Genomic DNA, 143,539 nt, shown 5'->3' on the forward strand with positions numbered 1-143,539 from the left:
ATCTTAGTTTTCATACAATTTCAAAAATCATACCAAGCACAAATGCTACTTCAAATCTCACCGAAGTTGTCCTCTCACAAATGAATCACTCAGAAGAGGGCTACAATGCAACACTCAATTATAAACATGAGATTAGAGTTAAATCATAAGGGACTTAACTCAAAATAGGAAAATGAAGAACTTGCATTAATATGATCTCAAGAAGGATGCCAAACACTTAAAAGTAGAAAAATGGATGCAATTCAACCACATGACATTTAAGATCAATTTAGGTCTTTAGTATAGGTTGTAATGGGGCCAAGGGTGTAAGGTGAGTAAGAAATGAAAGGTATGGATAATACAAAGTCCAAGGAACTCGCAATGTAAGAGCATAAAACAATTGTTTACAAGACTTCGAATCATCACGATTAGATTTTTTTTTCTTTTACATGATCAAAACTCCTTATACCTTCATTTACATTGATTCAAACTCCTTTCCAAACACCAAATTATTTTGAAGGCCCAAAAATGAATTTTCAAACAACCGCCACTTAATCACAACTTTCTCTTTTCTTTCACCAATTGTGTGATTTTTTTTTTTTTTTTTGATGTAATATCCCTTCCCAAACTTAGCTTGAAAAACACATCCGAATTAGAGCTCATGAATTCCTTAGAAAGGTAAATATTTGTTTTTCGGGCTAAGGTGAGGAAATATAATTGGTAAAATGAAAGAAAAGGTTTACATGTAGGCTCAAAATGGTAAACAATGGAAAATCATGCTTAAGCATGCATAAGGTTAGCTTGAAAGGCACAAACGATCCAAAGAAGGCCTTAATATCACTTCTTAAAATGTCATGAAGTCAAATTGCATAAGAATGAATGACTTTTAAGTGATCAACCAAATCAATGAATAATGAGATCAAACAACAACTTTGATGACAAGAAAATAAGAGTATGTGTATAACACTCATGAAATGAAGCACAAGGCTCAAAAGCTCACATTATATGGTTATATAAGTCTAATTTATGCTTGATACAATTATTTGGGTCATGCAAATCCTTTAATTGGAAAATTATGAAACAAATGGCAAGTGCAAAGAAGGTTTCGAACATGTCATGCTAGAACGATGCCAAATTAATTAATTAATTAATTAATTTTTTACAATAAAAATTTACAAGGAAAACAAAATAAATAATAAATAAAATTCAATTTTCATTTAAGTCATGCAAACATTTATCACAATCTCATCAAATGTGTTCGGAAAGTGAATAAAATCAAAATCAAAATCAAAATCAAAATAAAAGCAAGACTTAACAAAATAAAATAAAAATAAAAACAAGCAAATAAAAAAATAAAAAAATAAATTAAGGAAAAACCAAATTTACATGCTAAACTCCAATACCCCCAAACCTAGAAATGAACATTGTCCTCAATGTTTAAAATTTAGGCACAAGCAATGTCAAACATAACAATTGAAGGTATTAAAGCAAATAAATAAATAAATAAAACAAAAAACAAAAATAAAATAAAATAAAATAATTACAAAATAAAAATTACAAAACAAACAAACAAATAAAAAGAAATGAAACAGTAAAACAGTCGAAACAAAAAGCCCTAAACAGACAGTCTTACGCAAACCAAAACCCAAACAATTAAAAGCCCAACCCAAAAGAAAGTTAACCCACCTTGAAACCTAAACAACGGTGAAAACCCGACCCACAATAAAATCCGAAGCCCAGACGTTTATTTTTTATTTTTTATTTTTATTTTTTTTAATTTTAAAAAAAAAATGTGCATTGGGAGCGCAAAGAGTGTGATTTCTGAAAGGGAAGAGCGTGGTCCCTGATGCCTTGGTTCCTGGGGAGTCACGGGTGAAAGGGGTGAGGGACGTGTCGGCGTGCAGAGGCAGCAGTCACATCCCCCAAGCCAGAATTATTGGCTTCTTGGGTGAAGCGGGACGACTTTTTCACTAGAAGGTGGTGAAAGGTGAAAATGCAATTAAGGGGGTTGGGAAACGGGTGCGGCGACATATAGAGATAAGCGGTAAGGGCCGCACAGAACTCAGAACCGCAGCGGCTAGGGTTTAGCAGACTAAGTCTATAAAAGGTAAAAAGAAAGGGTAAAAAAACACAAACTCAGAAACACACAAAAGAGAAAAGAAAGAAAGAAGAAAAGAGAGTGAGAAATCAAATGGCCTCTAACTACCCATTTTCGTTGGATCTCAACCTAGCTCCACCGACTCAGACACGAGGCCAAGCAGCGGCACCAGTATGGATGCCCTACTTTGCTTCCGCACGGGGGCCTGTGACAGTAACTGACTCAATACTCCTGGACAACGATGTTGCCATTGGAGTGGCTAGAAATTTAGTGACTCCTAAAGATATACGTGTTCTGGGGACAAGGGATGACAACCGGGTCGTGAGCGATGCCCTGGCACTGAGCTTGTTGCGTAGATACAGCTGCACCAAAATGGATTCAGCTGCATCCTCAACTTGTGATACTCGCAAGTGCACGAGCCGTTCGGTAGTATAGCGTATGTAAGTGCGAGGTCGATCCCACGAGGATTGGTGATTGAATGATTCAATTCATTTTCCCTACACAAAACAGAAATGAAAAAGAAGGGAAATAAATAAAACAAGGAAGAAAGAAAATAACTAACTCAAGCAGATAAGTTCCCAAGTTCAATTAGATTAACGGATTGATTCTAGCTAATGTATGATTAAGCCATGGTGTGTGGTCATAACCTTGTGTTCCTAATTCCCTAATTTGATCATTTGTTGTCTAACCTAAAATTAAGCATTAGGAACCCATTAAGCATAGAAGAACAATTTAAACAACCAAGCATGTATCTAATCCCTGTTGTCGAATGTCCATACATACTCTTCCTATTCATAGTTCAATTCGAATTAAAGCATGGTGTATACTCTTAATTCAAACCAAGATAGCTAACATGCAAGCCTTAATGGTGATCAATCATTCAAACTAGCATATTAACTTATAAGCATAATGAATAAGAACATGAACCATAATTGAAACTTGGAAACTAATCAAACTTGAGACTAAAGAAAAGAATTTACATAATGAAAAGTAAAGTGGAACTAAGAAAAACTTAAGGAAAATTTCAACACAAAAGATTTCATTACAACAATTGAAAACTAGAAAGAGAAACTAAGAGAATTTGAGGGAGAGAAGGGAAGGGAGCTCTAGAGAAGTGTTTGAGAGCTCCCCCCCTTGGGGTGTGTTTACAAGCTTGGGAAACCTCACTATATATAGGCCTAAGGAAGCTGAAAATCTGAATTAAGTATGGCTAATGCATACAACACTTGTTTTATAAAATCTGAAATGGTTGATGCACTTCACTAATGCATACAACACTTCCATTATAAAATCTGAAATGGTTGATGCACTTCACTAATAAATCCCACCAGCAGCCCTAGCTCAACTTCATGTCACCATGACCAAGCTTCCAACCAGAAATAATAGCTCATCCTGAGGTCAGCATGACCAACAACTTCAAGGGCTTACGAATTGGGCTTCCCTTAAGCAAATTAAGACTTTAAGCACTCAAACTTGAAGTTCAGAATGTCTTCTTTCCAGCCATATATCATTTGGGCCAATCCAAGGTCGGAGGAGGAAGTTAAGGCCAAAACAAATTGCTAACTCATTTTGCGCGCTGATAAAATCCATCCTGAGCATGGCTCTGTGTTTGCTAGGTAACAGACTCCATATTTATCCAATGGGGCTGAATTTTGGATATGTTATATTACACACCCATTGGAACAACTTGCATGAAGAATGTGGCCTCATCCGAGCTATGTAGGTTGCTGAAACAAAGCTTGCAATATGACCTACGAAACTGGGCTGGCAGGGGACTGTAGCCAAAATTTGAGTTAAACTTGTGCTTTTAATCCTTTTTGTGTTTATCTTTCAGTTCATTGAGCTTTAGGTAATAATGATGGCTTTAGAGAGCATAATTCATGCAATTCAAGCATGTTAAGGCCTAATTTGGATGAATGGATGAAGAGCTTAAAGACAAACTCATTTTGGCTACAGCCCCCTGCCAGTCCAGTTCCGTAGGTCATATTGCAAGCTTTGTTTCAACAACCTACATAGCTCGAATGAGGCCACATTCTTCATGAACGTTGTTCCAATTGGTGTGTACTATAACATATCCAAAATTCAGCCCCATTGGATAAATCTGGAGTCCGTTACCTAGCAAACACAGAACCATGCTCAGGATGGATCTTATCAGCGCGGAAAATGAGTTAGCAATTTGTTTTGGCCTTAACTTCCTCCTCCGACCTTGGATTGGCCCAAATAACATATGGCTGGAAAGAAGACATTCTGAACTTCAATTTCGAGTGCTTAAAGTCCTAATTTGATTAAGAGAAGCCCAAGTTGTAAGCCCTTGAAGTTGCTGGTCATGTTGACCTCAGCATGTGCTGGTTGGATGCTTGGTCATGGTGAGCTAGGTATGAGCTATCATTTCTGGTTGGAAGCTTGGTCATGGTGACATGAAGATGAGCTAGGGCTGCTGGTGGGATCTATTGGTGAAGTGCATCAACCAATTCAAGATTTTCTAATACAAGTGCATCACCCAATTTAGATTTTCTAATACAAGTGCATCAACCATTTCAGATTTTATAAAACAAGTGTTGTATGCATTAGCCATATTGAATTCAGATTTTCACTTCCCCTAGGCCTATAAATAGGGAAGTTCTCTAAGCTTGTAAACACACCCCAAGGGGGGAGCTCTCAAACACTTCTCTAGAGCTCCCTTCCCTTCTCTCCCTCAAATTCTCTTAGTTTCTCTTTCTAGTTTTCAATTGTTATAATGAGATCTTTGTGCTGAAATTCTCCTTAAGTTTTTCCAAGTTCTACTTAATTTTCATTGTTATGTAAATTCTTTTCTTTAGTTTCAAGTTTGATTAGTTTCCAAGTTTCAATTATGGTTTTTGTTCTTATTCATTATGCTTATAAGTTAATATGCTAGTTTGAATGATTGATCACCATTTAGGCTTGCATGTTAGCTATCTTGGTTTGAATTAAGAGTATACACCATGCTTTAATTCGAATTGAACTATGAATAGGAAGAGTATGTATGGACATTCGACAACAGGGATTAGATACATGCTTGGTTGTTTAAATTGTTCTTCTATGCTTAATGGGTTCCTAATGCTTAATTTTAGGTTAGACAACAAATGATCAAATTAGGGAATTAGGAACACAAGGTTATGACCACACACCATGGCTTAATCATACATTAGCTAGAATCAATCCGTTAATCTAATTGAACTTGGGAACTTATCTGCTTGAGTTAGTTATTTTCTTTCTTCCTTGTTTTATTTATTTCCCTTCTTTTTCATTTCTGTTTTGTGTAGGGAAAATGAATTGAATCATTCAATCACCAATCCCCGTGGGATCGACCTCGCACTTACATACGCTATACTACCGAACGGCTCGTGCACTTGCGAGTATCACAAGTTGAGGATGCAGCTGAATCCATTTTGGTGCAGCTGTATCTACGCAACAGTAAGCAACGTGTCTCCTTGTTGCAGAGTCTGATCCACAACCTGAACTAAGCTAGAACTAGGGAGGTAGTATGACAATGCAAGAGGTGGAGTGCCGTAAAGGGCCTCAAATGGACTCATTTTGATGGTGGCTAGGAATGTGGTATTGTACCACCATTCCGCCCACGGAAGCCATGAAGTCCATGTAGAAAGCTTGTTTGTAGAAAAGCATCGCAAATAGTGCTCGACCGTTCTATTTAATACCTCAGTTTGGCCATCACTTTGGGGGTGGTAGGAAGAGCTACGGTAGAGAGCAGTACCCTATGCTTGAAAAAAAAGCTTCCCATAAATTAGAGAAAAAAATAGGATCCTAGTCGCTTACAATGCTTTTAGGCATACCATGGAGGCAAAAAACCTCTTTGATAAAGAGATTAGCCACCTTAGCTGCTGTGAACAGATGAGATAAAGGAATGAAATGACCATATTTTGTTAATTGATCGACGATCACAAGCAGGACATTCTGACCCTCCGAAGTTGATAGCCCCTCTACAAAATCCATTGAAACATCTTGCCACGCACCCTGTGGGATGGATAAAGGTTGTAGTAGGCTAGGAGGTCGTATGGTCTCATAAGTATTGCGCTGGCAAATGTCACAAGCAACCACAAATGCTTTGACATATTTCTTCAACTCGGGCCAGAGAAAAGAGCGAGAAATGCGATTGTATGTGTGGAAGAAACTTGAGTGTCCCGCTGTGGGAGAAGCATGAATTCGGTGAGAAGTTTGGAATGCCAATTTGATGTAACAGGCATAAAGATGGGTTTATGGTAGAACAAGGTGTTGTTGGCAAGTGTAAACCATTTTGAAGGTTGGGTTTGGTGCTTGATGGATTGAATGATATCCTTGGTGGCAGGATCAATGGTATATCTTGTTGGATGTCAACCAAACCATCAAAGATGGGACTTGAGATAGCCAAAAGTGTAACCCCATCATTTTGGCTCAAAAGTGCATCTGCAGCAAAGTTGAGAGAACCTTCTTTGTATTCCAAAGTGTAGTTATATCCCATGAGTTTAGATAACCATTTATGTTGGGCTGGGGTAGTAATACGCTGAACATGAAGATGGCGCAATGTCTGGTGGTCCGTGATGATCTTGAATGAGGAACCGATGAGGTAGGTTCGCCACTTTTGAATCGCAAAGAGGATAGCCAACATTTCTTTCTCATATGTCGAGAGCAACTGATTCTTGGTTGAAAGTTGTTTGCTAAGGAAAGCAATAGGATGATTGTTCTGAGATAACATTGCGCCAATACCCACATTTGAAGCATCACTTTCAACTACAAAAGGTTGGGTGAAATTTGGTAAAGCAAGCATTGGGGTGGAGCATAGAGCATCTTTCAAGGCAACAAAGGCTTGTTATGAAGCTGGGGACAATATGAAACTATCCTTTTTTAACATCTCAGTCAATGGTTTTGAAATGATACCATAGGTTCGCACAAATTTGCTATAATATCCCGTTAACCCAAGGAATCCTCTTAAAGCTTTTAATGTCTTGGGCTGGGGTCACGCCTTGATGGCTTGAATTTTTTAGGGATCTACTGCCACTCCTTGGCTGGACAAAATATGGCAAAGGTAGCTAATGGTCAATTTGCCAAAATCACATTTAGATAACTTCAATTTAAGGTTATAGGAGTGGAGAACCTGAAAAACTTCGTGTAAATGTTGTAAATGTGTCGTCATATCATTGCTATAGATGAAGATGTCGTAAAAAAAACAAGGATGAATTGGCGAAGGAATGGGCGGAAGATATCGTTCATCAGTTATTGGAACGTGGATGGTGTGTTCGATAAGCCGAATGGCATAACGAGAAATTCGTAATGGCCTACGAAACACAGTTTTGGCTACATCATCTGAGTGCATTCTGATTTGATAATATCCGGATCTCATGTCCAATTTAGAGAAGACATTTACTCCATATAATTCATCAAAGAGCTCGTCAAAAACTGGGATTGGAAAACAATCCTTAATGGTAACAGCGTTGAGGGCACAGTAGTCCACATAAAGACACCAAGACCCATCCTTTCTCTTAACAAGGAGAACATGGGATGAATAGGCGCTGCAACTGGGCTGGACAAGACCAACAGCAAGCATTTCACAGATGATAGTTTCAATCTCATATTTATGAAAATGTGGGTACTTATATGGCCTAAAATTCACTGACGGGGCGCCTGGATTAAGTGGAATCTGATGGTCAGTAGGTCTGAAAGGTGGAAGACCAGTGGGCGCAGAGAAGAGCTCGGTGAACTTTGCTAAAAGAGGGCCAACATCAGTAGGAGGTGTTTTTGGAGGAATAGGGTCATCAAGTGCCACAAGCTGAGCGATAAAACCATGTTTCTCTTGGGCCAATATCTTTGTCCTAGGCTCGGAGTCCACCAAGAAAGCAGTAATAGAAGTTTGGCCCACCAAGCGACGCACTCTGCAACCCTGAATTGAATATCATGATTTTATTTTTGAAATTCCAACCAATGAAGCTAGGGGTGGGCATCAATCCGGCCGATCCGACCAAACCGGCTGAACCAAATCTTATTTTCCGGTTTGGTTTGGTTTTGACTTTAAAAAAGTCAACAGTTTTAAAATCCGAACCAAACCGGAGTGGTTTGGTTCAGCTGCAGTTTTAAACTTTGAAAAACTGTGCTAATCCGAACCGAACCGTGTAAATATTAATTTACATGTGTCAATAGTTGAGTGGCTAAGTAGAAGTATTATTGTACACCCAGCCACACTGAAGTGGACTTCAAACCACTTATTTTCGGACTTCATTCTCATTCAGAGATCTCATCGCAGCCAAACCCTTCTCTTCCTTACGCAGCCTCACACAACCCCCATTTGAACCTTAGAGAATCTGAGAAGCCACCATCGTTGCACAGCCAAACCTCCATCCGCAGCCTCACACAACCCCCATTTGAAACTTAGAGAATCTGAGAAGCCACCATCGTCGCACAGCCAAACCTCCATCGTCGCACAGCCAAACCTCCATCATCGCATAGCACAGCCAAACCTTCATCATCGCACAGACAAACCTCCATCGTCGCACAGCCAAACCTCCATCAGATTCTCAGATTCTCTACGGTTGCTGGCTTCTCCTTTTATTGAATAAATGGTGGCTTCTCAGATCCTCCATCATCGCACAGCCAAACCCTTCGCCATCAGATTCTCTAGGCTTCTCAGATCCTCCATCATGTGCAATAGCTTCAGTAAGTATCAGGCATCACAGATTTGAAAAAAGGGGGAAAGTGGTGGAAGGTAAAAGCCAACGTACATGCGTTCTCAAATAGGAAATGCCCTCATTAATTACCGAACACAATCTTTAGCTGAAAGTACTTGCATTGCAAACTATACACCACATGTTTAATTTAATTTTTAGAATTATAAGAGCATTGTAGGATCTGCTTAAAAGGTTTAATTACTTGGGTGGTTTTACTTTGTTTGATATGTCAATGTGTTAACAATGCAGATTCCCGAAAGGGGTGGCTTGGGTCCGGTATCGCGGTTTTTACAAGGATCTTAACATTAATCTAGTTTGGCCTGGAAAAGATTCATCTTTAGGTGAGTTTTTGAGTCTTCTGAGTTTGGATTTTTCTTATCAGTTCAGTATATTTTGAAATAATTGATTATTTGTTTCGGCTATTGCAAAATCACTCCCTCAAAAGCATAATTGATTATACAATGTGTGAATACTGAAAAAATAGAAGAGATGAATAAAATTTTATTGAATTTTTCTCTCTTTTAAATTCTCCAGCTTCAACCTCCGCTCTTGTCAGTGCCAATGATGGATGAAGCTAACTCAATACCAACGAGGGATGAAGCTAACTCACACTCAATACCAATGATGGTGAGTTCTTCTAATTTATTTAATGTTCATGGTGTGGTGCAATTTATTTAATATGATGATAGGGTTTAATTTGTCTGATTAATGTGCAATTTTTCTAATAAATGTGCAATTTATTTAATGTGCAATTTGTTTGATTATATAGATGGAGGTAAACCAGGGGGTGGAAGAAGGTTTTGCTTCTAATCAGCCACCACCTATATGGCTGAATCTACACCAGCGGTTGTGACCTCTCAAGAGCAGACTAGTGCAGCTGATCAACTTCCACCGTTACCTTCCCAAAAAAAGAGAAAACCGACTAGGAAACCAAGTGAGGTATGGAATCACTTTGAACAATATCAAACTGGTAATCCTTCTGAACCTATTAGGGTTAGATGCAAGTATTGCAAAACTGCTGACTATAAATATGATCCAGCAACTTGTGGGACATCAAGTTTGAGAACTCATATTACCAATTTATGCAAAAAAATACCCATATAGGATGCCTGGTTCAAACCAAAAGGTCCTAAATTTTGCCAAGGACCAATCTGGAAGTATTACCGCTGTTGGGGCAGCGGGATTTAATAAGGAAGAATCTAGGAAAGCATGTCTTAGGATGGTTATTATTGATGAGTTGCCATTTAGTTTCGTAGATGGAGAAGGGTTTCGTCACTTTTGTAGCGTTGCATGCCCTAGGTTTATACCGCCATCTCGTAGAACACTTGCTAGAGATTTGCTTGCACTTTACTATGATGAAAAGCAACTTTTGAAAGCAAAGTTAGCTGCACATAGAGTCTGCCTTACTACTGACACATGGACTTCTGTCCAAAATGTAAACTATATGGTTCTCACTGCACATTTCCTAGATGGTGATTGGATGTTGCATAAGCGTGTGTTGAATTTCTGTGTAATTCAAAATCACAAGGGTAGGACAATTGGCAGACTTATTGAGAAGTGTTTGATTGATTGGGGTATAGAGAGGGTACTCACAATTACCCTAGATAATGCATCTGCAAATGATAAAGTTGTATCTTATTTGCAAAGTAAGATGAAAGATTGGCCGAATGGAGGTTTGTTGTTAGATGGTGTCCACTTACATATGAGATGTTGTGCTCATATTGTAAATCTCATTGTAACCGATGGTTTGAAAGAGTTACATAATTCTGTTAAGAGTATTCGTGATGCTGTCATGTATGTAAGATCTTCCCCCCAAAGATTATAAACTTTTAAATCTTGCATTGAAAAAGATAAGATTGATTGTAAAGGCTTGGTTGTCTTGGATGTGCCAACTAGGTGGAATTCCACCTACATGATGTTAGAGGCTGCTTTGAAATTTAAAAAGGCTTTTAAAAGGTTGGAAGATGAGGATGGACATTGTAAAAGCTATTTTGGTAGAGGGAATACTCCACCAGTTGAGGAGGATTGGGCAAATGTTGTTGTCTTTGTCAAGTTTCTAAAACGTTTTTATGACTTTACTTTGAGATGTAGTGCCACTTTGCATGCCACAGCCCATACTACTTTTCATGACTTATTTGCCATTGATTGTGAATTGGCTGAATTGAGTGTAGTAGGCAATCCTCTTCTATCTGACATGGCTCAAAATATGAAATTGAAATATGACAAGTATTGGGGATCACTTGATAGTGTGAACCAATTCTTGTTGATAGCTGTTGTGATTGATCCTAGGTATAAATTGGACAATTTATCAATGCATATTGCTGATTTGTATGTGGAAAATGATGCTTATGTGGCCGAGAAGACAGCTGGTGTGAGAGATCTTTTGTTTAAACTTTATGGGTTGTACGAGGCAGGTTTCGTTAGTAAATCGAATCAAAGTTTTAGTAGTTCTACTACATCCTCAAGTATTGGCAGCGTCATAGTGACTGATAGTTCTAGCTCCTCAAGCTTTGGAGGTGATAGGAAAAAGGCTATGAAGGAAAAGTGGAAAAAGAGACAAGAAGATAAAGAGGCAGTGGTTTTATCTCATGAGATAGATAGATATTTGTCAGATGCTGCAGAACAAGATATTGAACAGTTTGATATTTTAAATTGGTGGAGGGTGAATGCTTCTAAATATCCAGTTTTAGCGGCCATTGCAAGAGATGTGCTTGCAATTCCAGTCTCTACGGTTGCTTCAGAATCTACTTTTAGCACGGGAGGGAGAACAATTAACTCATTTCGTAGTTCCTTGAGTCCTACTATGGTTGAGGCTTTAATTTGTACACAAAATTGGTTGAAGTCCACTTCAATTTCTTTAAAAGTTGAGCCCACCATTGAGGAGATGGAGTTTTATGAAACCATTGAGTCAGGTATATCTATTTGTCTCGATTCATTGCTTATAATGTGTGAGTTTTATTGTGTTGAAGCTAAATATATCATTATGTATATTTCTTACATAGAAATGCGAAGATCAAATGCTAATGCGCCTGTGCACATTTTCACTAATTGATTCTCTATTGATGCACAACCTTGCAGTTATGGTAATTTTCTTATTCATTTCTTATTTGGTTAATCTTGTATCCTAAAATTTGTGTTGATTGAAACTCTTTTATGTGCAGTATGGGGGACATGCTGGAAACTGGAAATTGATGCTGAAAACTGGAAATTGATGCTGGAAACTGGGCAGCCTTTCATTATGAACTAATTTTGGGCAGCTTTTCATTTCTTAGTTTTATCATGTATTCATTTCTTATGAACTTTAGAATGTTTGTTTTGATGGATATTGTGAACTTAGAAGCACATTGGAAACTGGACAGGTTTTTGATTAAATGGAAATTATGAACTTGTATTTTGGGCATCCTTTCATTTCTTAGTTTTATCATCTTGTATTCATTTCTTATGAACTTTAGAATGTTTGTTTTGATGGAAATTGTGAACTTAGATGCATGCTAGAAATTGGACAGCTTTTGATTAATGGAATATTGTTGTGTTAGCCTTTGATGGAATAGAATGATATAATGGCGAAATGTTAGCATTATAATGTAAGAGCAGGTTGAAAAATGCTTGGTTTTGTGTTAGGCACAAACCGGCCGAACCAATCCGAACCAAACCGATTACAAGTGGTTTGGATTGGTTCGGTTTTCATTATGGTTTTAGGCTAATCCGAACCAAATCGGACCGTTATTTTCTTATTGGTTCAGCTGTGGTTTGAGAGTAAAACCGAACCAATCCGGACCGTGCCCACGCCTAAATGAAGCCTAGTGTATCAAGCTAATCTGCTCCCAAAATTAAGTCACACGAATTAGTTTCCAGCTGATAGTTCTGTAAATTCACACATGGAACTTGGGGACAAAGCCTTTAGTTTCAGTGAAATTGTTATTTGCCACTTGAATGCATTTGGGCTGCTTGGAGACATCAATATTGTGGCCCAAACGGCAAGCAATAGTGGGATTCAGCAAATTGTGGGTTGAGCCGGTGTCAATGATGACATTGAGAGTCATTTTTCCCACATGACCCACAATGTGCACAGTGCGGGAGCAGGCAAAGCCGGTGAGTGCCTGAATGGAAATAGAGGGCTCAAAGTCAGAGGTGGTAACTGACAGCAGAGATTCACTAGCACAAATTTCATGGGCAATGATGTCCTCAAATGAGGTGGCTGGAGGTTCCCAATCAGCCTCAATCATCAAAAGTTGAGGCTTTTTATAGCTGTGTCCAGCACGAAACGGTTCATCATAATTGAAACATAATTTTTTTTTCCCTACGTTCCTGCACTTCAGCAGCCGAGAGACGACTAACAGTGGGGGTGCTAGAAGACCCCAAGGGATTGGTAGAAGCAAACGAACGGGAAGGAGTGCTCGAAGCCGCTTTAGAATTTCGGTTGCGGTGGGTGGAGCGATTAGTGGCACGCCTATTATAGAGAACGCGGGTGAGGCGTTTGGCCTCCATCAAAGTGTGGTTGGTCACTGAAAGAGTACGTCGTCGCGAAGGTCAGGCTCTAGATCGCCAACATAAACACCCATGAGTTCGTCATCGGTCCAATCAAGAGCTCGACAAGAAAGCTTGACAAATTCCGCATTATACTCGTCCACGAAACCATGTTGTTGAATATGTGACAGGGCCGAATTGAAATCCAGAGAATCCCCTTGGCCAAAATGGGCCAGTATAGCCTCCGAGAAGGAAGACCAAGTAGAGTGAGTGAAACGAGTTTCAAACCATCGCATCCATAAAGCCGCATCGCCGATCATGTGGACCGCAGCAACTTTGACATGAAGGTGAGTAGGAACCTAGTGCAGATCAAAATCCAAAAATGCCAGGTGTTATTACAACTAAAAGGAAAAAGGACTCGGTCCTGATATTGGGATGGCATCATTTAGGATCCATAGGGTCCTAACAAAGGTGGCTGGTCGAATTTGGAAGTAGGTTTGTGTTGAAATACTTTTTATTTAACTTTTTAATTTATTATGACAAGTATAGTGGATTTTAAGGTTTTGAAATAAATAGTTGAGTTAACTTAGATGTTTGTTGGGTGTAGATAAAAAAAAGTCAAAAGGAGGTAACTGAGTTTTGTTCTTTGTTCTTGTGCTAGTGGAAATTGTGGATTTGGTTACGAAGTGGTGGCTGGTGTGGGTGGGATTCGATTTGAAGTGACAATTTTACCGTTTAAATTTAACATAAATTTAACAAATTTGACCACAGGACTAACATTGCAAACAAAAGCAGAGTACAGCAACCATTTTGCGAATTTGAGGATGAAAATGCAAATCGAATTTAAGTTGAGGGACTATGACAACTAAAAAACCCAATACGAAGAAGCTTTGAAATCAAAGCCAATGCTTTTGCCACCTAATGAGGAGAAGCATTGGATGAATAGTCATGACTAAGATATGAGAGAAAGAAATGCAACCGAATTCCGTCACCAACCTCATGATGAAAAAAAGCATTAAAATTTACAGTCACGTATAAAATATGAGCAGAAAGAATTGCTGGTGACTCTGCGGTAAATGCACAACTGATTGATGAAATGAGATTATATATATATATATCGATCTGAGGTGTACAAAGTATTGAAAGTAAGCCCTAATTGCAATTCTGCTTTTTTCACATAACCTTAATTAAGAAAAGACATGGAGTTGGAGGAAGAAGTACTAGAGCCAGTGAGCCCTACTGGTCACTACTTCACCAGCTCTGTGTTGTCAGTGTCGAATCTTGCTGTTTTGGAAACTGAGATTCCTTTCGATGAGTCTCAAATCATGTCTTTGGTTCAGAATGTCTTCCTCCCTATCAGCCCACGCTTCTCCTCTATCATGGTATTTAGCTCTCTCTCTCTCTCTCTCTCTCTGAGCCAGAAATCAATATATTAAACAATCCTTGCTTAATTATTTTACATGTTCTTATATAGAAGAAAACGAAAGTAAAGTTTCTCTCAGCCAGCTGATATACCCGTAACATACAAAAATTTCTCGAAGAATTGGAATTATTTATGCTTTTTCAATTTTATTTTTAACATATATATAATATATGAATATGTTGGAAAGATCGCCTGAATTTCTTGCTCAGAGAACATTTCCCAATCACCTCTGAATTTATTTTTTTCCCAAGTATGCACATAAAGAAAGGAAAACTTTGAAAACTTGAACAAAAATTAATTATTTGAGTGTTTCACTAAGCAATATGGTTGCCTTAGCTAACTTGGAACATCATCACCATATTTGTGTATTTGGTTTAACAATTTTCCGAATCATGTGGCTATGAATAATGAAACTCTTGTTTGATAATTCCTCATATAATCCACCCTGTAATTTTCTTTTGTACTTCAAAAAATAAAATTTATTAATTTGGAAAATATAGGTTGAAAATAATGGGAAGAAACGGTGGAAAAAGGTTGAGGTGAAGGTTGAAGATCATGTAAACATCCCTATTTTCCCACCCAGCCTATCTCCAGAAGCATATGACAAGTATCTTGACGACTACATATCAAAGCTAGCAGTAGAAAGATTGTCACCAGAAAAACCACTTTGGGAATTTCATATCATCAAATACCCAACTAGCAATGCAGCTGGTAATGTAATCATCAAGCTCCACCATGCCCTAGGGGATGGCTTCTCTCTCATGAGTGCTCTTCTTTCTTGCCTACAACGGGCTGACGATCCTCGTCTTCCCCTGACTTTTCCTTCAAGGCAAAGGTCACAGCCAAAGAGTGAAAGTTTGGTGACAAAAGTTTGCTCATCAGTCTTTAACACCCTGTCAGATTTTTGGTGGGGGATTTCAAACAGCACCATGGATGAAGATGATCTCACACCAATCAGGTCTGGGAAGGGAATTGAGTTTCAGCCCATTGCAGTGTCAACTATGACGTTCTCTCTTGATCAAATCAAATTAATCAAGAGTAAGCTTGGAGTGGTAAGTTCAATAAAATCAACAAGCTACTATAATATATATATATATATATATATATGCATTTTTTATTCCAAATTTACATATATGTATCTCTCCCTATCATATTTCGTTTCTTTCAATTATATACCAACTATTGTGAGACTTGTGCGCTTAATTTGTTTAACATTGCAAGTTCAAAAAATGACATTTTGAATTGGATTGTTCTGTCAATCAACACGTGAAAAGGAATAATCGCCCCAAGTTTTTCTCTTGTGATATGACCAATCCATATTTGTAGTTGTTAATAACTTACTAATATTCATTATATAATGTAATTTGCGTATTTAATTACTTACTAACAACGTAATTAACAGACGATAAATGACGTTCTTACGGGGATGATCTTCCTTGGCACTCGACTATACATGCAAGAGATTGACAAAAGTTCAACAAAATCACGAGGCACAGCAGTGGTGTTGCTCAACACAAGGATGATGGGGGATTATACTTCAATCCAGGAGATGATCAAACCCAACAGCAAGATGCCATGGGGCAATCATTTTACATTCTTGCATGTACCAATACCCAACTTATTCTTGCCTGAAGATGATCATCATCATGAATATTCAAATATTGCCCTTGAATTTGTCTCCAAGGCACAGAAAATAATCAGCACGAAAAGAAACTCTTTAGCTATTTATCTCACCAGCAGGTTCTTGGAGATTCTCAACAGATTTGGAGGCCATGAGGTATGTAAAAAGAGTTCGAGCCCCTCTCTTTAATTTTGTCCTAACTAGTAGAAATTTGGTCTTAAACAACACTGCATAGGCATCGGCAAAGAAAAATATTACATTAGGCATCACCTTATAATTACATCGATCGGTATTAAAGAATAAAACGCAACGAATAAAAACCTATGCCTATGACCAAATTTCTTGTAGTGCCTCCTGTTTTATATACTGAAAATATAGGGTTACTGTTTATTTTTGGAATTCTAGATGAATTTGTAATGTTCACCAAACATGTTGCTTGTCATGTGGTGCAGGCAGCAGCCAAATACATTCGTAGCACATTGAAGAACTCGAGCATGGTAATCTCGAATTTGATTGGGCCTGTGGAACAAATGGCTTTGGGAAATCATCCAATAAAAGGCTTATACTTTTTGGTGTTAGGTTCACCTGAGGTAAGTCTTTTTTTGTATATATATATATATATACAGTTATTCTCTTATCCGGATGTCCGCACGTTATTATCGTGCGGATCCTATTGTAAACAGGCAGGAAAACAGAGAGGGGTAGTACAAAATACACTGCGTCCGCACGATAATAACGTCCGGATGTCCGCATAAGAGAATTTCTATATATATATATATATATATATATATATATATAAATTCATTTATTCCTTCAAATAAATAAATAAATATTCATTTATAGCATTTACCCCATATGTAACATAATCTCAATGGACTTGCATGCAGGGCCTTGACGTGACAATAGTAAGCTATATGGGGAAGGTGAGGGTTGCCTTCAAAATGGAAAAGGGGCTTATCGATCCACAAAAGTTCAAGTCATGCATGGAAAATGCATTTGAGATGATACTCAAAGCATCGGACGCGAAGAACAATTAAGGAGGAGGCCTAGGTTGAAATGCCAAGACCCGGCCATCACTAGTTTATAAAACTTTAAAGCTTTTATTATTATTATTATTATAATAGAAGTGTGATTTATGATGCTGGATATTGCTATTAACAAGCAGAATTTGTTAATATTGGGAGCCAAGAGGGTCTCTAAATCTGGTAGCTATAATTTCAATGAAATATGAATACAATTAATCAGAGATTCTCTGGCTACATTTGAATAAATTCTTCACGAAATATCGATTCATTCTGCGTATCATACAAGAAATTAGAATTCTAATTCCAGCATCCGGCTCTTCATAATGTAAAGAATAGTGCTGAGAATAGGAAAGCTTGTGAGGCTTGGAGTTGCTCAGCTTGTAATTGAAATGTTATTGAGTTTCTGCTGTGTTTCTTGTGCATGAAAACCTGCTATGTTTTTGTGCAGTTGGGTCTGCTTATTCTGCAATTAGTTTGAAAAATTATTTATCATTCATCTAAAAAGAAGAAAATCTATCAGTTGTCGATTGATATGAGGCAGAAAGGAAGAAAGGAGCTTAATAAGATGCTCAAGGAAAATGTAACCAGAAGTTTACAATGTGTGTTGTATTGCACTTATGAATATGCTTGTTCGGACACATGTGTTGGTGCTTATGCACTCGCATCGCATTTACGATCAGGCAAATTGGAATACAAGTTAACAAGTTAGCCAGTGCCATTCTCTGTAAAGTGTCCTGATTTGCTGAAACTAAATGAGGAATCCAACCACCCTGCATTCTTTGCTCGTTCAACGTAACGGGTAAACTGTTTCTGGACATCTGGGACATCCAAAGCCAAGTCTTCTAGAGACTCTGCAACTCTCCCAAACCCCTTTGTCATTTGGTTCATTGTTATGAGTCCAGAGCCAAAACATTCCTCAAGCAAAATCCAAAGTCTTTCATTCTTCTTTTCCATAATTGCCACCAAAGCTTTTTTGACAACCTCATGATTGAAAAATGGCATGCCTAATTCCTTCATGCACCGGCAAGCCTCTCTGACGCCCCCTCCAGACTCAAACTCTTCTAGTAACTTTCCAATCTTGTCCTTAACGTCCTCAACTGCCCATCCAGGTCTGCTGCTTCCTCCACCACCCCAACACCTTAGTATCCGCTCCCCAGAAAGTCGAGCCTTTAGCAATGACTTTGCCATTTTAAGAACCTTGCTCCCAATGGACTCTGGTGCCGCGCACTGACTTCCAATCTCTTCCAAGTGTTGTGGGGCTAGGACTTCATCCACCACAGATCTAGCGAGAAACATTGCAAGATCCTCAACCACAACTGGATTATCCAGAGCTGTGTCATCTGCTGATTCTATCAGCATTACAAACCCGTTCACAACATCATCAGCTGGAAAACACAGGGATGACAGTAAGACTGATGCCATTTCCTTCTCCCTATTCTTCCGATCCATTGCTAGAGTTATCAATCTTTTAACAAAGATAGCATTCAGCTCAGACGAATAAGTACTGTTCTCTGACTCTAGACAACTGTTTACCTCTAAGATATCCCCAGACAAGAAGTACTCTTGAATAATAGATTGAGCCTTTGTCTTGAAAATTCTGGCAACACTATCTTCTAATGATCGCTTTTCTGGCTCCAATGAGAGTGACTTCAAAGATGAAGCACACAACCAGCCTTCTGATGCTGCCTTAGAGATCAATGACTGCAAAATTCCCCGCGCATTTGGTATGTCCAGTGATAAGTCATCAACATAGTCAATCATCCTACCAAAGCCTTTTGATACTTGGCTTGAGTTAATTAAACCCTCTTCAGCAGCTTCTTTCAGCAGATCTAGTAGCCGGCCTTCAGCTTGCCTCCTCTCCATTGCCATTACAAGAGCTCGTTTAACTATTTCATGATGGAAAAAAGGAACTTTCAAATCCTTGATGCATCTGCATGCCTCTTTCTTATCACCACTCACTACGTACTCTATCAACAAATTGTTTATCTTAGCCTTAACATCCTCAACGGTCCTTTTTTTGCTACCTCCCCATCGCCGCTCAATGATTTCTGCATGGAGTGGTGCTGCTAAGTAGCCCTTCTCAGCTCTTTTCAAGACTTCAACACCCTTTGAATCTTTAGGTAAGTAATTCATTTCTTTTTTCAGGAATGCAGGAGGAAGTATGTCATCAACCACAGCCCGAGCAATGAACAGTGCAAGAACATCAACTGTATCTGGGATATCCACAATCAAGTCATCTGCGCATTCTACCAGTTTACAGAAACCTTTGTAAACTTGTGGGGGATCAATGAATTCAGCATATAGTGCAGATAAAAGAACAGCAGCCATTTCTTTCTCTTTGTCATGCCTATCCATAGCCTTAGAGACAAGCTTCTTTACAAAATAATAGCTGTAGTTAGGTCTATCAAGTTCTCTAAATTCATTTGCAGTTGAGGTAATGTCATCAGTAGTAAAGTATTCCTCCACTATTATTGTAGCTTTCTTTTTGTACTCCTCAAAGTCGACCCTCTCTTTTTTCGCAATTGGATTTTCACATTCCTGCAACCAACACAAATAATTGGTAAACACAGCGAAAGAAACTACAATGGAATATAGCAGTTAAAATGAGCATTGCATCTGTTGGTTTCTTATCAAGATCCAGGCAGAGTTAAATATGAAGGTGAATTGTTTAATTACTTGCCTCACTGCTATTGAAGTTTGGGTCATTTGGGTCAAGAACGTCATTTTCATCTGTATCAAGTAACCCTCCCCAGGTGCCTTTACCCCCAGAACCACCTGCATAATGATTGTCTTCATAAAATTAAGAGTGGAAAACCACCATTGGAGTAAAAAAAAAAAAAATCAGAGTACCTTCAAGTTATTGATTATACCATTACAAGCATTTTGTTATCAACCAACAAATAACCGTAGATGCCTCAAGTTTTCTCCATCTAAATTTAATCTACTAATACCATTTCAACTATACAAGTAGATATTTTGCTCTTCTTGGCATCTGTTAGTTTGGCACAAATCTTTTTGGTTCTTGAGAAGAAACAGTTTGGGAAGGTTCAATTCTCTGGAATGAAGTTCTAGATCTGCGGATTTATCAAATCAATCTCTTAAAATGAACAAATTTTCATTGGAAAATACGTTATGTAGTTATGTAATTATATTCATTTTCTACTGGATTTTGGGAATTACCATACCACATGTCTGGTCATAGTATATGTATTGTGAAGAAGCCTTTGAGTCCAAAGACAGACCTTACTTGTGGTAAACTTTACACTACAAGATGGTGTCTAAAATTGAAGTTCTTTATTGCCTTTTCCTAGCCATTATATTATTCCAAAAAATATCTTCAAGCAGAATCCATAAGAAGATGTCATAAGTGTAGCTTACCCTTTTTAGGACGCCCATCTACTGAAGAATGTGAATGCCTATCTTGCTTGAGTGGGCTTCCTTTTCCTTGTTTGCCCTGCATCTTTGGAGACCTTGGAGACTTGGGGGACTTGGGAGATTTTGGGGACTTTGGAGACCTTGGAGAAATGTGCAGTGGAGACACAGATAATGGATCTGCACTTTCTGAAGCAGATCGGTGAAGCTCCCGATGCTCTTTTGATACAAACCCATCACTGAAGTCCATTCTGCTTATGTTTTGAACTCAACCTACTCACTCAATGGTTTCAAGAGCCAACAGATAACACCTGTAACTTGTGCGGAATAAATCAGAAACTCTGGCCACTTTTTTCCTCTACACTCGAGTCACAAGCACCAATTCTCCAATCTAGTTATGGTGATGTTAATATATCTTTTTCTATGGAGTACACTTACATCAAGATCCAATTAGCGCCTGTTTTACAAGAAAAATAAAACAATTCAATGGTCTTTAATAATAAGACACTACAGTCCTTAGCAATCACTCTATATCTAACCACAAACTCATATGCAGGCCAAATTCAGGTGATAAAAGCAGTAAATAACTTCCATTATACCACAGATTTCAAAACTTAGTGGACCAATTGAAACTTACAACAATATAAGTGAAGAAGGGGAAGATAACAAAGGATTCTTTATGTAGCATGATTTCCTGGTACGAACAACAGAACAAGAGAACCACATACACTTGCCCTTCAAAATTTTTAATTCGCTACATACGGAAAGAAAACCAATATAATTGAAAACCATATAAAACTGTTTTCATTTTCTTGTTAATCTTGAAAACCATCATATAGTTGTGTGTTCTTCCTCCTTTCTCCTTCACATCACTTATCTCTCTCTTCTCCTTCTCATCTCCATCTTACCATATTTACTTAATTAAGAAAAAAAATACAAAAACAATACCCAAGATGCCCTACGTTTTCTACACAATTAACATTTGGTTTTTAAATCCAAACAAGGTCACAAACAAGATCAACACACATGGTTCATGCAACATATCCAATCAAATTTAACATCACCTCACTTTCTTCCTGCCATGTTGGGAAAGAAGAAAATGCAACAAGTCTGCAACAAATTCAGAAACACAGAGTTATAAAACTATTGGGTTTTCGTAAACACAAAAATATAAATCGAAAAAAATAAGTGAAAAAATGAAAAATTTAATGAATAACCGTATAAGAAATCGAAACCAGGGCGCTTGCTTCCTTGAACTCGGCTTTGAGGCTTTGTTTCTGGGTAAGACTTGTCCCTTTGAGAAGAGTAGACAATGTCAAGAGGCAGTTGCAAAATTGAAGGGCGTTAAAAGCCGTTGGAATTCAACGCGCATCTTGAGGAAACGTCTAATCCAACGGCTGAGAGCACCTTACATTCTGCCTTTTGAAACGGGAAATAAAGAAAAACCCGGGAGAGTCTTGGGTCCGAAATTCCACACACTGACTGACTGCACAACGCCGCAAGAACGGGGGTTACGTTTCTACATACACCCAAACCTTTCTTCCGGGCACCCTCTCAAGCTTAAGAAAAGGCGAAATTACGTTCTGGTGTATGTAGTTTGGAACAAATTTCACTGCGGTGTAGTTTTTTAACGGTGCAATTTTGAGGGCGTAATTGGGTGAACAAAGAAGATATTTTTCATTTTGATAAAAAAAAAAGTTATTTTTTCATTGTAATTTATTTTCCGAAAATTTTAACCTAAAAATTATATTTATTGCATAAAAACGAGTCAAGTCATAAAACAAGTACAACAACAAAATATGAAGTTGAAAGTCGTGAATGAATAGAGGAAGGAACTTGTGGCTCAAGTGGTTCAAAGCAGTTATCCATGCGTATTCAAAATCTTCCCTTTTTTAATATCACTAGGGATGGTAATGTGGTGAATCGGGGTTGGGTTTGCCTTTCCCTCATCCCCGTCTCCATCCCCGCACGCAATATTCAAATCGCAGATTCCCAATTCTTGCATTCGTTGGGGATCGATTTCCCGACCCGCCCTATTATAAAAGTATAATTAAAAAAAACTTTGTTAAACAAGAAAGAAGTGTTATGAATCTAGTGTAAATCAATTCTATTTTCATTAATAATAAGAATTACTTAGCCAAATTAATACCTACAAAAAAACTGTAATATTAATAGTATAAATCTAAATGAAAAACTATGATTCCAAACAAATTGGATCTACTAAAACAACATACACACATATATGCTCTAAACAGGGAAGACACGGGTACATTATTAAAATAGCATCATCGCCTCTCCTCGAATACCATATTCAAAAAAATTCCCAAATTCGTACTCATGCCAAATTTTTATCCTTCATACTCGACCCATTCGCAAGCCCCATGAAACCTAACCCATGGGAAATATTGACATCCCCTTAATATTGCTTGTGTTAAAAAAAAAAAAAAAAATATATATATATATATATATATAGAAATGGATTTTTGGTTGATTATTTTATAAATGCATGCATATTTATATAGTTTGGGGTAAAATATTTTATTTTATTATTTTGATCATTGGATTTAAATTTGAACCGTTGATTTATTCTTTTTTAATCAAAGAACAACTTCATTAGACATCCAAAGCACCAAACTCAAGAGGGTAACAAAACTAACACTAAATCTAGCTTCTATAATGAGAGGCTATGTTGAGGGGTTACAACAATGTGGGGGTTTAGTCTAATAAATCGAACAGCTATTAAGGAATCCATCAATATAATCCCTCACTTTTACCCTTCATTATAGCCTCCTTGCTACATCTATTTGGGTTTAAGACCTTGGGTTGGAGAGAGTTGGTCTAATAACACTACCACCGGTGGGTTTTGCCATGGCAAAAGGCCCTCTGGGTTGGCAAAACCCATCCCACCAAGCATTTCCAGTTCGGGTAGATGGTGGGGTCCATCAAGACTGGGCAAGCCCAAGGCAAGATCAACCTGAGCTGCTGCCTGAAGGTGCTGACACCAACACTGACGTCATCTTGGTGTTAGCAAATAAATTTAATTTTTTTAACACTGTCGCGTGCGCCACACGTTAGGCAGGCGTCACGCCTGCGAAAACATGATAAAAAGTCGCGTATGCCACCTAGCGGCTCTTGGGGTCCGAAGCAATTTTTTTTCTTCATCCAATGGCTACCAATTTTTGTGTAATAAAAATTGAACAAATTTTTTTTAAAAAAAAAAAGAGAAAAGTTTTCTATAAAAAAACCAAAAAATTCAAATTTTTTTTAAATTTATAAATACCTAGCAATATTCTTTACTTTCCACACCAAAACTTCATACAAATTCTTCTTCTCATATCATAAGTATAAATAAAATTAATCTTATCAAAATTAATCTCATAAGTATAAATAAAAGTATTCTCATATGAAAAGTGATTGCTCTTGAGTTGCCATGGCAATGGGTGGGAAAGCAAAAAACAATTGCTAGGGCAGGCACTATTAATGTGAATAGTAACAATCCTTACTTGCCCTTGTCCTTTGCTATGACAAATGGTTAGAAATGCTCTAAGGTAGGTGATAGGGATCGACGCAATTGATTTTGGGTGGGGCTTGGTTGTCGCCCTCTTTGTGGGCAAGTGGGCTGAGCCATTCGAGTCCACCATTTTTACTAGTCCAACTTGAACATGATATGCTATGAATTAAAGTACGCAGAACAAGATTTGAAGTAATATTTTGCAACGTATAAAAGGTTATATAAAGATTGTCGATCATACAATTAAGGAACTACTACGAATAAAAATTTAAAATAAAATAGTGAATGTCAACAATCCCTATCTCAGTGGTACATAAGAGCATTTGCCTAAAAATGTAAGAAAGATCACACAATTTAAGGTACTGCCACAAAAACAAATTAATTAGAGTAGTGCAACAAATTAATAAGTGAGTATATAGATGGTACTAGAATACAAACACACGATATAAGTTGTCCATGTATTATAATACAAGTAGATATTTATTTATATTAAAAAACAGGAAATATGAACCATTTACCCATATTATAATAATTTTTCGGTAACACAAAACAACCAAACAAGATTTAAAGTAAAAACGTGAGAGGGATGACACAATACTCTAATTTTTTGTTTTTGTAGCGGTCCAAAAAAACTTATTTTCCACTCCTCACTTCTAAGAGTTTTTTCTTTTTTAATAGAGCTGAAAGAAAAAAAAAGAAATTACAGGAAAATAGCATCAGCCATACCAACCCCAACAAAATCTAGTTTAATTATTAGCACTTGTAAATGCCAGGTACGTGGGGATATCAGAAATGCAGAAGCCATTGAAGTTGGTTCCAGCAGAAGTTGTGTAGGCGCCCATGTTGTGGAACACAAGATAATCATTCAGCTTTAATTCAGGCAGTTTGCAGTCAGCAACAACTGTGTCCAATGAATCACAAGTCGGCCCAAAAACTGTTGATGAATATGTCTCTTGATTTTGGTGAGGACTTAGAATTTGGAGCGGTGAGATTTGCATAGAGGATTTATCATATGCTGGAAGATTAAATGACCCATAAATTCCATCGCTAATCCAATACTCTCTTTTCTCTCCCCTCACTCTCTTCCCCATCACATTTGCAACCATTGTGAATGCAGTTTCAGCAAAGAACCTTCCTGGCTCAGCCATAACCGTCAGATCAGAATCTGACTGATGATCAGAAAAGTAATCTTTGATGACAACATTTATGGTCTCGGCTATTTCATCAAACAGTTGATTTGCTTTGAACCCACCACCAATATCAAGCACATGCATTTTGGGCATTTGAGCTCATCAGCCACATCAAATGCAGCTCTAGCTGCAGCTATTGCTCTGCGGTACACTTGAGATTCAGACGCTTTCGATCCCACGTGGAACGAAATTCCCACCACTCTTAACCCTAGTTTGTGTGCGTGTCTAAGAAGTGGTGCAACCTCCTCAGGCAACGCACCAAATTTGGCCCGGAATGAACGCCACGAGCTCTTGTCATTCGGTATAGCAATCCGAAGCAACAAGGAACATTTGGGGTGGCATCTTTTGATCTTATCTGCCAAAGATAGTGTAATTGAGAAAGTATAGAATGTGAAATAAGAGAGGTTTTGCAGAGAATGCAAATATGATTTTTCTCATTGCACATATTGAATATATATCTACAAGTATAGGCATATAGCTAGATAGTTATCCGTTGGTTACAATCCCCAATTCACAATTCACAATAAATTACAATCTCCAAAGCATGAATTATGTCTCTATGTTTCCAGCTTGTTGTGTTCCCCTTGTGTTCCCCTAAAACATGGAAAGGAGTTTCTAGGTGGTAGACAAGTTTTTCCATGTTTCCAGCTTGTCTCAAGTCATTGTCAACACTCCCCCTCAAGTTGGTGCAAAGATATCACGCATGCCCAACTTGTCAAGTGAGTCATAAAAGACTTTGCTTGATACGGCCTTCGTCAGAATGTCAGCAAGTTGGTTTTCCGAGTTTACAAACGGAAACTTAATTATACCTCTTTCTAGTTTCTCTTTGATGAAGTGTCGGTCGACTTCCACATGTTTGGTACGGTCATGTTGTACTGGGTTATGTGCTATCTCGATAGCAGCTTTGTTGTCACAGTACAAGTTTGTAGCCTTTAATGATTTAACTCCAAGGTCCTTCAGTAATTTCCGTAACCAGAGCAATTCACACACTCTTTGAGCCATTCCCCTAAATTCTGCTTCAGCACTTGATCTAGCCACAACTCTTTGCTTCTTACTCCTCCAAGTGACTAAGTTGCCCCCCACAAATGTAAAATATCCAGAAGTAGAACGTCTATCTGTGATGGATCCTGCCCAATCCACATCTGTGTATCCTTCTAGGTCCATAGGTGTATGTTTGGAGAACATCAACCCTTTTGCAGGGGCAGCCTTCAAGTACCTCATAATCCGTGTTACTGCATTCATGTGTGCCTCACTTGGTTGATGCATAAACTGACTTACCATACTCACAACATAAGCTATGTCGGGGCGTGTGTGTGATAGATAAATCAGTCGCCCAACCAATTGATACCTTTCTTTGTCAGTGGGTACTTGATCTGGATACATCCCTAACTTGTGGTTCTGCTCAATAGGTGTGTCAGCTGGCTTACAATCAAGCATTCCAGTTTCTGTCAACAAATCTAACACATATTTTCGTTGGGATAGAAATATGCCATGTTTTGATCTAGCAACTTCTATGCCAAGAAAATATTGTAACTCACCTAATTCCTTCATCTCAAATTTACTAGCAAGGAGCTTTTGCAGATTCTTCATTTCTCCATTGTCATTACCGGTAACCACCATATCATCAACATAGATGATAAGGGCCGTAAGTTTGTCACCACGACGCTTTCAGAATAAAGTGTGATCCGAGTTGCTCTGAGTGTACCCAAAGCGCTTCATGGAATCAGTGAATTTTCCAAACCAGGCTCGTGGTGACTGCTTTAGCCCATATAATGATTTTCTCAGCTTGCAAACGGTGTTGGGACCGAATGTCATAGAGGTCCCTGGTGGTGGTTCCATATTCACTTATTCTTGCAAGTCCCCATGAAGAAATGCATTCTTTACATCATACTGCAGTAGTGGCCAATCAAGATTTGCAGCCAATGACATGAGAACACGTACGGTGTTGATCTTGGCAACAGGTGCAAATGTCTCTTGGTAGTCAATTCCATATGTTTGTGTATACCCTTTGGCCACTAATCGAGCTTTGTATCTGTCTATGGATCCATCAGCTTTGTATTTAATGGTGTATATCCACCGACATCCAACTGGTTTCTTCCCTTGTGGTAACTGAACCATTTCCCATGTAGAATTATTTTCCAGAGCTTCCATTTCAATTGCCATTGCTTCAGCCCATCTGGAATCTGTTATAGCATCCTGCCACTTATTTGGAACACATACAGTAGATAATTGATTGACAAATGATGCATATGACTTTGACAATCTATGAGTTGAAACATGGTTATTAATGGGATATTTAGATTTGGCAGTAAGGTCAGGACAATATTGAGGTTTGGGTTTTCCTCTAGTGGTCCTAAGTGGGAGAGTGTATGGTGTAGCATTAGGTGGTTCGGGAATTACCTCGAGTGTTTCTTCATCACCAGACGATTGGTCTGATGGTTGAGAAGGAGGGGTTGTATTTTGTAGTTGATCACAGCAAACATTTGGATTGTCTCCTCCGGGATCGTCACCAAATAAGAACGACAATTTTTTAGTACCTTCATCGCTGTCCAAATAGCCATCTTCAAGTTCACAGGGGATCGGCGACCGATCGTTGGGTTCTGAGCCATCGGTCGCATTCGGACAGATTGGTATTTCATCGCTGGAGCCATGTGACCGGTCGCTGAGGTCCGTGCGACCGGTCGTTTCTGGATCTGTGCAAAAGCGACCGGTCGTTTCTGGGCTGCGACCGGTCGTATTTGGACAGATTCGATTTTCAGAATTGTTGGAGCAAGGCGACCGGTCGCTGAGGTCCGTGCGACCGGTCGTATTTGGACAGACTTGAATTTCTTCTTGAACTTTTTCTTCATTCTCTTCATTCCTCCTCTCCCCCTGAAGAGAAGGGGGCGTAGAAGCTTCAAAGTATGATAAATCTTCATGGAATGTGGCATCCATGGTGACAAAGAGCTTACGAGTAGGAGGATGGTAACACTTGTATCCTTTTTGATTTGATCCATCCCCAACGAACACACAACAAATGGCACAAGGGTCCAGTTTACTTCTTTGATGAGATGGAACATGAGCATATACAACACAACCAAATATGCAAGGAGGCAACTTGAGGACTGTAGGAAGAGAGACGTGACGAGCCAAGGTGTTCAGTGGAGTTTCAAACTTCAAAACACTACTAGGCACTCGATTAATTACATAGACTGTAGAAAGAAGGGCATGTCCCCATAAGTAGTGAGGGACCGATTTATCCAGCATGTATGCACGAGCAACCTCAAGTAATTGTCGATTCTTTCGCTTTGCGACACCATTTTGTTGTGGAGTAAAAGATGTGGAGGTTTGATGAATGATGCCGTGGTCTCGGAAGAATTGTGCCAAGACATTGTTCATATATTCCCCTCTATTATCAGACCAGAATACTTTGATGGAGGCTTGGAACTGTGTGGTAATCATAGCATGAAATTCACGGATTGCAGTGGAAACATCACTTTTATGAGCTAGTAAATATACCCAAGTCATGCGAGTACAATCATCAATAAATGTAACAAACCATCTTTTGCCATTGCAAGAAACTTTAGCAGGACCCCAAACATCAGAGTGAACCAAATCAAAAGGGAATTCCGTTTTATTATCACTTAAGGGAAAAACAGTTCGATGGCTTTTGGCCAATACACAGGTTTCACACTGAAACTGATGATTATCTAAGCCACGGAACAAAGACGGAAACAAACGTTGAAGATAGCCAAAGGATGGACGTCCTAGGCAACGATGCCAAAGCCAAATCTGGTGTTGATTGCGAGCTTGTGAGCTGGAACCATGAGTATGAGCTGCCCTTGGTGGTGAAGAGACCGTCAAGGAATACAACCCCCATCTTCGTTTACCATGCCCAATCGTCGCGTGAGTCGTGAGGTCCTGAAAAATACAATAGGAAGGATAGAATGTGGCATAACAATTATGTGAGTCAAGTAATTTTCCAACAGACAACAAATTGCAATTGATGGAGGGAACAAGTAGTGTATGAGATAAAGATAAGTAAGGGGAAAGTGATATAGTTCCTTCACCAAGCAACATTAGAAGGAACTCCATTGGCACTAGTGATGTAAGGATGACGAGACTTAGAAGATAATGTGGAAAACATAGTAGAGTCAAAAGTCATATGATCATTGGCACCTGTGTCAATTATCCATGTAGTGGGTTGTGTACCTGATTCGGAGTTGGAGAGTAGGGTGGAAGATGGAGAAGCATCGGTAGTTATAACACATGCTGCCTTGGGTGTTTTGTTGCGGGACTTGAGAGCATCCCACCACTCAGGATAACCATGAAGCTTAAAGCACTTCTCAACAAGATGATTACCACCACAATGAGTGCACTTCTGAGTTCCCTTTGCATCGTCAGTTTTGGGACCCCGGGGGGGAAGTCCAGAGGACGTACAGTGTGCTGGCCGATAGGGCTTGACCGCCATTGCACTTCCACCGCCAAGCATGGAAGATTGGCGATTATCTTTTTCTACCACAAGGGCATAAGCTTCAATGACTGCTGGAAGCGGGTTCATAGCAAGAATCCAACTACGAACGGAATCAAAGTTGGGATCGAGTCCTCCCAAAAAATCGTACACACGTTCAACTTCAAGTGCTTGTTGGTGAAGAGCCACATCATCGGGATTGGTATGTTTGCAGGGACAGAGGCTGTCAATTTCCTGCCATATTACGTGTAATTTTTCATAGAAGACATTCACAAGTTCACCACTTTGAGAGGTGGTGACGGACTGACAACGAAGTTGGTACAACTTGAAGCTATTCTGAGTAACAGTGTATGTCTTCCGAGCTGCGTCCCACACCGCATAAGCCGTTGAGCAATGATCAAATAAGGCACGTACATTTTTGGTCATGGAGTTGAGGAGCCATGATTGCACCAAACAGTTGTCTTCATCCCAAGCTTCATAGCTAGGATATGAAACCAGCCATACGACGAGCAGTGATGACCAAGCGAACACTACGAGACCATGCAGGGTAGTTGGACCCATCCAACTTATTAGGAGTAATTTGAGAGAAGTCATGAGAGGACCGGAGTGGTGGAGTTGTGGAGTCGATCTTGGTGGAGTCGATCTTAGAGGAGTCGGCCGTGGAGTTGATTGTGTCGTTGGTGTCACCCATGATGTAAATATATTAAGAGAAAGAAATAGCTTAGAACTTCAGCAAACAAGAGCACAAATAGGACTTGTGATCAAGACCAATTTTGAGGCAAGGCAAAGTATGAGATAAGAATGATATAACAGCAAATTATGGGTAAGGATAGGTAGAGATTAGGCAAGAACAAGGTTATGCAGAGGGAACCAAAATCGATTGCTCTGATACCATGCCAAAGACACTACTACGTTTTTCTATTTGCGCGACGATAGTTTGCGCGACGAAGGACAAATCGTCGCACAAAAGATCATCGCGCGACAGACAATCATATGTGTAGCGCAAACTAGAGCGACGAAGAAATTTCATCGCGCAAAACAACTTCGCGCGACAGCAAAAACGACCGTCGCGTAAAACTAGGGGAAAAAATTGCGAACAAATATTCTGGCGCCTAATTCTTGCGCGACGACTAAACTCGTCGCAAATGACATCTTTGCGCGACAAAACACCTATCCTCGCGCAAGGTACGATATACAAAACCATTAATCCTAAGCCTTAATTTTAATTTTGCCATCTAAATCATATGTTTTTCATTGATTTTAGTGAAGATCATCATTCATACCCTTTTAATTATGGGAATGGTAGAGGAGAATCTTTTTGTATGGTTATCAACCTCCATACGAATAAATTTCAGGGTTATCAATTTCCGTACGAATCTTTTTGTAGGGTTATCAACCTCCATATGTTTTGAAACTAAAAAGTGTTCATTCAACTCTACAAAACTAATTTCAACGATCCAACCGTTAAACGTGTTTGTATATACTGTGAGATCGTATACCCCAAAAATCGCAAATAACAAATATTCAGAGATCTAGAAATGGGACAAAATATTCAACGGTTATAAATGAAAACGTTTGCGCGACAAAGATTTGCGCGACGAAGATATATTCGTCGCCCTATGATGTTTTGCGCGACCAAAAAATTAATACGTTGCGCACAATAAATAGCGGGAAAACAAACAGTGTTCCAGATGTTTCGCGCCACAACTTTGCGTGACGAAACAGTAAATTAGTCGCGCAAGGTGGCTATCGTGGCTGCGGGCGTGTCAAACTGGGCTTTTGCGTGACAGAAATTCTCTATTGCGTGACTAACATCATGTGCGACGAAACGATTGTTTCGTCGCGCAAAGGTGTGATGTCGGCACGTCTTTGCGCGCTGCGCAAGTCGATTTTGCGCGACGGAATTTGACTTGTGCGACGAAAAAATGTGTTCGTCGCGCAAAGATGTGATGTCGGCACGACTTTGCGCGTCGCTGAAGTGGAATTTGCGCGACTAATTTATTTGCACGACGAATTAAGCCTTCGTCGCGCAAAGCCGTCTTCTTTAACAGATTCATTTCAGCCATTGCAGAGGCAAACTGAAAAATCAGTTTTGCCTCTGCTTCTGCCCCTCTCTCTCTCCGTTCTCTCCATTTTCTCAGCTGCAAATCAGTTCAGGAAATATTGAAGAAGGTATTTTATTTATTTTGTATTTATTTAAAATATCAATTTAATTTCTTTATATATTGTTTTTGTGAAATTATATTTGTATTCTGTTGTTAAATTATGCACGGCAATGTACGAAGTTAATTGAAATTAACTTCATACATTTTTTATTGTAAAGTTTAGTTCCCGTTCGAGGTTAGTTGGACCGCGCATGGGTGGGTAAACCACGACTACGGTCCAATTAATTCTTGAATTGTCCCATATTTTGGACAGTTTGGAAATGTATAGTCGTGTCACGTAGTTTACAGCTACAGGATTAGGTTTCGATTGTGGAGATTTCGGTGTCATCTCGGTACGTTCTTCGGGTGGTACATAGGTATTTGATATCTACGTTACACCTCAAGAACTATAGCGAGATGCTGCCGAAATTCATCCACGTCGAAATCTAATCTCATGTAGCTGTAAATTACTTGGCATGACTATGCATTTCGGAATAGGATAGGGCCCTTACCGGAGGCATAAGGTGACGTTATGATTTTCTAAGAATACAACATAATTGTTGTATTGTGATTGTGGTTCCAGGAATTATGAGCAGAAGGTGGATACAGAACCCTAACAGGTGCGCAGACGAATACTTGGATGGAATCAAGGAATTTATTCACTTTGCACGGTCACACAACCCGGGTGCAACTAGAATTAGATGTCTTTGTAGGAGGTGTAACAACATGTTGTGGGATACAATTGAAAATGTTCAATTTCATTTAGTAAGGAATGGAATGATTGAGACATACAGCAGGTGGAACCATCACGGGGAACAATTAGACATTGGTTCGTCTTCAAGGGCCACAAGAGTGGACAATGTTGAACCTATTGTGGATGCTAATGAACAAGTCATGGATATTATACATTATGCTTTTCCATTTGCATCAACCAGCAGCAATCAGGAAGGGGAAGATGACGTGCCTACACCAATGGATAGTGCAGAGTTTGAACAGTATGAAGAACTGTTAAGAAATGCCAACCAAGAGTTATATCCGGGGTGCGAGAGCTTTTCCGTTCTTACGGCGATTGTGGAGCTAATGCACGGAAAAATAAAGTATCATATGTCGAACCTGTGTTTCGATTACTTTTTGGGGGTTTTCAAGAGAATGCTTCCGACGGACAATTGTTTGCCGAAAGACCACAGACATGCACAGAAGATGTTGAGTGGTCTTGGATTGGGTTATGAAAAAATCCACGCTTGCAAAAACAATTGCATGTTATTCTACAAAGAGTATGAAACATTAGATACATGCCTTATATGCAATGAGTCGAGGTTCAAACAGACGTCTCAGAATAGAATGACTAAGGTTCCACAAAAAGTCATGCGTTATTTGCCCCTGAAGCCAAGATTGCAGCGATTGTATATGTCGACGCATACTGCCACAGACATGAGATGGCATAAGGAAAAACGGGTAGACGACGATGTGATGCGGCATCCTGCAGATGGGGAGGCATGGAAAGAGTTCGATCGAACGTTCCCCGAGTTTGCTGTTGATCCCCGAAATGTTAGGTTGGGACTTGCCACTGACGGATTCAATCCGTACGGGGTTCTAAACCAACACCACATCACTTGGCCGATTTTCGTATTCCCATATAATTTGCCGCCTTGGAAATGCATGAAAAAAGAGTACATGATTATGACTGTTTTGATAACTGAGGATCCTGGCAGGTCAATCGATGTGTACTTAAGGCCGTTGGTTGATGAGCTCAAGGATTTATGGACAAACGGTGTGCGTACGTACGATAAATCCACTGGGAAGATGTTCACTTTGCAAGCGGCAGTTATGTGGACTGTGAATGATTTTCCCGCATATTCAATGGTGTCGGGGTGGAGCACAAATGGTTATATGGCATGCCCTGTATGCAAGGAAGATGTAACTTCTGGTTGGCACGCTGGAAAAGTGTGTTACCTTGGGCATCGAAGATGGTTGCCATGGGACCACGAGTGGCGGGAAAAGGATAAAGAGTTCGACGGGAACAAAGAGCGTCGCGCAAGACCTAGAGAATCGTCCGGTGATCAGATCTTGGAAAAGCTTAATCGTTTGGATTTTGCTCCGTTTGGGAAAACAGTTAGTCGGACTAGACCTGCTACACATATGAACTGGACGCACAAGTCTATGTTTTTTGAGATTCCATATTGGTTGAAACTAAAATTGAGGCACAATCTCGACGTTATGCATGTTGAGAAAAATGTGTTTGACACATTGATGGGAACGATTCTAGATATCAAGGAGAAGACAAAGGACACGATAAAAGCTCGTCTTGATTTGGAAAGAATGGGCATATGAAGGGGTTTATGGCTGAAAAGGGGCACTGATAAAGCTATAAGAGATCTTGCATTTTTTTCCATGAAACCGAATGACAGAAAAGAGTTTCTACAGTTTGTATCGTCTGTTAAGTTTCCTGATGGATATGCTTCTAATATCGCACGTTGTGTGAATGTTGACGAGGGTAAATTTACTGGACTCAAGAGCCATGACTGTCATGTGTTTATGCAACGCCTACTTCCTGTGGGGATTCGACACCTATTGCCGGAAGATGTAGTGAAGCCAATCATATTTGTCTGTACCATATCTGATCCTCCACTCATCCATTGACATGTGGATCATAGAAACTCCCCAAGTGCCCAAGGCTCCGAACAATCAGCATCGGCTACCGATGATATTGTCTCAAAGCAGCAAAAGGTCGCTACATGCCCAACACAGTCTACAATCGGTACCCCTTACCGATTCTGCAGAATCAACCTCGAAGCACCCGCCTGAAATATCTAAAGACTCGTGTCAACCTCATAAGGCCCTCCCACGAGTCCCACATCAAAATTAAGTACTAAGAGCATACAAAATGCCCTCTATAAATAGGCCCCTTCACTACAATACAAGGGTAAGACTTTTCAGCTTGACCTTTATACTAATATATTGTCAACAGGGAGGGCTCTTAGAAAACAAACTTACTTTGGCATCGGAGGGTCTTAGGCTGGTTCCACACCGGTTCCATAGACCTCACGAGCCTCAACTCTCTTCTATTCAGGATCTGCATCCAAGGACGAGAAGAATCTGCATCTATCACTCAATCGATCTGCTAGATCGTCCTCATCACTTGTAAGTTGCACTCATCTCTATATGTTCAGTTTTAGTGCCAACAATATTGTTGTCCAGATTTTTTTCCCAACTGACGGCAAAAACGTTGCGAAAGACCGACATTGATCAGTTGCGCCATGACATTGTCCAAGTCTTATGCAAGTTTGAGATGATATTCCCTCCGGCTTTCTTCACTAGTATGATTCATGTGATGGTTCACTTACCAGAAGAGGCATTGCTTGCTGGTCCAGTCAACTATCGCTGGATGTATCCAATAGAAAGGTATATAATCATCATCATTTGTGTAAGCATCATTATCTTATGCTTCCTACTTGCTAATTTGCATGTTTTCATTTTATTTTGGCAGGCTACTCGGAGAGCTGAAAAAAAACGTACGCAACAGAGCGAAGCCCGAAGGATCAATTGTAGAGGCTTGGGTTCAATATGAGGCGCTTACTTTCTGTGGAATGTATTTAAAGGATGTGGACACAGCTTTCAATCGACCTCAGCGCAATAATGACGGAGGTCTGAGAAATGAGCAACTTTCTGTTTTTGCCCAAAGTGCACGACCCTTTGGAGATCCTGTACCAGGAGAGTCGTTTTCCAGAAATGACATGGAGGTAGCGCATTGGTTCGTATTGAACAATTGTGATGAGATAATGACATATTTAGATGAGCATGAAGAGATGATGAAGCGAGAACATCCATCGCATTTGTATTCCAAGAAACACCGTGAATTGTTTCCAAAATGGTTTTTGGAATATGTAAGTTATAAGTGTTTTGTAATTGACATATATATATTGTAGTATTTAATTTTCTCAAACTAACATGTGAATGTTTTTGTATAATATTAGGTGAATAAGTTGAAATCAGATAATTCCCCCACTTACAGTGAAGAGTTGTATAACTTGGCATTCGGCCCAATTCGAGCTGAATTATTCTCGGGTTGTCATGTTAATGGCGTCAAGTTTTTAGGGACTGCACGAGATGACAAGTTGTGTACGCAAAACAGCGGTGTCCATGTTCCAGGTGGAGGGGAAAGTACGGACATTGATTTCTATGGCAAACTCACAACTGTCGTGCAATTGCTTTACAAAGACCGATACCAAGTCATCATGTTTAAGTGTCGATGGTTTGATACAAACCCAAATAGGCAGGGAAGTGTTAAAATCGATCAAGGGTTACTATCTGTGAACATGAACAGAACTTGGTATGATGACGACCCATACATTTTGGCAAACATGGCAAAACAAATTGTCTATGTAGATGACCCTAAAGCAGGGAGCGGGTGGAAAGTTGTTCAGCAGATGGATCACAGGAACGTATATGCTATACCAGATGGATCACATGGAAAATGATTCGGAAACGCTTCGCGATACAAATGTTGTTCAGGAACCGTTTCAGCTCGAAGGAGTGTCTTCAAGAGAAATACCAATTCAATCCATTACAATTGACCTCGGTGATCTTCCTAGATACGATGCTGTAGTGGGCCCCAACAACGACGATGATGTAGTTATGGAGGGGGAGGAGGAGGAGGAGGAGGAGGAGGATGATTGGGAGACTGAAAGTGATGATAGCGAAGACAACGAAGGTTATTATAGTTCGGATGATGAATAATGCAATTTATTTCTGACTTACTATGTTTTAGTATAGGTAATAACTTGTAATGTAATTACGTTAGTGTAAATATATTGGCAACTCTACTTTTGTTGAATATATGTACTTGATATATCTAATTTCCAATTATATATGTATGTGGCAACTCTACTGAGAAGATTAATGTAAAAAGCAATGAACTCAAGTCATTCATACTTTTTTAATTAAATTATTTTACATTTAATTATGGCGTAAATGCAAATTATTACGGTTAGGAAATGAATCTCGTGTCTGAAAAGTTGCACATCTTCCCAATTTCATCATATACATCTCAAATTGAGAAAGAATCTCAATGCTCATGTACTTATCTCAATGCTCATGTACTTGAGTTGTACTATAAATAAAAAAAGTACTTTTGTCTAAAACGACCGGTCGTCATTTTTGCGGGACGGAAATCTTCGTCTGTAACTGTTTTTGACTTTTGGTCCGCTTAGTGTTCTTTGTTTTTCTGTGCTGAATCCAATCGTATAAAGAACTCGAAATTTGAACTTACGGTCAGGACGTTATAGATTAAAAACTGAACAGAGGTCGGAATTGCAAAAAAGGGCCAACGAATCTGTAAAAAAAGACCGGTCGTCACTGTTAACCGACAGGTCTTATCTTTGCGTGACGAATAATACTCTGGCGTCGCACAAGGAAGTTTTGCGGGACAAATAATTTCGTCGCGACAGTTAACAAATATGCAATAATCTTTGATTAATAGAAAATAATCTTGCGCGACGAAAATATTTACCCGTCGCAATAGGAGGTTATGCGGGACGCCGTGTTTCATCGCGGCAGTTAACACATATGCTACAAATTTTTGAAATAATAGAAAATAATCTTGCGCGACGAACAAAATTACCCGTCGCGCATAAGACGTGTCCAAAAAAATCTCAACTTATTGCGAAATAACAGAAATAACCTTGTGCAGTTATCTGGTCGACGAATAATAACGCCTCGTCGCAATCCTCGTTTAAAAAATAATCAATATAAATTATTTATTATTTTCTGTTTCACTTTGCGCGACGAATATGTATATTGTGTAACTAATCGTCGCGCAAAGTGTGGTTAAAAAAAAACGGGGAAATTAAACTGTAAATATTTTTAAATGAACATCAAATTCCGTTATTATATTCATACGGGGTCAAGGTTTGTAGACGTAAAAAATCATCAAATTTGGAGTTAAATTAACCGTTAAAATTTGATTTTTCATTTGTAACCGTCGAAAATTTTGGTCCCATTACATCATGTATGATTGTATATTTTTTCCAAATTTTGGCGTGTACGATCTCTGACTATAAACCAACAACTCTACCGGTTGGATCGTTGAAACTACTTTCCTAGAATGCGTGTGTCATGAAAACACTATATTAAAAAAGAATGACTACATTTTGTATATGTTTGTTAAATAGAACATAAGAGTTTGTGGTATCCACTATTGTAAATTATTTTAAATGACGATCCAATTCAATCATTGTATTCATATACAGTAAAGGAGTGCACCCGTAAAAAATCATCAAAATCGGAGTTAAAAAAACCGTTAAATCGTGATTTTTAGTTTATAACCGTCGAAAATTTTGATCCCGTAACATCATCTATGAATCTTGCATTTTTTCAATTTTTGGTGTGTACGATCTCTAAGTATAAACAAACAAGTTTGACGGTTGGATCGGTGAAACAAGTATCGTACAATGCGTAGCCCCATTAAAACAATATATTCACTAACATTTTATATTGTTTACTTTTTGTACTTTGCGCGACGAATAGTTGTCTGATTCGTCGCGCAATAAACGATAGCGCGACGTAAGGAAATTGCCGTCGCGCAATGTAATTCTCAGGATTTAGGGTTCTGAAAGGGTTTAGGGTTTAGGGTTTAGGGTGCGCGACGAAGTTGTTTATTTCGTCGCGCAAGTTCTCAAATTTTTGGCGGTTCCAATCCCGCGTATTAAAAATTTCTTGCGCGACGCCGTTTATTTTTCCGTCGCGCAAAGTACGAAATTTAACTTTGCGCGACCGATGTTTTTTCGTCGCGCAAAGACGCAAACATTTAGGGAAAGAAACCCGCAGTTTTGGTCTGTCTTCAACCTCTCTCACTCTCTCAGTCTCGACATCAAAATCGCAGCCCCGATGCATTTTCGATTCGAACCCTAACTCGCAGCCACTCTCTCTCCTTTCCCTCTATCTCATCCCTCTCTATCCCTCTCTCCTCCGTCCCCACTCATCCCTCTCAGTCCCTCTCTCCTCGGACCCCTCTCATCCCTCGCATTTCGTGGCTCCTCCGGGCCGCTCTCTCTCCTCCGTCCCCACTCATCCCTCTCAGTCTCCTCCGTCCCCACTTATCCCTCTCAGTCCCTCTCTTCTCCGTCCCCTCGCATCCCTCTCAGTCCCTCTCTCCTCCGTCCCCTGTCAGTCTGTCGCCTCCTCCGTCTCCGCTCATCCCTGTTAGACGGCGGCCCCCCACTCTCTGTCTCGCTCGCCACCGCCAAACTGCCGTGCTCTCCGGTCTCCCTCGAAACCCAGTTGGTAAATTTCCCAACTCTCCCCGATATATATTTTTTCAATTGTTAAGTTTTATTTCTGAAATTTTCAGATTAAGTTTGGAATTGTTTTGCTGTTTCAATTTGTATATTTATTTTGTAATTGTTTAAATTGTTGCTTAGTCTGATGGTTGGTTAGGATTTGTATTGAATTTGTATTGCGGCATCCTAAGTGTTTAAATTGCTGTTTCAATTTTGTTTTTGTATTGGATTTGTATTTTTTATTTCAGATTTGTTTTTGTATTGAAATTGCATTGTGGTGTACGATTTGTGAATTTTTAGGTGTATTGCTGTTAGATTTCAGATTTGATTGGAGCATCTGCTGCTGTTTTTTGTATTTTGATTAATTTTCGGGGGCTTTAAACTATGTGCTACTAACCAAATTTTGTATTTTGCTTTGTATTTTTATCACATACTGACTATTTCAAAATTGGGCAGCAATTTGATTTTTCTTTATTATGTGCTTCTGTTTTTTGTAATATCATACATGTTTCTATTTTGTTTGCTTTAAAAAATGTGCTTCTGTTTTTTGCCATATAAAGAATACATGTTTCTGTTTGTTTTTTAAATATTGAATTTGTTGTTCATTAGGCTTTGAGGTTTTTTTTTTTACCAAATAATAATTTTAGCCAAGGATGTTTTTTTAATTGTAAGACCTTATCAGATGTCACAACTTATCAGACGTCGTAAGACAGTGATGACTTCACCTAGTTCAGCTCTCCCGACTGCGGTGTCAACTCCCACTGGTGTAGCACAGTCGCAGGACATGCCAGTTTCTCCCCACGTCTCCCGGGCGCCGGTGTCATCAGAGTCATCAGTGGCGCAACCAGTTAGTGCCAGGCGGCGTCACCGCCCTCCCAGCACAACCGACACCACGTCGCCATCTGCTGCTAGTGCGTCGGGGTCACAACCAGGTAAAGATTTTCCTTCAACTCCAGTTGTTTCAGACCAAGAATGTTAGTAGGATTTGTTATTTAATGTTAATTTTATATTTCTTTGCAGCCAAGAAGAACACCCGAGGACCCTGTCGCCAATTGACGACGGCCAAAGTCACCCGGGTGAACAACAGTCGTATCAACATCGCATACGACGCGCGACATCGGGCTGCACCAACGGCTGACCAGCACAGCTCGTTGGCCCATGACATTGGATCCGTCGTTCGGACTTATTGCCCGATCAAATGGAAGTCCTGGAGGGTCATGCCTGATCAGGTGCGGATGGAGATGTTAGGACACCTGTCGGTATGTATTCTATACCTTTTAATTGTTTTTCCCTTCAAATTTTATTTCTAATATTTAATGTATGTAATGAATTTATTTTAGACAAACTACAATTTGGAGAACGTCGGCGAAGAGTTATTGGCCTACATCAACAGACTCTTTGCTGACATGTACAAGCAGTGGAAGAGCGACCTGCATCACCATTTTCAGGCATATGATGATCTGCAGGTTGCTCTTCAAGTGGGTTGCCCGAAGGAGCTTGAGGGCAGGGAGGATAGTTGGCAGTGGCTCTGCGGTCATTTTCAAGAGGCCGATTATGTGGTATTTTTATATATTAAATTGAAACTTATTACATGTTTCTTACTAATGTGTATTTAATTTTTTATATTTCATTTCACTTTCAACTAATACGTTTTATTTTTTGTATAACAGAAGAAGGCCAAAGCAAATAAGGGCAATAGGCATAGGAAGACTCTTCTCCACCATTCAGGTTCCAAGCCCTTCTCTTATAGGATGGAGGCGCGGCGCCAGGTAATAATAAAGTCATTTTTATTTATTTTTTAATATGTCATTAATATTAATTTGTTTTTTTCGTACTAACATTTTTTTTCTGCTCAATTTAAGGGGGGGGGGGGGGGGGGGGTCCAAATTCCCAGAGATTGACGTATTTGGCGACGTTTATGTTCGACCTGGAATGAGTTGGTGGAGTCCCTTCATGTAAGTAGCCTTTAATTTAAATTATTATGTAAGCGTTCAAGTTTTTATAGTTATTATATGAATGTTTTAATTCATATTTTATGTTAGATGACGATGATTGAGAGGAGCCAGTTGGTTCTTCAGGAGTCCGCCTCCCAGCTTCCTCCCGATACGCCGCTTGAGTCCGTGGTTCCTCCATCAGATGCAGGGTTTCAAATCCTGACTGAAACCTTGGATCAGAGTCTCGGGAGGCGCCCAGGGACATATTGTCGAGGGATGGGGAATGCCAGGCAGCGGCCACCTAGACCCCGTGAATCATCGGAGTCAAATGAAGAGGTGACTGCTTTGAAGACAGAGGTGGCGGACCTCAAGAGTCATTTGTCTCATATTCTACAGTCCCTCGCTCACTCCGGCATTTCAATCCCGCCTTTTACTCCCCCGTCGACCTCCGAGCATGGCAACCACACCTCTCCCCCTGTCAACAATGTCCAGACCTCCGAGCTGCATTTGCCAGACGACAATGTAGATCTTGGAGGGTTGTTTGATTAGATTTTAACATTCTTAATTACATTTTAAATATTTCTATTGTACTAAATACATTATGTTATAACATTTTACATATTTCTCTTTATTACCTTTTCTAATTGCAATTTCATTTCATTATTAAAAAAATAAAAAACCAAATTTATTTTTTTTACCAAAATAATTAAATTTAATTTTAAATTAATAATAATATATTTATTTTTACGCGACGATAATTTCCGTCGCGCAAATTTTCTTTTTTGAAAATACACAACCGTAAAAATAAATTTTAAAGAATTTATTCTATTTTGCGCGACAAAAGAATTTGTCTCGCTAAGTAAATGCGACAAAAATGTTTCATCGCGCAAATATTTTAATCACGAATACACTCGTCGCACAATACCTGCGTGACGAACGTTAGTCGTCGCGCAGTGTCCTTACAACGACTATGTTTCGTCGCGCAAATATTTTAGACACGAACATACTCTCGTCCCTCTACTTTAGCGCGACGATTACTATTCCTCGCGCTATGTTAATGCAACGAACATACTTTCGTCGCGCAAAACTTTGACCGACGAAAAATCTCATTGTCCCGCGAAATATTGTGCAACGAAGGTTTACCGTCGCGCCTTTTGCGCGACAATTCGAATATTTTCGTCGCGCAAAGTCATTCTTTACGATCTTTGCACGACAGATTTTGCGCAACGAATCTTCTGTCGCATTACTATTTGTGCGACACAAATGTACTTTGCGCGACCAAACCTCCTTCGTCGCGCAAATACAAAAATCTAGTAGTGAGATAGTGTAATTGAGAAAGTATAGAACGTGAAATAAGAGTGGTTTTGCGGAGAATGCAAATCTGATTTTTCTCATTGCACATATTGAATATATATCTACAAGTATAGGCATATAGCTAGATAGCTATCCGTTGGTTACAATCCCCAATTCACAATTCACAATAAATTACAATCTCCAAAGCATGAATTATGTCTCCATGTTTCCAGCTTGTTGTGTTCCCCTTGTGTTCCCCTAAAACATGGAAAGGAGTTTCTAGGTGGTAGACAAGCTTTTCCATGTTTCTAGCTTGTCTCAAGTCATTGTCAACATTATCAACTTCGTCCATGGAGTCGAAGGTCGCAAGATCGACCCCGACTCCCGCTGCGTACCTTAAATGGTACTCACCCTTGCATGGATTGGCGTAAACAATTCTCGTGGGGCTTACGCCATGAGCAAAGACGGCCTCAATCTCGGCCTTGCTGGTTCAATCAAAGCTTGCACCAAGTGTTGCCAATGCAGCAATGAATGCAGGCTCATGGTTACACTTGACAGCAAAGAAGGGCTGAACATTGGGAAGGCAATGGCTCAGTGGAAAAGGGTCTTGACTTGCATACCAATGGTCTTATATTCGAACCCTCATGGCACTTTAATGTTGATAGTGTGTGAAACTCCCTCCTCCTTGTAGTTTAGATTATCGCTTGTATTAAATTTAAAAGAAAAAATCTATCCAATAATTAAAGCATCTCTCTAATGCCATGAAAAGCATGTGATGTGCTGGAACATTTGACAACACAGCGAATGATCTTTTTTTTTTTTTTTTTTTTAAAAAGCTTTTGGGGTTGTTGGCTATCAACTGATTACGGTGGTTTAGAATTTGCTCCCAACTCTTCCATCTCTGTGCTGTCTGTGTAGCTGTACTCAAAGAGGGAAATTTCTCCTTTTCATCTTTATTATAAACGGGGAGGTGAATTCACTTGGGTCTTAAATTCGTAACATATCACTAGATTAAGATTTAGTTCATCAATAAATTTGATTTAATATATCTTTGCCCATTATATATTTGAAATTCCTTGAAATGTCAGGGAAAGGATATTGATTGCATTTTTCTTTATGAAGGGTTGCATTGCATTTGAGATAACTTATATTATCAGATATGACGTTTTTTATTGTAGAATTATTGGATATATGGTTGGTTACGCCCTATTATGATGGCCCCTCAAATCTCTTAATTTAGAGATAAATTATTCCCAATATGATAGAGTTTTCAAATTCGATCCTCCATTTCTTAAAGGAGATTAAACTAACTTTACTTGACAAATTAGTTTTCTTATCAGCAAATGTCGCTATCGGACATTGACTAGACCGGATTGTCTAATTTTGAAGGGGATGGACTATTTTAACATTTTGCCTTCCTATTTGTCCTTTTTAGTAAACTCCTTTTCTTATTTGTTATAAAGAATAAGAAAAAAAAATGTGAGAAAAAAAATATTTCTATTTGGAAAAAGAAATTGAACAAGAAAATAATATATGAGAAGGAATTATAACAACTATTTGACAATGTTATTTGTATAAATAAATAAATAAAACCAATTTGCCATGGAAACTAATTAATTTAAGCAAACATCATGTTTCCTTTTGCACAATTTCATAGAGCTAGCATTGATGAAATTATACCAAATCTATTTACGTTAGCTTAGCTTTGTAGTTACTATTGCTTTCACTGGCCGACCTACATAGAGCCTAGTGTGGGCAGCTACCTACACTTATGCATGTATAAGTAAAATGCATATATTAATTAGTTGACGCCAATTGTAAAACCTTACTTAATCTGTTCATGGCAATTAAGTTGGCAACATGGTGAGGGCATATAAATCGGATCCCATCTAAAATTAATAACGCAACAATATTCCTCGAGGAACCTGGAAGAAAACCTCACAACATTAATGTTTGATTGTTTTCTAATCTCTACTTATATTTTATATTTATAAGAGTTTAAAAGGTGTAGTTGTATTGGCACTGGCGGACCTATATAGAGCCTAGTGTGGACAACTACCTACACTTATGCATAAGTAAAATGCATGTATTAATTAGTTGATGCCAATTGTAAAACCTTACTTGATCTATTCATGGCAATTAAGTTGGCAGCATGGCGCGGACATATAAACCAGATCCCATATGAAATTAATAACGCAACAATATTCATCGAGGGACTTGGAAGAAAACCTCACAACATTATTGTTTGATTGTTTTCTAGTCTCTACTTATATTTTATATTTATAAGAGTTTAAAAGGTGTAGTTGTATATTGGCACTGGCAGACCTATATAGAGCCTAGTGTGGCCTACACTTAATTTCTTCTTCAACCATGTAGGCTACAATAAATAAGACATTTGCCTAACAAATAAATGAAACCTTCAAGATTTTAACCCAAATTTCCCATATTCAAAATATCAAGGCCCCAAAGTTGACAAAAGATCAAGACCCAGTTCAAGAAATAACTTAGTTGACGAAAGAAAACCTCACCAACCTCATGATGAAAAAAAGCATTAACTGATTGATGAAATGAGATTATGTATATATATATATATATATATATATATATATATATATATATATATATATATATATATATATATCGATCTGAGGTGTACACAGTATTGAAAGTAAGCCCTAATTGCAACTCTGCTTTTTTTACATAACCCTAATTAAGAAAAGATATGGAGTTGGAGGAAGAAGTACTAGAGCCAGTGAGCCCTACTGGTCACTACTTCACCAGCTCTGTGTTGTCAGTGTCGAATCTTGCTATTTTGGAAACTGAGATTCCATGCGATGAGTCTCAAACCATGTCTTTGGTTCAGAATGTCTTCCTCCCAATCAGCCCACGCTTCTCCTCTATCATGGTATTTAGCTCTCTCTCTCTCTCTCTCTCTCTCTCTCTCTCTCTCTCTCTCTCAGCCTGAAATCAATATATTAATATTAAACAATTCTTGCTTAATTATTTTATATGTTCTTATATAGAAGAAAACACAAGTAAAGTTTCTCTCAACGATGTACCTGGAATATACAAAAATTTCTCGAAGAATTGGAATTATTTATGCTTTTTCAATTTTATTTTTAACATATATAATATATGAATATGTTGGAAAGATCGCCTGAGTTTCTTGCTCAGAGAACATTTCCCAATCACCTGTGAATTTGTTTTTTCCAAGTATGCACATGAAGTATCATAAAGAAAGGAAAACTTTGAAAACTTGAACAAAAATTAATTATTTGAGTGTTTCACTAAGCTAATATGGTTGCCTTAGCTAACTTGGAACATCATCACCATATTTGTGTATTTGGTTTAATGATTTTCCGTATCCTGTGGCTATGAATAATGAAACTCTTGTTTGATAATTCCTCATATAATCCACCCTGTAATTTTCTTTTGTACTTCAACAAATAAAATTTATTAATTTGGAAAATATAGGTTGAAAATAATGGGAAGAAACGGTGGAAAAAGGTTGAGGTGAAGGTTGAAGACCATGTAAACATCCCTATTTTCCCACCCAGTCTATCTCCAGAAGCATATGACAAGTATCTTGACGACTACATATCAAAGCTAGCAGTAGAAAGATTGTCACCAGAAAAACCACTTTGGGAATTTCATATCATCAAATACCCAACTAGCAATGCAGCTGGTAATGTAATCATCAAGCTCCACCATGCCCTAGGGGATGGCTTCTCTCTCATGAGTGCTCTTCTTTCTTGCCTACAACGGGCTGACGATCCTTGTCTTCCCCTAACTTTTCCTTCAAGGCAAAGGTCACAGCCAAAGAGTGAAAGTTTTGTGACAAAAGTTTGCTCATCAGTCTTTAACACCCTGTCAGATTTTTGGTGGGGGATTTCAAACAGCACCATGGATGAAGATGATCTCACACCAATCAGGTCTGGGAAGGGAATTGAGTTTCAGCCCATTGCAGTGTCAACTATGACGTTCGCTCTTGATCAAATCAAATTAATCAAGAGTAAGCTTGGAGTGGTAAGTTCAATAAATCAACGAGCTACTATATAATATATATATATATATGCATTTTTTATTCTTCCAATTATATACCAAATATTGTGAGATTTGTGCGCTTAATTTATTTAACATTGCAAGTTCAGATGAATGACATTTTGAACTGGATTGTTCTACTATTCAACACGTGAAAAGGAATAATCGCCTTAAGTTTTTCTCTTGTGATATGACCAATCCATATTCATAGTTGTTGATAACTTACTAATATTCATTATATAATGTAATTTCCGTATTTAATTTCTTACTAACGACGTAATTAACAGACGATAAACGATGTTCTTACGGGGATGATCTTTCTTGGCACTCGACTATACATGCAAGAGATTGACAAAAGTTCAAGTAAAGCACGAGGCACAGCAATGGTGTTGCTCAACACAAGGATGATGGGGGATTATACTTCAATCCAGGAGATGATCAAACCCAACAGCAAGATGCCATGGGGCAATCATTTTACATTCTTGCATGTACCAATACCCAACTTATTCTTACCTGAAGATGATCATCATCATGAATATTCAAATATTGCCCTTGAATTTGTCTCCAAGGCACAGAAAATAATCAACACGAAAAGAAACTCTTTAGCTATTTATCTCACCAGCAGGTTCTTGGAGATTCTCAACAGATTTGGAGGCCATGAGGTATGTAAAAAGAGTTCGAGTCCCTCTCTTTAATTATGTCCTAACTAGTAGAAATTTGGTCTTAAACAACAATGCATAGGCATCGGCAAAGAAAAATATTACATTAGGCATCACCTTATAATTACATCTATCGGTATTAAAGAATAAAACGCAACGAATAAAAACCGATGCCTATGACCAAATTTCTGGTAGTGCCTTTTGTATATACTGAAAAATAAAGGGTTACTGTTTATTTTAGGAATTCTAGATGAATTTGTAATGTTCACCAAACAAAGGATCTTGTTTTGTTTTAAAGCATGTTGCTTGTCATGTGGTGCAGGCAGCAGCCAAATACATTCGTAGCACATTGAAGAACTCGAGCATGGTAATCTCGAATATGATTGGGCCTGTGGAACAAATGGCTTTGGGTAATCATCCAATTAAAGGCTTATACTTTTTGGTGTTAGGTTCACCTGAGGTAAGTCTTTATATATATATATATATATATATATATATATATATATATATATATATATATATTCATTTATTCTTTGAAAAAAATAAAGGGTTTTTAGGTTCAATTGTCCCTAACTTTGACCTGATTCGCATTTTGGTCCCTCAATTTCTAAAATTGTTCCAGTGGTCCTTTAACTTCATTTTTGTCAGGCCAAATGGTCTTGCCGTCAATTTTGTTAATTTTTTTTTTCTGTTAAATGCAGGGGTAAAAATGATATTTTTGTATTTTATTTTTTATTTTCACCATCTGAACTTTGACCAAATTCACATTTTGGTCCCTCAACTTCCAAAATCATTCCTGTTGTCTTTCAACTTTAGTTTTATTAGGACAAATGGTCCTACCATCAGTTTGTTAATTTTTTCTGTTAAAATGGGAATTGGCTAATATTCATTTATAGCAGTTACCCCATAAGTAACATAATCTCAATGGACTTGCATTTAGGGCCTTGCCGTGACAATAGTAAGTTATATGGGGAAGGTGAGGGTTGCCTTCAAAATGGAAAAGGGGCTTATCGATCCACAAAAGTTCAAGTCATGCATGGAAAATGCATTTGAGATGATACTCAAAGCATCGGACACGAAGAACAATTAAGAAGGAGGCATAGGTTGAAATGCCAAGACGCGGCCATCACTAGTTTATAAAACTTTAAAGTTTTATTATTATTATTATTACTATAATAGAAGTGTGAATTATGATGCTGGATATTGCTATTAACAAGCAGAATTTGTTAATATTGGGAGCCAAGAGGGTCTCTAAATCTGGTAGCTATAATTTCAATGAAATATGAATACATTTGAATAAATTCCTCACGAAAGATAGATTCATTCTGCGTATCACACAAGAAATTAGAAATCTAATTCCAGCTTCCGGCTATTGATAATGTAAAGAATAGTGCTGAGAATAGGAAAGCTCGTGAGGCTTGGAGTTGCTCAGCTTGTAATTGACTTGTTATTGAGTTTCTGCTGTGTTTCTTGTTGTTGGTTTTTAGTGGGTGAAGTGTGTTGCTCTGATACCACTTGTTAGATTGTAGGGGAAACAAAGTAATTTTATTAGATTTGGAGGAGAATAGTATATGACTAGGTGTAGGCTAATTGGCCTCCTTAGCATATTGGCTTATTGGCCATCACACTTGACTTAGATTAGTTTGGACTATTTGGCCCTTACACTTTGATTGATGAGCTTATTGGCTCTCACCATAGTTTAATTTGGGTAGCTATTGGCTCCCTAATGGTTTGGGAGTTCACTTGTTACACTCCCACATAGATTGGGAGTTGATTGGTTCACTCCACTTTGCTTGGGAATGCTACAAGTCCTTTTATAGGTGAAAGTAGCCGACATATGCTTTCTCCACCGACTTGAGCTCTTTACTCCAGCCACATGTTCAACCGACATAGTTGGTGAACTTCTCCACAATTCCTTGCTGCATATGCTTTCTTGGTTTTTCTGGAACTTTCTTCAAACTTTTAGTTGTGTTAGCCGACGTTCTTTTTCTTCAAGCTTCTAGATTTTTCTACAAATATGCATTAATTTCAACACTTGTGCATGAAAACCTGCTATGTTTTTGTGCAGTTCAATCTGCTTATTCTGCAATTAGTTTGAAAAAGTATTTATCATTCATCTAAAAAGAAGAAAATCTATCAGTTGTCGATTGATATGAGGCAGAAAGGAAGAAAGGAGGCTAAATAAGATGCCCAAGGAAAATGTAACCAGAAGTTTACAATGTGTGTTGTATTGCACTTATGAATATGCTTGTTTGCACGCATGTGTTTGTGCTTATGCACTCGCATCGCATTTACGATCAGGAAAATTGGAATACAAGTTAACAAGTTAGCCAGTGCCATTCTCTGTAATGCGTCCTGATTTGCTGAAACTAAATTAGGAATCCAACCACCCTGCATTCTTTGCTCGTTCAATGTAACGGGTTTACTGTTTCTGGACATCAGGGACATCCAAAGCCAAGTCTTCTAGAGACTCTGCAACTCTCCCAAACCCCTTTGTCATTTGGTTCATTGTTATGAGTCCAGAGCCAAAACACTCCTCAAGCAAAATCCGAAGTCTTTCATTCTTCTTTTCCATAATTGCCACCAAAGCTTTTTGACAACCTCATGATTGAAAAATGGCATGCCTCTCTGACGTCCCCTTCAGACTCAAACTCTCCTAGCAACTTTCCAATCTTGTCCTTTTGAGGCCTTAATTGGGTGAACGAAAAGAAGATATTTTTCATTTTGGAAAAAAAGAAAAAAAAAAAGAAAAAGGAGAAGTCATTTTTTCATTGTAATTTATTTTCCGAAAATTTTAACCTAAATTTATTTTTTTTAAAAATTAAATTTATTGCATAAAAACGAGTCGAGTCATAAAACGAGTACAACAACAAAATATGAAGTTGAAAGTCATGAATGAATAGAAGAAGGAACTAGTGGCTCAAGTGGTTCAGAGCAGTTATCCATACGTGTTCAAAATATTCCCTTTCTCAATATCACTAGGGACGGTAATGTGGTGAATCGGGGTTGGGTTTGCCTTTCCCTCATCCCCGTCTCCATCCCTGCACACAATATTCAAATCGCGGATTCCCAATTCTCGCATTTGTTGGGGATCAGTTTCTCAACCCACCCTATTACAAAAGTATCATTAAAAAAAAAAACTTTGTTAAACAAGAAAGAAGTGTTATGAATCTAGTACTAGTGTAAATCCATTCTATTTTCATTAATATCAAATAAGAATTACTTAGCCAAATTAATACCTACAAAAACTATAATATTTATAGGGGTTATTAGTGTTGGAAATTTGGCTCACCTAAGGATACAAAGTCCTCTTTTGTGTGCTATGGATTTCTACCTAAATTCCATGACATGGTTGACTCATTTCTAGATGAATTTTGGAGTTGCCCATGTGAGTAAATATTGGCTTGCCATCTTTGTCAAAAATAGGTGACTTGTTTGGTGGCACAAAATGGTGGAATGTTTGGTAGCCATCCATGGTTAAGTTTGGTAGCCAACATTTGAATAGTGTGAGGTTGCATTCACACTCTTGCATATTTGGCTATATAAAGGGGTTTAGCATGCAAGAAGCAAATCATGGCTTAAGAGTTTTCTAGTGTATCAAAGTGTTGAGTAAGGGGTGAGAGAGAAAAGAGAGCTTGGGGAGAGAATAGAGTTCTAAGGGGGTTTCTTTGTAAACCAAAGTTGTAACTTATTCTTTCATTAGTGAATTTCTCAAGGGGATCACCAAGAGGATGTAGGCAATTGCTGAACCTCTATAAATTCTTGTGTCATTTTGTGCTCGGTTGGTTTCTCAAGTGTAGTGTGTGTGATTCATCCATAATTGTGTTTGTCACAAAGTCCATCAACAACAAGATCATTAGGGGAGGGTGAGTTGAGTTTTGTGCTCAATTCACAACAAGTGGTATCAGAGCTGTGTTGGAGCAGCAAGTTGCTAGAGTGTTGAAGATGGCAGGTGACAAGGAAGCTGAAGGTGAAAGTAGCTCTATGCTGCAGAGGCTGCCACAATCTGTCAACATGAAGGTGGAGTTAAAGCCCTTCACAGGGAAGGAGAACTTCATGCTTTGGCAAAGGAGGATGAAGTCAGCCCTTACACAACAACATCTCCATGTCGTGTTGGTGGGCAAGGAAAAGAAGCCAACAGGTATGACAGATGATGAGTGGGGTGTACTTGACGAGTTAGCCAGAGGAGCCATCGAAAACTACCTCTCCGATGAGGTGCTCATCAACGTGTTGAAGGATACAGCGAAGCAAACATGGGAGAAGCTCGAAGAGATGTTTGCAGGGAAGTCGCTGTCCAACAAGCTCTTCCTCAAGGAGGAACTCCTAAATCTTCGGATGGCGGAGGAAGGAAATCTAATGGAGCATTTGAGCAGCTTCAATAGATGTGTTGCTGACTTGCAGAGAATGGACGTGTTGTATAATACGGAGGATAAGGCACTCATGTTTCTAACATCCTTGCCTCCGTCTTATAAGCATTTCCGAACGACACTTATGTTTGGGAAGAGTACTTTGAATTTTGAGGAGGTGGTGCAAGATGTGATGACGCATCACAGGATGTCTCAACGTTCGGAGGAGAACTCTCAAGATGCTGGTTTGATCGCAAGGAGTCGTTCAAGCAAGCGTGAAGGCAAGAGAAGCAACGAGAGGAATGCTAAGTCCAAGGACAATGAAGGGTGCTTCGAGTGTGGATCTATGGATCATTGGAGGCGAGATTGTCCGGTATGGAAGGAGAAGCTGAACAAGATGAAGAAAGCTGGAAGTTCAGCCCACGTGTGTGATAAGGACACATGTGATGAACTCTTGACGGTTACGGAGGAAAGTAACGAGGAAGTCATGGCAAGTTCTTCGTGTAAGAATTCTTCTTCAAGTTGGATTTTAGATTCCGGGTGCTCATATCATGTGTGTGCAAATAAGTTGATGTTTGACACGTATGAGGATAAGGATGCATGCAAGATTATGTTGGGAGACAAAACTACATGTGAAGTTTTGGGCATAGGGACTGTGAAGATCAAGTTGCAAGGTGGTGAAGTTTGGACTCTTAGTGAGGTAAGGTTTGTACCTGCACTAAGAACGAATCTAGTCTCTCTTGGTTCTTTGGATAGAGAAGGTTGCTCTTACAAGGCCAAAGGAGGGAAGCTCATGATCACACAAGGTTCTGTTGTGGTTATGAGGGGGGAGATTCAACCAAACAACACATACAAGCTCTTGGGTGGTGCAGAGATTTGTACCAAGGAAGAGCAAGCAACAAGTCATAATGTCAAGGAGACGGTCCAACATAATGTAGCTGCAAGTGTGCTCAAGAGAAGTTGGGCAAGGAAGGTTAGTCAAGGTTGTATGACTAACGGTTCATCATCAAAGGTGCTTGATTTCAAAGCTGCAGAAAGTGTGGAGAGGAATATCCACAAAGGTAAAATCAAGACAAGGAATGATGGGGAGGATGTTGTTGAAGAGAAGCTTCTTGCCAAGGTGGTCATGGAAGGGACTCCATTTGAGGTGGAGCTTGACACAAGGGCTGAAGAAGGAAGGCAACAACAACAAACTCACAAAGGGGTTCTACTTGAGGTGGAGCCATCATCAAATGCAAGGTCCGGGCCCAAGGAATCCATCAAACCGTCCCTAGGTTTTGGATGGATGGACCAAGAAGTTCCAGCCACGTTTCAGAGTGCTATAGGGAGCATGAAGCGGGAAAGTTGGAGAGGTGCATTGATGAAAAGAAGTGTGTTCTTAAATCCAAGAGCAAGGTTGGCTATGTGGGGATTTAGTGAACAAAGGTTTGGTATGTGGTTCGCATATTGATCGGTGCATATTTACATATCATTTTGTACCCTTCTAGCTTATGATTTGGTTATGTTTTTGAGTTAAACTTGTGCTTTTAATCCTTTTTGTGTTTATCTTTCAGTTCATTGAGCTTTAGGTAATAATGAGGGCTTTGGATAGTAAATGATGCAATCCATGCATGTTAGGGCCTAATTTGGATGAATGGATGAAGAGCTTAAAGACAAACTCAATTTTGGCTACAGTCCCCTGCCAGCCCAGTTTCGTAGGTCATATTGCAAGCTTTGTTTCAGCAACCTACATAGCTCGGATGAGGCCACATTCTTCATGAAAGTTGTTCCAATGGGTGTGTAATATAACATATCCAAAGGTTGGCTCACCTAAGGATACAAAGTCCTCTTTTGTGTGCTATGGATTTCTACCTAAATTCCATGACATGGTTGACTCATTTCTAGATGAATTTTGGAGTTGCCCATGTGAGTAAATATTGGCTTGCCATCTTTGTCAAAAATAGGTGACTTGTTTGGTGGCACAAAATGGTGGAATGTTTGGTAGCCATCCATGGTTAAGTTTGGTAGCCAACATTTGAATAGTGTGAGGTTGCATTCACACTCTTGCATATTTGGCTATATAAAGGGGTTTAGCATGCAAGAAGCAAATCATGGCTTAAGAGTTTTCTAGTGTATCAAAGTGTTGAGTAAGGGGTGAGAGAGAAAAGAGAGCTTGGGGAGAGAATAGAGTTCTAAGGGGGTTTCTTTGTAAACCAAAGTTGTAACTTATTCTTTCATTAGTGAATTTCTCAAGGGGATCACCAAGAGGATGTAGGCAATTGCTGAACCTCTATAAATTCTTGTGTCATTTTGTGCTCGGTTGGTTTCTCAAGTGTAGTGTGTGTGATTCATCCATAATTGTGTTTGTCACAAAGTCCATCAACAACAAGATCATTAGGGGAGGGTGAGTTGAGTTTTGTGCTCAATTCACAACAATTAGGTCTATTAGTCCCCCCCAAATTTTGACCCGATTTGCATTTTGGTCCCTCAATTTACAAAATCGTTCCCATGGTCCTTCAACTTTAGTTTCATTAGGACAAATGGTCATGTTCCCAATTTTGTTATCTTTTCTGTTAAATCTATTGAGGTTCAAAATTGGAAATTACTAGGTTAAATTATATTTAGGTGTAATAAAATATTCATATAATTTTTAACATGAGCAAAGACAACAAATTAAAGATGCCTGAATTAAATCTTGGTAAACATCAATTAACATGAGCAATGGTGCTGGGAGAGAGAAGAAAGGTGAAGAGCTTGACTGGCAATTGAATGGGTAGGGGGCAATCAAAGACAAGGCCTCCCAAAGCAAGGCAGCAATCCTCTGCAAACTCAACACAAACACTCTATCCTCCTCCTCCTCCTCCTCTCTCCACCTCACCCTCCTCCGTGCCACAACCCACGACCCTTTCAAGCCCCCAAACCCCAAAAGCCTCCCTACGCTGCTCTCCTTTGGTCTTAGCTCATGCGCCACCGCCTCCTCAGCCGTGGAGTCCCTCATGGACTGCCTCCAAATCACCCACGACTCCGCCGTTGCCTTCAAGTGCCTCCTCGCCGTCCACCACGTCATCAAGTACGGTTCCTTTATCCTCCAGGACTAGCTCTCCATGTACCCCCGCCAGCGGAGGCAGAAACTACCTCAATCTCTCCAATTTCAAAGACGATTCTACCCTTGTGCCCTGGGAGCTCTCCTCCTGGGTCCGATGGTACACTCAGTACGTCAAAAACCTCCTCTTAACATCTCGGCTTTTGGGTTTCTTTGTCAGCTCGAATTCCTACATCATGGAGAAAGACAAAGAAGAGGAGCGAGTCTCAGCTGTCACGACCCGACTCCCATAGCAAGATATTGTCTGCTTTGGGCCTCCCCCCTCACGGTTTTGTTCTTGGGCTAAAGCTAATGTTATCTTGCCCAAAAGGCCTCTTGCTAGGAAGAGAAGTGCCCACACATAAAAAGCACTTCACCTTTCCCTCCCCGAGTGATGTGGGATTGCTCACCGTTCTTGTTTCCCCAAGACACAGGTCGTACAGTCTCAGCCCTTTTGAATGCCAATTTGGTCTGAGAGACCGAGTCGCTAGTGAGTCTTATTGAGGGGATTTGCAAGCGGCCTGAGTCTTTGGGTTTTGGCGGGAACAGGTTGGTTATTGAGGTTCTGGGTTTGGTGGGCGAGGATTAGATTCCTGCAATGAACGTTTCGGTCCGAGTTAACGAGTTTGATGAGTTGCTCAGTTGTGTGAGTTTCGGCGACTCGGTCAAGTTGCTGGGCGTGTTAAAGCGGTCGGAGGATTGCGAAGGGAGGCTTTTGGTGGTGCCGAATGTAAAGAATGATTTGAGGAGTTTTAGGGTTTGATCAAAGAGATGAAGACAAAGATTGAGAAGGAGAATGTGAGCAATAATAAGTTCATGGCGACTATGAGAGTGGGGGAAAATAAGACCAACCTAAAATGACCCATCTACCCCTACATTTAACAAAAAAATTGATTGATGTAACGGTGGGACTATTTGTCCTAACGAAACTAAAGTTAAAGGACCATGGGAATGATTTTGGAAATTGAGGGACTCAAATGTGAATTGAGTCAAAGTTTAGGGACTAATAGACTAATAACCCGTATTAATAGTATAAATCTAAATGAAAAACTATGATTCCAAACAAATTGGATCTACTAAAACAACATACACACATATATGCTCTAAACAGGGAAGATACGGGTGCATTATTAAAATAGCATTATCGCCTCTCCTCGAACACCATATCCGAAAAATTTCCGAAATTTGTCCTCATGCCAAATTTTTATCCTTCATACTCGACCCATTCGCAAGCCCTTTGAAAACCTAAACCATGGGAAATATTGACATCCCCTTAATATTGTTTGTGTAAAAAAAAATTATATATTAGATAGAAATGGATTTTTGGTTGATTATTTTATAAATACATGCATATTTATATAGTTTGGGGTAAAATATTTTATTTTATTATTTTGATCATTGGATTTAAATTTGAGCCATTGATTTATTTATTTATTTATAATCAAAAAACAACTTCTTTAGACATCTGAAGCACCAAACTCAAGAGGATAACAGAACTAACACTAAATCTAGCTTCTATAATGAGAGGCTATGTTGAGGTGTTACAACAATGATGGGGTTTAGTCTAATAAATCAGACGACTATTAAGGAATCCATCAATATAATCCCTCACTTTTACCCTTCATTATAGCCTCCCTGCTATATCTATTTGGATTTAAGACTTCAAGTTGGAGAGAGTTGGTCTAATAGCACTACCACCAATGGGTTTTGCCATGGCAAAACCATCCCACCAAGCATTTCTTGCCCGGGCAGATGGTGGGGTCCATCAAGACTGGGCAAGCCCAAGGCAAGATAAACCTGAGCTGCTGCCGGAAGGTGCTGACAACAGCACTGACATCATCTTGGCGTTAGCGAACAAATTTAATTTTTTTAACACTGGCGCGTGCACCACAAGCGAGGCACGCGTCATGCCTGTGAAAACCAAACAAAAAGTCGTGTACACCACGTGGCGGCTCTTGGGCTCCGATGCAATTTTTTTTTCTTCATCCAACGGCTACCAATTTTTTTGTAATAAAAATTGAACAAAAATAAATAAAAAATGTAAAAATTTCTAGAAAAAAAAAAACCAAAAAGATTTAGAATTTTTTTATTATATAAATACCTAGCAATATTCTTTACTTTCCACACCAAAACTTCATACAAATTCTCCTTCTCATATCATAAGTATAAATAAAACTAATCTTATCAAAATTAATCTCACAAGTATAAATAAAATTATTTTCATGTGCTGAGTGATTGCCCTTAAGTTGCCATGGCAATAGGTGGGAAAGCAAAAAAGCAATTCTAGGATAGGAACTATTAACATGAATAGTAACAATTCTTGCTTGCCCTTATCCTTTACCATGACAAATGGGTAGAGATGCTCTAAGGTAGGTGACAGGGATCGACACATTTGATTTTGGGCGGGCCTTGGTCATCGCTCTCTTTTTGGGCAAGTGGGCTAGGCCATTCGAGTCTACCAATTTTCCTGTCCATCTTGAATCTGATATGCTATGAATTAAAGTACGTAGAACAAGAAGTAATATTTTGCAATGTATAAAAGGTTATATAAAGATTGTCGATCACACAATTAAGGAACTACTACAAATAGAAATTTAAAATAAAATAGTGAATGTCAACAATCCCTATCTCAGTGGTACATAAGAGCATTTGCCAAAAACTGTAAGAAAGATCACACAATTAAGGTACCCATATTATAATAATTTTTCGGAAACACAAAACAACCAAACAAGATTTAAAGTAAAAAAGTGAGAGAGATCACACAATATTCTAATTTTTTGTTTTTGTAGCGGTCCAAAAAACTTATTTTCCACTCCTCACTTCTAACAGTTTTTTCTTTTTTAATAGAGCAGAAAGAAAAAAAAGAAATTACAGGAAAATAGCATCAGCCATACCAACCCCAACAAAATCTAGTTTAATTATTAGCATTTGTAAATGCCAAGTACGTGGGAATAGCAGAAATGCAGAAGCCATTGAAGTTGGTTCCAGCAGAAGTTGTGTAGGCGCCCATGTTGTGGAACACAAGATAATCATTCAGCTTCAATTCAGGCAGTTTGCAGTCAGCAACAACTGTGTCCAATGAATCACAAGTCGGCCCAAAAACTGTCGATGAATATGTCACTTGATTTTGGTGAGGACTTAGAATTTGGAGCGGTGAGATTTGCATAGAGGATTTATCATATGCTGGAAGATTAAATGACCCATAAATTCCATCACTAATCCAATACTCTCTTTTCTCTCCCCTCACTCTCTTCCCCATCACATTTGCAACCATTGTGAATGCAGTTTCAGCAAAGAACCTTCCTGGCTCAGCCATCACCGTCAGATCAGAATCTGACTGATGATCAGAAAAGTAGTCTTTGATGGCAACATTTATGGTCTCGGCTATTTCATCAAACAGTTGATTTGCTTTGAACCCACCACCAATATCAAGCACATGCATTTTGGGCATTTTGAGCTCATCAGCCACATCAAATGCAGCTCTAGCTGCAGCTATTGCTCTGCGGTACACTTGAGCTTCAGACGCTTTCGATCCCACGTGGAACGAAATTCCCACCACTCTTAACCCTAGTTTGTGTGCGTGTCTAAGAAGCGGTGCGACCTCCTCGGGCAATGCACCAAATTTGGCCCCGAATGAACGCCACGAGCTCTTGTCATTCGGTACAGCAATCCGAAGCAACAAGGAACATTTGGGGTGGCACCTTTTGATCTTATCAACTTCGTCCATGGAGTCGAAGGTTGCAAGATCTACCCCGACTCCAGCTGCGTACCTTAAATGGTACTCACCCTTGCATGGATTGGCATAAACAATTCTCGTGGGGCTTACGCCATGAGCAAAGACGGCCTCAATCTCGGCCTTGCTCGCGCAATCAAAGCTTGCACCAAGTGTTGCCAATGCAGCAATGAATGCAGGCTCATGGTTACACTTGACAGCAAAGAAGGGCTGAACATTGGGAAGGCAATGGTTCCATTTTTCCATAAGGCTGACAAGAACCCCCAAATCTACAATGTAAAATGGTCCGTGTTCGTCTTGTTTGTTGATGATGGATCTGATGAGGGTGGTAAGTTGGTGCCTGGGTATGTCAGCTGGAACATGCTGATCACCTTTCACTTGGCTTGCAGCCAACTTGACTTGTAGGCTGCTAAAGGTGGAAAGGCTGGGAATGCTTGGCAGGATCAATGCCATGGAATAATGTTTTTAATCTGTGACTGTGGAAGCTAGAGATTGATCTCTAAACTTAATATTTGTTAAGTTCGAGAGAGCAGTGCAATATGGGTAATCTTTTTATATAGATACTTTCATCAGAATGGGCGTGACCAACCATGTCTCATATTTCGCAGTAAAATAAAAACCAGATCCAATGCTAACGGGGTTTAGCTCAGTAGAAAAGGGCCTTGACTTGCATACCAATGGTCTCATGTTCGAACCCTCATGGCACTTTAAATGTTGATAGTGTGTGAAACTCCCTCTCCCTTGTAATTTAGATTATCTCTTATATTAAATTTAAAAGAACAAATCTATCCAATAATTAAAGCATCTCTTTAATGCCATGAAAAGCATGTGGTGAGCTGGAATATTTGACAACACATCGTCTTATTATTATTATTTTTTAAACTCATTATGGTGGTTTAGGATTTGCTCCCAACTCTTCCATCTCTGTGCTGTCTGTGTAGCTGTACTCAAAGAGGGAAATTTCACTTTTGTAAGATTATATCACTAGATTAAGAGTTAGTTCATCAATAAATTTGATTTAATATATCTTTGCCTATTATATTTGAAAGATTCCTTGAAAGTTGTCTGGGAAAGGACATTGATTGCATTTTTCTTTATGAAGGGTTGCATTGCATCTGAGATAACTTATATTATCAGATATGACGTTTTTTATTGTAGAATTATTGGATATATGGTTGGTTACGCCCTACTATGATGGCGCCTCAAATCTCTTAATTTAGAGATAAATTATTCCTCATACGATAGAGTTTTCAAATTCGATCCTCCATTTCTTAAAGGAGATTAAACTAACCTTACTTGACGAATTAGTTTTCTTATCAGCAAATGTCACTGTCGGACAGTGACTAGACCGGATTGTCCAAATTTTGGAGGGACTGAACTATTTTAACATTTTACCTTCGTATTTGTCCTTTTTTTTTAGTAAAACTCCTTTTCTTATTTGTTATAAAGAATAACAAAAAAGATGTAAGAAAAAAAAAATTTCTATTTGGAAAAAGAAATTGAACAAGAAAAGAACATGAGAAAGATTTATAACAACTATTTGACAATGTTGTTTGTAAAAAAAACAAAACAATTTGCCATGGAAACTAATTAATTTAAACAAACATCATGTTTCCTTTTGCACAATTTCATAGAGCTAGCATTGATGAAATTATTAAAAATCTATTTACGTTAGCTTAGTTTTGTAGTTAGTATTGCTTTTGGTTTCTTTTGAATGTAGGTTGGTAAAAAGATACCAGATAGTTGAACATGGCAAATTGGTCATGCAAGATGAATGGTGAAGGAGGGACTTTCTTGCTTTCCGAATACATCGGCATTTACCATTCTGCGCACCAAAAGAACTGTGTTCTTTCTTCCCACGGGAAATTGGTTTGCTTTCCCATCTTTTTGGGTTAATTAACAAAATTCAAAATAGATAATGTTCTGGGTTGGAAGACATTAGTTGTTTGAAATACCCTCAAATTGACTTCAAAACACTCTTGAAAAAGTGGGACTCATAGTTGTCACGTAGGCAACCAATGGGAATTTTGGCGGATTCCCTAATCGGAACTACATTTAAAAAATATTGACAAATTCGAGCTATTTAATTCAGTTTTTTTTTTCGAATAACTGTTTTTTTTAGTACAAGCGGGGGTTTACACAAATATTCAATGGGTGCTTGGGGGGTTCTCTGCCAACATGAATAGAAATAGCTCAATCAACTGAACTATACCCCACTAACTTTGAGCTACTAATTTTTTTTTTTTAAGTACTTAATTGTTAAAATTGAGACCTTCATCCAATCACCACAAAATAAAACAGTAGCCCTGGGCACGGTTCGGGTCAAGTCAGATTTTGGCTGACGCATGAGCCGAATCGATGAAGGCCACAGTTCTTGGGTTAGGTCGAGTCAAAATTGAAATCCTAAATTGGGCTGAACTGCAATTGGGCCACGGTTCTCGAGTTAGTTCTGTAGTTGGATCGGTTTGGGCTTGAGCCCAATGCTACCATTTTTCAAAACCCCAAATCATATTTATTATTTGCCAAAATCGTTTTTTTTTTTTGTCAGACTGCCAAAACAAAACCTAATGGGGTCGTTTAGTACGACAGACTATCATGGACTGGAATAAATCTTGGGACTATCTCGGATTAGCTCGGATTGGCTTAAGATGGATTAAGTACTGACCTACGTTTGTGCTATGTCGGACTATGAAGCTAAATTGTAAAAATAGTGAAGACCTATGTTTGGTGTTGTGCCGAACTAAAAAATAATTATTTTAATATTTAAATTTAATAATTTTTAAATAATTAAATGTAAGTTTTTTTGTTATTATAATTATCAAATTGACATGTACATTTCTTTTCCTCCAAACCAAATTGACATGTACATTTCATATATGCAGAAGTTAGAAATTCTTCATTTATGCCAAAGTCATCTACATGACTTAGAAATTAAAGGTTCAGTTCACTACACACAATTCTACCATTAATACATACAAATAAACATCCGCAATTTCAAAATGAAACTAATAAGCCCCAAAACCATGAACCATTTGGCTTTAATACTAGCAATATGTTATACCATTTGTGGTGTTTCCAAAATGAAGCCAATCTTATCAATCACTACAAGAAAATTGGGTATTTACGGCGTGTGTTGTGCGCCGTAAATGATAATTCACGGCGTGCGGCTGCGTGCTACGAAAGGCCAAGCCGTAAAAAGCCTTTTCTTTTTACGGCGTGCATTCGCTTGCCACAAGCGTTAATAAGGTGCGCCATGATTGAGTTCTCGTATCAGGTTTGGACAACTATTTGCGGCGCATTTTGCACGCTTTAATTGGTATACATTACACGGCTCTTTTGGCGCGACATAAAAGCTTTATTTGATACATATTTACGGCGCGTTTTGCACGCCGTATCTGTGTTTGTGTTTTTTTATTATTTATTTATAAATATAATCCAATTTCCTGATTATTCCAATTCAATTTGACAATACATTTCTTCATTATTAACCCTGGCATTTGAGTTTAACAAAGAAACACATTTTAGAAAAAAATATATATACGAGATATAAAAAAAAACTAATCATTGAAATCACCATTATAATCAATTAAGAGTATAGAAGAAACACATAAGAGTGCTGCCAAACATTCCCAAACTTTTTCTGACAGGACCCGCCCCAAATTTCCTCGGAAACCAGGACGGATCCCGTCTAAGATATCCGGCATTCCGCAGATGCAAACCAGGAAGATCATCCGGAAAGACATTTGGAAACTCACGAACAATAGGAACATCTTCTAGATTCAAAGTGATCTCCTAAGTATCAATGATGTGGGCTAAGTACCCCACACATCCCTTCTTAAGTAACCTTTTTGCCGTGATGGCGGAGATGAGACAAGAAGGAATAACTCTACGCTCTCCACAGAACATGACTTCAGGTTGTCCCGGACTTCTAAATATTACCTCCTTCCTGAAACAATCCACTGATGCCCGATGCTTCTCTAACCAATCCATTTCCAAGATAATATCAAGATCCACCAAATATAAGGGAATCAAATCAGCTTCTAACATTGCATCTCCCACTTGGACATAACAACCCTTGAATACCATGTCCGCAAACAGGACATCCCCTGTAGGTAAAGAAATACTAAAACTTCCTGCCATGGGTGTGGGTCTAACACTAGCATATGGTACAAAAGTACGTGCAATGAACGAATGGGTAGCCCCGGGATTTATCAATACACGTGCAAAGTAACCAAAAATAGGGACCATACCAGTGATAACATCCGGTGTGGCCTAAGCCTCCTGCTGGGTCATGGAGAAAACACGGGCCTGAGTAGTAGCACGCCTGGCTGACCCCTCTGACTCCTACCGCCTCGTCCACGGAAAGTGGACTGAACTCCGCTGCTTGAAGAAGAACCGGCTGCAGAAGAAGATGCCCCGCCCCGGGTCTGACCATGTCCTCTACCGCTTTACCCCTGCTGGGCCCCAAGCTCCTGTCCAGTTGTACCCACAGCAGTAAGGAGTGGACACTCACTCCTATAGTGTCCAGACTGCCCACAATGAAAACATGTTACTCCGCTCCTCTGGGTGGGACCGCTCTGCTGTCCACGTTGCGGGCAATCCCTCTTGCGATGTCCTGCTTGTCCACAGTAAAAACAGGTGGAACTGGTCACAGGCTGATATCCAAATGGCTGACTCCAAACTGGTCGTGAGCTAGACCTGCCACTGCTCGAATTGGATCCCCGTCCTCCAGACCAACCACTACCTGCTGAACTGGAGCTAGATCCTCCTCTCTTTGATGGACCCTGACTCGGTCCACCAAATCCTGACATGTCTCTTCGACGTCTACCGGCACTCAATCTGATTGTCCTTTCCACTCTATCAGCAGCTTCAGCCAGTGCCCTCATAGTAGAATATGGGGTAGTAGTAACCTTACCCTGAATATCCAACCATAAACCATTTTCAAACCGCATACACCTTTCTTCTTCAGTGGCTACCATGTCCGGTGCAAACCTTGATAACTCATTGAATTTCTGCTCATATTCAAACACGGTCATAGCTCCTTGAGTCAATTGCTGAAATTCAATTTTCTTCGCATTCCAATAAGAATGCGGGTAGAACTGCACAAAGAAGATGCGCTGGAATTCCCCCCAGGTAATATCAGCAAGACTATTGTAACCTCCCCTGACAGTTTTCCAACAATGATACGCATTCCCTTTAAGTAGGAAGGCCGCCAATCTCACTTTATCCCCTTCCGGACATTATAGAACCTCAAAAACTCTTTCCATATCAGTGAGCCAAGCCTCGGCTTCCGTAGGTTCAGAGCTACCAAAGAACTCTTTGGCTCCCAATTCTTTGACTCTCCTGATGTCTGAACCTTCCTGATCTCGTCTCCCTTGCATGGCTGTAGCCATAGTTTGGGCGAGCTGTGTGGTGAACCGTGTTTGAAGGAAGACGTAGTTCAGACATCAGTTCACCACACAGCTCGCCCAAACTATGGCTACAGCCATGCAAGGGAGACGAGATCAGGAAGGTTTAGACATCAGGAGAGTCAAAGAATTGGGAGCCAAAGAGTTCTTTGGTAGCTCTGATCCTACGGAAGCCGAGGCTTGGCTCACTGATATGGAAAGAGTTTTTGAGGTTCTACAATGTCCGGAAGGGGATAAAGTGAGATTGGCGGCCTTCCTACTTAAAGGGAATGCGTATCATTGTTGGAAAACTGTCAGGGGAGGTTACAATAGTCTTGCTGATATTACCTGGGGGGAATTCCAGCGCATCTTCTTCGTGCAGTTCTACCCGCATTCTTATCGGAATGCGAAGAAAATTGAATTTCAGCAATTGACTCAAGGAGCTATGACCGTGTTTGAATATGAGCAGAAATTCAATGAGTTATCAAGGTTTGCACCGGACATGGTAGCCACTGAAGAAGAAAGGTGTATGCGGTTTGAAAATGGTTTATGGTTGGATATTCAGGGTAAGGTTACTACTACCCCATATTCTACTATGAGGGCACTGGCTGAAGCTGCTGATAGAGTGGAAAGGACAATCAGATTGAGTGCCGGTAGACGTCGAAGAGACATGTCAGGATTTGGTGGACCGAGTCAGGGTCCATCAAAGAGAGGAGGATCTAGCTCCAGTTCAGCAGGTAGTGGTTGGTCTGGAGGACGGGGATCCAATTCGAGCAGTGGCAGGTCTAGCTCACGACCAGTTTGGAGTCAGCCATCTGGATATCAGCATGTGACCAGTTCCACCTGTTTTTACTGTGGACAAGCAGGACATCGCAAGAGGGATTGCCCGCAACGTGGACAGCAGAGCGGTCCCACCCAGAGGAGCGGAGTAACATGTTTTCATTGTGGGCAGTCTGGACACTATAGGAGTGAGTGTCCACTCCTTACTGCTGCGAGTACAACTAGACAGGAGCTTGGGGCCCAGCAGGGACAAAGCGGTAGAGGACATGGTCAGACCCGGGGTGGGGGATCTTCTTCTGCAGCCGGTTCTTCTTCGAGCAGCGGAGTTCAGTCCACTTTCCGTGGACGAGGCGGTAGGAGTCAGAGGGGTCAGCCAGGGCGTGCTACTACTCAGGCCCGTGTTTTCTCCATGACCCAGCAGGAGGCTCAGGCCACACCGGATGTTATCATTGGTATGGTCCCTATTTTTGGTTACTTTGCACGTGTATTGATAGATCCCGGGGCTACCCATTCGTTCATTGCACATACTTTTGTACCATATGCTAGTGTTAGACCCACACCCATGGCAGGAAGTTTTAGTATTTCTTTACCTACAGAGGATGTCCTGTTTGCGGACATGGTATTCAAGGGTTGTTATGTCCAAGTGGGAGATGCAATGTTAGAAGCTGATTTGATTCCCTTAGATTTGGTGGATCTTGATATTATCTTGGAAATGGATTGGTTAGAGAAGCACCGGGCATCAGTGGATTGTTTCAGGAAGGAGGTAATATTTAGAAGTCCGGGACAACATGAAGTCATGTTTTGTGGAGAGCGTAGAGTTATTCCTTCTTGTCTCATCTCCGCCATCACGGCAAAAAGGTTACTTAAGAAGGGATGTGTGGGGTACTTAGCCCACATCATTGATACTCAGGAGATCACTTTGAATCTGGAAGATGTTCCTATTGTTCGTGAGTTTCCAGATGTCTTTCCGGATGATCTTCCTGGTTTGCCTCCTCAGAGAGAAACCGAGTTCACTATCGAACTCCTTCCAGGCACGAACCCAATTTACCATCAACTGAGAGTACGAGAGGAGGATGTTCCGAAGACAGCATTCAGGACTCGTTACGGCCATTATGAGTTCTTAGTGATGCTTTTCGGATTGACTAATGCTCCAGCAGCGTTTATGAATCTCATGAACAGAGTGTTCCGACCTTACTTGGATCGCTTTGTGATTGTATTCATAGACGACATCCTTGTCTATTCCAGAACTTTCTGAGGTTGGTATTGAAGACTTTGAGAAGGAAGCAGCTGTATGCCAAGTTCAGCAAGTGTCAGTTTTGGTTGGATAGAGTGGACTTTCTCGGGCATGTGATATCAGCAGAAGGAATCTATGTAGACCCTCGGAAAATAGAAGCTGTTGTGAATTGGGTGCAACCCACTAGTGTGACAGAAGTACAGAGTTTCCTGGGGTTAGCAGGTTATTATCGTCGGTTTGTGGAAGGGTTCTCTGTGATAGCAGCACCTCTTTCACAGTTAACGAGGAAAGGTGTTTAGTTTGAGTGGACGGAGGAGTGCGAACAGAGTTTTCAAGAGTTGAAGAAGCGGTTGACCACCGCACCTGTATTAGCCCTTCCAGATAATTCAGGGCACTTTGTGATCTACAGTGATGCATCATTACAAGGTTTGGGATGTGTTTTGATGCAGCATGATCGGGTGATTGCTTACGCCTCAAGGCAACTCAAGAAGCATGAGCAGAATTATCATACGAATGATTTGGAACTTGCCGCAGTGGTGTTCTCTCTCAAAATATGGCGACACTACCTGTATGGTGAGACGTGTTAGATCTTCACTGATCATAAGAGTCTCAAGTACATTTTCACTCAAAAGGAGTTGAACCTGAGACAACGACGATGGATGGAGTTGATTAAGGATTACGACTGTACGATTGAATATCATCCCGGTCGAGCTAATGTGGTAGCTGATGCTTTGAGTAGGAGTATTGATGTGAGTATAGCTCATTTTAAAGGAGTTTATATTCCGTTGATGGGGGAACTACGGAAGGAAGAGGTAGAGTTGGAATGGAGTCAACAGGGTGCAATACTTGCTAGTTTGTATGTGAGGCCTATCCTGATTGAGAGGGTGATTGCAGCACAACTGGAAGATCCTAATCTTTGTGTGATAAGGTCGAAAGTAGAAAGTGGTGTACGGAGGGATTATGCTATAAGAGAAGATGGAGCTTTGGTAGCTAGAACACGTCTTTGCGTACCTAAGAAAGGCGACGACCTGAAAAGAGAAATAATGGAGGAAGCTCACTGTTCAACTTATTCTATGCATCCAGGTAGTACTAAGATGTATCTGACTCTACGGCAGTACTACTTGTGGCCGCATATGAAGGGTGACATTGCTAAATATGTGAGTAAGTGTTTGGTGTGCCAACAAGTAAAAGCGGAGCGACAGAAACCTTCTAGACTTATGCAGCCACTCCCGATCCCTGAATGGAAGTGGGAGCATATTACAATGGACTTTGTTTTCAAACTTCCACGTTCTGCAAATGGGTATGACGGAATTTGGGTGATAGTTGCTCGACTCACCAAATCAGCCCACTTCCTACTTGTAAAGGAAACCTATTCCTTGTCAAAGCTGGCGAAACTTTTCATGGATGAGATAGTGCGATTGCATGGAGCTCCTATGTCCATTGTGTCAGACAAGGATGCTAGGTTTACCTCTCGATTCTGGCTATGGGCACCAGGTTACGTTTCAGTACTGCTTTCCACCCACAGACTGATGGACAGTCGGAAAGGACCATTCAGACTCTGGAGGACATGTTGAGATCATGTGTGTTACAGCTGAAAGGTAGTTGGGATACTCACCTTGCTTTGGTGGAGTTTGCGTATAATAACAGTTATCATTCGAGCATTGAGATGGCTCCGTATGAAGCTTTATATGGGAGGATGTGTAGAACTCCAGTCTGTTGGAATGAGGTGGGTGACAGGAAAGTGGAAAAAGTGGATAGTATTTGGTACACAACTGAACAAGTGAGGATGATTCGAGAGAAGCTTAAGACCGCACAAGATAGACAGAAGAGTTATGCTGACAACTGGTCCAAGGATCTTGAGTTTGCAGTTGGAGACTGGGTATTTTTGAAGCTATCTCCTTAGAAAGGTGTGATGAGGTTTGGTAACCGTGGGAAGTTAAGTCCTCGTTATATTGGACCGTATGAGATCACAGAACGTGTCAGACCAATTGCCTACAGACTTGCCTTACCTTCGGAATTATCTCGGATCCATGACGTTTTCCATGTGTCCATGTTACGGAAGTACATGCCTGATCCTTCTCATGTTTTGGAACAGCAACTCATCGAGTTTAGAGAAGATTTGTCATATGATGAGGAACCCGTACAAATTTTGGACAGAAAAGAGCAAGTGTTACACTCCAGATCTATTCCAATGGTGAAAGTGTTGTGGAGGAGTCAAACTGTAGAGGAAGCTACTTGGGAACCCGAGGAGCAAATGCGGGCCCAGTACCCTTACCTCTTCTATTGACAGGTACGTAAATTTCGAGGACGAAATTCTTTAAGAGGGGTAGATTGTAACATCCCGACCCAAAATTTAAGACTATTCACTAATGAATTAAATTTAAAAATGGAATTTCCAATTTTGCCCTTGAAGTGGGGGCAAAAAGGTCAATTTTTATCCAGAGAGAGTGTGGAGCAACGGGTGATATTTTTAGGAAGGTTGTACTGAGCCGAGTCTGTAGACACGCGGTAGGCTCGATTCGGAAACGAAAAAGATACGATTGAAAAATCATTGAGGACCTAATTGAAATTATTTCAAAATTATTTTGATTAAAATCATATTTTCATTTTCTCATTTCTCTCTCTCTCTCACCCGACTTCTCTCTCTCTCACGCGAAACCCTCCCCCGACACTGTTCACCGACGGCTATTTTGGCCAGCCGCCGCTACGTCCGGCCACCTCCAGCGACAAGACCAGTCGCGTTAGAACCGTCGTCTCAAGCTCTCTCCGTTTCGCTCCATCTCCGACACCGGCAGCAACGAGAACCACCAGAAATTGCAGAAAAGTCGCCGGAAATTTCAGAAAATTTCCAAGTCTTCGTTCTCCTTCAAATCTCCACCGATTCCGACGAGTGAGGTATGGTTTCTCGACTGTTTTTCGTGCTCTAGCTGCCTGTTGGATAGGTTTCCCAAAATTTTGAGAGGTTACAGATCAAATTTCGAAGTTAGGTTTCAGCCGGTTTTCAGTCTGAATTTCCGGCCACTTTTTGGCCATTGCCCAAGAACAAAAGTGACTCCAAATTAGGGGTATTACCTAGGTTAGGAGTTTGGAGCCAAGATTCTAAGTTTTTCCGGTCACCTGAACAGTGACCAAGCCATCCACGCGCGGCAGCGCGTGGGCAGTCCGGCAGAGGTCACATTTTATCCTAAAATGATCCTTGTGTTGTCACGAGCGTATAGGAGTTTACGGATCTCAATTTGGATATCGTTTGGGCCTCGAACGAATTAGACATATTCTGTGATTTTCGGGTTTGATATATTTGGACCGTTGAATCAAACCCAATTTCACGTATGTTATTCCTGATATTACTAGGATCATATAGGAATTCACGGATCGTGAATCGGAGCCCCGGATGTTCCGATTCATCAACTTAAAGTGTTGACCGTCCAGTTGACCGAGTGTCTTCCGAGACTTTTCCAGCGCTTGAAACCCTTATATTGAACCTTAGGAACGTCTCGTTCCTCGTACTTAAGGGAAATCCGGGAAATTAGGATGTTAATTTAAAGTCTTCTTTTGAAGCATTGGATTTTAATATCGTGCTCGTATTCTGAAATAGGTAATCTGACACCTCCGTCACAGCAGGCAGGACCCTCTCAGGGTCACGCAGCTTGGGATTATTTGTGAGTGGACTTTGTTTTCAATAAATTGCATGAATTTTATGATGAAATTTCTATGCATAAGAATTTAAGGGTTTATGGAAATTTACTTTATACTTATTATTCGAAACTAATATTTTTATAAAGTATGGGTGTTATGTTTGAGTTTTAGACATATTCAAGTATCTAGAATTATATTTGCATACTATTTGGGAAAGTACTTTATGTTGAGTTTATGTGGGGGTACTTGGGATTGGTTGAAAGGCATGGAAAAAATGCGAGAGTAGAAAGTCAGTTTGGAGTGCTATAAGCACTACCCTGTGTACCTCCCCTGATCTGGATTGTGAGATACTTGGAAATGTCGGAACCCAGGGCATACCTTAACGGGGTATCGCTGTAGACCCTTAATTGGGTAGTCTGCGCGCGTAGGACGGTTCCAGGCGTACGGGTCTTAATTCTTCGTCCGTACGTGCTGGGTTAGAGTATTAGTCCCCCAATTGAACAACTCATCCCTAGCCACATGGATGTTTGAGGCGGGATAAGTGTGAGCTAGTCAACAATCCCCTGTTGGATTGTTTCCCTGGTACAATTAGGTGTGTCATATACTTATATTATATCTCTTATGTTATATATATAGCTATGCATTTGTTCTTGTTTTTGAGCGAGGATACTTCCCCGCTCGTCTTGCCGGTGGGCACATGTTTCTAGAGTTTAATTTGAGATTTGTAAGGAAATGTTTGGATGGGTTTATAGTTTCACTGGATTTCGGATTCAGCTCGGGTTTGAGCAAACTATATATATATATATACATGAATATGGTGGATTTAATGCATTGGTTTCATGCATGGTTTTCTAACAGTGGGGTTTTATTACTTTGGTTTAAATTGAACTAAATTTTGTTTTGTCCACTCACAATTTTCTGTTTTGCACCCCACAGCCAGTAGTTGACTGGAACGAGCAGCCGAGCTGTGTCGTGTGCTCCCGAATCGCGAGCTTCAGTACACCCAGCCTTCGTAGAGTTCTATACTCTGTAAATTCGTAAAACTTTATTTTTGATGGTTTGTTGAATTCTGTTAGACTTGCTCTGTTATCGCCCTGTTAGGATGTAATTTTTAAGGCCGGAGGCCATGGTTTGTAACACTATACTTTGTGTAATGCATGCTAGCTGTTGGGTTGTAAATATCTGTGTTTTTGACAGGTTGAAATATTTGGAATATGTCCTGTTTATAGACTGCCAAAATTTTGGTAGAAGTCTCGATTCTTAGTAAGTGGGCCCGGCATCTGCGGAATGCGGGATATCTGTGTTTAGGATAAAATGTGACCGCTGCCGCGCGTGGGTGGCTTGGTCACTGTTCAGGTGACCGGAAAAACTTAGAATCTTGGCTCCAAACTCCTAACCTAGGTAATACCCTTAATTTAGAGTCACTTTTGTTCTTGGGCAATGGCCAAAAAGTGGCCAGAAGTGGCCGAAAATTCAGACTGAAAATCGGCTGAAACCTAACTTCGAAATTTGATCTATAACCTCTCAAAAATTCTGGGAAACCTATCCAACAGGCAACTGGAGCACGAAAAACAGTCGAGAAACCATACCTCACTCGTCGGAATCGGTGGAGATTTGAAGGAGAACGAAGACTTGGAAATTTTCTGAAATTTCTGGCGACTTTTCTGCAATTTCCGGTGGTTCTCGTTGCTGCCGGCGTCGGAGATGGGGCGAAACGGAGAGAGCTCGAGACGACGGTTCTAACGCAACTGGTCTTGTCGCCAGAGGTGGCCGGACGTAGCGGCGGCTGGCCAAAATAGCCGTCGGTGAACAGTGTCGGGGGAGGGTTTCGCGTGAGAGAGAGAGAAGTCGGGTGAGAGAGAGAGAAATGAGAAAATGAAAATGAAAATCTGATTTTAATCAAAATAATTTTGAAATAATTTCAATTAGGTCATCAATGATTTTTCAATCGTATCTTCTTCGTTTCAAGTCCGAATCGAGCCTACTGCATGTCTACGTACTCGGCTCAGTACAACCTTCCTAAAAATATCACCCGTTGCTCCACACTCTCTCCGGATAAAAATTGACCTTTTTGCCCCCACTTCAAGGGCAAAATTGGAAATTCCATTTTTTAATTTAATTCATTAGTGAATAGTCTTAAATTTTGGGTCGGGATGTTACATTTTCACTGCCTCGAATCCATTCACTAGTGAAGAAAACAAAAAAAATAAGTCTCTAACATGAACCTATGCTAAAACAATGTCCTTTAGCAGTAGACAATATTCATGAGCATTCTTTGACCCTTTGAGAAAAACCTACAGGATATCAAATATATAAATAGAAAAAGTCATTTCTTTTTTAAAATCACAACAAAGGTGGATCCCAATCAGTAGAAAACATGACAATTTACAATGACGTATATATCACAGTCATGACTTGATTATGCACTAGACTTATATATACAATGATATATATATACTGAAACAAAGCACTAGACTTATGCTCTTTTAACATTGATTATGCAGAGTCATGACTTGATTATTATACAATGAGAACTATACCATCTACATGTAAAAGAAAAATGAAGAATTTTACCTCAAAGATGCAACGCTACAGCAGGACCGAATACTTTTGCTACAGCATCCTCTTTAATAGAACATTTCTGTGGACCTTGTTCTTTTCTGTACTTTTTCACTTCTTTCTGGAAATTTACCACCACAAAAATAAAAACTTAAATATCAATCTATGGATAAACACTAAAAATATGCAGCAAACAGTTTTTGCTTTTACCACTAAATCTGGATCCTCAACTTCATCATCCTCATTCTTCTTTCTCTTTTCGTATCCATAGATCCAAACATCAGTCCTTGAAAAGCCCACAAAGATGGATGAATTAATACGGATAAGAGAATCAATATACATCACAAAACAATGAGGACAGAAAATAAAAAACCACTTCACACATGTCATACAAGTAATTATTAGTCCTAATAATGGTTATGTGGATATATTTCATACAAAACATCCACCACACGACAAAACTGATCACACAAAACAATATCAAGTTAAAGAAAGAAAGAAAATACCAGCAAGTATAATTGAACCAGCACATAGTTGAAAGAAAGAAAATACCAGCAAGTATAAGCTTATTGCACCAAATATGCTACTCCTCTAGCACATTCAAAGCAACAATCTGCCTCATGAAAATCATCTCATTTTTCTGACCTGGTTTACATGAAAGAAAAAACATAAGAAAAAAAAAAGATTAACAGCTATACATTTTTTTATAAAAAGAAACAAAATTTGAGATATCTATGGTCTAGAAAAGCATATAACTGGTATGATATCCATATAACAATTCCCACGAAAAAGGTTTCTCAATATAAGCTTATGCACAGAATACACAGCTTCAGAGAAAGACACACCAAAACCTGGTTATAATTGGACTCAATACCCAATTTATTCATTCCTCTCCACCTTTTTGGGATTTAACCAAACAATCTTGTTTCTTTAGATATTTCTTAGGCCCACAATCACATATACGAAGGTAATAGGCATATGAATACATTGAACATCCTCTTATGAAATAATGGACATCCTTCACAGAGAATGTGAACATAACTCATTCCAAAGAACAGAGACCCCTACACATCATTTTGTGAAACTGAGAACTAGTACGTCTTGCTTTATAGTAAGCAATTCAACATCCATGAAATTGATAGCTATTAGCTACAATTACAAAAACTTTGTTCTAAAGAATTGGTTTTTGAGAATGCAGAGCATTTTTCTTTATGCTATTGCACCCTTGGTCCTTCCCCATCTGGTGGGGAGAAATTTGCCCTCAAAGAAGTTTGTTGATGGTCTGGCATTTATACAACATATCATAAATCGTATATATTTGATATGGAAACAGTGTACATATGCAGTTTCAGAAAAGAAGAAGCTTTAGTTAGATTCATTATGTTCCATTTAAAATTTTCACTTTCCAGCATTAAGATCAATGATCAAGGCCTATCATTTAACATAGATTAGTTACAATTTTAAATTTACCAAAAAAATAATCAAATTGGCTTGACCAATTTCAACATTCGATCTAAACTCTCACTTTTCTCACAAGAAGAACAATCAGAACAAAGTGAAAATTAATGGCCTTTGCCTTTGAGCAGAAAACCCAAAAGGCCAACCGAGGATCAAAAGAGGGAAAAATGTATGAATCAAAACAAAAAAGGGTTTGTCAAATTACAGAGATTAATTGGCAGCTGTTGATTCAGAGATATGCATCATGCATATGCAAGGTGGTCCTATCTTAGCTGGGTTTGTTCCCATATATAAATACATTTATGTATTTGCTAAATTTTGGTATCCATGACAACATCCAAGTTAATTAACCCAGCACAACACCCCTCTTTCCACCGAAACATTTCAGAATCTAGCCCATAAAGACGAATCAGCAGGAAGTGTAATTTCCCTAAGCATTTCCAGCCACCGAAAACAATTTAGCCCATAAAGAAGAATCAGCAGGACATAGCAAAAATAGATGATGCATGACCCTTTTTATCATTATCAGAGCTGCAAACTAATTACATTTCTAAGGGAATTTACACATTTACCTTAGCAGATTATATCAACTTGCTTAGTCATTAGCAAATGGGCAATCCCTAAGTTGTATATGAAATTACGAGATTCCCATATCTTTCAAATTAAAAGAAAGTGTATATGAAATTATAGGCAAAATCAATAAATTGAAGGGAAGAGAGAGAGAGAGAGAGAGAGAGAGAGAGGTGTGTGAGGTACCTATTCCGGTTGACGGCGACAGACGAAGAAATATCGGGCGAGAGAAACCGAGTGCTTACAACGGTGACAGAGACGAAGTGCTTACGACGGTGATAGAGCTTGGAGGCAGATTCAATGGGGATAGGGTTTGGACAGAGAGAGTCGATGGGTATAGAGAGAGATATTTCCAAATAATAATTTCAGTGAAAAGAGTATAGTTTCGCAGGCGACTTAAAATGGAGCGAAACAACCAAAAAATTAAAAAATAAAGAATTAGTTTTGTATTCACGGCGTGCATATTTTGTACGCCATTAATAGGATTAGATTTCACGGCGTGCACATTTTGCACGCCATTAATAGAGTCATTTTTTACGGCGTGCTTTTTTGGCACGCCATTATTGCCTAAAAATCACGGCGCATTGTACAAGCACGCCGTAAAAAAGGAAAGAAAAAACCATTTAAGGCGTGCTTTGAATGCACGCCGTAAAAAGAGGACGAAAAAACACTTTTACCGCTTGCATAAAATGCACGCCGTAAATACTCACTTTTCTTGTAGTGAATGCATCATTTGTAGTGTTTCCAAAAAGATAGATGCATCAAATTTAGCTAGGCCATATCCTCAAGCATTGTCACTAAGCAACTGCTCAACAAACACTTTCTTGATATCATCATCCAAAGACATGAACATAGATATATTTTGTGGCTTCTCCAAAATGAGTTTTAGTGCTGCATTTTGATCTAAAGGAGAAAATCTCATTTTCTTGAGTTCTTTGGCAATATCAGATCTATCTTCATTACCTTTGTAGGGGCTTTTTCGTTCTAGCAGCTTGACGAATGGGCCTGGGCTGCTGTAAAGAGCAAATGGCTGGAATCGCCCCTTGTGTCTGAGTTCGAGAATCAAACCCCAAGTGCGCTTCGAAAGGGTAGCGGAGCCTTAAGAAACATCTTGGTTATCTTCACCAACAAAAAAGACAATTGCTTGCAGATAAATATTTAGGCTTGGCATGAGAAGCTTGTGGCATGGGAGCTGTGCATTCGTGAGTTTAGCATGAGAGAGAGAAGGCTTGGGTTTCCTATGAGAAACATAGGCTCGAAGTAAGGGGAAGAGAGAGTTTTTGGGAGGATTTATTGAGGAGAGAGAGGAAGAGATGAGGCAGAGGAACGGGTGGCTTGAGCAAGTTTTCAGCAGCTTGACGAAAGTTCTGTCAAGTATTGGAACAGTTCTACCAAGAGGGAAAATGGGGAAGAAGGATGAATAGTGCACGAAATTGCTAGGTTTTGAAGATGAGAGGGAAGCTTGCTCTCTGGATATGTGTTATGAGAGAGAGAGCGAGGAAGAAGATGAAAGCATGGGTGGCTTTAGCATATTTCCAGCAGCTTGACGAAAGCTTCGTCAAGCTCCTGGGCGATTTGACATAAGAGAAAATGGGAAGCAATGGAAGAACAAGGCTTGAAATCGGAGGGTTCCAGAGATGAGAGATGACGCTTACTCTCTCTGCATGTGGGTTTTGAGAGAGAGAAAGGAGGAAGATGGAAGAATAAAGCATGAAATTGAAGGATTCCTGTTAAGCTCATAATTTCATACATATACATGCCCAAATTTACTTACTTCTTTTGCTTAGTTTCCTATAATTTTGAGTTATTTGCCTCCCTTTGTGTGTTTTGTAGGCCAAAAGAGCAAGAGAGCATAATTCATGCAATTCAAGCATGTTAAGGCCTAATTTGGATGAAGGGAAGAAGAGCTTAAAGACAAACTCATTTTTGCTACAGCCCCCTGCCAGTCCAGTTCCGTAGGTCATATTGCAAGCTTTGTTTCAGCAACCTACACAGCTCGGATGAGGCAGCATTCTTCATGAAAGTTGTTCCAATGGGTGTATACTATAACATATCCAAAATTCAGCCCCATTGGATAAATATGGAGTCTGTCACCTAGCAAACACAGACCCATGTTCAGGATGAATTTTTGTCAGCGAGCAAAACGAGTTAACAATTTGTTTTGGCCTTAACTTCTTCATCCGAGCTTGGATTGGGCCAATACTTGTGTGGTTGGATCAGACACATTCTGAACTTCAATTTGGAGTGCTTAAAGTGGTCATTTGCTTAAGAGAAGCCCAATTTGTAGGAGGAGTTGTGTCTCCTGAGGGTTTAACAGATACGATACCCACAAACGTTTTACTGACTCTACAAAACAAAGTAGTTAGAAAACTTAATAGATTTGTTAGCCCTTAAGCAAAACAAAACAAAACAAAATACAAAAACGTTAACCTTCCAACCGGACAAAAATGTTAAACTTCATAGACATGGCTCAACAAGGAACAAAACAAGCACTAAGGAAGTTCTAAACATTATTCAAGTGCTACCACAATTATGCTCTTTTGGCCTTTTGGCCTACAAAACACACAAAGGGAGGCAAATAACTCAAAATTATAGGAAACTAAGCAAAAGAAGTAAGTAAATTTGGGCATGTATATGTATGAAATTATGAGCTTAACAGATTGGCATGTACACTTGGCTCGAGCTTGTATGCTTGGATGCTTGGCATTGGCATGTACGCTTGGCTTGGGCTTGTATGCTTGGATGCTTGGCATTGGCATGTGTTGGAAGGATGTTTGAAATATGGCAGGTGCTGGAAAATGTTTTGTTTGGCATGGAATAGGTGCTGGAAATTCTCCGCTTATGGAGTAGGTGCTGGAAGAACGTGACTTAGCTTGGCATGATTAGCTTGGATTTGCTATGAGGACGTGGATAATCTAATGGTTGAGTTGAATCAAGATATAACTTGATCTGGCATGGGGGTTCGCTCTTCCGGCATCATGAATATAGAGCTTGTGTTATTTTCCAGGAGCATCTCATACAGTGCATCATTATCTTCCATGTTTTGCTTGGCTTGAATCTTGGTTATTGGGGTTTTGGAATTGCTGGTGGTGCTTATTGCAATGAATTCCTTCCTTAGCCCCCAAGTGCACCATAATCATCATAAAAGATTTGATTAGCATGAGGTGCAAAAACTCTTGCAGCGTGGCCTTCTGAGTATTTGTTTGGGACATTGCATGGCGTGATGAACTTAGGATATCCCTTTGTTGCAATGGTGAAAATTTGACATGATAGCATGGCTTCCTCCCTGTGCTTCCAGCAGCTAGAACTGCCACGTTCTAACATTGTCATTTTTATGATGACTGTATTGCTTGAAAAGCTTGATATTGTGATATCTGGTTTGGTTTGCTTGAAACGTTTGTACCAAGTGAAATGCTTGAGTTGCATGGCTTGTGTGGATTGATTCACAAATGCTTGTATTGATGCATGGTGGGTTGAAGAAGAGATACGAGCTTGAGAGAGCATAAGAGAGCGGGGCACGTCATCTCCTTGACTGGCTTGGCCTTCACATGGGCAAAATTGTGTTGCCCCTTGCTTTTGAATTTTTTATTTGCAAGTGGCTGCTCTCTTTTCCTTTCATTTGGCATGGCATACTTTATTTTTTTATTTTCTCTCACTCTTCTTTCTTCTTCTTCTTCAAGACCCAAACCCGTGGGTATTGTTCATTGGTATAGAAGTCAGATTTTTGAAGCTCAGATCAGAAAACTTCCTTGATGAAAGTTGTTCATCTGCTCGAGTACTATAGCTTCTAAAATTTGTAGAATTTGTAGAATTTTTCTGAAGCCTCAAAGCTGGTCTGTAACTTCTGTGTTCATCCATGGCTGGTGAGTTTTTGCAGATTCTGCTTCTACACGTGTCTTTAACTTATGATGCTTGGATGATTGCACTTCCTTCACAAAATTTGCTCGAAATTATGTTGTTTATAACATATCCAAAATTGAGGATCATCCACCCATTCTAGTGTTCTCTACCTCCATTCTTCTGAAGCATGTTCATGAGTTAATGTTGATGCCTTTGTTGCATGCTTGTTTTCTATGCTTGAATGCTTGAGTTCCTCTGTATTTCCCAGAATTTGTGAACTAGAAATCGAATTCGGAGGTTGAGCTTCTGGTTTAGGATTCTAGCTTGGTGATAAAAAAGAGTCATACAAGCTCACTTGGGTATGCATGCCAAGTGTTTGTCAAAATATCTCAAAGTAGCTTGCTAGCTGTTTTTGGAACTTTTGAAATGTTTCTTTTCGAATCTGAGTTGGAGCTTTTGAGACATAAAAATGGACTTCTCAATGGTTATGTTGGAATTGGTATTGCGTCACTTGAAGAAAAAATGAATTTTTGGTGGAATTTCAAAGTAAGGGTTAAGCTGCTGGAGCTGTGCAGTTCTTGTTGCATGGGCTGTTTTAGGAGTCTGTTTGACATGCTTCCCTAGCTCGAAATGCAACGAAATTTTGGGGAAATGAAGCTTGATATGTCTAGTTCTAATCTAGAAAGTTTGGGATTTGTTGGTTGCAAGCTTGATTTATAGTGAGTTTCTAAAAGTGGGATGTTCTAGCTAGAATGGTTGGAAAGCTTTTGTATAAGTTTTGCTTGGCATGCTGCTTTTTGTTGAGAATTTGGCATGTCCTTTCTGTTGGCATTGAGTGCTGATATGAGTATTGCTAGAGCATGTTCTTGAGCAATATCGTCGTGAGAGCAAGATGTTGAAAGGTATTGTCGTAAGAGCATGAGTTCTTCAATTTTCTTGAAATGCCCGAATTGCTTGAAATGCTTGAATGAAATGAAATTTCTTGGCATGTGGATTGGTATCATGCCCTGTGAATTTTGTCAAATACTTGATAGATGAGTTTGCTTGCACTTTGAGAAAATTATGCTTCCAGAGCCTCCCCTTGTGTATGAGTACCTTTCCAGCATCTGATTTTGGCTAACATATTCTCTTGTTTAGAAGCTCTAGAGCATGAGAAAGCATGAGAAGTCTAATTTTCTAGGATTTTGATAGCATGAAAGTGAGCTTTGGTTGCTTGCAACTTGTCTTTGGAAAATAAATATGCTTCAATAGTGATTATGCTTCCGGCACCCCATTTCTGTGTATGAGTTCCCTTCCGGCACCTGATCTGGTGAATGTACTCTCTTGTTTCTTTTTCAAGCTTGATTGAGAGGTCCCAAAGCATGAGGAATGCCATCTTCTTACTAATTTACTGGGAACTTGATAGAATAAAGGTGAGTTTTTGGTTACTTTCACAGATGTAATGAGTTTGTTGAATTGTTGCAAGGATAAATTGAGCTTTGGGGGTTAAGGAGCATATACACTAGCATGATGTTTGAAATAGGGCAGGGGCTAAGAAGATTTGAAATAAAGAAAGTGCCAGAAATTCTTTGCTTGTAGAGTAGGAGCTGGAAGAATGTAAGAAAATATGCTTCTGGCACCTCTGCTTTTTTTTTTTTTCACGAATACCTCTCCAGCATTTGTATCTTTTTTTAAGACTTGATTTAGAGGTTCCAAAGCATGAGAAGAACAAACTAGTCGTTGAGGTCACCTCAAGTGTTCTTTTAGAGGTGCAATGAGGTTGTTTAATTGTTGTAAGGATGGATTGAAATCGGGTAGAGGCTAAGAAGGTTTGAAAATAAGGCAAGTGGTGGAAACAGTGATGAATGAATGTATATAGCTTGGACTTCGTTGAAGATGTGAATAATGTTGAATCACAGCTCTCGGAACCGAGGCATAGCTTGGTTTAGCATGAGAAACTTTGAAGTGCTTGTGCTTGACTCTTTTTTTTTTCAATTGGCAGGAAGCCCCCAAGTCATTTGGAACTGAATTTTGACTCCTCTTTTTTTTTTGCAGATTTGCTTGGCAAGAAGCCCCCAAGTATTTTGGAGTTTGCATGTGTAGTTCGCTTCAATGGCATGAATGATGGATTTGCCTAAGCCCCCAGCCCTTGTACAAGATCTGTTTTGCTTGAGAATGGAGATCTAAGACACAAGAAAAAAAAAAAACACATGTCAGTCACCCATGTTATGCTTGTTCTGCAAAGTAGATAGCCAACAAAAGGAAAAAAAAGAAAAAGAAAGAGGGAATGTTCTTATCTCTTTATTCTCTCTGATTTTTTTTGCTTATAGCCTTCTTCTTCGGAGGCGTTGGTGAACATAACGGCCTGATCCCCAGCAGAGTCGCCAATTTATGTAGGGGTCTTTTTCTTCCGGCAGTTACTACGGGCCTGGGCTGCCGTAAATAGCAAAATGGATGAAATTGCCCCTTGAGTCTGAGTTCAGAGATCAAGCCCCAAGAACGTCTCGAAAGGGTAGTGAAGCCTTAGGAAACTTCTTGGTTACCTTCACCAACGAAATTAACAACAGCTTACAGATAAATTCTTGGCTTGGCATGAGAAGCTTGTGGCATGGGAGCAAAGTTGCCATGAGTTTAGCACTAAAGAGAAAATTAAGTGTTCCTAGGGGAAAGATGGGGTATTAAGGTAGGAGAGAAAGGGTTTTGCAGAGAGGTTTGGTTGAGAATGAGGGAAAGCGAGAAGAAGATGGCTTGAGTGCTTTTTCCGGCAGCTTGACAGAGACTCTGTCAAGTGTCAGAACAGCCTGCCAAGAGGGAAAACTAAGGAAAAAGGATGGGCTGAGCACGAAATTGCTGGATTTTTGGAGTAAGAGAGGAAGCTTGCTCTCTGGTTGTGGTTGATGCTTGTTGGGTAGAAGAGGCCCCCTTTTATAGCTGCTGGAAGCTGACATTTTCCAAGAAACCCTAATGCTTCCTATCCACTTTGGCCAAATCTCTCCCTTCCTTTCTTCTCTCCTCCCTTGACTTTTCCCATCTTGGTGAAATTTCCTCAGTCTATTTGCACAAAATCAGGGATTTTTGGAGCTCAAGGCCCTTTCCCGCAGCTGCCACAGGGAGGATGCCCACTTTCAGCTACCTTTCTTCCTTCTTTTCTCCCTTGTTCTATGGCTAGATCTGAAAGGGAGAAAGAAATGGGTATGCACGCTGGTTTGAAAGGTGTTTTGCTCAAGCATCCTTTGGTTTTTTGGATGGCTTGTGTTGGGATTTGTCTTTGGCCATGTGCTGGAGGTTCCCAGCAGCCCACTCACATGGGTAGCTTTGGTTTTCTCGTTGTTTTTTGTTTCCAGCTAAGTGCTGGAGAGATGACAGATATTTTCCTTGGTTACTTGGGCCTCTCTAAGGTGATGGGTTAGTTTGTCAAAATAAATGGGCTACCCTTAAGTGTTGGGTCATCTTGATTGAGGCAATGGGTCATTCTTGGTTGGAGTAATGGGCTATTTTCTGGTTGGGCTATTTTGGTTGGGGTAATGGGCTATTTCGGTTGGGCTTTTTGGTTGGGATATTTTCTCTTTGTGCTCACCCACATGTTTGGGCCTAAGAAATGGGCATGAGTTCCGAGGCTCCCAAGCAACCCCGGGACTTCCATTTCTTGGCCCATCAATGGGCCTCATGTCAACTTATTACTATCCATACCACAACTCACTCAAGCAAGCCCCAGGCATCTTGCGTGGCTTGGGCCCACTTAAGCTTGTAGCGTGGCGTGTTGCTTATTTGCTTGGCGTGGCATGTGTGCAAGGGCATATGACGAACTTTCGCGTGCCCAAATTGGGTTTCTTCTCGATAAGGTATAGCATTGGGCCGAGATTATATTTGGGCCTAGCCTTGGATTTTTTGGGCCTCAACAACCTTTTATTATAACTTTAGTCACCATTTGCATCCTTTTCCCATATGCTTCAAACAATTTCTCCAATACAATCACAATTTTCTCTTCATCACTTGAGCTTGCAGCTCTTTTCCTTGTATTTTGACTGTTCATGGATTGGCTTCCTTCTTTGTTTAAAGACATAGGAGATGCATCTTCCTAGACACAATTATCACTAGCATTAACTTCATTATTTCTTTGCTCTTCCATCATGTCAGCAGGGACTTCAGCTCCTTGTTCGTTAGCATGATCCTTTCCAAAGATATTGGAAAGTCTATCAAACAAAGGAAATGGTTTGCTCCTCCATTTAGCTACTTCCTTGTGGTGCTATGATACAACAAAACACCACTTAGCTTATTTTCAATATGTAAAAAAAGTAACAAAAGCAAGTTTAAAATCTACACTCATCAAACCCACTTGACATCTTTATGTAAGAAAAATAGCAAAAATAAGTAATCATGTACCTGCACATAAGTCTCCCATGCATCATTACTGTCAACCTCAACACACTTTTTTATATCATTCCAAGCAAATCCACTTGTATTTATCATGTTATAGACTATACAATATTGCTTTTTCCACTTCTTCAATTTTGATTCAATATGAGGACATGCCTTTAACCCAAATCAGGACATTTAGGGCCCGTTTGGTAATGTTTTCAGAGAGCATTTTCCGAGAATGTTTTCATAAAATGAAGACGAGAAAATGAAAACGCATTTTTAGAGAACAAAAACGCGTATGGTAGCTTAGTTAAAAACTGTTTTCAGAGAACAAAAACAGTGAAAACGCGTCTGGCAGTAATATGTAAAAATGACGAAAACAGTGAATATGCGTTCGGTAGGAGGATTTTATTTTATTTTTTAAACTAACATTTTCATACATTTATGTATGTAATTAGTCCAACTCCTTTTTTTATTATGCACACCAAACGTGTTTTTCTCATTTCACCTATTTTACTAAAATCAAAGAGCTTGAATTAAATTAGATTTAAGAAAAAGTGATATATCTATGCATTTGGCTTAGTTTAAATTAGTGAATTGAAACATTCATTGACTTCCATGACATCATTATCCAAGTTAATATCTTAAGCAATGGCGGAACCAGGAATTTTTCTAGGGGTAGGCTAATTTTTTTTTTCTTGGCTTCTTTCTGTCATGCTTCAAATTGTCTAGATTTTTTTTGGGGGGGGGCGAGCTAAAGCCCGAAAACAGCTAATTAAATTTTAGAAACCCAAAAAAAATAATGAAATCGAACAAGTTCATCTTTTTCCAAACACTAACACAAGTACGACCAAACTCCCCCCCCCCCCCCCCCCCCCAACAAAAAACAAAATCAGTAGAAATAAAAATGGAAGCCAATTAATTAGCAAACAAACAGACAATACAAAATTGAGAGAAGTAGAGTTGTTTTCTAACACCAACCAGTGATGTTATCTTTGCCTATATTTCTCTGTTTCGAAGACCTCTGGTTTTTGGGGTGAAACCAAAAAAAGGTTGCTAGTGTCGTTCCAGACAAATTGGCCACAGAGAAACCACACTGAAAGAAGGAGGAAGAAGAAAATTGGCGGAGAGCAGAGCCGGTTCATTTATTTTGAGCTATCAGATGAGAGGAAAAAGAAGAAAAAAAAAGAAAAAAGAAAAAAGAGGAGAGAAACAGAGAGGAGAGAAGGAAATAAGGAGAAGAATACACCGGAAGCTTGGGAGCTACAGCCACAAAAATATACTAGAAGCTTGGGAGTTGCAGCCCGCAGGAGACATGGAGTAATGGGACTTACAAAAGGAATGTGATTTTCCTTATTTTAATCCTTATGTCAGCCATGAAATATGTTTTTTACAAATCTTTTTTGTCCGGTCTTGTTCCTTGGGTGATTAGACAAAAAACAATGTAATATGATTGGCTAAGTTGTGGGCTAAAATTTATTTGTAGTGCATTTGTTAACACATTTAAGTAGAAGATGAAAATCAGCACTAGGCTAGGGCCCAGCCAAGCCCCTCTTTAGTTCCACCCTTGATCTTAAGTACCTATGACTAAATGTGTCTAGTCACACAAGTTTCTAGACCAAATGTTACAAAAACTTGTTCATTGCCGAAAAAAAAAATACATAAAATTACAATAACATAATCAAGAGCCTTGGGTGAAATCACGCCACAAATCTTGTGCAATCTTATCTCTAATGTTGGTCATTTGTGCAATATTTTCCGGAGACATATCTAAATTTGGTATAGCCATATCTTCACCCTCAACAATCATGTCTTCTACTTGAAACTCTTTGAACAACCTATCACGACGTGCTTCTCTTCGAATAAAATTATGTAACACACAACATGCAATAGGGATACGTCGTTGCCTACGTGGAGGATAATTGGGCATCAATTTCAAAATTGGAAAACGAGCTTTCAACACACCAAAACACCGCTCAATTATATTACGTAATGAAGAATGCCTATAATTGAATAATTATGTAGGACCTCTTGGTGCTCGGCGCGGTCCCCTATAATCACGCAAATGATATCTCTCACCTCGGTAAGGTGCCAAGAATCCAGACATATTTGTATATCCAGCATCCACAACATAGTAATATCCTCTTAATTAATTCGTTATTTGCATGTGATAATAATGTTAGTAATAATTTCAATTTAATTTTCTATATTTATTCATACCTTCCTCTGGAAAAGGAAATTTCATTTTTTCCTTGAATCCAAATTTCATTTTTGTCTGAGTTGGAGCTGCCTAGCTGGTGCCATGGGATGAAAGAGCTTAAGAAGGAGCTGTCATTGCCATGAAAGACCAAGCTGCTGGTTTTGCTAAGCTGGAGAAGAAGACTGCACAGAGGAGGTATAGCTCATCTTTCTAAATAGACCTAGGATTTGTTGAGCTTGCTAGTGTTTCTTTGTAAGAATCTTTTTGCTTAGTGGATTGCCTGGTCGGTTGATGACCCCCAGTTTTTCCCAATTGTGGGTTTCTGGGTGAACAATTTCTGGTTTGCATCTTTGTAATTTTCTGGGTTTGTGTTCTTGACAGTTGACTAGTCATCACATGATGTTCACATATTTTCTGGATTTGTGTTCTTGATAGTTGACTAGTCATCGCATGATGTTCATGCATTTTTGGGTTTGTGTTCTTACGGTTGACTAGTCATCACTATCTGCTGTGTGCTGTTTATTTGATTATGATGTGTTCTTGATAGTTGACTAGTCATCGCATGATGTTCGTGCGTTTCTGGGTTTGTGTTCTTGCAGTTGACTAGCCATCACTATCTGATGTGTGCTATTTATTTGATTATGATGTTTTCACACACTTTCACCATAGTTGTTGCTAGCACAGGGGATGCCTAGATTGACGGGTCCTTCTGAGTGTCTAGGTTGTCACTAGTAATCTTCTAGACTTGCTGGTACAAATTGTTATGCTCTATGTATGTGTTCTTCGTTATGGTTTCTCATGACTAGCAGTTGACTAGTCATAAGTATATTTGGTCAAGGATTAAAGTGTGTGAAGATCACTGTGTCTACTTGAATAGCATTTAAATTTACCCCTCGTCACCTGTGTACCAATTTCAAAAACAACTCTCATTATACATGCAATGCAAACACCATTAGGTATGGTATATATGGGAGTACCAAGCATGATTGGCAAGAAAAAGAAACATAAGAAAAATATTCATAATAATGTTACTCAAAAGAGTAAATGATAAATTCCTTATGACTTATGAGAAATATGAAAACGAGTTTGACCTTCACAAATAATATAAAGAAAAAAACTTCAGGTTGTAAGTGAACTACATAAGTTCCAACTATCTCTCAATAAATAAATTAACGAAGAAACACAATTACAGTCCAAAGAAGCGATCTTTTAGAAAAATTGGGCTACTTTCGCAAAGAGCAAGCTTTACTTTTCTTCCTTTTGCAATGTTTGAAAGCAAAATGCTCATATATATCAATTTCCGCAAGAAGAATATTAATGGCCTGATGATCTTTTTGCAAAGTTCACAAGCACTACAAATTAAATGGGAAAGAGTAAAGCCCTAATACTTAAGTTCCCCTCTCTTTCTGCCTAAAAAGAAAAAAGGAAAAAAAAAATCAAATGACGGGTGCTCATAAATTCAAAAAACAAACAACAAATTCTTTAAGAATGCTGCATCGCTAGTTCTATCTTTCTTTTTCTTTCTCCCTCTTTCTCGCACATGTGAATTTGTTATTGTTTTAATATAAGAAATAAAATTCTTAATGAAAAGAAGAAAACTACAAGAAAGATGGACAAGGTTTACAAAGCAATCAGTCTTACTTTCAAGTTTCAATAAATAGAGCTCACATTACATTAACTTATATCCCCCCCAATCGAGATGAATTACACTATGTTAGATAGAGATGCCCATAGAAAGGCTACAATTTAAATATATCCCACACCTTCTTTATCACAAATAAAACCCATTATGTACTTTCAAATAATCTGCAAAGAAGCCAACGTTGGTAATCGCCTTTTTGTTGGTATCCACATAATTCTCCATAGGAAAGAAATAACAACTTCTAGCACAAAACACACCAAGTAATTGTCTTTGATAGGAAACAAAGATTTTCTTAAACAAGTCAGAAAGTACAAAGAACTAAAGAATTTTCCCTAAAGAGCCTACAATCCCAACTTATCCTTCCTACAAAAGAAACTCCACAGAAAGCATAAAACAAACACTAATCCTCCTTTGTGTAATCTTTTAGAAGAAATTTATTTGATTAATTGGAATCAAACAATTAAACAGCTCTCCTAACTTCTTACTTTCAAAAGGTGCAACAACCCAAGGCCTCGTCCAAAAGTCTACTTTGAAGTTGACTTCTGAATTTCTAAGCTTTCTTAAATACCCAATTGCAAATTAATTGCAATTAACATCGAGTATATATATGTCGCTGCAGTAGATATGGATTCTACGGAAATTAGAGAAGAAAAGAAGAAAAAAAAACAGAGAAAAGGAAGGAGAGATTCAGAGCACACAGTCAAAATTGTTGAGGACAATCGATGTAATTTGCAAAAATCAAAGAGGTGGAAGAAGAAATAAGAGAGGTATATCTACTACAAAAAAGGCAAAAGACGACGGGAATTCACCGTCGTGAATTTGGTTTTCAAACCGTCGTAAAATCGATCGACGTCTTTTGCAAAGTAAAACCACGACGCGAAATCACCGTCGTTGTTATAACAAACAACGTCATTAACAACCAAACAACCGACGTCTGTATACTGAAAAATGAACCAAAAAATTGTCTTGGAGAAGAATAGACGACCTATTTTATACAACCTCCGTCGTGTAAAAGAATACAATACGTCTTTAAATAAATAAAATATGACGTTATTAAATCATACGACGTCCAATGTATTTATATAACCGTCGTGCAATAGTAATGCCACTTCGTTTTTTACATTAATATTGACGTGGAAATAGCGGTTAGGGTAAATCACCGTCGTTGTTATAACAAATAACGTCATTTACAAAAAAAACCGACGTCTGTACACTGAAAAATGAACCAAAAAATTGTCATGGAGAAGAATAGACGACTTATTTTATACAACATTCGTCGTGTAAAAGAAAACACTACGTCTTTAAATAAATAAAATATGACGTTATTAAATCATACGACGTCGAATATATTTATATAACCGTCGTGAAATAGTATTGTTACTTCACTTTTTCCATTAATATTGACGTGGAAATAGCGGTTAAGGTAAATCACCGTCGTTGTTATAATAAACAACGTCATTTACAAAAACAACCGACGTCTGTATACTGAAAAATGAACCAAAAAATTTTCATTTAGAAGAATAGACGACCTATTTTATACAAACGCAGTCGTGTGTATGTATATACTACGTCTTTAAATAAATAAAATACGACGTTATTAATATTTACTACGTCTTATATATTTACATAACCGACGTGGAAAATATGTTAGGCTCATGACTTACGACATATTTATTTCTATAAACGACGTAGTATGTGATATACAACGTCGTGATCATGTAAAAGACAGCCGTGTTTCTCTATTTATACGTCGTCTTTAGTAAAATAATAGTCGTCTAATCCATCCAAGACGTCGTATTTTGTAACGTTCAGGTTCGATATCTGTCCTTTTAGACGTCGGTATTATTGTACTGAAGTCATGTTATTTGTAATTACATGTCGGCTCTTTATCCTTCTCCGACGTGATATCGTTAATAACTGTTTCACAATAACGTCGTCTTTTTTCACTTTTAGTTCGCTTTTAGACGTCGGTTAATTCAATGCCGTCGTTGAATGCTCCAAAACGTCATTTTTGATTGACAATTTTATGGCAACAGACGTCTGTTTTTCACAGTTTTATAAGGACCGTCGTTTTATAATACTGAACCAGTATTTTATGTACTGATTGTTTTGTGTCCAAAACCTGCATAATGAAAGTGAAGAAAACACATTACAATTTATTGCAAAATTAATGTCATACAGTAGTGCTGTTTAGGGCATAAATAATTTCATAAATTACAAGAGCATCATTCAATCCATATATCTTCACACCCATCTCGAATATTTTGACTCCCAAACTCACCCACTAGTTCATCAAATGTGTCAACATTTGGCATCCCTCTAGTAAATGGCTCACACTCAATTCTCACATCACCTAAGACATCATCACCAATAACATCATCATTATATTCTCTATTAGGCGCTGATAACACTACCGACCAACCATGATGCATCGGGTCGTCAACAAAAAATACTTGTTTGACTTGAGAAGCCAAAACAAATTGGTCATTCCTATGTCCAATTTTACTCAAATCTACAAGGGTAAATCCAAGTTCGTCGACTACAAGGCCGGAAGTACTATCTATCCAATCGCACCTAAAGACTGGGATTGTAAACTTTTGGTAGTCAAGGTCCCAAATTTCTTGAATGACACCATAAAAACCCATATTTGAGAGAATTGGGTTTTTATCCTTGGCACTAGCAACTTGCATGGTATGTGCAAGTAAATAAACTCCACTATTTTGAACTGTCCGCACATCATCTTGTGCCTTGATGTTAAATTTAACACCTTTAATAAGATAGCTCCTATATAATGGCACTGCCATGTTTGGACCAGCTGCTAGCCACCTTAAATTTTCTGATACCCCATGATTGCCTCCCTCATCAAGTTCACTTTGAACCTGCAAATTAATCATATCTTAATTCAATCTAACATAGAAAGAAGAAAATTAAAAGTCCAATATGTTATTGAATAACATATACCTTGAAGTGTAGCCATTGAATGAAAGTGCTATTGTGCTTATCTTGCAGCCACTTTGTTCTCTTTCTAAATTTTGGATAAGCGGCCTTGATGTGGATCATATGTTCCCTACATGACACGAAAAATTCAAGCATTACGGTCCCAAACATATAAGATAAACATAAGGAATAATTTAAAATGGAAACTTAAGGAATAAAACTCATACTCGATATAAGGTAGAACTTCCTCCGTATTCTCCAAGACATATAGATGTGCTTGGTTCAACAGGTCCCGATCAACTAAGCTCACTGTGCAACCTGATAATGGCTTTGAAACTCCTATCTTCTGACTTGATGGCACTCCAATTGTACTAATATCAGATAAATGTTCAGTGCAATATTCTACAGCTTCTTCAGCTATATAACGCTCCGCAATGCAACCTTCGGGATGAGTACGGTTCTGAACATACCCCTTTAGAACTTTCATATATCTTTCGAACGGATACATCCATCTAAAATAAACTGGCCCACATAGACGAACTTCTCTAACAAGATGTACTACTAGATGAACCATGATATCGAAGAATGAAGGTGGAAAGTATTTTTCAAGCAAACACAAAGTAACTACTACATCTTCTTCCAACTTATCTAGCTTGGAAACATCAACCATCTTTGCACATATAGCATTGAAGAAGAAGCACAAACGAGTTATTGCATACCTTGCAGGCTTCTCCAAAACAGAATGAATTGCCACAGGGAGCAATTGCTGCATTAAGGTATGACAATCATGTGATTTAAGGCCAAGAAGTCTTGAATCTTGTAAAGATACAAGATTTTTTATATTTGAAGAATAACCTTCAGGGACCTTCATACCATAGAAAGAATTGCAAACCGCTCTCTTCTCTGCTCTTGACAAATTCCAAGGCCCTGGAGGCAAATGAGTACTTCTTTCTCCATACTCGGGTTGCAAATCAGTTTTGACCCCCATGTTCAATAAATCTAACCGAGCAGCAATCCCATCTTTATTTTTTCCAGGGATCTCCAGCAATGTACCAATGATACTATCACAAACATTCTTCTCAATGTGCATAACATCGAGGACATGCCTCACTGGAAGGTATTTCCAATACTCAAGATCAAAGAATTTTGACTTCTTCTTCCAACAAATTCTGTCACCATCATTTTCACCTCCACCTCCCCCTTTTTTCGATCCCCATATGTAATTAATATCTTCAACCATATGCAGCACTTCTTCTCCCCTTAATGGCTCCAAAGGCGTGTCATATTCAGGTTTCCCATTAAAAGCTGCACGTTGCCTTCTATATGGATGATTAATTGGTAACCATTTTCTATGCCCAATGTAACAAATTTTGTGGCCATTTTTCAACCTATGACTAGGTGTATCATCACCGCATATTGGACAAGCTTTATATCCTTTAACAACACAACCAGATAAGTTTCCATAGGCGGGAAAATCATTAATGGTCCACAGTAATGCAGCTCTGAGTGTAAAATATTCTCCTATGTGTGCATCATACACTCCTCTAATCCCATCCCACAAAGATTTTAAATCATCAATCAAAGGCTCCAAGTAGACGTCTATATCATTTCCGGGTTGTTTAGGACCGGAAATCAATAAAGTCAACATCATGAACTTTCGTTTCATGCACAGCCATGGTGGGAGATTATATGTAACTAAGATAACTGGCCAGCAACTATATCTGCTACTTAGAGAACTGTGGGGATTGAATCCATCAGATGAAAGAGCCAATCTCAAGTTTCTCGGCTCATTACCAAACTCGGGCCATTTATCATCAACAAGTTTCCAAGACGGGGAATCCGCCGGATGAGACATCTGACCGTCAATTGATTTTCTAGCAGCATGCCAAGTCAAATTCGCAGCTGTCTCATGTGATTGAAACATCCTTTTAAACCTTGGAATTGGAGGAAAATACCACAACACCTTCGCTGCCACACCCTCTTTCAAGAATCCATCTTTGGTTTCCTTCCACCTTGAGATACCACAAGTAGGACAATTAGTTGAATCTTCATACTCCTTCCTATACAAGATGCAATCATTGGGGCATGCGTGGATTTTCTCATAACTCAGCCCCAATGCACACAAAGTCTTTTTTGCCTCATACAAAGAGGCCGGTATTGTATTTCCTTCTGGAAGCAACTCGCCCTGAAGTATCAATAATTTTGTAAAACATACATCACTCATCCCATGTTTTGCCTTCAAATTATACAACTTCACTAATGCCGATAACTTGGTGTACTTTCTACAACCAGGGTACAATGGTTGATCTCCATCCCCAATCACATTAGCAAACTCATAAGGATCGGATCCAAAATCACCAAAATCATTATCATCCATCTCTATTTCTTCAGACACAAAACTGTACCTACTATGGTCATCATCTTCTTCAACATTTCTACTAGCATTACTAGTTGCAATTGGTTCCCAAGGTTCTCCATGAAATGTCCAATTCTTATAGCTTTGGTCAACTCCATTAAAGTATAAGTGATCCCTTATAATTCCAACCCCAAACAATTTCAAATTCGCACATTTAACACATGGACAACGGATATGCGTTGTAGTTAGAAGATTTTCTACAGAAAATTGCAAAAATGCTTCCACCCCTAACTCATATGCCTTCGATCTTCTATCCGAGTGCATCCATGACTTATCCATCTCCGACACTATATCCTATTATCTATAATAAGGTGAAAAGACAAGCAATGACTATCACTTATAGCAGATTATATAAGGTTTTAATAGCAAATAATAGAGTAAACAGACGACGGTTTTTAAACAACAACAGACGTATTACACATATATAAACGACGGTTTTGAAAAGAAACGTCGTCTAATGCTAGCAAGAAACGACGCCAGCGAACTTGAACCACGACGATAGTTAAAAACTGCGTCGTGGTATATATTTACAAACGATGGTTTGTTAAAAAAACCGTCGTCGTATGCATAAAAAGATATCGAAATCCCAGTTTATTTTCAAGAACCCAAAATATATTCAAAACACAACATATATAAGGTGAAAAGACAAGCAATGACTATCACTATAGCAGATTATATAAGGTTTTAATAGCAAATAATATAGTAAACAGACGACGGTTTTTTAACAACAACAGACGTTTTACACATATATAGACGACGGGTTTTAAAAAAACGTCGTCTAATGCTAGCAAGAAACAGACGCCCGCGAACTTGAACCACAACGGTAGTTAAAACAAGCGTCGTGGTATATTTTTATAGACGACGGTTTGTTAAAACAAGCGTCGTCGTATGCATAAAAAAGATTTCGAAATCCCAGTTTATTTTCAAGAACCCAGAATATATTCAGAACACAACATATACATTAATACTAAGCACGAAACCAACATATACTAAGCATGAAAACATTAAATCCATTCCCGATTCATAATAACAGAGAGTATTAAAAGATCCGACAACATTAAACCCTAAACCCGATTCATGAAAACAATAAACATTAAATCCATTAACCCATACCGTCGACAACATTAAAACATCACAAAACCCTTTACCACAGAACTGAATATCATTCAATGAATTTACAAGCATGAGATTAGGGTTTGCACTTACAGGTAGGCAGAGCTCACAGCTTATGACCAACTTGGATTCGACGGAGTTGTAAACTTGGCCAACTTGGATTCGACGGAGAGACCAACTTTGAATTAGAGTTGAAGTGAGAGAGCGGAGCGAAATGTTTTAGGACACAGAAATTTTGGCAACTTGTATAAGAGTTAGAGCGAAATCTGAAAATTTTAGGTCGAGGTGAAATTTTTAGAAAGCGCGCTTTTTAAAAAACATCGACGGAAACAAAAACACAATCGTCGTTAAAAGTTCAACCTAAACATGACGCTTATTTTAAAAATGACGTCGTTGTAAATATCCTTACGACGCAAAACCAAACTACCGTCGTTAAACCCTAATAGACAAATATAACCTAAACCCTAAACCCTAATAAATAAAACAACAATTATATATATATATATATATATATATTTTTTTTAAAAATAATTTCTCCAAAGGGATTAGGGTTTTATGTCCTAAAATATCTCGTCCATAAAACCCTAAACCCTAATCCCTTTTCTAAATTTATATAAACCCTAAACCATGAAAGTATAAGTGATGTTGTGACTCATGAAAACATTTCTCTTTTTGGTTTTAATTTTAAATTTGTATAACTCAAACTTAATTTTTTAAAGCTTAAGGGGGAAGAAAATATCTCAATGACTTCATAGGAGTTGACGTTGCATTTTTTGGATTTATTTTCAATTTATTATAAATATTTTGAATTAAATAGAATAAAATATTATTAATAAAACCCACAAACCACGTCGGCGTTAATAAATTAACGACGTTTTAAATTATAATAAACGACGTAATTTTTAAACAAACGTCGTTTAAAGTTAAAACCATGGCCATTTTTACACAGAAAACGACGTACAAACCATTTTCCACAACCTAAACGTGTATATGTAATTAATACACGTCGGTATATTACAAAAAACGACGTGTTAAATAATATACCATGACGCGAGAGATTAATTTATCGACTTATTATTTTGGAGCATACTACGACGGTACCTACAACACTACTGTCGTGTTTATTTACCACGTCCTAAGTTCAAATTACCGTCGTATTTTTTCAATTTATACGTCTGCCTTCTCTGTAAACCGCCGTCTTATTTTTATAGCTTTTTAAAATTAATTAATTTTTCTTTTATTTTGGTAATATCTTTCTTAACACAAAACAAAATTTAATTCTCAATCCTCAACAACATTTTCATCTTAAAAGGCAAATCTCTTCGTGTTAAATATTGATCAATATTTACACAATATATGTACACAAATTTGGCAAATACATCGTGGTTTCTTTTCTGCCTTCACCCTCAACTTGTTCAACTGTTTCTTCCTCTCATATGCAAGCTGGGCCCTGTCCTTCCTCTTGTTCTCAAGCTCCTGCACAGCCACAGATGAATATCTAATAATTTCAGAAAATCAAAATCAACAAAGTGTGAAAAGCTCACTCCTCGATTCCTGGTTACATTGTAGTCCCCTTTTCCACAGTGATCAACTTCAATCCTCCTGTGTAGCAGGGGGGAACCAGCCTTAGATCCTGTTGTGGGTTGTGCGTCTGCAAACCCATGCAGGTTCTAAAGCTGGTTCCACCCTTGCTACACAGGAGGATGTAGCAAACCCATGCTTGGTCTTGTGAGGAATCATTCTGCAAACCCATTTGCTTTCAGAAAGACAATTTCTTGTGAGGAATCATTCTGCAACCCTAATTGAAAACTGAGAGTTAAAAAACGCGTGAAAAAATCATATTTAAACAAATTATATAAGTACAACGTCGGTTCTAATATACATAGCGACGTCATATTTTAATAATCAACGTCCGTTTAGATAAACAAGCGCCGTCATAACTACATCGGAAATCCAAAAGTCACTTGGCGAGTATTAAAAAGAGAACGACGTCGTTTTCAGAACCCCAAAGTAACCACGTCGGTTTATTAAAATACAGTCGTTCGGCAGTTGTGATAACTACGTCAGTTATGAATTATTTACCGTCGTTATAAATTTATAATACGACGGTTTGTAAACCCTTTTACGTCGCTTGGTAAAAACTATGACGTTGTTATGTGTGTACAACGTCATTTTAAAGAAACCAAGGTTTAGAAATGCGCTCTTCGTAAATCATCGACGGAAAACAATAAAACCGTCGTTAAATATGACATCTATACCCTAAACCCTAAACCCTAAACCTTAAACCCTAAACCATAAAATATAAACCATAAATTATATATATATTTTTAAATAATTATAGAAAAGGATTTATGGTTTTAGGGCCTAATATATATTAACCATAAACCCTAAACCCCAAAAATAAACCTTCATCCCCCTAAACCCTAAACCCTAGACCCTAAACCCTAAACCCTAAACCATTAAAGTATAAGTGATGTTGTGACTCGTGAAAACATTTTTCTTTTTGGTGGTAATTTTAAATTTGTATAACTCAAACTTAATTTTTTAAAGCTTAAGGGGGAAGAAAATATCTCAATGACTTCATAGGAGTTGACGTTGCATTTTTTGGATTTATTTTCAATTTATTATGAATATTTGAATGAAATGGAATAAAATATTATGAATAAAACCCACAAACCACGTCGGCGTTAATAAATTAACGACGTTTTAAATTATTATAAACGACTTAATTTTAAAACAAAACGTCGTTTAAATTCTAAACCATGACCATTTTTGCACATAAAACGACGTACAAAATATTTTCCACGACCACAACTCTTAACTTCTCGCCGTCTAATATCAAAAAAACAACGTCGTCTATAGAACCAAGAGCGTCGTTTGAAAAACCTCTTACGTCGCTTTTTTAAAAACTGTGACGTTGTTATGTGTATACAATGTCTTTTTGAACAAACTACGGTTTTTCACAACATGAAAACCTCAACAAGTTTACAGGGACGTTGATTTCAACAAAAACTTGCGAATTCTAACCAATTTTGTACAAAAACTTGTCTAATTCTAACAAAATTTGTACATTTTATAAAAATGTTTAAGTATGCTAAAATTCCTCTACTCCATATGAACACACACAAACTCTGCCCATTCTTTCCTAACTTCTTCAATGGCAGCTTGGGGGTATGGCGCTTGATCCTTTCCTTTGGCAAACTGCAGTCCATAAACAAAGATTAATCTCACAGACGACGCTATTATTCATTCACCGACATAGTATATATATTCAACGACGGTATTTTTAATTTACCGTCGTTGATAATATAAAAACCCACATAAAAATAAATCTGAAAATTTTCTTCTTACCATCTTCTCAAATTCCAGGGAAGTATCCTTTATGATGTCTCTCATAAAGCGCATGACATAATACCCGCATTCTACACTGCTTGGTTGCTTTGGAGTGCCGGGCAGAGTTTTCCAGAGAGGTGTTTTACGGCCTACTCTGCCTATGTGTGTATTATACATTTTTAGAGCAAAGTTCACAATGTTTTTCCCGTCCTCATCCACAAACCGATTTCCAGGCAGTGGATCCAGAAAATATACGGTTTCCTTCTTTGCTCTTACAATGATCAAGACCCAATGACGGCTGCACAAAATAAATATAAAGGTTAAATAGTGTTATATGCAGAGCATCATACAAACAAAATCCTGTTTTTTGTTTTGGAGACTAACCCTGGATTGTAAGGCATCAGGAAAATCTGTTCACCATCTGTTTTTTGAAGACGATTGGCTACGAGACGTGATCTTTCAGTTAATGAACCAGCGTCAGCACTAACTAGAGTAGGGTCTATAAAGCCAACCATATTCACCATATTTGCAGCTTTCAGATGATCAAACAGGCACCTAAATATATGAATTGAAACCATGAGTGTTTTTTTTTTTAAACAAAAGGAGAGTGTCAAATGAATATTTGATAAGGACAAACCTCATATATATTGCAACGACAGTAGCCCCAATTTCTTCCATGCCAGCAAATTGGGTAATATCTTCATGCAAGACGAAGGTGTTACGATCTATGCCAAACACCTCCTTCTCAATCATAAAGCTCATAGCCTTCTCCTGAGGCTTTAGTGTCGATTCAACATAACTACAAAGGGATTGTAAAGAAGATGGCAACTCCAGCTTTGTATAATCTGGTACTTCAGTACTCTGTTTGAACAAATAAAGCAACATAAGTGACGTGGTAAATAAATAACAACGACGGTTTAAATAACAAAACGTCGTCTTAAAATGAGTTACACGACGGTAACAAAATACCGTCGTAATGAATACTTTATTACGTCGTTTAAATAAAACCGACGTCTAATTCAAATGCAAAATTCATAATTAATGAATTTACCTTTTCAATTTTCTTTTCTCCAACACTGGATTGCTGTTTTAATAAATAAAGAGATATATATATAAGAAAGATTGTACAATAATTTAAACATTCAATTAAAACAAACGACGGTTGAAAGAAAATATAGACGTCTGAAAATTGAAAAAGAAATGAAAAAGGCAAAGTTAAGAGAATTTACCTTTTCATCTTTCTTTTCTTCAATCTTTTCACGATCCCCAGATTTCTGTTATAAGAAATAAACTCAATATATATAAGACATAGTACAAAAAGGGCAAAAAAAAAAAAGTAAAAAAATTAAATTAAACCGTCGTGGTAATAATAACAAACGACGGTATTTAATAATTACAGACGTGTATATTTAATCACACGACGGTAAATAATAAACGTCGTGGTATTTCATATACTACGACGGTATCTAAGCTTGTACAACAATTTAAACATTCAATTAAATAATTGCAGACGTGTAACATTCATTAAACGTCGTGGTAATTCCTTTATTGAAAAAAAAAATTGAAAAAAGCAAAGTTATGAGAATTTACCTGTTCAACTATCTCAAGTATCTTTCCTTCTACTCTCTTTTCAACTTCCCCTGATTTCTGTTATAAGAAATAAAGAAATATATAAATGACATTGTAGAAAAATTAAAACAAATAAATAAACCGTCGTGGTAAACATTAACAGACGACGGTAAATATAAACAGAGAAACAGAAAATTCAAAGTTCAAAGACGTTACCATTTCCTCCTGCTGTTCCCCATTCTTGGCAGTATCCTCCTCAAATTGTAGGGCTCTAACATCAAGTGCCCCAGAACAGCTTGCTTTGTCAGACATTGGATTTTTGGGACTTTGCCCTTGGATTTGGGACAATGTATTCAGTTTTAGCAGGCTTGGATCAAAATTGGGGATGATTTTTGAAAGCTGACTCAGCAAATTTTCCCTCTCAGCTTCTACCAATTGCTTCGTCCTAGCCTCCATCTTTAAACTCTCTTCCCTTGATCTAGCCTCCATTTTCAAAGTCTCTTCTTGAAGGACAAGTCTTACACTTTCCTTCAATTGATCAGCAAACCTAACCTTCTGTTGTCTAGGTAAGTTGAAGTATTGCTTAGGGGAAACCCCAGCCCCTACACCTCTAACTCTTCCTGGATGCTCGGGACCCAAAGCCATTGTCAAAACATCATTGGATCCTGACAGAGAAATTGTGCCTTCAGAGACTTGCTTTTGCAAATCATCCTAACAAAAAGACATAATAAAAAGTCAGAATAAGGAAACAAACGACGGTTATTTATAAAAAATAGACGTAATATGATATTTCACACGACTCAATAACATAACAATCGACGTAATATAATATTTAAGACGACGCTAACTAAATACCGACGTTATTAATATATTAACACGACGTCAATAATAATACACCGACGTCTTATGTTATAATTACAAAAAACAGAGCATGGATTCCAGATTCAGACCTTTAACGTCGCCTTTTAAAATATTTCGATGTAGTAAAACTTTTCACACGACGGAAAAATATAACAGCAAACGTAATAAAAATTTTAAAACAGAGTGAGTAGGCTTACAATTAATTTTGCTTTCTCTGCAGTCTTTGGATCCGGGATGTTACCATGTTTGTCTTCTCTTGCTTTTTTCCATAAGGTAGATCGATCAATATCTACCCCAGGCATGATTTCCTTCAAGTCCTCCTTAAAACCAACATATCCTTTTCGAGACAATCGATGATTGTACTCGAGTTTCTCCCTCCTCTGTGATTGTTCTTCATGCACAGCCTCAAATTCTTTAGATAACCTTGAAGCTACAAAGGCATCCCATTGAGCTTTCTCTATGAATTTGTATGTTTCAGGGGGCTGCCTTAATCTATCCTGCTCCTTGATGAATGGAAGGATATGAAACCTCGTTAGTGTGGACTTGAAATCTTTCCATTTCTTGGCGGCAGAAGATAGCACCATTTGCTTGCCCCCTTTACCAACCACAAAAGCCATGTCAACGGCTTCCCAAATCTGCTCTTTTATATCCTTGGATATTTGAACCCATTTCTTGTCCACAAGTGGGACTCTGGAGTGTGCCAACACACCAATGTAGGACTGCATCTCATTATGTGCACGGCCATAAGGTTTCCCTTCTTCATTGTACTCAACAACAGGCTTGATTTTCTAAATTTTTCTCTGCACAACACGGGGCATTGTGCTCATACCCCGACCTGACTTTGCCTCCTCAGAAATAGTTGCCGTGCTGGCTGGTTCTGTCTCAGAAGATGAAACAAGCTTCATCTTCTTCGAGGCCTTGGTTTGAGGATTTACAACTCTAAGCTCCTTCTTCGAGGATTCATTTTTTTTCAAACCAGACTCCTTCCTTTGGGATTGAGAAACCATGGTTACAGACAAATTAAACCTGCAAGTGAAAATATATCAGTGAAATTAAGAAAAACCACGACGATTATTTATAAACTACGACGTATTATAATATTTCAAACGACGTAAGAACAAAACAAACGACGTAATAATAATTTTACACGACGGTAATTAATCACCGACGTGATAAAATATTACAACGACGTCAATAATAAACAACCGACGTCTTATGATATAATAAAAACAGAGTATTAAATATTACAACGACATTAATAATAAACATTCGCCGTGTTATTGAAAATAAAACGACGTAAATATTAATATACCGTCGTCTATACCACAAAAACAAATTAGGAACAACGTAAAATATTTTCAGCAGAAAAATAATTAAAAAGATTTTCGAAACAAAAACCATTGTTCAGAGAAATCAAACATGCGATGAAAGCTTGGAAACTTAAAATGATATCCTTAAAAATCAAAAACAAAAAAAGGATATCATTTTAAAAAACAACGACGAACACTTTCACACGACGCTAGGGTGACTGACGAACCGTCGTGGTCTATAAATCTAACCACGTAAATAATAAGCCACCGTCGTCTTATTTAGTTGAAGTAAAAGAACCAGAGTAGTGTTCAAACTTGGAAACTTTTCGTCTTTGTCTGCAAATTTTATCAAACTTGGAAAGAAAAAATGTAAAAAGATTTAAAAAAAAGAAAATGATATGCGCATGCAAAACAGGAACAAAAATCCTTCCAGAAATGTTTACCCTTTGCTTGCGATGAAAGCTTTCTTCTGGAGTTTGGTGTTTCAGTTCAGAGATGAAGACGAAGAGGAGATAAGCTTGAAAGTTTGAAACAGTTCTTGGAGAATGAAAAATGAGAAAAGCTTGAAAGTTTTTCTCGGGTTTGGAACCAATGCAAGTATGGGTCAGGAAGGCGAAAAGTTTAAAATAATAAAAAAAAACCTTTTCATAACAACGACGCTATTAATAGTATGCGCCCTAGTATGATACATTATACGGCGCTATTGTTAACACTGCCCTATAATATTACTTTCAACGACGGTATGTTTTAATGAAACGACGTTTTGAAATCGAATTACACGACGCATGTTTCTTCAAAAAAGATGAATCGTCATTTTCCAATTTACCACACGACCTTATATTCAATAATAACGACGTTAAAAATTAATACCACGTCGTTTTAATTACTCATACCGACGTGTAATTTTTTTAATTACACAATAAATTAATTTTCCAAAAAATTACAACGTCGTTTTTATATAGCGTCGTTGTTAAATAATTTATACGACCTTATTTTAAATTTAAAGGACGTGTATGTTATATATAAACGTCGATATTTTAAAACACCGACGTGGTATATAAGATTTGTTTATAAATAATGGGTTTTCTGTCTTTCTGTCGTCTTCATTTTTCAATTAGGGTTTCAACTTTTTCTCAATTCTCTGGAGGCACATCACCTCTCTGTCTCATCTCGCTTTCATTTTTCAGTTTGGATGTTGATGTGTGGGCGCGTTTGTGTATCTGAAAGACACAAACACGCACACATCATCTAAATATTGTCTTTCTGCACATAAGGAGAACAAGGTCTGCATCAGCCCTCTTTCTCAGCTCCTCCATGATGGGGTTCTCTGGGTTGATCTCCATGGTCTTCTTGCTCGACATGTACCCAGCCGCTCTGTTACCCCTCAAGGCCTGAGCCTTCATGATTCTTTCCATGTTGGCAGTCCAGCACGGTCAGACGGTCAGACACCACAACCTTCTCCACTCTGTCACCCAAAACATCCTTCACAACCTTGCAGAGTCCCTCAAACTTCTCCTTCAACTCTTCCTTCTTCTTTGCCTCGTCTTCACTCTCATCAAGCTTGAGACCTTCCTTGGCGGCTGAGACAAGCTTCTTGCCCTCAAACTCCTTGTGAGAGTAATTGGCACATCATCCACTTCTAAAACATTGCCTTTGTTCATTCTGGTTCGATTATGATGAGGAACAGAGTTCATTCTGGTAATGATAGACGAATAATTGCATAAAATTTGTACGTCGTTAATTTAACAAACCGTCGTGGTTAGTACAATTATGCGACAGTAGAGTTATGGATACCGTCGTAGTATATTATAATTAAAAAGTCGATAAATTTATATTTACAGTCGTGGTAACTTAATTTAAAGCGGCGATTTTTTTTGTAATTAACCGTCGTAGATTCCTTTGAATTTATGCGTCGCTGACTAAGAAAATTGGGTCGTGTTTATTAATTAATTAACACGGCGTCTTATTTTTATATCGTCGTCTTTACTTTCTACGGCGGTGATTTCATAGATGCAGTCGTTGTTTTTAGGTTCAGATTTTAACTCTGAAAATACCTTTGTAATAAGACGACGCTTTTTTAATTTGGTGCATCGTGGTTTCAAAATATCTATACGTGTGCCGTTTTTTAGGTGTTTAAAGTATGTTTCTACGATGGGTTTCTATTACCGTCGTCTTTTAAAAACCAACGACGGTTTTTTGATCTACCGTCGTTGTTTACTGGTCGTCTTTTCCCCTTTTTGTAGTAGTGTATCCAAAGGGAGAGACCAGAAAAACTTGCCTAGGTCAAGATTCGAAGAAGAGCGTCGATGTTGAACGAATGAGAGGCGGAGTTGCGGGTTCAATTTTGTGAAGGGCTTATTTTGCGAACTGAGTTTCAGCCTCTCTGTATAAGGAGAGTGAGTGAGGAGCTTTTTTTTACTATTGGACTCTACAATCCCATTTAAGTTAGTCTCCCATCTAATCAAACATGGGCTTCAGGTTCTATTTAGCATAGTCCTATCTAGTGAGCCCCACTTAACATGCCCAGTAAGTTATTATTAATAGGCCCAAATCAATTTTTTCTTTTCTCTTTCAAATGCTGAAATCATGCAAATTCAAGTATAATCCATAAAAATTCATCATTCTAATCTAAGTTTCTAAACAACTAAATCAATCCCAAATTCACACAATCACCAACCAACCAACCAAGGAAAGGAAATAGAACATCTTACAAACCAATAAATAAAAAAAACACACACACACACACACAAATAAAGCAAGAAATCCAAATTATACTTATGAATGATTACAACCCATGACAAAAATAAGAATATAAATCTCCTTCCAAAATAGCTGATGCATCCATTCTTCCAAAAGCCTTAACAAAGCAACCTACATAATATAAAGGGTTGTTATGAATAATATATTTGATTGATTATTTACAGAAGGAAGATACACCTATTATATACAGGTTTGAGAGACCTATATTAAGTGAATACAATGGAGTAAATACAAAAAATCAATTACAATAATCTAATAAGGAAAGGTCAGCCTAGAGAGGATTAGGCTTGATTGGTGTGGTTGACTTCTGATGATGAAGGAGGTGATGTCGTGGATTGGGGAGAATCCCTTTTAAGCCCCGCAAGACGGTGGCGCCATCCGAGACACCGATCTTGGACCAAAGTAATTGAAACCGCAGACAAGGAAGAGGTTTTGTGAGTGCATTAGCAAGTTGATCATGAGGGGAGACATGGGACACTTGAAGGAGACCACGATTAACATGTGCACGAACAAACTGAAAATCGAGTTCAATGTGCTTCATGCGAGAATGGAAGACTGGGTTGGCACAATAGAAGGTGGCCCCAATGTTATCACAAGAGATGGTAGGTTTGTGTGGAGAGATACACCAAGTTCTCAAAGGAGAGACTAAACCCAGGCTAACTCAGCAGTCGTAGCAGCAATGGCACGATACTTTGCCTCTATGGACGAGCGAGGGACAAAATGATGCTCGCGAGAGCTCCACGAGATTAAGTTACCACCAAAGTAGACAACAAAATCAGTGGTGGACTTGCGGTCATCACAATCACCAACCCAGTCTGCATCGGAAAAGGCATAGAGATGCGAAGAGGCATGATGACGGAGAAGAAGTCCTAGGGATGACAGAAATCCCCGTCGGGTCGGGTCCCCGGCCCTAACGGGGGGAAATTTTCGGGGCAAAATCGGGTGCGAGTACGGGGGAGACCCGAAAAAAAAATCCCCGACGGGTTCTGGCCGGGTATGGTAAGTGTGTCCTCGTCCCCGAACCCGGCCCGAAATATATATTTATAATTTTAATTAATAAATATGCCAGTATATTTTTATATTTATGTATAAGTCTAACCCTAAGTAAGTTAACCTCTCATATTTTTCCTAATCCTCTCTAACCTCCATCTAACAGCCGCCGCACCTATTTCTTTCTCTCTCTCTCTCTCTCTCTCTCTCTCTCTCTCTCTCTCTTTCTCTGTCTTTTTCTCCTGCTTCAGTCGCAGAGTAGAACCCATCTCTCTTTCTCTCTTAACAAACATTATAGTCATTCTTGTCTTTGTTGCTTGGAAAGCTTACAGGTATTCTTTTTCTACATTCTAATTTGGTAGAAAGATTACTTGGCTTTTTGTTTGTGGTTATGATTACTTATGGTGGAATGAGTTTTCTTTGTGTGGTTATGATTACTTGGGTTTATGTGGGTCTACGACAGATGTGCTATGAGGGAAAGTTTTTGGATTATATGAGTGGAAAGAAACAAGAGAGCATTCGTTGAATTTTTTTTGGGTTTAGAGAGCTGTCATTTTCTATTAGTTTTTTTGTATAATTTTCCTAAAAGTTTTTCACTACTCTTGTAATTTTGATGAATGAAAATGGTTGCTTTGCTGGCAGATTGAAAAAGTAGGGGCAAGTTCTTACATATGGAGGTTCAAAGTGAGAGAGCTGAGGTTAGTGAACATTCATTTTGTAATGTTTTTTTTTTCTTTTTAGAAATTCAGATTTATTTTAGTGGCTGACAACTAACTTGTTTTTTTTCCTATATCAGACACAAGATGAAGAGAATGAAACTCCGAAAACCCAAAATGAGGATAAAAGCAGCCCTGCACCAATGGAAAATGATATCAACACGGCAGAATCAGGTGTCCCTCAACTTGATGGGAATAAAGTAAGAAAAGCTAGATCGCCTGCTTGGGAACATTTTGAAAAAATAGAAATTGGTGGTCAATTGAGAGCTGTATGTATTCATTGTAAAAAGAGTTTAGGAGCAAATAGCAAGAATGGGACTAGACATTTACTTGATCATATGAAGACTTGTGTTTATAAAAGACAAAGAACCATGAATCAGTTCATGTTGAATCCTACAAAGTCAAGTGATGGGTCAGTTAAGCTTGATACTTATAATTTTAACCATGAACATGCTAGGAGAGCACTTGCAAATATGATTATTCTTCATGAGTATCCATTATCCTTGGTTGATCATATTGGATTCAAGATATATTCCAATACTTTGCAACCATTGTTTAAAGTGTGTTCTCGAAACACAATCAAGAAAGATATATTTAAGATTTTTGAAATTGAAAGAGAGAGAACAATGAAGTTGTTGGACATGAATAAAAGTAAAATTGCAATTACAACCGTTATGTGGACATCGAATAATCAAAAGAGGGGATTCATGACCGTCACATCACATTTCATTGATGATGCATGGAAATTACAAAGTCGTTTGATAAGGTAAATTTATTATATTGTTTTTATTTGAATTGTTAGTATTTTTTTTAAATAATTAGATTGTGACTTCGTTGATTTTTTATAATTGTAGGTTTATATATGTACCATGTCCACATACTGCAGATGTACTTGCGGATGCTCTAATGGAATGCATGTATGATTGGAATCTTGACAGTAAGTTGTCTACCTTAACTGTAGATAATTGTTCTACGAATGATTCTATGATTGCGATAATTTTAGATAAGCTTTCCTATAGTTCACTTATGTTGGATGGACGTTTATTCCACATGCGCTGTTGTGCACATATTTTGAATTTGGTGGTGAGAGATGGCTTAGAGGTGATTAAAAATAGTATTGAGAAAATAAGGTATAGTGTTGCATTTTGGCTTGGAACTCAAAAAAGAGAGGAGAAATTTATTGAAACAGCCAAACAATTGAGAGTTCCAACATCTAAAATGTTGGAACTTGATTGCAAAACTAGATGGAACTCTACATATTCCATGCTTAAGACTGCAATGATTTACAAAGATGTTTTTCCTCGTTTGAAGCATCGTGAGCCTTTGTACAAAGAAGTGCCTAGTGATAGTGATTGGGTAAAGACAAATGAGCTTGTTGATAAGTTGGGAATATTTTATGATGTGACTGTGCTTTTTTCAGGGACAAAGTATCCTACTGCCAATCTCTACTTTAAGAATATTTGCGCTATTAGATTAGCAATTTGTGATTGGCTTGTTTCTGACCAAGAAGATGTGAGAACAATGGCATTACAAATGCAAAAAAAGTTTGCGAAGTATTGGGATACAATGCATGGGTTAATGGGGGTTGCAAGTATTTTGGATCCGCGGTATAAGATGAAACAAATTGAGTTTTTGTGTCCTCTAATATATGGAGATAATGCAGCCCAAGAGGTCTTCAAATATAAAAATATTCTTTATGACTTGGTCAAGGAGTATCAATCAAAATCTCAACAAAGTCAACATGTGCAGCATGAATCCTCTATTAATAACCCTTCATCAAGAGCAACTATGCCTAAACTTGATTTGGTAAAACAATTGGATGTGTTTGTTTCTCATTCCACGACTAATACACGTGTTAAATCTGAGTTGGATCATTATTTGGATGAGTCTCTTTTACCTAGGAATGATGATGATGATTTTGATATATTATGTTGCTGGAAATCAAATGGGATCAAATACCCTACATTGCATGATATTGCTAGAGATATTTTGGCCATTCCTGTATCTACAGTTGCTTCAGAGTCTTGCTTTAGTACTAGTGGAAGGATTATAAGTCCTCATTGTAGCCGATTTCATTCAAAAACAGTGGAGGCATTGATGTGTGCTCGTGATTGGTTATGGAGTAAGATATATTCAAATATTTTTATGGTTTATTTTTTCAGATTAAGTAAAGTATTTTTATCATTGTGTGATGATTATTTTTTGTTATATCATTAGGTTCATATGCCAATGATAATGATGGTGCTGAAAAAGTTAGCATTCAAGATGAAGAGGTTGATACTAATGAAGAGGTAACATTCTCATTATACAATGATTTATTTTGTTTACTGGTTTTTCATCATATATAATTTATTCTCCTTGAAGTCATTGTAATGCATTTATCATGTTTGTTATGCAGGAATCTACCATTGAAACAGAGAATGTATCTTTGTTTTTTGACTAAGTTGTGACTTAGATTTATTTGTGCTTATTTTGATTAAGTTGTGTACTTATTTGTTTTTGTGAGATTGGAATGAACATAAACTTTGTAAAATGATGAAGCTTTCAATTTCATCTTTTTTATAATTATATTATTTGTTGTTTATTGGGTTTTTTAAAATGAATTGAGGCGATTTTGAGTATTTGAGTTTAATTTTATATTTATATTAAATGTGTTTAATGATAAATTAATGTGAGAATAAATATTTTTAAGAAGAAAATTCGGGGATTCGGGGCGGGTATGGGGGATGGTCCCCCGACGGGTATGGGACGGGGATTCCCCGAACCGTATTAAAAGGGGATGGGGGCGGGGACGGGGGAGGGTTTGGGATTCGGGGTCGGGGACGGTATTGGCAAACCCGGACCATACCCGGCCCGTTGCCATCCCTAAGAAGTCCCTTGGAGATAGTACTCTTCGGGCCCGTTTGGTAGGCTGGACTGGATTAGACAAATTCAATTAAAACAGACATGGGTCCAGTCTGTTGTTTGGTGGGCTTAAAAGAATCATGGACTGGATATCACTCAAATTTTTATATAGGATACCAGTCCAGCATATGCTGGATTTGAAAACCCACGCTGAGAGGTGGGTTTAGAAGACTGACGAGCTTTTGTCTTCTCTTCTCTTCGTCTCCCTCTTCTCTCCTCTGCGTCGTCTTTGCTATATTCTCTCCTCTCTCATCTCTCATCTCTCATCTCTCTTCTTCTCTCATCTCTCTTCTTCTCTCATGTCCTTTCTCTTCTGGTTTTTTTTTTTTTAAACAGATTCTTTGTTATGGTTTATTTGGCTCTCTCTTAATATTTTTTTTGAATTTGTGTTGACGATGTTGAGTGCTGTGATTTTGTTTTTATTTTTGGGTTTAATTTCACTTTTCATTGAATATCTTTCAGATCTGGTATTGGGATTCCAGAATTTGCATCATTCATTCTTCTTCTTTTGTGCTGTGAATGTTGTTTTTCAGTTTGTGTTTTATTGAATTTGAAAAATATATTATCGAATTTTCAGTTTGTATATGAGTTTGATTTTGGGTTTGAGAGTTATCTTCTTGGTTTGATTAGGATTTTTCATCTGGGTCTAGGCTTTTTGCAAAAATTTGAGGTTTTTCTTCTGTTGGGGTCAAAAAGTTGGAATTATTGTTAATAAATAAAATAAAATAAAATCTTGATTTATTAAATACAAAAAAGCCAATTTTAATCTGTTGTTTGGTGCAAAAAATGAACAGGACTGGATTCAAAACCTAACCAGTCCAAGCTAACCCAATCCAATGCTTCAAAGCCCATCCTAACCAGTCCAAGCCAGCCTACCAAACGGGGCCTTCAAGTAGGGAAGGAGGCATTTCAAAGCCTGCAAATGAGACGCAGTCGGGCAATGCATGAATTACGAGAGCTTGTTGACCACAAAGGAGATGTTTGGGCGAGTGAGGCTGAGGTACTGGAGGCCACCACGAGTTGACGAAAGACAGTGACATCTGTGAAGGAAGAGCCATCAGAGAGAACTAAGGAATTAGCGGTAGATAGTGGGGTACTAATGTCTTTGGCGCCTTCCATCTTGGCTTTGACAAGGAGATCATGAATATACCTCTGTTGAGAAAGAAATAAACCATCTTTAGTATGGTGAACTTCAACACTAAGAAAGAAGTAAAGAAACCCCAAATCCTTGACGGAGAACTGATGAGCTAAAGTGTGGATGAACTGATTGATGATGCCCATATTGTTGTCTGTAATAATAAGATCTTCAACATAAACAAGAAAATAAATTATATCACCACCATTGCAAAAATTAAATAGAGATGCATTTGTGATAACATTGACAAATCCTTTAGTGAGCAAGAATGTGCTCAATTCTTCGTACCACGAGCAGGGTGCTTGCTTGAGGCCATACAAGGCCTTGCGAAGTTTACAAACATGTGTAGGAAGATTGGGGTCACTAAACTCAGGGGGTTGTGACATATAAACATCCTCAGAAAGCGATCCTTTAAGGATTGCATTATTGACATATAATTGACGTATAATTGACGTATGGGCTAGCCATGAGTGAGAGCCAAATGAAGAACAACACAGATGATAGTGGATTTGACGACGAGGCTGAAGGTGTTGGAGAAATCCACGCCAGGGTGCTAATGAAAGCCCTTAGTAACAAAGCGTGCCTTGTAGCGATCAATACTACCATCAGGGTGTCGTTTGATATGGAACACCTACTTACACCCAATGAGCTTGTGCGTGGATTGGGAAGGAACAAGCTCCTAAGTGCCATTACGAAGGAGAGCACTAAATTCATCAGACATGGCAGCACGCCAAAGAGGATCTTTGATAGCTTGAGAGACACGTGTGGGTTCAAGGGGAGAGGAAACAGGGTGTTTAGTGGCAGCGTAATCATGAGGTGGTTGTTGAGGGGACTGGGTGGGGAGGGGGAAGAAGGATCGAATGGGTGAGAAGAATGGGAAGTAGGAGGAAAGGGAGCTGTAGATGGAGAAGGGGCATGGGGGAGTAATATTGTTTGTGCCTAATAAATCTCGGCCGTAAAATGGCCGAAAGGACCTCCCTCGGCCCTAGCACCGGCCCATGAACTGAGAATGCGGCGGTTCGTTAGGCATTTGCCCTCCTAAACACAAAAGGAAAGCTGCGAAGGCATAATCATCTCGGCCTCGCGACCGCGGTATTACAGGTCGAAGCCGAAGGACGAAAGAGACACGGCCGAAGATATTAAAGTTAAATCGCCACGTGGCAACAGGGTCTCACGCTTCATTTAATGAAGTAACGCCTCTGACTAGCAAACCCACTAGCCGCAAAAGGGCATTTAATCCACGAGGGAAGAAGGGAAGTGACTAAAGTCAGGATTTGGTGATAGAAATCAGAGTGGTTAGGCGCAAACATTCATACAAATATTCTTACAACTTAAGGTCAGATCACCAACCACCAGACCAGGGCATTAAATGCGTTCCCATGGCCAGGGGCACAGAACACACGATCAGGGAGGCGGCCGAGATTTACCGGGATTTATGGGGTCACACCACCATCCTTCACGATCCCAAATGTCGATTGGACTATTCACTTGCTCTAATCAGGCTCCACCATGCAGATTTTCAGCCTCGATTTCTCCTCCAGAGCTCTTCCTATAAATACCAAGCTCGAGCTACATTCAAAGGGTTCAAACACCAAACCAAAAGCCTCCCACGGAGCAAATTATATTTTCCTATAATGCACTTTCAATACCTTTACTTGCTTTCCTAGGAGTAGTGATAGATTGTAAGGAAAATCCATTCATCAATATATCATACGACCCTTGATTTTCAAGGCGCCGGAGCACCATCTCTGTTACTCCCTCATCCACCCCATATATCATACGACGGTCGCTCTCTGAGCAACGCGCCGGAGCACTGCCCAAAACCCACCACCAAACGGCCTTGTAGCTCAGGCCGTGAACCTGACGACCGAGATCAGTTCCTTTCTCGGCCACAATCGTTTGATTAAAAGTTGAACTCAAACAGGCGCACCACTTAACCATTTTATCCAAACACATCACTCTTTCGACGCACGGTAGACCGTGCTGGCACGCCCGCGCACAACCGCACCGCATCCAAAAGAAGGACGTCACGTGTTGACGCATATCCCCTTGGCCCGGAGCACCAGGCCGTGAGATTTGCGCAGCCAACAAATATACTAAGCTCGGGAAGCACAGATGATGAGGAGGAGGTGTTAGTTGCATGGAAGGTGAAGGGACATGTGGTTGGGAGCACAATTGGAGCAGTAGCAGAGAGGGCCAGTGAGGCCGAAGTTGAGGGTGGAGCGGCTGGAGATAGGACGACAGCAGCGAGGAAGGGAGTAATGGTGACGGCTGGAGTAAAGGTAGTGTTAGGAGGTGAACTGAAGGATGAAGCGTGAGAAGGGGTGGTGTCATGAGATGAGAAGGGAAAAATGTTTTCATCAAATTGGACATGACGAGAGACAAAAACTCAAAAAGTAGAGAGGTCAAGACATTGGTAAGCACTTTGAGTGGGGGTATAGCCAAGGAAGAGGCAAGGACGTGACCGGGGGAGAAGTTTGTTAGAGTTGTACGGGCGTAACCATGGGAAGCACAAACAGCCAAAGACACACAGCTTAGTGTAATTGGGATCATCACCAAAGAGGGCTTTGTATGGTGAGATGTTATGAAGCACGTGAGTAGGCATCTGATTAATAAGATACACGGCAACTTTAAAGGCATATGACCAATAAGGAAGGGGCATAGAAGCTTGATGAAGGAGAGTTAACCCAGTTTCAACTACATGGAGGTGACGACGTTCAGCGACACCATTATGTTCAGGGATTTGGGGTGGGGTGGGGTGGTTAGGTGAGTGATGCCATGGGTGGCAAGGAAGCTTTTAAGTTTAATGAATTGACCGCCGCCATCAGAATATAGGGTGATGATTTTGGTTTTGAAATAATTCTCAACAAGAGCTTTAACAGTAGTGAAAATAGAGAAGACATCAGACTTACGTTTCACGGGATAAAGCCAAACATATTTGGTAAAATGATCAACAAAAATGATGTAGTAAGAGAAACCATCAATGGAAGAGTACGGGGTAGGGCCCTGAACATCACTATAAAGAAGGTCAAGAGGACCCTTGCTAACAAGGGAAGAAGTTCCAAAAGGGAGCCGATGGCTCTTATTACAATGACACGAAGTGCAAACAGTAGGATCAGAAGGCATAGCAACCGCAGCAACCGAGGAGGAGCGTAAAATTTGAAGGAAGATGCGATGATTAGGATGACCAAGCCGACGATGCTAGAAATGAGAGAGGGGCACCACACCCACCATAGCTTGCAGCAGAGGGCGAGACAAAGGCAACGAGGAAGGCCACTCATATGTATCATCTTTATTCGGGCCGCGAAGTAATGCCACCCCCGTGCTTAGATCCTTGACAAGAAAAAAAAGAAGGAAAAAGTTCAATAGAAGTGTGATTTTGTTTATTAAATTTAGCGATAGAAATTAAATCTTTGTGAATAGAGGGAACACACAAGACATCATTTAAATGAAAGTGTGTGACAGAAATAGAGGGAAGTGGTGTGGAGCCAGTGTGTGTGATGCGTAAACCTTTACCGTTACCAATAATAATATCATCGAGACCATCATATGTAGTGGAAGATAGAAGATTACTGGGGTCAGAAGTAACATGGTGAGAGGCACCCAAGTCTAGAAGCCAAGTAGGCCGAGTCTAGAAGCCAAGTAGGAGCATGCGATGTACGAGTGGTTGAATGATTAGCCACTAGTGGAGTGGAGGACCCAGAGGAAAGATGAGGGCAACGATTGGCACTGTGCCCTTGAGTGTTGCACCACTAACAAAAGCCACGATAGCCTGTGCTAGAACACCGATTGGTGTTTGAGTTGTTGGAGCCTGTGAAGGAACCCGAATAGCCGCGAGAGTGAGAAGGAGGAGGATTGCCATGATGAGAAGTATGGTTAGAGGAGGATGAGTGATCATTGGATGAATTCCATGGACGTGAGCCACAATTGAATGAGCGGGAATTTTGGGCAACATTGGCAGTGACGATAGAGGATGAGTGGACAAAATCATCACGTTGGAGGAGGGCTTCATGTTCAATTAATTTGTCATATAGGTTCTTGAAGGAGATGGAGGTGTCACGGGCACGAATGACAGCAACAATCTCTTTAAAGTCAGGACCCACACCATTGAGGACATGGAGAACGACATCATCATCGGACAAAGGAACATCAATGAGAGAAAGTTCATCAATGATGGCTTTAACAGCCTGCAGAAATTCAACAACAGATTTTGTGTCACGATGCATAAGTGTGAGGCGCTCTTTGAGAGCAAGGACCCGAGCGTGAGCTTTGTTGGCATAAAGTGTAGTCAGCTTGTCCCAAGCTTGCTTGGAAGTTTTGGCATATGCAATGAGAGAGATGACTTGATCAGAGACAGAGGCCAGAATGACATGTAAAAGAAGTTGATCTTGATGAATCCAGAATGTGCGAGTCACAGTAGACGACTCAGCAGGATAGGGAGTTGAGCCATCAACATAACTTATTAAGTCATAACCTAGGAGGAGAGCATTAAACGAGCCCTCCATGAAAGAAAATTGGAGGTGAGTTTTAGTGGTAACTGGGCAATCGCATTGATCGTAGTGAGGGTTGGAGTCGTGGTGGTGGAGTTGGAGGGTGCAGAGTGGATACTAGATTCATCACCCATGGGAGAAACAGAGAGAGGGATCGGAAAAACAAAACAAAAAAAGTTGCTCGGTGGAGCGTTACTGCTTTGGTACCATATAAAAGGCTGTAATGAATAATATATTTGATTGATTGTTTACAGAAGGAAGATACACCTATTATATACAGGTTGAGATACCTATATTAAGTAAATACAATGGAGTAAATATAGAGAATAAATTACAATAATCTAATAAGGGAAGGTCAACCCATAGAGGATTAGGCTTGATTGGAGTGGTTGACTTCTGATGATAGAGGTGATGTCGTGGATTGGGTTGGGGGAAATCCTTTTTACATAACACTTGAAGAATTAGCACAAAATTCCACCATCAACATATCATAATTAAAATAAGAAACAAGAAAAACACCTTTCAAAACAGTCGGAACATTCTAATGCCGGAATAGGGAATACAGGAAAGCAGCTGGATCCATCTTGGATTTCTAACCTCAAGCCTGATGCATCCAAAACACACCTTCCAAAAGCCTTAACAAATCAACCTACATAACACTTGAAGAATTAACACAAAGTTCTGTCATCAACAAATCATAATTAAGATAAGATACAAGAAAAATACTTTCCAACATATCCTCATCACACTAACAAGGGAGAGTCTTATTCAAACTTGCCGTGGATATTTTACTCCCCATTTCTACAAAATAGAATAAAATAAATCAAACCATTTTAGTTAGAACGCATAAAAATAAGAAAATAATCAGATTCAAATATACTTATAAAAATGAAAATATTACCCGTTTTAATTGATTCATAGAACTCCATCTCCTCAATGCTTGGCACATATTGTAATGAAGATATATCTTTGAACCTTATCCAATTTTGAGAGCAAATCGAAGCCTTAACCATCACAGGAGGCAATGAGCTTTGAAACGAGTCAATCACTCTCCCACTTGTGCTAAAAAAGGACTCCGAAGCTACTGTGGATGTAGGGATTGCAAGCACATCCTTGCAATTGATGCCAAGGTAGGATACTTGAACCCATTTATTTTCCACCACCCTAGTATATCAAACTCATCATCAATTATTTTAAGTGGATCCAACAAGTACCTATCCACTTCATGTGTTATAACCACATTCTCATTCTCTTATTGAATTTTTTTTCCACTTTTCCATCATCGTTTTTCGTTTATGACCTCCAAAAACCAAAGAAGACTCGGTTTCATTGTTAGCACTACCACTCTCATTGGTAGTACTAGTAGCACCCATATTATTACTACTAGGCTTATACACTTCATATACATTCAAAAGAAGTTGTTTCACCTAATTTGTCTTTTGAGCCACCAATCTATCACAAGTAGGATCATTTTCAAATATTTTATCAAAGCTGTGCTTCAAATTGCGAAGCTTGAATTGGGGATCAATCACAACTCCTATCATAAAAAATGGGTTCACTTTATGAAGTTCACCTCAATATTTATCATATTTCTTTTTCATTGATGCTGCTATATCATTTAAAAGCATGTCAATGGTTGTCCGTTCTTAAATAGGAGTTGTAACATTATATTTATACAACTCCCGAATCTCCCCATCTATGACAATCAAGTCATAGAAAGTTGAGTCTAATGTTGGATGCAAAGAAGCTGAAATTTTCAAAGTAACATCATCGAAGGTCTTCAAAAACATCACAAATATCACGGCTTTTTCCCAATCTTCATAACTAGGTGAACCCACCCTCTTATTAGTTTTAGACTTTCCCTTCCCTTTCCCACTCCCTTCATTCTCTCTTCCTCTCATTCTCTTCCTTAAAGTACATTAAGTAAGAAGAATCGGGATCATCTCTCATCCTATCAAAAGCTTTTCAAAATTTCAATGCCTCATCAAGCATCAAATAAATGGAGTTCCACCTAGTGGGCACGTGCATCACCATCAACCCCTTGCACTCTATTTTTTACATTTTGAAGTAACTCAACCGAGAAGGTGAGGACCTCACAAACTTCACCGCATTACGGATTGCCACAACGGAGCTTTCCAATCTCTTCAAACCCTCCTTAACTATCAAGTTGATTATATGAGCACTACACCTCATATGCATGTGAACTACTCCTAACACACTATTCGAATCTTTCCACCCATTTATTTTCTTCCTCACGTAGTCAATTACCTTAGTATTGGTAGCTGCATTATCCGCGGTAATTGTGAGTATCTTCTCGTGTCCCCAATCAATCAAACAATTTTCAAGCAATTTCCCAATGATCTCCCACTTATGACTATCAATTACACAAAAAATTAAGATTCTTTTGTGCATTTTATAGTTAAAATCAACAACATGGGCAGTCAACACCATGTAATTCACATTTTGAACTGATGTCCAAGTATTGGTTGTAAGGCATATCCTTTGTGAACGAAGGTCAATATTCAATTCCTCCTTCATTTTCATGTACATTTCTAGAAATCTTATTCTAAAAGTTCTACGAGAAGGTGGATTAAATGGTGGGCTTGCAACACTACAAAATTCCCTAAACCCTTCACCCTCCACAAAGCTAAAAGGTGCTTATCTCGAATTATTATCCTAATACAAGCATCTAGACAATCATCCTTGTTAAAATTCCTAGAAGCAAGAGCATTACTCTTGGATGCATCAAATGTGAGTGTTCGTATGTTCTTATCTTTTTGTCTATAAGGGTAATGCAAACATTGTTTGTTTAGATGCTTCCACATGTTGCTAGTCCCATTTTTCTTGGTATCACTAGCATAAGTAGCACTACAATACTTGCACTTAGCCTTTTTTTAACCTCTTTTCTTATAGTCCCATCTACCGCTTTCACATCCAATAACAAATCATACTTTACAAATGGTTCCCACACATCACTCTCATTCTTACTAGGTTTCCTCTTCTCAGTACTACGTTCTAATGGTGATGGATTTGTTGATGCTATTGTAGGAGGTACAACAGCATCACTACATGTACATAACCATCACTCCTAGGCATTTGAGCCTCAATAGAAGCAGGTTCATATCCATAAACAGATTAAAAATAGATTTAAACACAGTCAATCAAAGTTTTCCTATCCATAAACAAATTAAAAACATATATCCTATAAAAAAAAACATATTAAAAACACATATCCTATCAACAAAACAGATTAAAAATATATATTCTAATAAAAAAACAGATTAAAATCACATATCCTATCAACAAAACATATTACAAACATATTAAACACACTCAAAACAAAACAAAAATAGGGTTAGCAACAGATATTTACCTCCATTGAAGCCAAATTTTTGAAACCTTTAAAGCTCAGCAGCAGAGATGCTAAACAATTGCAAATCAAAACAAAAATAGGGTTAGGTTACAAACAGGCTTCTTTAGGCCATCTCCAACCCAAGGACCTAAACCCAAAATATCCCAAATTATTGCCTCAAACCTCTCCCAACCCAAGAAAATGAAGGGGCTAAAATTTGGGAAAACTCAAATTTGGACCCAAATACCAGTCCACTTATTGCCTGGACCAAAAACTATTTAGTGGAGCCTACGCTGAGGTGGCACAGCCCATGTGCATCAGAAAAACAGTGGGCCCGCGCTGGGCCCAGCTCTTGTGGCTTTGTCTGCTGGCCATCCCACGTGTCTGCTCATGGTCAATTGGCCGTTGCAATTCAAATGCCTTTTAAAAAAATAAAATAAAAAATCATGCAAGTAAGGTGGCGTTTGGGAGTGCGGTGCTTAAAAAATAAGCAGCTTTAAAGATAATTTTTGCAACTGAAAGTGTTTGGTGAAAGAAATAAAGTCAGCTTATATTAAAATCTCAGGTCATTTAAAGCAGTTTTTCAAAGTAGGTTGGACCCAGCTTCTCAAAGCTGCTTTTAAAAAAAACAGCCGATTCCTTTTAATGATATTTTCATTTTTCCCATAACACCCTTACTACTTTTCCAAAATGACAGCCCATATCCCTCCCATTCCAAAATGGGTTTCGTCTCCCCTCAGCACCCATCACACTCTTCTTCTTCCTTCTCATTGCAAGTTGGGCTAGTTATTGCTAGCCATAATAACAGCTGCAATTTCACCAGCAATCGGTTTGAATTAAATTGATTTTCATGTGTTGATTCGTAAATTTCAATAAATTGAATAAAAATAGAGTAAAAAACCCTAAGATTTGTATTTGGGCAATGGGTATGGCTTGGTGGATCTGGGCAGTGGGTAAGGCTTGGTGGATTTGGCCGGCGTGGGGGTTCAAGTAGAGAGACGGTGGAGGCTTGGAGAGAGAGAGAGAGAGAGAGAGAGAGAGAGAGAGAGAGAGAGAGAGGTAGTGGTTGGGTGAGGTTTGTTCTGTGGGACTGGCGTGAGGGAAGGGGTTGGGTGTGGTGATATGGTATCGAGGTCAGGTGGGGTTGTTGGAGGGGCCTGGTGATTGTCTGCGACAGGGGGATTGGTTCCTAACAGGGAAGGAGAGGAGGGAGGGGGTGAGAGTTTGTGGTGGTGATGGGGTAAGGGCTGCGAAGAAAAGATGGGAAGAGCTGCTGTGCTGCTGAGAGGTTTTTTTTTTTTTTTTTTTTTTTTTTTTTTTTTTTTGGGTAGAGACGTTTTTGTGTTTTTAGACTATTTTAAATTTTTAAATATTATATCCAATTTATTATTAAGTTTTTTTATTAACATTTAATGGCTCATTTTCAACTAATTTTTTATATCTTGTGACTTTTTTGGTCATTATACATACTCAAAGTGCTTTTGTATAAAAGTTTACCAAACACTTTGATTACTCACAGCACTTTTTCATATATAGTTTACCAAACGCCTAACTAATTTTTTTCACAGCTAATTATTTTTGCAGCACAGCAGAAGCAGTTTTTTTTAAAAGCACAGCAATGCCAAACTAGCCCTAACTTCAAAAAGGAGTCTGTTTACTGTTTAAATCATGCAATTCAATTGGTCGTTGCAATTCAATCCTCCTTTTGTGTTTTTTTTTTATTTTTATGTTGTGTGTTTACTTTTGAAATAAAATTAAATTTATGGAATTTCAATTTTTTTTTAGGTCAAATTGTTCAAAAAATTAAATTATGACGGTATTTAAAAAGATAAATGAAGAAAAATTTTCCATAAAAAAAAAAACTTAAATTATTTTTAAACAATTTAATAAAGTTGCGTATTTAAAATTTGAGTTCGGAAGGTTGGGAGAAAAAATAATTTGAGTCCGGCAAAACCCAAATAGTCACACTTTTTGGAGGGGGGAAATTTGGATTTAGCCCCTCATGTTGGAGAAGGCCTTACTTTCATAAATTCAAACCAAATACCTTAAAATACCCAGCTCTCTTAAAAAGACCCTAAAAATTTGAAGAAATTTTGGATGCAATTCAATGAGGTTAGCCTAGAGGCTGTCGAAACAGAGAGGGCGATGTAGGTTAGGCTTAGGTCGACGCGAGAGAGAGAGAGAGAGAGAGAGAGAGAGAGAGAGAGAGAGGATGAGGTTGATAGATTGAGACAGGTGATCGAGCGAAGAGATGATACCAGACGAGAGAGAGATAGATGAAGTGACGCCGACGTTGTCGCCGATAGAGCTGAGATAGGGAGAGACGAATCGATAGAGTAGCTGAGGTCGAGAGAGTGATAGGCGACGAGTGAGAGTTAGGCTTAGGTCAGAGGAAGGAAGAAAGAAGAAGACTGAGAGAGAGATAGTCGTGTAAGTGAGGTGAGGGTACGGGAAAACCAAGCAAACGTCGCGCAGGAACGAACCACAAACGTTCGACCATGTCTATGGAAGTCACCGATACAAACCTAATCACCGACCTACAATCCCTGGTCGACTCCCTCCAGCACAGAGTTCAGGTACCTTCTCTCTCTCTCTCTCTCGCTCTCTCTCTCTCTCAGTCCCCTTTGGTTAGTGAGAAGTTGTGGTTAAAATAAGAAGCTCAAATGATCAAAATCCTGTTCATTCCCTGCAACGCATTGTGTATTTCATAGCTTAAATTATTTGTTGGTTGATTGTTTATCATCAATGGAAATCATAGCATACATAGTATGAGTCTCAGCTATTTATTTATATAAACATTATAGCATAAATCTCAGCTATTTATTTATTCTCCTTGACAAATCTAAGCAAACAAGGGGTGGGTTGTAACTTCCATCTAATAGTTAATCCCCCAAGTCTTCATCATCCTGGACTCAAGTTCTCGTTTTCCATTTTTGTTTTTTTGGTTCTATTCAGTTTTCATGTTAAATATATTTGTTTAGATTTTTCTATGATTTTTTCCCATGTTGGGAATGTTGAGGAGAATGGCTTCCAGAACCTGATATTCAAATAATGTCAGTGTGAAGGGCTTGCAAGACAGGTCTTGTCCACCAAATTTGGAGAGTCACCGTATAGGTACAGGTAATTTCATATGTTGTGGGGATGACGGTAACATTAGGAGTTCAAGTATGCCAGAGGAAAAAAATAGCTAGGAGAGTTGGGAGGTTGGTGGAGTAAGCTAGGTACTTCTTGAAAAGAATGAACTTAGAATTAGTTCCATATCTAGTAAACAAGAGTGAGGAGCTTGGGAAAATGAAGGAGGAATAAGAGCAAAATTAGGAGTGACAATTTTCAACATTGCACAATAATTTGACACTACTTGGCACAAACCTTTGACTGAAACAACCTGGTAACACGAGTGAAAAACGAAGTTGGGATAGTGGCAAACACGAATAACCCAAGTACTAACTTTGTTTCTTTCTTCTTTATATGGTATTATATGAATTCTTGTAGAATTGCAGGATAACTTTATATGGTTTTGCTAATGTTAAGATAAAGTAGATTTTTATTCTAGGGAGAATTAGGAATGATTGTTTTGGCTTAGAAATAAACAGAACTTAGCCTTAAGTTTCTAGTTGAGAATATATGTGGCCCGACCACAACACAATTAACAAAACGAGTTTGGGTTAAAGTCGAGTCATTTGACACGATTAATTAAATAGGTTAGGTTAGAGTTGACTATAAGTCGGAATGAACACGAAATGAAATGACATGACAGGACACTACTACATGGCCTGACTCGATTTCCACAAGTAAAATGACGATTAGAGAGCTGGAAAATTCAAAGTTGGAGATCAATTATGGGAAGAGTAGTTTTAGCCAGGCAGGAAGATGATACTATCATGAAGATCATTAGTTGGGACATGAGAAGGTTTACGAAATCATGGGAAGAGAAGGCTAATAAGGAGGTGTTACCGTGTTAGTGAGGAATGGCCCTAATATCATAATATTACAATAAACACAAAAGGAGAGTCTAGGAGTGTGAGGGACTTTAGTGTCATCACAAGAGAGTAATTTGGTGTAGAATTTTAATGATATTGCAATTTTAGCCTTTAATCATTGTTTTATATGAGATCAGTTTTTCCCTTTAAAAAGAACTTGCATCTCTTTTTTTTTTTTTCAAGGGTAACATTTTGATCAAAGATTTACAAGGAAAAGGGGGCCCAACTGAGCGAGTTTGTGGTTAAAATAAAACCATCCTAAACTGTAATTGTTTTCTATTCAAAGAAGTAGTTTTGGTTGGCATCTTGGTTTTTTACCTTCTATCTTCTGGTTGTAGGTGCTGATAAGGGTGTGATAGTTTCCGTATTACTAATAGGTGCCACTTCCAATGTTTTTCTAATACATTATTTCTAGTTTTCTTTTCTGGTAATTCTTGTACTCCCAGAATTAACCAAAGTAACATTTGTTAACAAATGCATAGTTATATTTACTTGTTTGCAATTCAAAATCCAGGAACTAGAGGCTGAGAATGCCAAGTTTTCATCTCAACTTGCAAACTGTCACTGTCATGAGGTGGGTTATTCTATTTGTTGATATACCTTTTTCAAAGGGATGACTTCTCAGTTTTTATGTTTAGTAATTTGACTATTACAAGGATATTACTGGTAATTTTTCAAAAAGGTAGAGTGACCCTTTGACGTTGGGACACTATTGATTAAATGAGGGATTAAACTTAACAAACTCTGTTAGACAAAAAACATAACTCAAAAGAAAAAAGGCATTGTACTTTTAGCCGGAAAAAAGGTTTGTCTCAGGACCTCAGACTGATTTACTAAAGGGAAAAAGAAATGAAAATCTCCTTCTTGGTGTTTCCATTTTGGCTTTTTGTTTGATCTTTTTGGTTGATCTTTTTGGTTTTGTGAAAATGAACATGTTATGATGTAGAAAGAGGACAAGCGTGATAGTTCTGCTGTAAGTTGTGATAGTTCACTGGAGACAAGCAGGAAATCAAACTCTGGAAGTAAGAAGACCACCAAGGAGATAGTAAAAGAGAAAGTGCCAGGTTTTCCCTTTGATTTTTCCTTTTCAAATTAAAATTAAGAATTTTTTATTTCTACCAGATGCCAAGATAAGACAATGCAATGACATATATTTGCCAAAGGCCTTTCTAAAACCATTGCAACAGATGCCTTATATATATATATATATATCTATGCTTAAGTCCTTCAATCTCTCTTGCTCTCCGTGGCTTCGTCTCTCTGTCTAGTGGTTCATGTTGTTTCTTAATGGCTGTTTAATGTAGTTATTCAAAATTTAAATATCTCTGTTGGTACACAGGTTATGACACAAGGATCATGAATCACCACTGCAAGAGATATGTTGCTCTGAAAGTCATGTATTTTGGGCGGAGGTACAATCTGCCACTAAGATGAAATTTATTTTTATTTTTAAATTCCAGCACCGCATCTTCAACCAACCCCCTCCCCCCACGTCTTGAAAGTGAAAGAACAATAAACAGAAAGGTAGTTGAATGTTGAATTTGAGAGACCATATGGTGAAAAACTGTGTGAAATATAGGCTGTTTCATTTTCTTCTTAAGAACGTATTATCATTTTCATCCCGATAGTTTCTTTCTCCCAGATACATTTTTGATAAATTTATAGAAGAAGCTTTCTAGAACAGCATTGCATGATTGATAGGCTAGAAAGATCCTAATACCCTTCATAATGATAATGGAATGTTTAAGGGCTTTCGAACTCTGCATTACAGGTTTTATGGTTTTGCTGCAGAGGCACAAATGGATCCAACTATTGAGGTATTCTCTCTCATATTATTATTTTTTCCTTGTTTGTGCCTGAAATATGCACGGAAATGTGAACTAGATAAGCAACGTATGTTACATTGAATGTCAGAATCTTCATTGTGGTAAATTGATCTGCTCTTTTCAAGCACAACTGAAAGCTTTTACTTTTTGCATTTTTGCCCTCAAAGATGCTTGCAGTTGTCCATTTTAGACTTGGTTATGGTACTACTTGTTATAGTACTCTAAAAATGTAGTTAAACTCTACAAATTTTTCAAACGTTAAAGTATACAAATTTGTAAAAAAAAAATTCGCCCAGTATTGATATTTTATGGTATTTCATAAGTGATACCATTCTATATATTGTACTGTTGTACATATTTTGCATTTGTATGAATATGAAATGTAGCATCTTCATCCATAAGACTTCCTTCAATATTTAAAGTTGAATGCATGGTAGATATTGGTTTATATAATTAATCGTAATTTGCAGAAGTTAATGCTGCATATTGTCTTCATCTTATACTCTGGATAATATGCAGTCTGAAATTTTTAGAGCTCTTGAAAAGACAAGGCTTTTAGTTGGTGACAAGAAGGAATCACATTACTCCAGATGTGGTAGGACAGACAAGGGAGTATCTGCTGTTGGGCAAGTAAGTTGATACCAAACCTTTCTATTTGAATTTTTTAGGTTGATGATTGTAAAATTGGTACAACTGTATACAATTTGGGGTTTTCTTATGCTTGTTATTTGTGTATTCCTCAATAATGAGTCAAACTGAATTATTCTAGCATCATTTTCTGAATCTCAAGTCAGCATCACTGCTCAAGATGCTAGAAGTAGATTCCCAACTGCTATCCTAGATAAAGCCAAGATTGAAAATGTGGATTACGGTGGAAATATATTAGTGAAAGATAGACATGCATATAAAATTATAATACCAAAAAGAGTTCCTATGGGGTTCAAATACAGTAGATGGGATGCCATTTTGGTCCAGACTATCGAGAACAACTCATGGAAGTAGAGAAGTTTTGGATGTAGTTATGCACCTGCCATTAATGTGTCTTTCTATCCCTTCCTATCATCCCTCCAAGAATGATAATTAGGGTTCGCCCAGTGTAAGTTGCATAGTCTTGATGTGTGTTTGGAAATTCATTACATTACCCTATCAAGGTGTACTTTTTTAATTTTATTTTTATTTTTAATATCTAGTAATAAACTTCAGCTCATACCATCGAGGTTTGTTATAAAAAATGGAATAAAGATATTTCTCCACATAATATTCAAGTCTCAATGTCATGTATCAGTGGCGCAAAGTGGCTTTACCTTTATATATCTTATGTTTATAATAGATATACTATAGTATGTAGTTTACATGTTTGGTTAGTGAATTATTGATTGCTTTAACATTTCCATCACTTTAATTCAAAATTTCCATGTATTAATGTAATGTTTTTGTCATTTTTTATTTTTTGCCGATCCATCTGTAGGTCTGGACTAATGAATTTATCCAAGGAATACAGACTACTGATATTAGATATTTGCAACCTTGCTTGATAGTTTTGTTTCCTTGTAAAAAGAGAAGAGAAGAACCTTGCTTGATGCTAGCTCTCATGCTGCTGCTTTTCTGTATTTTATTTTCAAACTTAACTATTTGATTTATTGAGTGTATTGCAATTATTTGATGCAGGTGATCGCTCTCTATTTACGATCAAACCTCAAGGAAACATGCGAGAACAATGAAGATTCTAGAAAAATGGGTTTCAAAGAGCAATATGGTTAGCCAGCTTTTTTCGTTTTTGATAGGATATAAGAACTTTAGTGAAAAGACAAAAGAAGTACAAAAGGAGATGGACAGGCTTTGAATAGTTGACATTTTTAAAAATGGTATGCACTGTTCAGCTGAGTCCGGATGGCGACACGATCCCCATGTCTTGTCACTTTGACCCCCTGTTCTCTTCTCTCGTTCTTCACACAAGCAGTCCACCTAAGACTACAAACAAAGCCTAGGGCAAACCATATACAAACACCAGACTAGCAAACGAGGTCAATATACAATTCCTTTCCCCCAATCAAGGAGAAGGACCCAAGCAGAGGCTAGAATCTAGTTTTATCTCAATAAACGACACCGCCTTTTGTAGGACGATGTCCTGAATAGGATGGGGGCATTGTTCACCACATTAATTTAATGTACATTTTTGTTAGCTGAGGCTTTAATCAAAGTTTGGCACTATCACTTAGCCAAGTGTCATGGCACACACCATTAAAGAAGTTGATCGGCATGGCAAAGGCCCAGCCTTGTTTGATCAGTGCAATGTGAAATCACAATTCCATATGGTAGTAGAATTTAGTGGAAACTATTTGTAGGAGGAGCAAAATAATTTTGCCTTCCAATTAGGAGCGGGAATAGGACATGAGTCCATTATACTATGCTATTTAACAAAGCCTCACAACTTTATTGCAGGCTTGTGTTTGACTTGGGAAAGCCACAGTAATATTGATAGAAAATATTTACGGATTATATGATGCTCGCTCAAGCATCACTTCTGTGCTTTCATGTAAGCATGGTTAGTATTGCTTAAAAACGGTAAAATTAAATAAAATGTCTATATTGTTTGATGCGAGAAGATTGACTTATGGGCCCTGTGTGGCTTTGTTGAGAAGCATCATAGGAAACTTGTTATGAGCAATGGCAAGATGAATTAGTCCTGGTAATTGGTTGCACAAATGGTTGGCTATACCAATTGCTGGGTTGAGTCGTGGTTGGTGTTAAACTGGATACAATGAAGCAATTGTATAGCCTTATGTTCTATTAAAAAAAAATTGTATAGCCTTATGTGCGGTACTACGTAGATTCATTTAACATAATTTTTAGTCTTTAGCAGGCACTAGTTTTCGAATGGTTGTGTTGTTAAATGCAATTGGTATGGCCTCAATTTGGGATGTTTTGGTATTTACTTGTCTATTTCTTTTGCACACACTTCAGACCATAAAATATTGGCATGAAGATGGATGAAAGTTTCTTCGGGGGAAAAGAACAAGCAACAAACAAGGAATCTAGCATGTATTGAGATTTTAGGGCATAGATTTTACTGTACTACAGTTTGAACCATATGAAACACGTTTAAGACACTTCATTTAATATTTTTAGTATCTTTTAAGTTTCAGATCTATTTCAACTAACCACATTCCATTTGAAACACATGCTCCTTTGTGTTTTTTTTTTTTTGTGCTTTTCTCAGAAGGCGAAATCGATTATGTGAGGGTGTTGAATCGAGCCCTTCCGGATGATATTCGAGTTTTTGGCTGGTGTCCTGTTCCATTGGGTTTCAATGCGAGGTTTGTCTACCTTGTATCAAATTCGCTACTATTTTTAAGATGATAGTGTTGCTCGATACTTCTTTTATTAGAACTTATCATACCGTGTGTCCTGCTTCATTTTTTCTTTTCTTTAGAAATGAAAAATACTAATCTTAAAAACCTATTGAGAGGAAAGTTCCTCTGAGTAGTTGGTCTTTATTTTGTGGTATTTCTTTAGTGAAACTAGTACATTTTAAGATGCAGAATGAATAAACTCCCAGCTGCGAGCTGTCCACCTAGTTATGCTCTCTTGAATTTCCCATGGACCATGTGAATTAGTAACCCCAAAATGGAAGTATATGTATTAATGTTTTAGATTATAGTATTTAGTATAAATTGACCTAAGAAAACATTGAGCACTCAAAACGGCATCGTGATTCTTAAGCATAATAACTGTCACCCACTGATCAATTAAATAAGGAGGCTTTACAATCTGTTGATTAGCTTCATTTGTTATGCCATGATTTTTTTTGTGTATGTCAAATCGTCATGAGTCTGGCTAAATTTTCTTGGGCCTTCTTTTTGCATAACGCTTGCACCAAAGTGTTTAATTAGGTGCCAATGCCTGGCTGTCAAATCGTCACAGCCAGAAATTCTGGAGGCACATTGCTTGTAGAAATAAAACGGCATTTCTTAATGGAAAAAGTGAAGTTCAGCTTATCAAATGTGCTCACAAGATGGGCTGCTTTTAAAGCTCCCTTTAATGTGCAAAAGGTTTAGGTATTTTAGGCCTTCTAATGCATGGTGTATTACATGGGGGTAAATGAAATCTTGTAGCCTATCACCATGCCCTTTATGAAGAGGGTGAATAAGTCTTGATTTGTTCCATGTGTAAGCTGTCTTGTATTTTTCTGACTGATAACCATGATTGTCTTGATCAAAGTTGGGGAAGGATTTCAGTTCATTTGAGGATAACTGAGTTCTGCACTTCATCATCTGTATAACTGCAAGACAATATTTTCATTTTTAATATCTGATGCTTACATGGTTGAGTCTAGTTCACTGTATTCTGTAACAGTACTGACCCTCTTTTTTTCTTTTCCTATTTTTTTTTAAAGTTCACTGTAATGACCTTATGCATTACTATTTGTTGCTTTCCTTTGTCAAATTCAGGTTTAGCTGTTTGGGCAGGGAGTATTATTATTTATTTTGGGGAGAAAATCTGAATCTCTTGGTGCGCAATTCTTCTCTTTCAAGTATCACATTTTGTGCTCCTTTTATTGGAATTAAGAGAATGAGAAACCTGGTTTCTTTGCTTCATGTTTAGCCAGGCTATGGAGAGTGCTGGTAGGAAATTTGTTGGCGAGCATGACTTCAGAAACTTCTGTAAAATGGATGCACTAAATGTACACAACTATAGGCGGAAAGTCACTTCATTTGCAATCTCTCCTTGTGATGTGAGGTTGACATGGGTAGATAATTTTTCTGACCCTGTTTTCTCTCTCTCTCTCTTTTTAAATGAGTTAATTCACATTTCCCTAATTGCTTAATTAGACAAATGAGGCACAAGTATTTGTTCATCAAGTTCTATGAATATTTCATTTCTCTCTCTCTCTCTCTCTCTCTCTCTCTCTCTCTCTCTCTCTCTCTCTCCATGTGTGTGTTGGGTGCGTAGCCTACGGGTTTTGTCCGGCGACATTCATACATATGCAAGCAGCATGTGCAAACACAGCCTTTTGCCTTGAGCAGAAGATGTGATTGTCCATCTCCCCAACAGGGTACACAGATTTGAGTTTTCGAAAGTGTTAAAAATGGACGTTTCCAGAACAGATATTCAGAGCATGGTTCTGCTTTTACGCTTGACTTCCTCTTTGCTAAATACTTCATATATGTCCGATAGATTTTTTATTTTTTTAACTTTATATATGCACTGCTGGGTGTCCTCTCTTGTTTGGGGGGCCAGCATCGAAATCCTTTTGTACTGTTCTCTAGATTAGACAGTTTTTTTTTTAAAGACTTTTAAATTAACGTGTAAAAGTTATTTCCTGACTTCAATTCAGTGCTACATGATCTTTACTTTTTTTAACAAGACTTCAATTTCCTGTCTCTCAGTTAGGAGTTGACCTATTTCAAACCTGTGTTCCAGTAAAACCTGATTTGGTTCTTGCTCTTTCTGAATCTCACTTTCTGATTTTTCCCTTTGGCATCATCTGTTCAACTCATAGTTCAGTTTCTAATCTTATCAACTTGCCAAAAAGAAGAATTTTCTGTATTGAGCCTTTCCTGAATGGACTTTCATGAGTATTTCTTTATAATTTTGCAATTGTTTTCAGGTTTGATGAGAACCAGCTTTGGGCAATCAAAATTAAAGGTAGTGCTTTCCTCTGGCACCAAGTTCGATGCATGGTTGCTGTACTATTCTTGATCGGCCAAGGTCAAGAATCTCCTGATGTGCGTACCAAATGTCTTCTTGATTGGGTTCTCAAGTTTTTATATCAAACTTGTTTAAGCTGTTAAGATATACTACTTCAAAATTATTTGTTTCTTGAATCTCTTAAAACAATCAGCCTGGCATGTGCACAAAACTGAGGTGCAGCCAGAAACACTGTAAAGGTGAAAGTTCTACAGGTACAGAATGGTTATCTGGATATCACACATCAATAACATGCTTCCACACATGCAAACGAATTGCATCCAGTCAGATGCCTCTCTTGCATTATCACATATGCTTTCTGAATTCGCTTATGAAATCTTACATATTTCTCAAAATGCTTTCCGGTTTCCAAATTGCAGTCTCTATGTTAAGTTTTCATTTTTGTTACATAAAAGTAACTGAGGCAGACTGATTTAATTTGTAGGTGATAGATGCGTTACTGGATACTGACAGAATCCCCAGAAAACCTCAATACAGCATGGCCCCGGAAATCCCATTGGTTCTCCAGTCTTGTGAATTTGAGGGTCTCAATTTCACTTGTTCGTCAGGTACTTTTTTGATACATCATATGCTTTGTTTGTGAGTTATTGAAATTTGGAGTGTTGACGTTCTGTCACATCCATTTTCTTCTCTCAAATATTGCTTGCTGAATTCAGAACTGCCCATGCAAATTGCAATGACTCTCCGACTTCTAAATGTTTAATTTACTTGTGTTCCTAGATTCTGGGCAAGCTTTGCGTATACACTTGGCAAATGAATGTCAAAATTATCATCTCGAAGCTGCAATCTTCCACGAGGCTCTGCAGAGCTGCTCGCCAATAGAAAAAGGTGCTGAAAGCAATATTCCTCATATTATTTCCAATAAACCATATAATATTTGTTGTATATTTATCTCTTACTGAGACGACCTTTGTTTTCTCAGATCAGAGATCCTTGGATAATGGAACAGTCAAGAAAAAATCTTCCCATGTCCCTCTCATGTCACGGCCAACTGAGCGTAAGTGCTACTGTATCTTTGAAAATTACATAGAACTGTTCACTACAATAAATGAAATGTTTTTGCAAGTTTGCATCCTCATTAAAGAGCTGGAATGCGTTACATTATACTTTATGGTGGCTTGTTTTATATTATGCACTTAATATAATGTGGGTTCAGGAGTGTCTAGATAACATCATGTTGTGTGTATTGTATCATGATCATAATGTTCAATGTGATTATCATGATTTCTCATGGGCTTCGGTATTTCTGGAGTTCGAGGAATATTCTCTGTTATCTTATCCAATCCGAAAGCTGTGTAGTCTTGTTCCTGCTGTCTTTTCATTTTCAATGCAATTTTTGTATGGCTGTTTATGATTTTTTAGAGATCGCTAGTGAGATCCTATATGCCAGCAGACACCTTGTCCTCTGTTTTGTACTCTTTCATCTATACTAATTTGAAGAAAAGATGCTTTGTCATGCACTGTAGCGGAAATGCCAAGTCTACCCTTAATACTTTAAACAAGTGAGATAATAAATCTTAAAATTAGGGATAATATACTAATTTCATATGAAATCATTTTGCATCCAGACGATGTTATTTCTTCTCTACTTGCTAGCATAATTCCTTTCCAATATTTCTAATGCTGCCTCATTACTCTGCTTGAATTGATCCCAGCATCGTATGAAGAGAGACGTACCAAATTAAACACACGACGTAAAGACTGAAGAGTTCATTAATATTATATCTGGAGATTACAAAAGTATAGCAGATTCTACCATTGAACTGTAGTATGTTGTATTGATAAATTATTTGTTTCATTTGCATAAATGCTGCTCTATGATTTTGTTGTCAACGTAATTTTCTTACTAGCGATTTTTTTCATTACTTTTTCTGTTAGTGGAAATGAATTTAACACAATGAGCTTTTGATTATTCTACCTACCTGGGAGTATAACAATCCCTTGTAGCCTTTTTATTTTAAATTAAACCGCTACAAGCCTTTGCTACTTGGAATTTCCATTGTTAGATCCAAATCACTCTTCGTGGGAAGGAAAACTACTTTGCAATCAGTATGCTGTTGTGTCGGTATTTTAAGTCAATTACGTACTGTCATGTGAGAAAGTTATGCGTCACAATGCATGATTGACCCGTGATACTGCTAGTCAGATCCAAATCGCTCTCTTCTTGGGAAGGAAAACTACTTCGGTATGCTATTGTGTTGGTATTCTAAGTCAATTACGGACTGTCATGTGGGAAAGTTAGAATGCATCACAATGCATGATTGACTTGTAATACTGGTAGTCAGATCCAAATCACTTTCCGTGAACAGATTTATAAACTGGGTCCCTCATTTGTTGGCGGGATTATACTCTACACCAAACGGCTAGCGTGCTAGCGTAACAAAGTTAAAAAGGAACATGGACAAGGAATGTAGGCCTCACTAAGCCCAATCATGTTACTGACTCCTTGTAGCTGCTTTGGGCCCCCATCCAGAAAGCAATGTCCAATCAACTCAACTCTTTTCATTGCTGTGAAAAAGTTTTGCCACCTTTTTCTTTGTCTATAAAGCTAAAATTATGAATATTGAATAGAGGAGTCGTACGCTTTATTTTTCTTTTTTCTTTCTTTTTGTCAAACGGAAGAATAGGTGGGTTACATGAGTTGAGGTTTTTTTTCCCTAAGTTCTTAGAAGTCATTTTACAAAAAGGGTCAATTTGTCTTTAAAATTTTGAAGATAAGGTGAGTGGGGAAATAGCAACTCTTTTTTTACTCATCTACATTTGTAGAGGAAATAATGAATGAGATAAAAAAAAAATGTTGCTTAAATTAAATAGAAGAAGAATAATGAGAGTAAAAGTAGAAATAATTTGAAATGTGAGTAATGTGTAACTATCCTATTAATTTATTTATTTATTTTACAAGTGATGTTAGGGGAGAGGGAATCAAATATTGGACATAGGTTAAGGAGTTTTTACTTAATCACTTGAATTACAAGCTTATTTCAACTATTATATTACCTCTAGTTGAGCCGTAAGCAGAAATTTATCTTTAGTTTTCAATTATGAAAATTATTCAAAATACGAAAGATAGATGTGACGTTTTATTTCGATGATGATGATTGAAAAAAAGTTTTTTTTTAATGATTTCATAAATTCTTTCATAATTACAAGCCCTTTGAGATACTGGAAAAAGCCCATCTCTTTTAATTTTTCAAATTATTGTGAGGGGTGTTCATTGTAAATCTTGTGAAGTAAAAAACTTGACCATAAATTTGAATTTCAAACTCCTTAGTGGCTGTCACAACCCTATTAGAAATGCTAAGGACAGTAATATGTGATTCTTAGTTGTTGTATTATGGGTTGTACATGCATTAACGGTTGAAAGTCGTTCGTGCACGCATAGACAGTTGTCCCAATCATTGCTTATATATTATTTCAACATTGAAGACTTTAAAGGGATATTTAGCATTGGTGCACTTAATATTTTGACTAAATTATATCAATTTGGCAAATTGATAAATAAATAAAAAATACAAATAAATACAAATAATAGGGCAGAGGGGTATGTGATGGAGTAGTTCCCGCGAGGGAAACTCGGGTCAAACAAAACAAGGCGCCTCTTTTCTCTTCTCTGAGTTTTTAGTAACCAAACAAACAAACAAACAAACAACCCAAAATCGAAAAAGGAAACGCAAAAGCAAAAATAAAAAATAAATAAAAATTATCAGAGAGAGTTTTAGAGCCAGCCAGCCCTCACCTGAGAAACTAAAACAAAGAAAACCAAGGAACAAAAAATGGAAGCAGCGATGGGATTGATGCGGAGAATGCCTCCCAAGCACACCGAGACGGCTCTCTCCGCCCTCCTCTCCCTTATGCCCCAACACTCCTCCGATCTCCTCTCTCAAGTCGATCAGCCCCTCCAGGTCCGTCTGTTTGTTACCCGAGAAAATCCACCTTTCTAACATCAAAACTCAATTTTCAGTTTTTCTTTCTCTTTGGCTTACCAGCCTCTTAGGGTTTCATTTTAGTCAAAAAAGAAAAAATGGGTTGTTGAAATTCGAGAAAGAAAAGTAATGACAGCTACAATAGCAGCATTGAACTCACTGTGTTGCACTGATTTCCCAAAAGCAGGTTTTGTGCGATATGGAGTATGGGAAGGAGTTCATTTTGTGTGAATATAATAGAGATGCAGACTCTTACAGGTAAAAACACTCCAATCTTTGTTCTGTGAACAGTCAAAGTTGATGACTTCTTGTTAGATTTGTGATCTAATAGGCCTTAACAGTGGCATTTTTGTGGGAGATTTTAGATAGAGCAGATCTGGCCTTGATTTTTGAATCTAGATGTTTTGTATAATTTGATTTTCTTTTTGTTACGCATGCAGATATAATTGATATGGTAAATGAAATGCATGTATAACTATCTATTTCACAAACACACAGACTCTCAAACCGCTGCTTTCATTTTTGCTCTACTTTGATGCTGCTTCTGTAAAGTATTCAAAATCATTTTACAAAATCTCTTGATTTTGCATTCGGCTACTGGGGCTACATCTTCAGTTTATTTTTTGTTTTATCTTTTATGTTCTATTCTATGAATATCAGTTGCCTTACTCATCTTTTTATTTTCTTTTTTGTGTTGCTATATTTCTATATAGATCACCTTGGTCAAATAAATATCATCCACCATTAGAAGACGGCAGCCTCCCGTCTGAAGAGTTGAGGAAACTTGAAATTGAAGCAAACGACATCTTTGCCATTTATCGTGACCAGTGAGGTCCTTTACTTACCTCGTTCTTGTGTTATTGTTGTTAGTCGTTGAATTGTATAATCTAACCACCTCCACAATGCTTTTTTCTTCTTATTATCTAATTTTTAAAACCAACCAAAATTTCTAGATAGTATCCTATCCTCATGCAATTTATTTAGCATAATGGTTCATTTATTCGTTTCATTTTGAAGATTTACCACAGCTTAATTGACCGGTAATTTGGTAGGTATTATGAAGGTGGAATTTCATCAGTTTACATGTGGGAGGATGATAACGAATGTTTTGTAGGCTGCTTTTTAATAAAAAAAGGTCTACTGCCTGAACCATCTCCAAGCATATATAAATATCAACTTATTTTCTGTTATATTCCTTATTTCTGATTTTTATTATTCGTGGGAATGAAGACGGCTCCAAGACAGGTCAAGGTCGCAGAGGTTATCTGCAGGAGGGGGCATGGGATGCTATACATGTAATTGAGGTAAACTCCATTTGTCACGGTTGGACCAATGTAGACCTGTGGTGAGGGTCTTCATGTAGTCCTGCTGCTCTCTTCCCTTTCACACTTCAACTAAATTTTCATTATGTTTGTTTGTCATTTATTCTCCCAATCATTCTGGGAACTTCGTTTTTTACATTAGGTGGGTCCGGAGGAGGAAGGAACATCCCATTACCGTTTAACCAGCACTGTCATGCTGTCTCTGACTACAGACAATGAGTCATCAGGCACATTCAGTTTGTCTGGATCAATTAGACGACAGGTAATCATGATTTTGTTTCCGTTTGGGATGGATTGGTATGTCTCCCATCTAAATGCCTCTTGGGCTTTGACATTTAAGTGATAAACGTGTTTCAAATAGATGGAGTTGTTATCAGCGAACTGTTGCTCTTGTTTGTTGGTACAAATACACATTTTAGCTATTGAATGTTGTAGTGGAAAATCTTCTCTCTTTTGATATTTATGAGAGGAAGAACTTAATGTGCACCAATGAGTGTTGTGACATCTTTGTGGCCCTAAGGTCTCCCCCGACCCTGCCAACCTCGGGTGAAAAAGATCAATAACAAAAATGGAAGAGAAACCTTCCTCCCCACCAAAAGAGAAATAATGCCTGGTTGGATGGTTCCTGTGCTAATGTAGCTTATAAGATTCTTTTGGTCATATGCACTGAAGATGAAGACCTAAAGATGCACTAACATGGGGAAAAGAGGATAAATGGAAATAATATAACAGGGGTAGAACGGTGTGAAAGTAAAGGGATTATTTATTGGAGTTATGTTGTAGAGAATTACCTCGTCTTATTGGAAGAGAATAGTCCATGATGTGGCCCCCAAGTTTTTGAAAAAGGACTCATGTTACTTGTACATGCATTTAATAGGGATTTCAGTTTTTCCACATGCATTTACTCTTTGTTTGGTTCCTGGAAAGCAAGTGGAATCAAAATGCTAAAAAGGTCTAAAAATGCTTTAAAACAAAGCTACTTCGAAATTCTTCTTTTTCTTTGCTCCATATGTGCGCAGAATTTAACAGAGCCTCAATATGTTTTGTTGATTGTGTTAAGGCTGAGATGGTTTAGATTAAGCACAAGATTTGTTCTTTAAATGATGACCCAAAATTTGTTTTCTATGCTGCCTTTCATGTACTATTTGTATGATATCCTGGGGTGGATAAACTATTCTTTCTTGTTGGCTTTGTAGATGAATATGCACCTCTCAGTTCAAGAAGGTCATCTTTGTAACATGGGAAGAATGATCGAAGAAATGGAGAGCAAGCTGAGAAATTCACTGGATCAGGTACTGTGGTCTGTTATGTGTGGATTTACCTTTCTACATCCTGCTCTACAGTTTGAGCTATACAATGTTTCAATAAAGTATTGAGCAAAGAGCCATGGCCCAGGCTTGAACTTAAGCCATGCCTTCTGAAAGCAGTGGATTTACCACTTAGCCGTCCGACAGGGACTTGAACCATTGTGCAGTTGTGGCTAGACAGTAGGGCTTATAAAGGCCTTGTATTTTATCTTTGGAATTTAAAGTTATGTCATTGATCTACCTATTGCAGGTTTATTTTGGGAAGACGAAAGAGATGGTTTGCACTCTACGACCACCATCTGAAGTAGTGATGAGACTACCTGACAGCTGATGTGGCATTCTATGTCCTATCAATAGGGAGAACAGTCACCAGGCGTTCGTTGTCATATTTGCTTAACAGGGTGATTGGTGTTTTGGTGTAGTTCGTATGTCATTATCCCAGTTTTTGAAATGTTCTTGCAATTTGATTTGCTCCAGTTGGTGGCCTTGTGCCTTTGCACAGTGGAGAAGATGGCTGGTTTGTCAATTGAAAACGCATCATGGATTTTGTATTTTCATATGCCTTATCAAGTGTTTTCTTGAGTTAGTTTGTTATGCCTTTTCTTTTTGGTTTTTTTTGGGTGTGAGTAATAGAATTATTCTACTGCCAGGTCAATTTATGTTACAATTTTCATATTATTCCATAAGCTGGATCATTTTAGTAGGCTTGGCTGAAATATATAGTTACCCACCCATATTTTCCATGATCTTTCCATAGTTTGTGTGTCTTTTGTTGGTGCATTAGGGATACTCTCTGTTTTTCGCTAATCATAGTTTTCTTTTTATTTTCTAAACTCAAAACATAAAATTTATTTTTTATTCGAATTTTAGAACTCTATTGTACTTGAAAAAAGTTGTTTTCCTACGGCCTTAGAATTGCAATGATCTGTTAAATTCAATTCATTATAATTTCACAAACCAAAAACAGGGTTATTTGCATTTTCTCTTCTTAACGGAAAACAATATTCTATACGTGAGTGCTCAATATTCTATATATGAGTGCTCAAATGGAAATCATTACGCTAACTTCTCGGTTAGACAGGCTCAACATCATCTTATGATTTGAACTATTTATTTGTTAAGTTATCATTCAAAGATCACCATTGGAACAAAAAAAGCCAAATTAGACAACATCTAACTATGATAAAAAATAGTTAAACGATATTCGATTTGGCTAATTTTCTAAAAGGGAGATCTTTAAATGAGGACATAAAATATGAATGATTTATACATCATGAGATCATATTGTGGAGTGAGTCCAAACGAGTATTATTCAAACCTAAACTCTAGACAAGGAAGAACTTGGTTAACACCTACACTGACCAAACTACCAACATTTCCTTCTGTCCAGTAAAATAAAGAAAAACCTACGCAACATTTCAGGTTTAAAAACGGCTTGATCAAGTAAACCACGACGCCAACAGATGCATAATTCAATGGTAAGAACATTTGCCTGCAGATAATAATCTCATATTTGAACCCCAATAGCACCTTCCCCTCCCCCTTCCGCATGACATATTCCTGTCTTTTGTTGTCTCTGAAATATCCGTAGAACTAAATTGTACTCTATAGCCATGCACTTTGTTGGCAATAGAACTAGAAAGAGAAGACCCAGGTCACCCAGATAATCATTTTTCAAGTTACTCATATGACGATCTGATTACCTAATCATCCTGCGATCAAACTCATTGCAGACTGAACAATCATACTTGATGCAACGATTAACAAGCTCAACATAACGTTCAACAAATCAACGAAATCTCGGGTTTAAAATCTCACTGAGATGCATACTATAATGAATAAAAACCATACATCATCACCAGTAATGAACAAGCTGATATCTAATACCTAGTAAATGCCAGAATTCGATGCACAAAAAGTGGAAATTTAGTAGAGCTTGCCTTGCCAACAGCAATCCTCTCACTAGACTACCCCTCAGGAAAAATGAAAAACAAAATGAAAAGGTGAATCCTTTGGTGAAGGTGATGGAAGCAAAGCATTCACAAAGTTTGTGTGTCAGAAAATAAAACACATATTCAAGTGCATGTCAAAACAGAGAGTAGCATTGGCTTTGAAGACATTGTAAGAAAGGCTTTCACCCCTCAAGCTTTGCAGTACACCCTGCCACTTTTCGAACATTTTGCATCATCAGGCAGAAGCCTTTGCGTCATGCTCACCACTCGCAGGAGGTTTGGCATCAGATTGTGCAGCAGCCGATGGTGGTTGGTCAACAATTTCATCCTCGGTGTCACTATCACCAATCTCTTCTGGTAGTTTTAGACAATTAAATCAAAAGTCAAATACAGTTACATTATAGCTTATCTGCACTTAATAGTCCAGTTCCTAAAATAAAAATAAAATCACATAACTGTAATGAAAATGATGTGGATAATAGATTGTGAAACTCACCATCAAAGTTGCCAAGAGCATCGGGATTGAAGCCACCGGGGCCACCCATGTTCATGCCAAGAGCATCAGGATTGAAGCCACCGGCACCACCCATGTTCATACCAAGAGCATTAGGATTGAAGCCACCGGGGCCACCCATGTTCATGCCAAGAGACTCAGGATTGAAGCCGCCACCGCCGCCGCCACCCATGTTCAGTTTCTGAAATAACAGGACAAAGGCAATTGTTTATGTCCATGAAATATTTAATACACGCTTCAATAGTTAGGTGATGGAATAGCTAACTATAATTTAATATATGTAATGTGATAGTTAGGTGATGGTATGACTACTTACAGAGAAATCAAAGTCTCCGAAGTCCATATTGTTTCCAGCTGAAAACCAAAATTACATATAATGAAAACCAGTCAGAATTTTTCCAGGAAACTATGCCAATAGGGGTAGAGATTTAGGAAGGATACGAGAAACACTTACCACCTTCATCAGGTTTCACTTCCGGCTCTTCATCTTCATCAACCCATTTATCCCAATCCACTTTGAGAAACACAGGAGCTTTTCCTTGTTGTTTTATCAACCTGCTCCACCATTTGTCCTCAGCTTTTTTCACTAGGTAACAGATATTTCTCAAGCCAACACTAGCCTTGCTCTCCTGCAAAGGAAAAGATAAGTTAGTGTCATAATTGATAACTATCCGATATAGTAGTAAAGATAGATTAAGATGTAATGGCTGCAATTGGAAACCTACATTTACATCAATCTTGTCATAGAGATCAAGGTCAATTTCATAAGGTGTCTTCTCTGGTCCAGTAGTAGCAGAGAATAAAAACTTTCCTTCAGGCTCCAGGTTAAGCTTTACATCCTGGGCATCCGGCAAGTCAATAGTTATGTAGACCGTATCAGACCTCTGGGCCCATTTCACATTAGGATGTCGGCTGAAATTACAAGTTTAAATGAAAATTGGTACAAATGAATACAAACACCAACGGAGTAAACTGTTACAATATACATATATTCCGGAAAATGATGAAGAAAATGTAAACCCATGTATATAGCAGTTTCAATAACTACAAAATTAGCATTATAGTTCACTTCTTGAAGCAAGTACTGTAAGACAAATCAGACTAGCATTCATCAAGCCAAAGCTTGTAGCTACTAGATCCTACACTAACCAAGCGTTCCTGCACAACTATTCACCAATATGGCAGTTTAAGCACGAAAAACAAAAATAATATAGAAACAAGAGTTAAAGGAGTAAACAAAATAAAAATGGAAAAGCAAGACTTGTACAAGCGCAATATTAAACATAGTTTCATTCATTGAATAAGTTTTCTGTATATGCATCATCGTATCGTACAAAAGAGACTGGCAGAAAAATAAGAAATCTAAATTTACAAATTCCCTTTCCCATTTGGGTCTGGTATGATTTCACCAAAATCTCACGACATTCAGTTTTGAAAAAATATAAGCATAGCCCTTTGTTTGGTTGCAGAGAAAAAGAAAGATGGAAAATAAGGAAATACATATTTCGACCAATACAGTCAGTTAAATCACAGCATATGTAATTACCATTTCCAGGGAAGAAATAATAACTAAAACCCTAGACCTCTCCTGTTTGGTTGCGGAGAAATACATAAAGGTGAAGAAAAGGAAATCAAGGAAAATACCCAGCGACTGAACCCAACAATCAAAACAAGCCATCCCCCATAGGCAGAGTCAAGTTCTCATACTTACAGATGACTCATTTTCCTTCACTTTCTAAGCAACCAAACAGAAAAAAAAAAATTGAAAACAAACAATAAAAAACCTAGCTCAAATCCTATGCTTCACATGAAACTCAAAAATGAAAAACGAACAAAATCAGCAATAAAATGTAAATTAAAAGAAACTAGGAGCTAAGAACAACACCTCATCTTGGCGTATTGATCTTCACCCAGAAACTGCGTTTACTTGCGAGAGAGAGACGAGAGAGAGAGTGGTTTATAAACGAAAGGAAAGGGGTTTTAGTGTGATTTTATAGATGGAGTTTATGGAAGGTAAAAAGTGAAAATGCACGGTAAAAAGTGAAAATCGGGCCTCAGATGCTTCCGTGTGGTTCCACACTTCCATTTTATTCTAGATACTTGTGCAAGTTTTAGATCTTTTGCGGTCGCAATCGTCTGGGGGCAACCTCATTTGGAGGGCTGCTTGAGTTCCCTAGGGCCCGCTACGATTAGGGCTCTCATTAGATAAAAGTTTAATTACTTGGGAAAAAAAAAAGGATAAAAGTTTAATTGTTGTGAAATGTAAGGTGTATGATGCGTGAATATTGAAGGTGCACGTAAAATAAATGAGACAGAATATTTAACGAGGTTCGGCAATGTCTATATTCCCAGAGAGCAGCAACAGTAACCTTTTCATTATGTAAAATAATAATGCTACAAGAGAATACCACTTTAGTGTTTACACTTTCACACACTCACTGATTTTTCTCTCAGCTCTCACTCTCCTCTTTCTTCTTCCTCTCTGCCTGGCTCTCTTTTTCTTCTCTAATGGTGAGCCTTGCCAAGGCAGAATGATGCCTTATTTATAGGCTAAGGAAATGATGCCCGTGAATGTACAATCCAAACCCGATGCACCAAAGTCTTCTAGTGGGCTCCAAATTTCTTCTCTTTACAACACTTCTCTTTCGAGACCTCAAATAACATATGTAAGACTTTATTGTATGCAAAATATTCCTAAACCAATTGAGCACTTAAACCACACCTTAACTCAGAAAGACGATTGAACAAAAGAATTATTAGAGATAAGGCTTACTTGAATTAGCCATAATCAAATATACAAGATGATCTTCTCCTCTCGATATTCCAAAATGTCAAGGCTTTCAATAGGACAAGCATACATAATCTGAACATATAAATATGAGAGCAAAGACCAAACCTTTTATATAAGTTGCTTTACAACTGACTCTCTTATTGAAAGACAATTGCCAACCAAAATGTAGAGATAATAGATGATATCCATCTTCTGCGTTATTCCATTTATTCATTATGTGAATAAAAGTCTCATAATATCTTAATTTAAATATAACTCTATTTATTATTTATATGACACCTCATAATAATGAAATGGCAAACTCACAAAATATATAGAAAAACTTTCATTTTCCCACATGAGTGTAGCCAATTCATCAAACAAAAACTGTCATATTGAATAGGGTAATGATTTCCCCACTCCCATTTTGACCACTTACACTCATTTTTCAGTTATAAAAAGGAGTGTAAATGGACAAAATTGGAGTGGGGAAATCACCACTCATTGAATAATCAACAGTAATCACTGAGTTATATGAAATTATAGATAACTTTTGACATGTAACCATACTGATATAAAGAGCTAAGCTTTAGAAAACTTGACACACTTTGTATCGGCATTGTAAGATCACAAACTGATTATATCATAATATAAATGTTGCAAACATGGAATAAGAAGTGTGAGTATCGGTACCATGAGACTCCCACATTTCTTTGGTCTTATGATGTCATGAACATCATTCAATTTCAACAAAACTTTGCGAAGACTTAATAAACACAACACTGGAACCAGAAAAATATAAAACATTCAAAGGTAAAGAATTACCTTACTCCCATATTCAAAACAAATCAATAGAAGTTTGCAGACCCATTTTTGGTACTAGTCTTTCAAATGTAGTCACATGTAAAGCTTTTGTTAAAGGATCTGCTATCATATGTAAAGTGCCAAGATGCTCAATATCAATCACTCCATCTCTAACCTTGTCTTGAAGCGCCAAGTACTTGATATCCGTTAGCCTTGAAGCATTAGACCTTTTATTGTTTTTAACAAAGAACAGAGCTGAACTATTATCACAATATAGCTTCAATGACCTCTCTATACTCTTGACATTTTTCATACTGTGAATCAAATTCTTTAACCAAACACATTGCCTTGCAGCTTCAAAACATCCAATATATTCAGATTTCATTATAGACACTGATCTGGTAGTTTGCTTCTTACTTCTCCATGAAACTGCACCATCATCTAAGATAAACATATACCCACTTGTTGAGATTCTATCATCAACACCGCCTCCAAAATCAAAATCTGAATAGAAAACTAAATCAAGTAACACATCACATATGATTTAGTCTTCTGCAAATATCTGAGAACCTTTTGCCTGCATTCCAATGAGCAATACCAGGATTTGATTGAAACCTTCCTAGTACATTTAGTGCAAATGCCAAGTCTGGTCTAGCACAAAATTGAGCATACATCACACTACCTACCAAGGAAGCATAAGGCTTATCTTTCGTAGCCTTAATTTCAAAATGTGTCACAAGACATTGATGAGTAGAAAACTTATCACCCTAACCAGTTGGAACATCACCACCACTACAACTTTCCATGTTGAACCTCTTAAGAACTCTGTCAATATAATTATTATGAGATATCCCCAAAACTCTTCTCGACCTATCTCTAACAATCTCAATGCCCAAAACAAAGTGAGCCTTTCCTAAATCCTTCCTATCAAAACTACTAGAAAGCATACTCTTAGTATCTTGAAGTAATTAAAGATTTGAACTTGCCAAGAGTATATCATCTACATAAAGAACCATAATAATAAAATTGGACTTCAACATTTTCATGTACATGCAGTTATCAAATTTGTTTTCAACAAAGCCAAATGAAGTCACAACCTGATCAAACCTTAAATACCACTATCGAGAAGCATGTTTAAGTCCATATATAAACTTATATAACTTATATACAAAGTTCTCTTTCCCCCTTTCAATGAATTTGGGTGGCTGCTTCATGAAAATATCTTCTTTGAGAAAACCATTGAGGAATGCAGTCTTCACATACATTTGGTGTAATTCAAGATTGAAGTGTGTTGTGAGAGCCATGATAATTCTAAAAGAATCTTTGGTTGACACATGAGAGAAGGTTTTAGAGTAATCTAAACCTTCTCTTTGTGTAAACCCTTTTGCAACTAGCCTTGCCTTCAACCTTTCAACTCTGCCTTGAAAATCTCTTTTAGTCTTGTAAACCCATTTGTAGCCTATTGGTCTGACATTAGCAGTAATCTCAACCTAAGTCCAGACACCATTCTTGTCCATAAAAGCTAATTCTTCTTCCATAGCAGCTTGCCAAAAAGTTGACTAAGAACTTTCCATGGCTTCTCTATAAGAAACAGGATCATCATGGTCTCCAATGTTAAATTCAACTTCCTGTAAATACACCATATAATCACCGGGAATTGTAGATCTCATCGGTCTTTGAGATCTTCGAAGTGCACACTCAGGATTAGCCGGTACTGCTTGTACTTTTGGTTCTGGAATAGGCAATACATCTGCTCCTTCAACTTGTTCAAATACTTGTGGCTATGGGACATTATCTGCAACTGTCTCAGATGTAGAACATGGAATTGGCACAAGAATTGACACTGAATTTCCAGAAGATGCAACTAAAGTTTTATCAACTTCTTAAAAAATATAAAAAAAATTTGGACTGTGAGGAAGATGTACTGAAATCCTCAATAAACTTAGCATTATTGGTATATGCAATTCTAGTATGTGAAGTAGGACAATAAAACTTGAATCCTTTAGACTTCTCAGAATAACCAACAAAGTAACAACTGGTGGTTCTCATATCAAGTTTCTTTTCTATTGGACGATAAAGCCTAGCTTCATATCTGCAACCCCATGTATGAAAATGATTGAAACTTGATTTTCTTCCTGTCCATGTCTCAAATAGTGTGGAAGGAATTGACTTGCTTGGTACTCCATTCATAATGTAATTAGATGTCTTTATAGCTTCTCCCCACAGAAATTCAGGCAACTGAGGATGAGACAACATGCTTCTTGACACGACCCGCGCTGAATTCCTCGAAATCCGGGACGAATCCCGTAAAATTTTCGACATCTTACCAATGTCGGGCCCACTTACTAAAGAACGAGACTTTCTGCCGAAATTTCGGCAGAGTCTCACTTGAAAAATGGACAATTCCCAAAAAGTGACCGGAAGTGGCCATAATTGAGGGCCAAAACTAGCCAAAACTTCTATCGCTTATTTGACCACCAAAACGCAGAAATTTCTCCTAAATAACACAAGCAGCAGCTAGATCACACAGAGAGGATGAGAAAGCATACCAAGTTCGAAAGATTTGGTGGCTGAAGGTGTCCGAACAAGCTCCGGAAGTTTTCTCACGAAAATCGGCTGGTTTTTCTTGATTTTCCGGCGGTAACGCTGGCGGCTGGCATCAGCAAAGGGGTGGGGTAGGACGGCGGAGTCTGGCCTGTTATTTTGGGACCTATCTCAGCTCCGGTGGCGGCCGGTGGAGGCAGCGGTGGGTGGGGTTTCTGCGCGGAGAGAGAGAGAGAGAGAGAGAGAGAGAGAGAGAAATGAGGGTTTTTTAGTTTTGAATTAAACCCATTTTGAATTATTTACGATTTTGCCACTACGTTTGTTTTGATCATAACTTTCTCCTTACAATCCCGATTCGAGCCCACTACGTGTCTACGAACTCATCTCGGTATGATCAACGTAAAAGTACAAGTCATTTCCCCAAAATCCTTCCGGATGAAAAAGTGACCAAATTACACCTACCCTGGGGGCAAAATTTTAATTTCATATTTTATGAAATTAAATAAATTCACGAATAGTTATCTTTTTGGGTTGGGATGTTACACTTTTGACCATATCCTTTAGAGTCATATTCCTTTAGTCTGCCACTCCATTTTGATGCGGAGTTCCAGGTGTTGTATAATGTGCTACAATGCCTTGCTCTTGAAGAAAAAGAGCAAAAACACCTTTTTGTTGTCCAATCTCTGTATGCGTGCCAAAATATTCTCCACCACGATATGATCTAACAACTTTAATGGTTTGGTCCACTAATTTTCAACTTCTAATTTGAAAACTGTGAAACAATTTAAAACTTGTGATTTTTCAGAAATTAAGTACAAATATGAATATCTAGAAAAATCATCTATAAAGAGAACAAAATAAAAAATTTCACATATTGTCCTTGTTGGAAATGTACCATAAACATCTGTACGTATTATCTCTAACAAGTTACTGCTTCTAGTTGAGTTTATTTTCCTTGTGCTTGTGGTATTGCCTTTAAAACAATCAATACAAGTTTCAAAAGACTTGAAATCCAAATTTGGCAATATCTGTCTTTTCATTAATCGTTCCATTCTAT

General features: G+C 38.3%; 10 protein-coding genes, 2 long non-coding RNA genes and 5 pseudogenes across 17 annotated transcripts; 9 read left to right on the forward strand and 8 right to left on the reverse strand.

Annotated features, from left to right (window-relative positions):
• Positions 1-14,326: 14,326 nt before the first annotated feature.
• On the forward strand, positions 14,327-17,691 carry LOC110761554 (wax ester synthase/diacylglycerol acyltransferase 11-like). Its single transcript, XM_021964034.2, has 5 exons — positions 14,327-14,600; positions 15,142-15,693; positions 16,044-16,418; positions 16,715-16,852; positions 17,150-17,691. Exons 1-5 carry the CDS (start codon positions 14,418-14,420, stop codon positions 17,297-17,299), a joined length of 1,398 nt encoding a protein of 465 aa, XP_021819726.2. The 5' UTR covers positions 14,327-14,417; the 3' UTR covers positions 17,300-17,691.
• A 129-nt stretch (positions 17,692-17,820) lies between these two features.
• Positions 17,821-22,231, reverse strand: LOC110761562 (MA3 domain-containing protein). Its single transcript, XM_021964044.2, has 5 exons — positions 21,877-22,231; positions 21,724-21,769; positions 20,666-21,116; positions 19,968-20,062; positions 17,821-19,825 (listed from the first exon to the last, which is right to left on the reverse strand). The coding sequence occupies exons 3-5, from the start codon at positions 20,907-20,909 to the stop codon at positions 17,993-17,995; spliced, it is 2,172 nt and encodes a 723-aa protein (XP_021819736.2). The 5' UTR covers positions 20,910-21,116; positions 21,724-21,769; positions 21,877-22,231; the 3' UTR covers positions 17,821-17,992.
• Positions 22,232-24,916: 2,685 nt separating this feature from the next.
• Positions 24,917-25,444, reverse strand: LOC110761545 (ornithine decarboxylase, chloroplastic-like). Its single transcript, XM_088245716.1, has one exon. It carries the CDS (start codon positions 25,442-25,444, stop codon positions 24,917-24,919), a length of 528 nt encoding a protein of 175 aa, XP_088101842.1.
• A 14,502-nt stretch (positions 25,445-39,946) lies between these two features.
• LOC148291214 (uncharacterized) lies at positions 39,947-41,201 on the forward strand (annotated as a pseudogene).
• Positions 41,202-45,106: 3,905 nt separating this feature from the next.
• LOC110761563 (wax ester synthase/diacylglycerol acyltransferase 11-like) lies at positions 45,107-48,607 on the forward strand. Of its 2 annotated transcripts, none has more exons than XM_088245184.1 (5): positions 45,107-45,363; positions 45,933-46,484; positions 46,787-47,161; positions 47,481-47,568; positions 48,099-48,607. In XM_088245184.1, exons 1-5 carry the CDS (start codon positions 45,181-45,183, stop codon positions 48,209-48,211), a joined length of 1,311 nt encoding a protein of 436 aa, XP_088101310.1. In that variant the 5' UTR covers positions 45,107-45,180; the 3' UTR covers positions 48,212-48,607. The 2 variants fall into 2 exon arrangements, with proteins under 2 accessions (XP_088101310.1, XP_088101309.1); XM_088245183.1 differs by having other exon boundaries at positions 47,481-47,618; positions 48,099-48,606.
• A 2,625-nt stretch (positions 48,608-51,232) lies between these two features.
• On the forward strand, positions 51,233-55,328 carry LOC110761547 (putative clathrin assembly protein At4g40080; annotated as a pseudogene).
• Positions 55,329-56,698: 1,370 nt separating this feature from the next.
• On the reverse strand, positions 56,699-74,319 carry LOC110761552 (uncharacterized). 2 transcript variants are annotated; one of them, XR_002527399.2, is made up of 5 exons: positions 74,109-74,319; positions 72,447-72,539; positions 72,105-72,180; positions 71,910-72,015; positions 56,699-57,047 (listed from the first exon to the last, which is right to left on the reverse strand). It is a non-coding gene; the product is annotated as an uncharacterized LOC110761552 (long non-coding RNA). The 2 variants fall into 2 exon arrangements; XR_015826285.1 differs by lacking the exon at positions 56,699-57,047 and having other exon boundaries at positions 71,645-72,015; positions 74,109-74,315.
• LOC110761550 (ornithine decarboxylase-like) lies at positions 57,237-59,052 on the reverse strand. The gene has a single exon (XM_021964033.2). The coding sequence runs from the start codon at positions 58,749-58,751 to the stop codon at positions 57,480-57,482; it is 1,272 nt and encodes a 423-aa protein (XP_021819725.2). The 5' UTR covers positions 58,752-59,052; the 3' UTR covers positions 57,237-57,479.
• Positions 61,174-63,538, reverse strand: LOC110761553 (uncharacterized; the record flags this gene model as incomplete). Its single annotated transcript, XM_088245427.1, has 1 exon — positions 61,174-63,538. A coding segment is annotated over one exon (792 nt), but the record flags the coding sequence as incomplete, so codon positions are not given.
• On the forward strand, positions 63,774-66,286 carry LOC148291215 (uncharacterized; annotated as a pseudogene).
• Positions 74,320-74,706: 387 nt separating the features above from the next.
• LOC148291216 (uncharacterized) lies at positions 74,707-82,211 on the reverse strand (annotated as a pseudogene).
• A 21,846-nt stretch (positions 82,212-104,057) lies between these two features.
• LOC148291217 (uncharacterized) lies at positions 104,058-106,071 on the forward strand. Its single transcript, XR_015826594.1, has 3 exons — positions 104,058-104,147; positions 104,802-105,374; positions 105,968-106,071. It is a non-coding gene; the product is annotated as an uncharacterized LOC148291217 (long non-coding RNA).
• On the forward strand, positions 104,154-104,717 carry LOC148291218 (zinc finger BED domain-containing protein DAYSLEEPER-like; the record flags this gene model as incomplete). Its single annotated transcript, XM_088246283.1, has 1 exon — positions 104,154-104,717. A coding segment is annotated over one exon (564 nt), but the record flags the coding sequence as incomplete, so codon positions are not given.
• Positions 106,072-113,903: 7,832 nt separating the features above from the next.
• Positions 113,904-115,301, reverse strand: LOC148291219 (zinc finger BED domain-containing protein RICESLEEPER 2-like; annotated as a pseudogene).
• Positions 115,302-117,857: 2,556 nt separating this feature from the next.
• Positions 117,858-129,244, forward strand: LOC110761555 (Pseudouridine synthase family protein). 2 transcript variants are annotated; one of them, XM_021964037.2, is made up of 15 exons: positions 117,859-118,404; positions 120,323-120,382; positions 120,755-120,872; positions 121,148-121,220; positions 121,580-121,625; positions 122,154-122,264; positions 123,303-123,390; positions 124,855-124,951; positions 126,086-126,146; positions 126,244-126,374; positions 127,246-127,363; positions 127,771-127,894; positions 128,067-128,174; positions 128,269-128,343; positions 129,002-129,244. In XM_021964037.2, exons 1-15 carry the CDS (start codon positions 118,327-118,329, stop codon positions 129,049-129,051), a joined length of 1,338 nt encoding a protein of 445 aa, XP_021819729.1. In that variant the 5' UTR covers positions 117,859-118,326; the 3' UTR covers positions 129,052-129,244. The 2 variants fall into 2 exon arrangements, with proteins under 2 accessions (XP_088101687.1, XP_021819729.1); XM_088245561.1 differs by lacking the exon at positions 120,323-120,382 and having other exon boundaries at positions 117,858-118,404.
• Positions 129,245-130,919: 1,675 nt separating this feature from the next.
• Positions 130,920-134,614, forward strand: CPB (Subunits of heterodimeric actin filament capping protein Capz superfamily). The gene is made up of 8 exons (XM_021964038.2): positions 130,920-131,248; positions 131,457-131,527; positions 131,983-132,096; positions 132,322-132,404; positions 132,500-132,573; positions 132,734-132,853; positions 133,788-133,883; positions 134,149-134,614. Exons 1-8 carry the CDS (start codon positions 131,120-131,122, stop codon positions 134,227-134,229), a joined length of 768 nt encoding a protein of 255 aa, XP_021819730.1. The 5' UTR covers positions 130,920-131,119; the 3' UTR covers positions 134,230-134,614.
• Positions 134,615-135,698: 1,084 nt separating this feature from the next.
• Positions 135,699-138,410, reverse strand: LOC110761557 (co-chaperone protein p23-1). 3 transcript variants are annotated; one of them, XM_088246227.1, is made up of 6 exons: positions 138,250-138,410; positions 137,090-137,276; positions 136,822-136,993; positions 136,681-136,718; positions 136,347-136,545; positions 135,699-136,204 (listed from the first exon to the last, which is right to left on the reverse strand). In XM_088246227.1, exons 1-6 carry the CDS (start codon positions 138,252-138,254, stop codon positions 136,086-136,088), a joined length of 720 nt encoding a protein of 239 aa, XP_088102353.1. In that variant the 5' UTR covers positions 138,255-138,410; the 3' UTR covers positions 135,699-136,085. The 3 variants fall into 3 exon arrangements, with proteins under 3 accessions (XP_088102353.1, XP_088102352.1, XP_021819733.1); XM_088246226.1 differs by having other exon boundaries at positions 135,699-136,201; positions 136,819-136,993; XM_021964041.2 differs by having other exon boundaries at positions 136,819-136,993.
• Positions 138,411-143,539: the final 5,129 nt, after the last annotated feature.

This window comes from Prunus avium, chromosome 8, assembly GCF_965620075.1.
Source record: "Prunus avium chromosome 8, drPruAviu1.hap1.1, whole genome shotgun sequence".
In the NCBI taxonomy this organism is placed as follows: domain Eukaryota; kingdom Viridiplantae; phylum Streptophyta; class Magnoliopsida; order Rosales; family Rosaceae; genus Prunus; species Prunus avium.

Excerpts from the sequence above, each read along its gene's own strand:
- LOC110761554 (XM_021964034.2), top strand. The coding sequence starts at position 14,418 with ATGGAGTTGGAGGAAGAAGTACTAGAGCCAGTGAGCCCTACTGGTCAC. Across the intron at positions 16,419-16,714 it reads ACAGATTTGGAGGCCATGAG|GCAGCAGCCAAATACATTCG; the intron begins GTATGTAAAAAG and ends CATGTGGTGCAG. Across the intron at positions 16,853-17,149 it reads TGGTGTTAGGTTCACCTGAG|GGCCTTGACGTGACAATAGT; the intron begins GTAAGTCTTTTT and ends ACTTGCATGCAG.
- LOC110761562 (XM_021964044.2), bottom strand. The coding sequence starts at position 20,909 with ATGGACTTCAGTGATGGGTTTGTATCAAAAGAGCATCGGGAGCTTCAC. Across the intron at positions 20,063-20,665 it reads AGATGGGCGTCCTAAAAAGG|GTGGTTCTGGGGGTAAAGGC; the intron begins GTAAGCTACACT and ends ATCATTATGCAG. Across the intron at positions 19,826-19,967 it reads CAAACTTCAATAGCAGTGAG|GAATGTGAAAATCCAATTGC; the intron begins GCAAGTAATTAA and ends TGTTGGTTGCAG.
- LOC110761545 (XM_088245716.1), bottom strand. The coding sequence starts at position 25,444 with ATGCATGTGCTTGATATTGGTGGTGGGTTCAAAGCAAATCAACTGTTT.
- LOC110761563 (XM_088245183.1), top strand. The coding sequence starts at position 45,181 with ATGGAGTTGGAGGAAGAAGTACTAGAGCCAGTGAGCCCTACTGGTCAC. Across the intron at positions 47,162-47,480 it reads ACAGATTTGGAGGCCATGAG|GCAGCAGCCAAATACATTCG; the intron begins GTATGTAAAAAG and ends CATGTGGTGCAG. Across the intron at positions 47,619-48,098 it reads TGGTGTTAGGTTCACCTGAG|GGCCTTGCCGTGACAATAGT; the intron begins GTAAGTCTTTAT and ends ACTTGCATTTAG.
- LOC110761550 (XM_021964033.2), bottom strand. The coding sequence starts at position 58,751 with ATGGCATTGATCCTGCCAAGCATTCCCAGCCTTTCCACCTTTAGCAGC.
- LOC110761555 (XM_021964037.2), top strand. The coding sequence starts at position 118,327 with ATGTCTATGGAAGTCACCGATACAAACCTAATCACCGACCTACAATCC. Across the intron at positions 121,626-122,153 it reads AAATGGATCCAACTATTGAG|TCTGAAATTTTTAGAGCTCT; the intron begins GTATTCTCTCTC and ends GATAATATGCAG. Across the intron at positions 127,895-128,066 it reads CAATTTCACTTGTTCGTCAG|ATTCTGGGCAAGCTTTGCGT; the intron begins GTACTTTTTTGA and ends TTGTGTTCCTAG.
- CPB (XM_021964038.2), top strand. The coding sequence starts at position 131,120 with ATGGAAGCAGCGATGGGATTGATGCGGAGAATGCCTCCCAAGCACACC. Across the intron at positions 132,097-132,321 it reads TTTGCCATTTATCGTGACCA|GTATTATGAAGGTGGAATTT; the intron begins GTGAGGTCCTTT and ends GTAATTTGGTAG. Across the intron at positions 132,574-132,733 it reads ATGCTATACATGTAATTGAG|GTGGGTCCGGAGGAGGAAGG; the intron begins GTAAACTCCATT and ends TTTTTACATTAG.
- LOC110761557 (XM_021964041.2), bottom strand. Across the intron at positions 136,546-136,680 it reads TCGGAGACTTTGATTTCTCT|AAACTGAACATGGGTGGCGG; the intron begins GTAAGTAGTCAT and ends CTGTTATTTCAG. Across the intron at positions 136,205-136,346 it reads TGCTCTTGGCAACTTTGATG|AAGAGATTGGTGATAGTGAC; the intron begins GTGAGTTTCACA and ends TAAAACTACCAG.